Raw genomic sequence first — 143753 nt, forward strand, 5'->3', positions numbered from 1 at the left:
GCGAGGAGTTCGGAGAGACAGTTTGGATCGTAAAGCTAGAAACCTGTCCTTGGAGAGAGATTTGGTGCAAATGTCAGCGAGTTGATCGTGAGTGCGAACAAAATGAACTGTAATAGCTCGCGATAACACCTTTTCGCGAATGTAATGATAGTCGATTTCAACGTGTTTCATGCGGGCATGGAACAAAGGATTCTTAGCAAGAGAGATGGCTGATTGATTGTCACACCAAAGCTGAGGAGTGGAAGGGAGAGCAAAGCCGATATCAGTAAGTAGTTGACAAATCCATGTAATCTCAGCGGCAGTATTGGCGAGAGATCGATATTCGGCCTCAGTTGAGGAACGAGCAACAGTTGGTTGCTTCTTAGCACTCCAACTAATGATGGATGATCCCAAGAATATACAGTAGCCACCCGTTGATCGACGATCAATCGTACAACCAGCCCAGTCCGCAGCAGAGAAAGCTTTCAGACAAGGGACAGAAGGTGATTTGGAGAACCAAAGACCAAGATCAATGGTATCCTTCAGATATCGCAGAATCCGTTTGACAGCTTGAAGATGAGATTGGCGAGGACTGTGCATGAACTGGCAGACAAGGTTGACGGCAAATGAGAGGTCAGGTCGAGTCCAAGTGAGATATTGGAGAGCACCTACGATGGATCGATATTCTGCAGGATTGTCGAGAAGTGGAGAGGAATGATCTAGCTTCGCAGTGCTGAGATGAGTGACACAGGGTTTGGAGCCATCCATGTTAGCTTTCTTGAGAAGATCAAGAATATATTTCGTTTATGTAATGAAGATGCCTTTAGAGGATCGATGAACCTCAATGCCCAGAAAGTAGTGAAGGGCACCAAGATCTTTGATGGGAAATAGGGAACTGAGCTGAGAGATAACATGTTGGCATGCTGAAATGGATGGCCCAGTGACTATAATGTCATCAACGTAGACTAACACAAAGACCATTGGATCCTTTTTGACAAATAATGAGTGGTCAGATTGTGAGCCAACAAAACCAAGAGTGCGTAAAGCAGCATGGAGCTTCTCATACCAGGCGCGAGGAGCCTGTTTAAGGCCGTATAAAGACTTGTGCAGGTGACACACATGATTGGGTTGAGTAATGTCCTCAAAACCGGGAGGCTGTTGCATATACACAGATTCGGATAAAGTGCCATGGAGGAATGCATTGCTGACATCAAGTTGATTGAGAGGCCAGTTGAACTGAGCAGCAAGAGTGAGTAAGATGCGAATAGTCACAGGCTTTGCTACTGGACTAAAGGTCTCAGTATAGTCCAGTCCTTCCTGTTGATGAAAACCTTTAACGACTAGCCGAGCTTTGTACCTATCTATGGTACCATCAGGTTTTCGTTTAATTCGGAACACCCACTTACACCCCACGATGTTTTGGTGGCCGGTTTTGGGAATGAGGGACCAAGTACCAGTTTGTTGTAAAGCAGTAAACTCTTCCTTCATGGCTTGAATCCAATGAGGATATTTGGAAGCTTGAAGATAGGTGGTAGGGACAAAGTCAAGAGAGAGATGCGAAGGGAGAGGGTGTTTAGTGGCAGAGAATGCTTTTGGTTTGTGAATGCCGGATTTGGATCGTGTCTGCATGGGATGATTATTAGTAGGGACTAAGCATGATGGATGCGAAGAGGAGGACGATGGAGAAGGGGCATGAGATGGTGGAGATGGGTTAGAAGAAGGTGAAGATGGTCGTGATTGTGTAGGGGAAGGACGGATGATGGGTTTAGTGAAGGTAAGGTGAGTAGGTATGGTGCTGGAAGATGGTGACGGTGTTGATAGAGGAGAACATGGAGAATCAGCAATGTTGTGAAAAGGGAAGCTATCCTCATCAAAGAGAACACTTCTGGAAATATACACTTTGTTTGTGGTAGGATCGAGACATTTGTAACCGCGATGATTGAGACTGTAGCCAAGGAACACACACTGCTTGCTTTTGGGATCCATCTTAGAAGAAGAATAAGGTTGCAACCATGGAAAGCAACTGCACCCAAAAACCTTGAGTGTAGTATAAGTTGGTGATCTTCGAAACAGACGTTCCTACGGAGATGGGCGAGAGGCTGATGACAACCTGTTTATGAGATACACAGCAGTGGAAAAGGCATGATCCCAATAACCATAAGGGACCTTGGAAACCGTTAATAATGTCCGAGCAGTTTCAACGATATGTCTGTGCTTGCGCTCAGCACAACCATTTTGTTGGGGAGTGTGAGGGCAACTGAGTTGATGATGAATACCATGTGTGACTAGAAAATTGGAGAATGCAGTGCTAAGATACTCCCCACCAGAATCTGATCTGAGAGCAACAATTTTAGTATGCAGCAAGGTCTCAACAAGAGTTTTAAACTTGACAAAGGTAGAAAACACATCTGATTTGCATTGCAAAGGAAAGAGCTAACAGTATTTAGTAAAATCGTCAACAAAGATGACATAGTATCTGCATTGAGTAAACGAAGTAGTAGACGCAGGCCCCCAAACATCTGTATGAAGAAGCTCTAATGGCTTACTTGTGTGACACGGTACAGAGGTAAATGGCAATCTAGAGTTCTTGCTTAAAGCACAACCATTACAAAAAGAAGTAGTGGAACCACTAGAGACAGAAATACAAGATTTGGCAGCCAACTTATTGAGTGTCTTGAGTGAAGGATGGCCAAGCCTATGGTGCCATAGAGGCCGAGAAGCATGAGTTGATGCAGCAAAAACATTGTGAGAGTTGAGTGCTGAACTGGAAGGTTGGGATTGCAATGAATAAAAGCCATCGTTGACATGACCTTTAAAGAGCATCTTCCCCGAAGAAATATCCTTCACAGTGAAGTGAAAAGGATAAAGATGCATAGAACACCAATTGTCAACAAGAAACTGATTTGCAGAAATGAGATGTTGTTTCAAATCAGGTACATGCAACACATTTCGAAGCTGAAAATGATGAGTAGGAGGACGTAATGTAGAGGAACCAGAGTGGAGAATAGGCAAACCTTTGTCGTCTCCAATGTAAACTTGCTCAGGACCGGAGTAGGGCTCAGGGTTCTGGAGATTGGTGTAGGAATTTGTCATATGAGTACTGGCGCCAAAATCAATAAGCCAGGTAGGTTGAGAAGACTGTGCATGTGCAGCCATAGCAGAAGGAGATGAAGCACTGGAGTAGTGTGGATTCATGCGCTAAAGGCAGTCGAGAGCATCATGCTCAAATTGTCGACAGATTTGACATGGATACTTTCGGCCAGATGAGGGAAAGGTGGTTTGACCACCACGAGTGTAACGCTGAGAGTTGTTACGAGAATAGTTTGGACGAAAATTATTAGATCTGAAGTTACCTCGACCTTGACCAGATTTTGATGACGAGAAGTTTCGGCCTTGAGAGAAGTTAGGATCACTGCCACGACCTTGAGCAACGAAGGCTTGAGAAGATGGAGTAGGAAGAATTCCGACAGTGAAAGTATAGGCCTAAATGTGCACAGGTGGAGTAGTTTTCTTCCGATTTGCTAACTGTATCTCCTTACTGAGGAGAAGACCGTGCAATTCATCAATTGTAGTGGAGCCAAGCCGAAACTGGATCGCATCAACGAAGGAGTCATAATCTGGTGATAATCCATGGAGTGTAATAGAAATGAGCTCAGAATCTTCAACTGGAGCTCCGGCACTAGCAAGTGCATCTGCGATCGCTTCAATTTGTTGAAGGTACTGAGCAGCAGTGGAATCACCTTTCGAGATGCAACGAAGACGAGATCGAAGCTCATGAATGTGCAATTGGGATGCTGCAGCGAGTCTGGATTCCAACTTGGCCCAAAGTTCTCTGGAGGTCGTAACTCTAACAGTGTAGGGAATGATCGATTCAGAAAGTGTGGAATTTATCCAGATGAGGATGTTCTGATCGTTTTCAAACCAAGAAACATATGCCGAATTGAGAACCGAATTTCCAGCAGCATCAGAGATGAACTGTGATGGAGGAGGCACTGATCCATCAAGAAGTCCGGTGAGGTTGTAGCGACGGAAGATCGGAGCAAAAAGCGCACTCCAAGTGAGATAATTTGTGGTGGTCAGCTTGATCGGCACCATAGATCCAATATTCTGAATTGTAATTGAAGGCGTAGAGCTTGGTCCTGAGCTAGGATCAGAAATTTGAGGTTTGATGGGTGTGGCCGTTTCAGAAGAGGGAGAAGCTGAGGTCGCCATGGAAGAGGGAGGAAGAAAGCTTAGCGAGGAAGCTTGGAGAGGAAGAAGAAAGCTTAGCGAGGAAGCTTAAGGAGGGAGAGAGCTCAGCGAAAAAAATGAGAGAATCAGGGTGAAGTCGTTAGACAGAAGGCTCTGGATACCATGTTGTGAAATGAATTTTCATTTCTCAGTTAAAAAATAGATTACAATTGTGTTACTTATATACATCATTTCCCACTCACACATAACTATATTCTTCTAACTAACTTGCCACCTGTCATAATACTCTCAACTAATTATTACAGCCATGCACAGCACAACCTATTTCTAGGGTTTATTACAAACTGAATATGTGATACTACATTCCTTAACAAGGTTTTCCTAGTTGGCAGGGTGCTTTCGAGTAAAGCGTTCAACAGGAAAGGTTCAAACGTTAGATGTTGAACCTCTGGCGTCCTAAAGCTCGGGTTACAATGGTGGAATTATATGATGGCCTGTTTTCGTTTGGATTCGATAGTATTCGAGAGAGGTCGATGGTGCACTACTAGTGTTGGCGGAGGCAGATGATCTGGCACATCCTGCTAGCATTCCGCTGTGCTCTCAAGAGTTTTGGATCCAGGTGAAAGAGCTACCTCTTGCATATATGACTCGCCATATGGGTCAGTTCATTGGAAACCAGATTGGGGTTCATGTCTTAACTGATCAAAGTAGAAAGGGTGATCTTCAAGGAAATATACTACGCATTCGTGTTGCACTGGATATCACGAAGCCCCTACGTCAAAGTTTACTGTTAGAAATACAGGGGTCAGAGGTGGGAATTGACTTGCGGTATGAAAAACTTCCCATAACTTGTTTGTTGTGTGATCATTGGACATGGAAGATCAGTGTGTGCATTTTAGGGGCAAGAATGATGATGATCTATCGAAGCCGTATGGTCGTTGGTTTCAGAATGATGTGCTAAGGGATAATTATCGGAGGCTTCCAGGGAAACGTTTTGGGGCAGGGATGGTCTATGAAAGCTCCATTGCATGTGGAGGAGGTGGAGAGTTCGACCAATCCTGAGCTGCATCGTGAAGGCTTGCTGGATGAGGCGTCGGAGGTGACCGGCGTGGGTCAATCACATGGCAAAGAATAGGGAGAGGAGAGGGCGGTTGACAACACACACGACACAATCAGGCTCCCAGATTTGAATGCATATGTTGACCCGGAGCAGATGATAATTGATTCATTGGCAGTTATCCCACGCCAGCAAGAGTCTACAGTTCAGGAGTCAGGAGGGTTGACATTATTTGGTGTCGATTTGAATGTCCCACCAGGAACTCGGGAGGAGAACCTTCTGCTGCAATCAACCCTCCCACATGAGGAGGTAAGGCATGATTCCATTGGGCCCCGAGAGGGTCATGAGATTGTATTAGGCCAAATTGGAACTACAGTGGCGCAGACTATGCATGGGGAGCAACTAGGATTGGGTCCTGGTCTACAAGCTGGTGATGGTGCTGGGCTAGGATCTAATCCCTTCAATTTAATGCCAATTATAGAGTATCATCAGAGAACTAGGAAGAGGAAGCAACGAAGAGGGCGATGGCTTGGGAATCCTTTTTCGAGGAGTATTCAGTCCAGTGCTAAGGATTATGTTACTGCTCTGTTACCAGAGCTCGGAAAGAGATTGAAATGAGAAGATGAGGAAGTGAAGGCACGGCAGGGTGGACGAAGGAAGTTGGTGGATAGCTCAGTGTTGTTCAGTTCATCGGCCGAGGTTAACAGGGGTCAACCACCCAATCCGCAATGAGTTGCTTAAGCTGGAACTGCCTGGGACTTGGGAACCTCCAGGCGATTCATGCACTCCAACGCTTAATTTATAGTCAAGATTCCACCGTAGTGTTCTTGTGCGAGACAAAAAGTAATGCTCGTTACATGGACAGTTTACTTTAAAGTTGAATTTTGATCATAGCTTTACCGTTAACAGTAGAGGTAACTCAGGTGGTTTGTGTGTCTTATGGAAGGAGGAAATAAATTTGTGTTTAAGGTCTTATTCTCAGAACCATGTCGATTTTGATGTGGTTGTTCCGGGGGATGCACTATATTGGCGCTTTACTGCTTTTTATGGTTTTCTATCCATAAGTGATAGGTAGAAGTCCTGGAGGTTGCTAAAGTCTCTTTGTGGCAATGAGTATAATCCGTGGTTATGTATTGGTGACTTCAATGAAATCCTCCAAGTAAACAAGCAGGAAGGGGGTAATATTCGGCATGATAAGCAAATAGAGGGGTTTCGTACTGTGGTAGAGCAATGTCGATTGTCTGACCTTGGTTTCTCCGGGATTAAGTTTACGTGGTTTACGACGAAATGGGTGGGAATCAAGGTAAGATTGATCGAGCTTTGGGTGATCAAGCATGGATGGATTTGTTTCCTCGGTTTAAAGTGCATCATTTAAACAAGACTTTGTCCAATCATGTTTCGGTATTGCTTAACTGGTTGGGCGCTTGCCAATCCGAGGTAAGAAACAGTTTCGTTATGAGGAATTTTGGCATATGCAAGAAGGTTGTACTTAAGTGGTACGGGATGGTTGGAACCACGCTGTGGAAGGCTTGCCAATGTTCCAGGTGACAGAGAAGATTAAGATGATAAGGATGAAACTCAGTAACTGGGCTCGGAGCAATTCTAGGTCGGGGCCGAAAAAGATTAGAGAAGTGGAAGATAAGCTCACGAGCTTGTTGGGACAACCATTCATGGAGGACTCTATTAAGCATAAGAAGGAGCTTATTGGAAAGTTGAATAAATTACTTGAACAAGAGGAGCAATTTTGGAGACAAAGATGGAAGGAGAATTGGGTTAAACTTGGTGATCGCAATACCAAATATTTTCACCATAAAGCAAATAGGAGACAAAAGTGCAATTGATTATATGGGTTAACGGATGATAATGGAGGTTGGCGTAAGGACAAAGATGGGATGGAAGAGGTTGTGGTGTCGAGCTATTTATTTCAAATGGGGTGGAGAATTTTGAAGACATATTGTGTCACATCATGCCCTCGATGACAGAGGAGATGAATGCCTTGCTTGATAGCTGGTTCACGAATGAGGAAATTAAATATGCAGTATTTCAAATGCATCCTACAAAAATGCTTAGCCCTGATGGTATGTCTCCTGGTTTATACCAAAAGCATTAGGAAGTGGTAGGTACGGATACATGTAATGGGGTTCGGTCCATGCTTCTTTTCGATCAAATCTTACGAAAAATTAATTATACCCATGTCACGTTAATCCCCAAAGTCAAGGACGCTGCAAGGATGACACAACTCCGCCCTATTAGTTTATGCAATGTTTTGTACAAAATAGTGGCGAAAGTGCTTATGAACAGGTTGAAGCTTATTCTTCCACGAGTTGTCTCTACTACACAAAGTGCCTTTATTCTAGGGCGCTTAATTTCTGATAACTATTTGCTAGCTACTAAAGTTGCTCACTATATGCACAAACGGTCCTCGAGGTCAAATGGTCTTATGGTGTTGAAGTTACACATTAGTAAGGCGTATGATCGTGTGGAATGGAAGTTCCTTGACCTATGATGCATCACTTAATGTTTTCTAATAGGTGGATCTGTAGTCGTGTTGTGTATTACAAGGGTAACCTATTCTTTTAAGTTGAATGGTGATCATGTGGGTTATATGCATCCGGAAAGAGGAATACGGCAAGAGGACCCTATCTCCCCCTATTTGTTTGTTATATATGTTGAAAGGCTCTCGACATTATTAACAAAGATAGAATTCAATGAAGATTTGCAGGGGATCAAAGTTTGTCGTGTTGCTCCTAGCATCCACCATCTATTTTTCACTGATGATAGCTTTCTGTTCGCTCGAGGTATCTTTAGCATGTGTCAGAACATTAAACAAGTGTTGAGAAAATATGAAATGGCATTGGGACAAGCGGTAAACTTTGAGAAGAGCTATGTTTCATTTAATCCTAATCTTACTAATTATGATAATCAATTATTGGCCGACTGTCTTGGTATGAGGAGAGTTGAATTTCATGATAAATATTTAGGGATTGCTGGTGCTAGTTCGAAAGTTGAAGAAGGAAACTTTTGCGTATGTGAAAGATAGGGTGTGGAAAAAAACTACAAAGTTGGCGAGATGGTATCTTGAGTAGTGCGGGACGTTAGTTATTGGTGCAAACGATGGCACAGGCTTTACCTATGTACTCCATGCAATGCTTTCTCCTTCCTAAATCGTTTTGTGAAAAGTTGAACATGATGATAGCTAAGTTTTGGTGGAGTGGGGATCCGGGAAAAAGGAAAATACATTGGCTTAATTGGAGGTGTTTATGTAAAGTCTAAGCAAGAGAGAGGCCTTGGGTTTAAAGATCTTTATTCGTTTAACCTTACTTTGTTGGAAAAACAAGCATGGCGTTTTCTTCATGATCCCGAGTCTCTTGTAGTTCGTGTATTCAAAGCCCGTTATTTTCCTACGACTAAGTTTCTGGATGCTCGGTGACTGTCAATAGTTCATATGTTTGGTAGAGTATTGCAGCCTCCAGACTGATGCTTCAAAAGGGCCTTCGATGGTAGCTAGGTGATGGAAGAAAGTTCATATCTGGCAGGATGATTGGGTGCCAATGGAGTCTTGCTTCAAGATTTTGACCCCGCCACCGGTACATTGGGATGTCAAAGCTATAATGGAGCGTTTATTTTGGACGGAGATCAAACAGTGGAACGTTCGGTTGTTGACTGAACTTTTCTCCTCAGAGGAAGTGGAATTAGTTCTAGGGCTTCCACTTAGTATACAGAATACTGCCGATCTTAGGATTTGGCATTATGATCGACATGGTGAGTTCACCGTCCAAAGTGCATATCATGTCGCATGGGATTAAATGTAGCTAATGGATAGGGTGTCGCTAGCTCTTCTTCTTCTTCTTCTTCTTCTAGTTTTATGGGGAAAAAGCTATGGAAGAAACTGTGGAGTGCTTGTGCTCTTGGGAAAGTGAAGATTTGTGTTTGGCGTGCGTATTTGGATTCTTTGCCTACACGATTAAATCTTTGTAGGCGGATAGTGACAAATAAGGAGGTATGCGTAGTTTGTGGTGGCTAAGTTGTATCAACAAAACATGTTTTGAGATAATGTAATGTGGCAAGAGTGGTGTGGTTTCAAAGCTTGGGCGTAAGGGTGGATATTGTCAAAGAGTGTCTTTTATGCATTGGTTAGCCAATATAAATATACTAGTTCTTACTTTGGGGTTTGAACTATATTTAATGTTGATATGGGCGCTATGGAAGCATAAGAATGAGGTACTATGGAATGGCACTTCACTACCACCGCACAAGATTGTGCTTCGCACCGAGGGTTAGATGCAGAAGTTTCAAAAATGGCACAAGGCAGTACCTAAGAAGTCTATTCAAGAGGTCTAGAAATGGAGGAGACCGGCGAAGGATTGGGTTAAGTGTAACTTTGATGGAGCATGGAGTCAAAGCGGGTTCCAGGGAGGCTTTAGGGTGGTGATTCGTAACCATTTGGGGGAATTTATTGCCACTGCTACATGTTCAATTAAGAAACCAAGAACTGGTCTGCACTCTGAGTTTATGGCAGCCCGACATGTTGTCATGTTGGTTCAGGGCCTATATATGGAGGAAGTAAAGATTAATTTGGAAGGAGATGTGAGTTTGGTGCTGGCATCCATGAAGGGCCAAGGGGATGACTGCTTAGAGTTCAATCCCATAATAAATGATTTGATATTTTGGTCGAATTCGGTGGTCAGTCATGTCCAGTGGGAAGGTAACTTAGCAGCACATTGGCTTGCTCAGATGGGGATTAATAGTGCTCAGGAAGTATTGTGGTTCGAGGAGCCTCCGAATTTGATTCAAGATATTCTCATTGATGAGGGATTGTATTTTCTTTTATTTTGTTCATTTAAGGATAGGTCTATTATTGTGCGGGATGCTCTTTTCCTTCAATCGGGTTGAAATCCCCGGCAAGGTTTTCATTGAGGCCCATTATGCACACTATCCTCAGTTTGTACGTATTCTAATTTGTTCAATGAATATCATACCTTTTTTCAAAATTAAAAAAAAAAAAAACACCCTTGTCGATAATGTTAATGCTTTCTTTCTTTTTTCTTTTTTAAATATTATTATTAAGGAGAGGTGAAAGGATTCAAACTATAATTTAGAAGAGGAGAGTTTCGAACCGGGTTGTATGAGTGAAAACTCAATACTCTATCAACTAAGATATTGAACTGCATGCAAAATTGATGATGCCAACGTAGTAATTCGCATTTTGAGAAGAAAAAAAAAAAAAGATACTTTTTGGTGTGCCGGGAATACTCAGTGGTACACCACATGTCATTATACAATTGGAGGAAAAAAAATTTGAGTGTCTCTCCAATTGTGTAATAACATGTGGCATGCCTCTAGGAGAAGAGATAGATATAAAGGGACAAAGATCCTCTCTGAGTCCTTTTTGTGGGGATCCAAGGGATCAATCAATTGTGTCCCTTCATCATATATTGTGCGATCAGTTTTCATTAAGTACTATTTATGTTCAATTTAAATTTGAAATTTTAAAATAATTTATAACCGCACGATGTACGATGAACGAAGACAATTGATTGATCCCTCGGATCCCCACAAAGAGGATTAAGAGAGGATCCTATTCCAATATAAAGCTTAAAGATGCACTCCATCTAACTTACATAAATTGTTGAATAAACCCCACATACTTAATACACCCTACATTTGCTTTTTCAATTAAAAATCATCTTAATACACCCCACATACTTCCCCACAATACCCTCACACCCTACATTCTTAATATACACCTTACATTTTCTACATGCACCCCATATTTTCCATACATCCCACATTTCTCAAATCTTATAAAGCTTTTAATTTGGACAAAAAATGCCGACTACAAAAGATGCAGCCTGGGATTTAAAGCATATGTGAGTTGTTTTCAATTCCACCATTAAAACCCATGTCATTAGTTTTTAATATTTGGTGATAATTTTAAATGTTTAATTCTTCATTAATCTTTGTGATCCCTAAAAGATGAATACGAACATAGAAGCTTGAATAACGCATGAAAAGTAAGATTAAATAATTATCGATGTCATCAAAATCACTAAAACAACAAAAAATAGGAAGTCTTACCTCATGTGAAGCTTTTAAATCATCGATTTAGTGTTTCGTTAGTCAAAAATAAATTTTCTTAATCAACATGTTTGTAGTTTCATTGGTTAGGGTTTTGTTCAACAATGAAGAGTTGGAGGGGTTTTGATAGATGAAAAAGATAAATAATACATTAAAAGTGATTTGGGGTGTATGTAGAAATTTTTATTTTTTTAAAAACCTAATAAGGTCAAACTGCCATTACATAGTAGGGTAAATAAGTCATTTAATACTAAATTTTAATGTGGGTTGCATTCAACATTTTGTGGGGTGCTAACATGTCATATGATTATCATTTTTACATATTAGAAAAGATAAAATCAAATTGTTAAATACTTGAATTCTAAAATACGGATAATTGGTGGCAGAGTATCTTTGTGGTCCAAGTAATTAGAGAATCCAGGTTACGCAAGATTTCTAGCAGACGAAGAGATTATTTAGTGTTTAACTTGACTCGTATATATATAACAATTGGTGAGTTTATGGCATAGGAGATCTAGAGATAGCAATGGCATCTTTCATAGCCCTCCGCCGCCCTTTAGGCATGAAACTGTCTTCCTTTTTCAATATACGACCTCTGGCCCCTTGTCTTTTCCCCTCGATTTGTAGCAATGGCATACAAACTCTACCCACCATTATGGTTTCCAAAACAACAGAGATCGAAAAGTCTATAAGCAACCAAACAAACATCAGACTTAGAATGATAAAGCAGTTGTTTCTGATTGAAGGCAAAGAGAAGAATATGGTGTACTCGTGGTTGTCTATACATGTAGTATTGAGCCTGATAGCAGCCGGTACAAAGGGTCAATCCAAGGAGGAGTGGCTCTCTTTCCTTAAGTCCAAGTCCATTGCCCACCTCAACTTGCTTGCCTATGAAATGGTCCCTCTGGTTTTTGCTGACGGATCACCCATCGGTGGGCCCAGTTTGTCTTTTGCAAATGGCCTCTTGGTTGACAAGTCGACCCCTTTCAAACTTTCTTTACAACAAGTGGTGGACAATTTTTACAAGGCGGCTCGAAAAGAAGTCCATTTCCGAACCAAGGCTGAAGAAATGAAAATTGAAGTGAATTCATGGGCCGAAAAGGAGACTAAGGGCCTTATTAAAGTGGTTCTTCCTGTTGGGTCAATTGACAGCTTAACAAGACTCATCTTTGCAAATGCATTGTACTTCAAAGGAGTTTGGGATAACAAATTTGATGCATCAGAAGCTGAAGAGTATGACTTCCATTGTCTCAATAGGAGATCATCAGTTAAGGCACCCTTCATGACCAGCTATAAAAACCAATAAGTAGAAGCCTTTGACGGCTTCAAAGTTTTAAAACTCAACTATCGAAAAGGTAAAACCGAGAAGCGGCATTTCTCCATGTGCATTTTTCTTCCAGACAAAAAAGCTGGCTTGCCAACTTTGTTTGAGAGAGTTTGTTCTAAACGTGGCTTCTTAGATCGCCATCTTTCACATTGGAAAGTTGAAGTAGGCGACTTCAGAATTCCAAATTTTAAGATCAGTACTGGTTTTAATACTTCCAAAATTCTAGAGAAATTAGTATTGTATTGCCTTTCCATGATCCATGTAAAGGAGGTGATTTGACGGAGATGGTGGACTCGCTTCCGGGTGAGACCCTTTATATTTCTGGTATACTCCATAAATCCTTCATCGAAGTTAATGAAGAAGGAACAAAAGTTGCCGCTATTATTGTCACTGGTATTGTTGGTGACTCGTTGGAGTCTGTTCATGATACAAAGACGGGAGACTTTGTAGCTGACCACCCGTTCCTTTTTTTTAGTAGAGAGGAATTGACTGGAGTGGTGTTGTTCACTGGGAAGGTGCTCAATCCTCTTGAAGGCTGATCATTATATTCTTAAATTTAATTACTCTCTATCCCTCTGTGTATTGTGATTATGCTACCTTGATTAGGTTAATTTATAAATGCGTGGGTATCCACGAGACCAATTTCCCTTGCTTCTTTGCTCATGTTATCTAGCATAGTAGCATGACATACAAGTTATCTCGATTATAAATGCAATCTCAACCATTAAAATTGGGCTAATCTAATGGTTTAGGAATCGTGTCAAAAACATGGTGCCACAAACCCGTCCCCATATATATAAACTTGAGCTAATCTAACGGACTTGCACATTTGATCCGACTAAGTCATACAATCTTCAAGTTCATATTGTCATATGGATATAACATTCGGTTGATATAAATGAAATGGACTAACCTCAAAGTATGTAGCCCTTCAATACTTTGGAGATCTAGAACCTTCGATCTCTTTTAAGACGAGGAGGGGGGGAGGGGGGCGCTCTGATGCAGTGAAATATAGAGCTACTTAAGTTCGTTTCTTAGGAAAATATGTTTTTATTGTAAATTCGTCTCTTTTTTGTTTTATTTTTTTCTGTCAATATATATTTAGTCACTTATAGCTTCTTAGTTGTGATTGTTATGAAAACTTATAGCATAACACCAAGTACTTTTCAACTTTCGCTTGCTATATTTTGACGTAATGTATTTAACCTGATTCTACTAATGTTATTGTCTTGAGAAGTGTTTCTTCAGTCAAAAGTTTAATCGGCGTTGAAACAGGGATAGAAACACCGCCTTCGTCCATAAATAAGCTAATTTTGGGTCAGAACCAACTCAATTACTTGTATACTTGATGCTAAAAATAAATTGGTTGATGTGAGGAATCATATTATGTTTGATGAGAGTCAATTGTTGGAAGATGAATAGAATGATAGTTGCAATTGCAAGCCACACATGCATTGGATGAAAGGCTTCAATAAGATTCAATGATCAATTTTCATTGCAGTTACTAATTATAACTCAAACTCAAAAGCAAACGTCCTGAGTAATAAATGGTCGTCTCAACAGGAAAGCAAATAAATCATGTAGTACAATCATTCTCTCTCTGTTTCTCCTTCGTTTTCTTAAATGTTTGACTGAGTTTTAGTTCCGTTGCACATTCCATTTTGGCCTTTGCCTCACTTAGATTGTTTCACGAAAAAATTTAGTTAATGTCGTGGGGTGTCTTTGTGGGATTTGAGGCACATTTCCTTTCTATTTGTACTTGATCTCAACTGGCAAGCAGGTTTTTGGCTCAGTGCTTTGTAGATTCAGTTATGCTTTTAGCATAAAAAATGCACCCAAGTTTCCATTTTTGAGTTTGAATACAAGATCAGTTTAGTTGTTTATTGTATATTTAGTGTTGTGCTGGGCATTTTCAACCTTGTGAAGTGGTGGTAGTTTACATACTAGAAAAACATGAATGATTTAGGCTCTGCAAAATGGAGTCCCAAGCCCGCCGAAAAAGCTTAAAGCTGGACTTTCACCAGCAAAAGATGAAAATGTCCTTATTAAAGGGACAAAGACCGCATTTAATCCACACATAGTTCAACATGAAGGACTGAGCAGTTGACTACAACTACATCAAGCTCTCGTGCCCATAGCAAATGAAGATCAACTCTATCAAGCAAGGAATCACAACCAAACATGATAAGGAATTCCACAAGATAATTCCAAATAGTATGCAATCAAGCAAGGAATTAAAGATATGATTAACTACAAAATCCTCTTTATAATTTCCCAAATAAAGACCAACCCTATCAAGCAAAAAATCACAATCACATCTGGTCAGGATTCCACAAGATAATTCCAAATACATATGCAATCAAGCAAAATAAACAAATAACTTAATGGGAAAATTAGTAGAAAAATGTAATTAGGCAGAATGAATATTTCATTGATCACTATTAAAACATGAGTTCTCCTTCTTCATATATTGCATACAAACTTACTAATATTTCTTACAACAAACAATTACACCACCTTCGTTTTACAGGTATTTTCTTATTTACTAGCTAGTACCTTGCTCCCTAAGCAACCCTCTCAACAGCCTAACCGTATACAACTCGACACCAATTCTAACAAACATAATAGCCTTATCAATTAGCTAGCCATCTTGGTTGTACATTTAGACAGACTAGATGATGCCATTCGGCATCATAACAATACCCCCCCTCAAACTAACCCTGATATCCAAGTTGTAGCAAACATAATCTACAAGGAACAAAAAACAAGTCGAATGAATCAATACACACAGATACTTCACAAATTTGCAATAGCTGGAAATTTGGATTTGAGTTCATGGTAATTCTCCCAAGTAGCATCTTCTTTGGTATGATTTTGCCATTCCACCAGCACTTCTGTAGTAGCAGTGTGTCATTTCTTCACCATTCTCCTATCTAAGATAGTCATTGGTACATCTTGCAATATGCCAGTTACTGGTAGTTGCACAGAAGGTTGTACTTGATCTCCCAGATGCTTTTTTAAACAGGAAACATGAAAAACTAGATGTAGTTTTGAAGTATCAAACAATTTCAACTTACATGCCACTGTCCCCACTTTAGCCAGGATTTCAAAAGCACCATAGAATTTGGGTTGTAATTTGTGAACTGAATGAGAAGATAAGGACATGTACTGATAAGGAACAAGCTTTAAGTACACGCAATCACCAACTTTGAACACTCTTTTAGTTCTCTTTTTTTTGTCACTTTGAACCTTCATCCGATTTTGAGCAGCTTGCAAATTAGACTTTAAAACTACTATTATTCGATTTCTTTCCTGCAATGTCTGATCTACTGATGCAAGATTAGTATTTCCACTGTCATAAAAAGAAACAAGTGGAGGTGACAGCCTATAAACAATTTCATAAGGTGTTATCTTTGTAGTAGTGTGATACCCTGTGTTATAGCTCCATTTAGCCCAAGATAACCACATAACCTACTTCCTTAGTTGAAAAATGCAAAAACACCTCAAATATGTTTCAAGACATCTATTGAGGACCTCAGTTTGCCCATCTGTATGGGGATTATACCTAGAACTGAAACACAATTTAGAACCTTGAAGAGTTAAAAAAATCCTTCCAAAACTTGCTCATGAAGATTGGATCTCGATCACTAAGGATGGAATTAGGCATTACATGCAACTTGAAGATGTGATCCACAAATATTTAAGCAATCATAGAGGCTAAAAAAGGATGAGTAACTGCTTAGAAATGGGTCTATTTAGATAATCGTGTAAACAAGAAAATTTTGTATCAAATGAAACGAGAACACGTGTACTATTTAATTTTGTATTGATTTGAATTTGTAGGTTACAATCTTTGTTTACAATTTTCCTCTGATATAGTCTTCAAATTTGATGTAGATGCATAGGTTGTTGATCCAAAGGTCACGATGACTTGATCTCGGACGAACGATTGAACGATTGCTTCAAGTTTTGAGCTTGAAAACAACGTGTGGATGATCTTCACCTCAAGGGTGTGGCAAAGGTAGTGTTTGATGTAGGATTTTGTCACTTCAAGGGTCTTGGCGACTTGATCTTGAAACAAACGTTGCTACAAGTTTATAAACTTGCAACAAAGTCTTGAAGGAATCGGCACTAGCGCTTGTTGATTCTTCAAGGAAGTGCTTCGGCTGTGGTTAAGAGAAAGCTTCGGATTTGGTTGAATGTTCTTCGAAGAGAGCTTTGGCAGCATATTAGTCTTCAAAGGTTTGGCAGAGGTTCTTCTTTGTAGAGATTTTTTGACCCTTATGCTTATGCGAGGACCTTGTATTTATAGGCTTCTCAAGGCTTGCCTTTGGGATGATTTTAGGCATGTTTTGTGCCTTAATTTTAGCCATTTTACTCCCTTGGCCGAATTTAAGGATCTTGTTGCCTATTTTGTGAGCAATCTTTAATTCTTACTTGTTTTATAAAGATGCTTTAGCTTTCTTTCTTTCTTTCTAGTTTTAGGATCAATTTGGATTCCCTAGCCATATTTAAGGAGGATTCTCCTTTATTGCCGAATTTTGGGGAAGTTTTATACTTTCTTTGTTTGATTTGTGCCACATATCATTGATGACTTGTCCATGAGTCATATGCCACATGGAGCTTTGCAATGCATCATTTGTATGCAACAAAATTTACATGTCTACAAATCGATCAACCACCACCCAAATTATAGTTTTACCTTTACAAGGAGGCAAACCAACAATGAAATCCATAAAGATGTCAGCCCAAATTTTAGTAGGAATATGGAGTGGTTGGAATAACCCTCGAGGTGACAGAGTTTCATACTTGTTCTGTTGACATATAGGACAACTAGCAACCATTTCTTTAATGTTCGTCTTCATTCCTTCCTAGTAAAAAGATCTAGAAATCCTCTTATAGGTTTTGAGGAAGCCTTCATGGCTTGTAATAGGACTAAGTGATGTTCTTAAAAAAAATTTGTTTTCCAAGAGCTATGGGGATTAATAACAACTATGTGCTTGAACTTCAAAAAACCATTATCCATTTGGTATATGAGATTCTCCACTAGATCTTCATTTGCAAAATTGGTCAAAACTTGCTGGATTTTGTGCAATATCCAAGAATCCTTCTTAACATGCCTTCTGAGTTCATCTATCCACTAAGAATATGGATATGCAATTGCTAGACATTTCATAGGGTCCAACACATCCAATACAAATAATTTAGTAACCAATTGACTCCTTGACAATGCATCAGCTGCTAGATTATCACTACCTTGCTTATAATGAATCTCATAATCAAATCCCATAAGCTTGGACAACCATTTTTTCTGAAATGGTGTATTTGCTCTCTCTTGAAGGACATATTTCAAACTGTGGTGATCAGTTTGAATAATTAAATGGTTACCAACCAAGTATGACCTGTCCTAGAATTTACAAAACGAAAAGGCATTTTTGTAATTTCTACCTTGGGTTGAAAGATATTTTGTTAATGTTGCTTTTGTGGGTCTTAAATCATGTGTCATTAGGGGCCATTTCCTTTTTGGTTCCCCAGCTCTCTCCCTTTTATTCCTTTTTGGACATGTGCCTTTTCTCCCTGCTCACAACTCTTAGGTCTTTCTCATCTCTCCCTCTCTTAAGTCTCTCTCTTTACACTCACTTCTCCTCTTTAAGCCACTAACACTCAAATAACCATGACAATAACAGCAACACCATCACCCTCACTCTTTGCCTCCTCTCTCCTCCCTTTCTCTGTGAAGCATAAAGACATCCATCAATGGCTGAGCACCCCTTCTCCGACTAGGTAAGCCCCGGACCATCCAAATGACTAGTTTTGGACATTTTAGTTGTGTTTTGACCATTGAACTTGGTTTGGAGGAAGTTATATGCAGAAAACTACTCGAGGAAACCTTTTAAGGTTCCGGATAGGGACTTGTCACTTATAGGCCGTTTTCCGACCAACTCCAACCACCTCTCGACGTCTTATTGGTACGAATCTCTTCCTTTTCCATGGGCTTCATTTTGGTATATTGCATGATAGGTTTTAGTTAGGTTTTGAGGTTAATGGAGTTAGGAGAGCTCCGACTTTCTTCTAACTCACAACGGCTAACCCGGCCTGGAAACGGGTCAAACCCGATTCGCAAAACCTAAGCTGGTGCAACTCGTTGGGCCATGGAACCCGGCCCAATTGGCTAGACCAACCTAATAACCCAGAAACCCAAACCCAAGCCCAAACCTAGTTACCTAGGCCCAACCTTACAACCCAAAACCCTCAGGCCAACCCAATTGAATCGACCTATCCCAGAACCCTGGCCAGCACTTAGATCCTAGTGTGGGCACACGTGAGCACCTGTCTTGGCCCGCAAGTGGAGCACATACACCTCCACCAAAGGTACTATGCTCTGGCGGCACTAGCGACTTTTCCGGCTAACTTTTTAGTGACCCAAATCGGCGCATAGCCGTCCAGGCAGCCGCCCTATGACGGCGCGTAAGGGTAGCCGAGGTCCCCCTTTATGTCTTCGACGTCTTGAATCCGTTTATGACATCCATTTCCTAAAATTCAGTCGTTATGATAGAGTTTTATTAATTGGTCCCCTTATGTTCTTAGGTGCAATTTTTTATGGCATTTCCGTCTTCTCTAGTTTGCAGGGCTCTTTGACAACGAAGTATCTGTGAGTGGACCCCTTTTAAAATGTATATTTTACTATTATAAATGCATACATGAAAAACATGATTTGTTGGTTACGCTTTATGAAATGTTTATGAGTAAATTGGATTTACACTTTATGATATATTATGCTTTATCAACTTTACATTCTTTGTGGTATATATGATTGATGACTATATACCTACTTATGAACGTGGTTTTACGATATGGCATTTTAGTTATTGTGCTCTGATTTGAGATAGATATATATATATATATATTAGAAATATTATGTTAATGTTTTTATATGCTTGCTTAGTGGTTATTCATACGAACTGCTTACGGGCAAATGGTCCTGCCTACGGGCGAATGAAATCATTAATTAGCTTCGGTATGGTGATGTAGGGCCTACGGGCGAATGATATTTATATTGGCTTCAACTGGGCGTAGGTTGGTGGCTTTGGTCGGAAGATACTTATATACGGCTTCAACCGGGCGTAGGTTGGTGGCTTCAACCGGAAGATATTTATATTGCCTTTGGCCGGGAGATGTGATGCCTTCGGGCGAATGAAGATATATGTGTGTGTGTCTTGTGCTACTACTACTAAGCACCCTATATACATTATATGTCTTATGAAAGGTTTTGTGGCATGCTAAGGTTTTCGGAAAAACCTATTATTTATTATAATATATGAGTTTTCTAAACCTAGGGTTAGTACATTAAAGATTAACTATTTTTGTATTACTTATATATCAACTTGGCCCACTCATGTTTTGTTTTGTGCCCCCCTCAAGACTTAGAATCGAGAAGTACAATCTTGGTGTCAAGGCACTCCCGCATCGGCATCTTCGAGTCCTCTGTGTGTATGACTCATCCCTTTGTTCATTCAATTTTACATGATTCTTTTTTTAATTGTCTCACATTAGTTGTATGCTCTGAACACGTTCCACAATTACATATTCCTTATTATTAAATTTACAAGTTTTATTTTTGTCAGTTAATTGTTTCTAGTCCTCATGCATCTTAATATAGCTTCGTCACCTTTGAGTGTCGGCCAGCATGTGCCTACCCTGGTGTTTGAAAAATATCAGGGTCGGGCGTGTCATGATTGCACCTCGGTAATTGCATGAACAATGGCTAACAACTCCCTTTCATATGCAGACAATTGCTGATTTCTAGGGCATAAAGCTTTGGTTGTGAAAGCTATAGGTCTACCCTCTTGTTGAAGAACTGCACCAATGCCAAACCCAGAAGCATCAGTTTCAACTATAAATGGCTTGTTGAAATCAGGTAAAGTAAAAACTTGTGGTGATAGCATAGCAGTTTTAAGAGCATTGAAAGCTATTGTAGCTTCTGCAATCTAATGGAAACTATCCTTCTTAGTTAATGCAGTCAAGGGACCAATAATTCTTCCAAAATGAGGTATGAATTTTCTGTAATATCCAGTCGATCCAAGAAACCCTCTCAAGGCTTCGACAGAATTAGGAAGAGGCCATTTTGCAATAGAGTCTAATTTAGAAAGGTCAGCAGCCACCCCTTCTTTAGACACAATGTGGCCTAAGTACTCCTCCCTATCTTGTCTAAAAAAACACTTAGATTTCTTAACAAACAAGGAATGACTTTTTAGTGGATCAAAAAATGTTCTTAGATGTTGCAAATGAGACTCCCATGAAGCACTGTAAACTAAAATATCATCAAAGAAGAACAATATGAACTTCTTCAAATATGGCCTGAATATCTCATTCATCAAACATTGAAATGTTGCAGGTGCATTTGTCAATCCGAATGGCATAACCATGAATTCATAATGACCATCATGAGTTCTAAATGTTGTCTTTTCTATATCATCTGGATGCATTCTTATATGGTGATAACCAGCTCTTAGATCTAACTTTGAAAAGTATTGAGCTCCATACAATTCATCTAATAACTCATCAATAAGTGAAATTGGAAATTTGTCTTTAATAGTGATCAAATTGAGACCCATATAGTCCATACACATCCTCTAAGTACCTTTTTTCTTCCTTACCAAAATAATAAGAGATGAATAAGGGTTGTTACTCACTCTGATAAAACCAGACTACATCAATTCACTAACACATTTCTCTATTTCTTTCTTTTGCACTGGCCCATATATATGTCTACAATTAGGAGGTTTACTGCCACTAATTAATGGAATTTTGTGATCATGCATTCGATGTGGTGATAAGGAATTTGGAGTAAAGAACAATACCTCATATTTCTCAAGTAATAATTCTTGCTGCTGTGTAACAAATAAATTCTGGGGCAGTTGCTTGGCTATAGATTGTTCCACATAGAGTGCATCCATGTGGCAAAGAAAAGCTCCAATTGTAGTATCTTGCTGCAAAAGCTTCTGCATTTATAATGCAATGATATTCTCAATTTGGTGCAAAGAAGAACCAGGACTAGTAATGCAAAATGTTTAAGAACCTTTGTAGAATTTCATATACATTTTGTCAAAATCCCACAAAATTAGACCAAGAGTTCTAAACCACTGCACTTCTAGTACAACATCACACCCTCTTAATGGTATTGCATACAGATCAGTAATGCAGATAAATTCTTAAATTTTGACATAAACTTGGCCAAAGGTTCCTTTTGTAGCCATTTTTCCATCATCAGCAATCTGAACATTGAATATATGTCCAATATCCAATGTATACTTCACTCTCTTAACCAAACTCAAATCAATAAAGTTGTGAGAACTGCCAAAGTTAATGAGAATTATAATTAGGCAATTTTTTAGGAACCCTTAAACCTTCATTGTACTAATGGTTGGGGGTGCAGGAATGCCAAACAAAGTACAAGTAGTGATCTCAGGCTCTTCAATTTCCATTACTTCTTCATCTCCATTTCCCAAATTCTCATAATCTTAAACATCAATAAGAAGCAGTTGCTTCTTTTCACAAGTATGACCCCTAACATATTTTTCTTTGCAATGAAAACACAGACCATTTTTTCGATAGTGATCAACTTCTTCAAGGGTTAATATCCTCACAAGAGGATTTTTTAGGACGGTTTTCAATGATTGTTGAATTAATGACATTTTGCAAAGTAGGTGATCAAAAGGTAGGCTGAAATTAAGAAGCTTTATGTAAAAATTCACCTTAAGATCCGAGAGCTTAGCATCAACTTGCTGGGCAAAAGATGAAGCTTCAAGAACATCCCTTAGTTTAAGCAACTTCACATCATGGCGCAATTCCACTCTCAATCCTCCAATGAAGCAAGATTTGAGAAGTGCAGGACTTATATCTGTGGTTCGATTGGATAACTTCGAAACTCCATGATATATCTTTAAAAGGCCCAGTCTACCTTAATTTCACCAAATTTTCAGCACAATCTTCAAATTCTGAAAGTCCAAATTCTTGGCAAAAAATCTTAGTAAATTCATCCCATGAAGGATATTGAGTGAGGCATTTCGCCTATTGGAACCACTACAGAGCTTCTCCCTCCATGTGAAACAATGCCAACTTCACTTTCTTCGAATCGTTAAAGTTGAAAAAATCGAAGTAGTGTTTAGCCTTATACACCCACCCCAATGGATCATCTCCTTCCACAAATCTAGGAAAATCCATCTTCAAAAATGGTGGTCTACTAGCATTTGGACCCAAATCTTGGCGATTGAAATTGTGATTTGACCCAAATCTACCAATGTTAAAACCCTAGCTCTACTTCTTCATATATTGTATACAAACTTACTGATATTTCTTACAACAACCAATTACACCACCTTCTTCTTATAGGTATTTTCTTATATACTAGCTAGTACCTTGCTCCCTAAGCAACCCTCTTAACAACTTAACCGAATACAACTCGACAACAATTCTAACAAACATAACAGTCTTATCATCTAGCTAGCCATCTTGGCTATACATTTGGATAGACTAGATGATGCCACTTGGCATCGTAACAATCACATCAAAATAATATACACATCTCTGGAACCAAATAATTAACTAGACTGATAGCCTTACAATATTTATGATTAGCCTTAGAAGATTTGAATAATTTGGGATTTTGGAAAAAAAAAACCCATATCCACACATTGAGCAAAACGCATCACATAAGGTGGCTTCTCACCTTTCTTAAGAGCAAGAAGTGTCTTAGTGGGTTGATTGGGAACCAATTAAAATGGTTTTTCAACACTCTTGTTGATGACTCTAATGTATCAATTCCCATTTGGAGAAAAGAAAGATATAAAGCTCAAAGATGCATTCCATCTTGTTGGAACTGTGTTTTATGTGGGACTTGGAGTCCCACATCGCCCAAACATTCATTTTACATCACCTTTATAAGTAAATGGACTCACTCATAGTTTGACTTGATTTGGGCCAAAGCCATGGACCTTGGGCCTTAGAATTGGAGAGTTTGGGTGTATATATTAAATGTCAAAGATGGGCCTTGGGCCTTGGGGCTCTTGGGCTCGGATGGACGAAAAACACAAGTTACGTTTTTTATTTTTTGGATTCAGTTTTTTCCGAAAGGATAAAACTGTCTGAACAGTTACGTTCAGTTTCTAACAGTTGCATTCGGTTTTCTTTTTAAAAAACTGATAAGCATGAATGGTTGGATAAGTTCACATCATGCCATTATATATAGGGCAATAAAATCAGAAACGTGAATTAAGTTTTTCCAAATTCATTCCACCATATTTCGCTGAGAACCACACAACCAATTCGCCAAGAATCCAAGTTCGAGTGCAAGAACTTGGATTAGATAGTTGTATCCTGCAAGATAGACATCCATCGAACTGCTGCACTAGTGTAGGGACGAGTTTCTGTCTTAGGAGATTGCTCTGCAAGCCTCTATCGTCAAAGAACAAGTCAGTGATTTGTGATTTTATATATAATTACACTAAGTGTTTATGTTTTAATATATTGTATTTGTTGTTGAGTTTTACCATTTGAATTAAAACTGTGCAAATTGTTGTATAATATATACTTAACGTTTGATTGGTTCTAACAATCTAAGACAGAAACTATGGATCAATCAAATGTTGGTGTCGTCAAGCAACATGTTGAGAAACCTGAGAAGTTCAAGGGAGTTGATTTCAAACGTTGGCAACAGAAGATGTTGTTCTACTTAACAACTCTAAACTTGAGTCATGTGATTACTTCTGAGTCCCCCAAAGCACCAGAAGAGGGAGACATTCCTGCCGAAATTCTGCAGGCTATAGAAGCCTGGACTCACAGTGAATTTCTATGCAGGAACTACATTCTGAATGCTCTAGATGACTCTCTGTATGATGTTTATTCATCATATAAGACAGCGAAAGATCTGTGGGAGTCTCTGGATAAGAAGTACAAGTCTGAAGTGGCAAGTTCCAAGAAGTTTGTAATTGGAAAATTTCTGAATTACAAGATGAGTGACAGCAAGTCTGTTGTCAAGCAAGTTGAAGAACTCCAAGTGATTGTTCATGAGTTAGATGAAGAAAATCTTGGTCTGAAAGAAGGTTTTGTGGTTGGCTCTATCATAGAGAAACTGCCTTCGAATTGGAAGGACTTCAAGATTTATCTGAAGCATCTAACTGAAGACATGAGCATGGATCAGTTGATTCTCAAACTGCGTGTGGAGGAGGATCATCGCAAAAATGAGAAGTATGATGTCTCATCGCTGGAGGCAAAGGCCAATGTTGTGGAAGGAGGTGACTCACACAAGGCAAGGCACCATCAGAAAAACAAAGGCAAGGATGCTGCAAAGAAAGCAATAACTGCTGTGAAAGGGAAAACCTTCAAGAAAATCAAAGGAGGTTGCTGGGTTTGTGGAAAGACAGGTCATAGGGCAAAGGACTGCCGCCATAAGAAGGATCAGAATTCTGGAAGTTCCAATCAAGCAAATGTTGCAGAAGACACATTTGTTGCTGTTGTCTCTGAAGTCAATTTATTGACTAATTCAAATGACTGGTTTGTTGATACAGGAGCAACAAGGCATGTGTGTGCTGATCGAAATTTATTTGTTACTTACCAATCTGTTGATGGTGGAGCAAATCTGTACATGGGAAATGCAACTGCGTCTGCCGTTGCAGGGAAGGGAAAAGTGACGCTCAAACTCACTTCCGGAAAAGAGCTTTCACTTACCAATGTTCTGCATGTTCCAGATATTCGTAAGAACCTGATTTCTGGATCACTTCTGAGTAACAAAGGTTTCAAAATTGTGTTTGAATCTGACAAGTTTGTAATCACCAAAGGTGGGATGTATGTGGGAAAGGGCTACCTGGCTGAGGGGCTCTTCAAAATGAATGTACTTTCTGTTAATGTTATGAATAATAATAACAAGCCAAGTGCTTCTTCTGCTTACTTGATTGAGTCCTCTACATTATGGCATGCAAGATTAGGTCATGTTAATTTTCGTTCTCTTCAAAGAATGGTTAACTTAGGCCTATTGCCAAAATGTTCCATGAACAAAGTATCTAAATGTGAGATATGCACAGAATCTAAATATGCAAGACACTCATATAAATCAGTGGAAAAATCCAACGAAATACTTGGTTTAATCCATAGTGATCTTTGTGATTTCAAATCCACACCAACTCGTGGAGGAAAGAACTATTATATTTCCTTCATTGATGATTGCAGCAAGTATTGTTATGTCTATTTGATTCATAGTAAAGATGAAGCTTTAAACATGTTTAAGACATTTAAAGCCGAAGTTGAAAATCAACTAGACAAAAGAATAAAGGTCTTAAGATCGGATAGAGGTGGTGAATACGAATCTAATGACTTTGCAGAATTTTGTTCAACACATGGAATAATACATCAAACAACAGCACCATATACTCCTCAACAAAATGGAGTGGCTGAACGGAAAAATCGTACATTGAAGGATATGATTAATTCCATGTTGAACAGTTCTGGTGCACCACATAATTTATGGGGTGAGGCACTCCTTGCTGCAAATACGATTTTGAACCGAATTCCACATAAGAAGACTAATCAATCTCCTTATGAAATCTGGAAAGGTAGGTTACCTACATATAAAACCTTGAAAGTGTGGGGTTGTCTTGCAAAAGTTCAAGTGCCTCTTCCGAAGAGACAAAAACTTGGACCAAAAACAGTGGATTGTATTTTTATTGGTCATGCCTATAATAGTTCGGCATATAGATTTTTGGTTCATAAATCTGAAATTGCAGACATTCATATAAACACGATACTTGAATCTGCAGAAGTTGAGTTCTTTGAGGAAATTTTTCCTTACAAAGATAGGTCATATGTTTTGAACAAAAGAGTATATGAGGTTACTACAAGAAATGATGACGATAATCATGCCTCAACTTCGAGAGTTCAAATCCACGATTTGGAACCACGAAAGAGTAAAAGAGCAAAAATTGCAAAGGATTTTGGTCCTGATTTCCTCACTTTTGTGACTGAAGAAGAGCCTCAAACTTATAAGGCTGCATTAGAATCGTCTGAAGCACCTTATTGGAAAGAAGCTATCCAAAGTGAAATAGAATCCATCATGCAAAATAATACATGGGAATTGTTTAATTTGCCTCCTGGAAATAAACCAATAGGACACAAATGGATTTTCAAGAGGAAATTCAGACCGGATGGTACCATAGACAAGTATAAGGCTTGTTTAGTTGCCAAAGGGTATCGTCAAAAAGAAGGACTTGACTATTTTGACACTTATTCACCAGTAGCTAGAATAACATCTATAAGGTTATTAATAGCTATAGCGTCTGTGTACAATCTTGAGATACATCAAATGGATGTCAAGACTGCATTTCTAAATGGTGAATTAGACGAAGAAATATATATGGATCAACCTGAAGGTTTCATTGTCAAAGGTCAAGAAAAGAAAGTTTGTAAGTTGATTAAATCATTATATGGACTCAAACAAGCGCCTAAGCAATGGCATGAAAAATTCGATCATAATATGATTACGAATGGATTTGTAATCAATGAAAGTGATAAATGCATTTATGTTAAGAAAACGAAAAATGCTTGTGTTATTGTATGTCTATATGTTGATGACATGCTTATAATGGGAACAAACAAAGATGTGATTAACTCCACAAAGAAAATGCTAAATTCCAGTTTTGACATGAAAGATATGGGATTAGCTGATGTGATTCTTGGAGTTCGAATTCTAAGGAATTCAGATGGATATGTCCTAACTCAATCACATTATGTGGAAAAGGTTCTAAAAAGGTTTGGACATTATGATTGTAAACCTGCAGTAACTCCTTTTGATCCCATTCATAAACTTACTAAAAACGAAGAAGAAAGCGTATCTCAATTGGAGTATACCCAAGTTATAGGTTGCTTGATGTACATCATGAAGTGTACAAGACCTGATCTTGCTTATTCAATAAGCCGACTAAGTAGGTATTCAAGTAATCCTGGAAGAGATCATTGGAATGCTTTAATAAGGGTATTAAGATATTTAAAGCATACACTAAACTATGGTTTGCATTACACTCAATATCCCCCAGTATTAGAAGGATATAGTGATGCAAATTGGATTTCAGGGAGCACAGACAGTAAATCCACAAGTGGATATGTATTTACACTTGGTGGAGCAGCTGTGTCATGGAAATCATCCAAGCAAACATGTATAGCACGTTCGACAATGGAATCAGAGTTTATAGCCTTAGATACAGCTGCTGATGAAGCTGAATGGCTTAAACATTTTATGGAAGATATTCCATTCTGGCCCAAGCCTGTGACTGCAATATGTATACATTGTGACAGCATGGCTGCACAAGGTCGAGCCAAAAACGCTGAATATAATGGGAAGTCGAGACATATAAGGCGACGACATAAAACCATTAGACAACTACTCAAGAATGGAACTATTTCCATTGATTATATTAAATCTAAGGAGAATATTGCCGATCCTTTGACAAAAGGCCTATCCAAGGATCAAGTGGCATTTACATCGAAGGGAATGGGTTTAAAGCCAACTCAATGAGTTATAACTTGACGGAAACCTAACCTAGCTAATTGGAGATCCCATGGTCTAGGTTCAATAGGCAAACTAGTTGAGGAAAACTCAAAGGAAACAACACAATCTTTACTCATTCTTATGATGGAAAATAGTGTGTTGCCTGTTAGACGAAAAGGGTGAATAACTATTCTTAATAATGCTAATATCTTATGATTAAGATGAATAGAACAGGATATTCTTTATTAGCATTACCTATATGAGATTGATGTGGGGTCGCATCTTTGAGAATTGGTATGGCTACAGTTCTCTAAAGGTCTCATGAAACCAGGATATGTTCAGGACCAAAATGAACACAACCGTATGAATTGACGTGTGTCAAGATGTGATATGTGTGATACTTATTGTTTCGATTTTACTACAAAGAATGATCAGTTCAAGATAGTAAATTCACTGCTTCATTAGGTAAAACCGGTAAGTACTCACTAGAGAAGGTTCAAGTCCAAAAGACACCTATCCCGATGCGTATCATATCTAAGTTCTCTGGAAGTACATTACTAATGTAGCTAGTATCTTATTTTCAATTCAAATGTGGGGTATTGCTAAAGTTTGAATAGAAAATGTGGGGTATTGTTGGAACTGTGTTTTATGTGGGACTTGGAGTCCCACATCGCCCAAACATTCATTTTACATCACCTTTATAAGTAAATGGACTCACTTATAGTTTGACTTGATTTGGGCCAAAGCCATGGACCTTGGGCCTTAGAATTGGAGAGTTTGGGTGTATATATTAAACTGATAAGCATGAATGGTTGGATAAGTTCACATCATGCCATTATATATAGGGCAATAAAATCAGAAACGTGAATTAAGTTTTTCCAAATTCATTCCACCATATTTCGCTGAGAACCACACAACCAATTCGCCAAGAATCCAAGTTCGAGTGCAAGAACTTGGATTAGATAGTTGTATCCTGCAAGATAGACGTCCATCGAACTGCTGCACTAGTGTAGGGACGAGTTTCTGTCTTAGGAGATTGCTCTGCAAGCCTCTATCGTCAAAGAACAAGTCAGTGATTTGTGATTTTATATATAATTACACTAAGTGTTTATGTTTTAATATATTGTATTTGTTGTTGAGTTTTACCATTTGAATTAAAACTGTGCAAATTGTTGTATAATATATACTTAACGTTTGATTGGTTCTAACACATCTAACATACATAAATAAAAAATGATTTATCACTTTTACATTTTCTTTTCTTTTTCTTTTTCTATTAGCCATATTAGAATATAAGATCAAATTGTTAAATACTTGAATTCTAAAATATGGATAATTGGCAGAGAGGGTATCCATGTGGGCCAAGAAATTAGAAGGTCCAGGTTACGCAATATCTCTAGCAGACGAAGAGAGTATTTTTGGGTTTAACTTGACCCTTATATATAACAATTGGTGAGTTTATATAACAATAGGAGATCTGGAGATACCAATGGCGCCTTTCATAGCCCTCCAACACACTTCAAGCATGAAACTGTCTTCCTTCTTCAACATACGACCTCTGGCCCCTTCTCTTTTCCCCTTTATTCTTAACAGCCGCATACAAACTTTATCCACCATTACGGTTCCAGAAACAATGAAGATTGAAAAGTCGATAAGAACCCAAACCGACGTCGGACTTAGGATGATGAAGCCGCTGTTTCTCAATGAAGGCAAAAAGAGTAATATAGTATACTCACCACTGTCTATCCACGTTGTATTGAGCCTGATAGCAGTCGGTACAAACGATCAAACCGAGGAAGAGTTGCTTTTTTTCCTCAAGTCCCAGTCCACCGCCCACCTCAACTTGCTTGCCTCTAAAATGGTCCCTCTGGTTTTTGCTGACGGATCACCTAGTGACAGGACAATTTTGTCCTTTGCCAATAGACACTGGGTTGACAAGTCGACCCCTCTCAAGCCTTTTTTCAAAAAGGTGGTGTACAGGTTTTACAAGGCAGCTCAAAAGGAAGTCGATTTCCAAACCAAGGCTAAACAAGCGAGAATTGAATTGAATTCATGGGCCGAAAAGAAGACTAAGGACATTAATAAAGAGATTCTTCCTTTTCAGTCAGTTGACAACTTAACAAGGCTCATCTTTGCGAATGCATTGTACTTCAAAGGAGTTTGGGATGACAAGTTTGATGCATCAGAAACTAAAGAGTATGACTTCAACCGTATCAATGGCAAATCGTCAGTTAAGGTGCCCTTCATGACCAACTATAAGAATCAATATTTAGAAGCCTTTGACTGCTTCAAAGTCTTAAAGCTCAACTATGAAAAAGGTGAAAATGAGGAGTGGCATTTCTCCATGTGCGTTTTTCTTCCAGATGAAAAAGATGGGCTGCCAACTTTGGTTGATAGAGTTTGTTCTGAACTTGGTTTCTTAAATCGTCATCTTCCACGCCAGAAAGTTAAAATGGGTGACTTTAGAATTCCAAAGTTTAATATAGCTTTTGGTTTTGAAGCTTCCACGATTCTCAAGGATTTAGGACCAGTACTGTCTTTCCATGTTGATCTATATAAAGGAGGTAATTTGATAGAGATGGTTAATTCACCTCTGGGTGAGACTCCTTCTATTTTTGGTGTACTCCATAAATCCTTCATTGAAGTTAATGAAGAAGGAACAGAAGCTGCCGTTGTTACTGCCATTGAGATAATAGTTGAGGCACTTCATCCTTATCATCCTCCAAAGATGATAGACTTTGTGGCAAATCACCTGTTCTTGTTTTTCCTCAGAGAGGAAACGAATGGAGCAGTGTTGTTCATTGGGCAGGTGCTCAATCTGCTCGAAGGCTGATTGTTACCGGAGTGGTTAGTTTAAATCAGGTCTGTTCCATTAAGTTTACTAGATGAAATAGTTAGGGCAAACTTCTAGATTGCTATATAATTTGGTTGTAGTTTAATTCCTTAACATGCATAGTTAGCATGCATAAAGCGACCTAATTTCTCAAGTATGAAACTAATTCAATCCTAAATTTTATTTTTTTGAGTTTGTAAACTCTCTGCATTCGTATCAAACTCTGTATAATTTCTACCAAAATGTTTTGAACTTCTTGCAAGAAGTGGCCTCCACAATGTTGTCACAAAGATAGACGAAGTAGAAGCCCCAAAAGTCCTTGATGACGGTTAAAGCACTCACGTCTCAAGAGTATAAATGGAACACAACTGTAATTTCCTAACAGCAGAAACCAAATGTTGTATTCCTCTGTGATTTGGCTGCAAAAACAGGCCAAAAAATTTGTCGTTGTCCCTCGTCTCTGGCCTCTCTCTGTCTCTTTCTAACACCCGAAGTCGCCCAACAGCCAACTGACCAACTCCGTCTCCCGAATAAAATGCAAAGTATGTAATAATCCTTAATTCAACAATGAAAATCCCCAAATTTTAAGGATTGTATGTCTACTTGCACCAGAGAAATCTTCATGCAAGGTTTGTAGTCTTTACTTGCTAAGGTTCGTGAAGAGGATTTTAGAACCAGATGCTTACAAACTTTTTGGACGAAAATTAGAGTCGCAGAAGAAGATGAAAGAGGAAGTTCAAGTGAGTAAGTCGTTTCTTTATAAAATTGCAGTGTGTTAATGGAATTACGATTTAATTAACATTTTTGAGGGAATTTTTGACATAACTAAAATGTCACTAGTACTATGATCTACTAGTCTAGTGGGATTCCCCCTCACTTATAAGTGATACGTTTTTTTTTTTTTTTTTTTTTTTTTTTGAACAAACTATAGTATCTCCAATAATGGTGTGGGAGTGAGCTAAGCCAATATAGGCTAGTAATAATGTGGTTCAAATTTGTTTTTGGCGAGAATCGAACCTAAAACCATAGTACTAAGTGGCATTGTAAGTGAGAGGTCTTATGTGACGACCCGTCCTAAATTATTATATATATTCTCCCCTAGTGTGTAAAGTGACGATATTGCACTCGTTGGCTTAGTGACGTGGATGGACATATGTAGTTTTAAATTATTTCCTCACCGTTGTAATTAAATCGTACTCGACGTCACGAACTCGTTGACACAAGTTAGGGTCGAATCAGATTCATAACAAAAATGTTACGATTATTTGAATATGTAAATGGGTAGAAATATTTTAGGGTTGAGTACACCTATCACATATTCACCAATCACAATAGTTATGATGTTCTTGAGCCCAATCAGATTTTTGGGTTTCTTTCTTTGGGCCAACTGAGAATCCTATCTCTCTCTCTCCCTCTTTTTCATTGCAGCCTAATCAAAAAAATGATATTTTCTTATGCTGCCCAATCAAACACACGCACATGTGTACTTTCACCCTCTTCTCTCTCTTTCTCGATCCTTCTCCCTCCATCTCCCTTTGCACCATGAAACCCATACACCCAACTATCATCAAATTCGCACGAATCGAGTTTTTAGAACCCACCATCGCCTTTCTTGTGACTCCACGAGCTTAACCATCCCTGTAGATCGTCGAATGGACGTTAGGAACTCGAGAATGTAGAAGCTCCGATGAGGAGCTAGGTTGCTCTGGCATGATCGTGGACAATTCAAAAGTTTTAAGGCTCGAGGAGGCTTCCAAGCAACTTATCTAGGATCCTAAAGTAGCTTTGGAGTGAAGTTGACGTCGGAATAGGTGTATTCGAGGGATTCCAGTTTTGGCTGGAACTTTCGAGAGTTTTTCCGACCATTTTCCGTTAGTTTTAGGACTTCTAATAGGTACGAATGTGTTATACTCTTCAAGACCTTCAAATTCATATAAATTTCATGGATTTTGATTGAGAAATAAAGTAGATATTAAGCTTTGAAAATTTTCCAGAAATTGGAGAACCAGACGGCGGCTGGCGGGGACTGGCGAGGTCCACTGGAGAAGAAGAAGAATATTTCGTCAAAGTTGATGGAATATTCTAACGGCGTCAAGTAACACTGTTATAATTTAATAGAATATTATAATATTTTGACGGAATATTCCTAACGCCGTTAGGGTTTTCCATCCCATGTGCTAGGCACGTGCCTGCGTGTGGCCGTGCCTTGGCCGGCACGTAAGGGTGCGTCCGACATCTAAAAATTTTTGTAAAAATATGGGGGTGTTAATCTTGTTGAGTAGATCATGCTGGTGTATTCAAACACCCTATTTGAGCAAGCTTTGAGAAGTTATTCCTAGGTTTTGTTTAGGTGCTATTGAATTAATGTTAAACTAGTTATATCGCATATAGGTGAGATGTACCCCGAGAACGAGCGTGGACAAGTGAAGTAAGAGGGCTACGATCCTGCTACTTATCAGTGAGTGGGCATTTATTATATATGTATGTATGTATGTATGTATGTATGTATGTATGTATGTATGTATGTATGTATGTATATGTTTTACGATTTCCAAAAAACGTTTTTAATTGAATTTATGCCTAGTATGCCATGTCTATACCACTTATTGCTATATTGTTGCATTAGTATGAATTGTGAATTATACTATTTGATGCTGCAGAGGCTCAGGTAAGCTTCAGGTGAGTTAGCATGTGATTGGTCCTATTGCATTGCATATTGCTATGCATTTATGCATTATAGCTTATTATGCTGCACCCCGATGTAAGTGTTCATGCCCGAGGCCAGGGCACAGTTTTCACATGATTGTTCACCGCTCACACCGCACGCTCACCTTGGATCCAAGTTTTGGTGCTAACCTGTCATACAGACCACAATAGGTAGTTCTGACTTGTAGATGACCTGCGATTTATCACACAATTTTCACGTGATCATAGCACTTGAGCGTACTTATTTACACCCAGCCTGTCATACAGGTCACATTAGGTGACTCCGACTCCTGTGCAAACATATGTTGATGAGTTATAGATCCAGTCGTATAGGTCATATTAGGTGACTCCAACTGGCATACTACTTTATATTGGTTTCATACCTTGCTTACATCTTTTAGTGCTAAAATATTATGACATGTCATACTTCAATTTTCGCTGGCCTTGTGCTTTGGTTTTTCGTACCTACATAGTAGTATTATCTAGAAACTATACAAGTTTTACGAAGAGAGGTTATTATGTTCATAAAGCTAAATATGTTTTCAAACACTTTGTTTTTGCCCACTCACCCTTCTGTTTTGCGCCCCTCCAAGTTCTAGGTAGCTGATCATCTTTGGTGGCTCACAAGGACTACACGGCGGTTCTGAAGTTTCCACAAATAAAAGTAGGGATCTTCTCCCTGTTTGTATAATTAATACTTAGTTAGTTTGACTGCACTTTCGTTTTACCTATACTATGATACGCCTGTATCTTATATTTGATTACTTTCACACACTTACATAGTATCCCTAGTTAAATAAGTTTAGTTTTGGTTTTTATTTATTCATATTTTTCGTATCATTATCACTTATGTTGCAGACTTGACTACGTCACCCTCACGTGACAGTCAGCATGCCTTGACTCTGGTCAGGGTGTGTCATCTTACGTTTGATTCTAGCCAAAGATGAATTTGAACCACATTATTGTTATCCCATTGTAAAAATTATCTCACTCTCCCAACCTTTTAGTGTACATATTAAAAAAAAAAAAAAAAAAAAAAAAAAAAAAAAAAAAACAAACAAACAAACAAACGTGAAATATAGAATTTAATGAGAAGTAAAATTACTTTGATCTAAAGTTGAAAACCAACAAATATTTAAGAGTAAATTGTAACAATAGTCCCTCAACTTTAATCAAATTGGAGTAATGGTCTCCTACTAAAAATTCATTACCATTGACCCCTCAACTCATCAAAACGTGTAGCTATGGTCCTTTTCATTGAAATTTTTTCTATTGTGATGGGAACACAAGTGGTACGCCACATGTTTTAATAAAAGTGACGAGAAATTTTATTTTTTAAATTATTAACTGTTTAGCACGCATATCCAACCATTTGTCTAAGGACACGTGGTGTGCCACATCATGTACCGGTTACAATGAAAAATTTCTCATTTTCGTCAATTTCGTCAAAATTTTGTCAAAATGAGTTATGTTGGAAGGACCATTGCACAATTAGGTTAAAGTTGATAGACTATTTCTTCAATTGGATTAAAGTTCAAGGATCATTTCTCCAATTGAGTTAAAGTTGAGGAACCATTGATTATGACTTTTTAGTTGAGGGACCACAACTGCATGTTTTGATGAGTTGAGAAACCAATGATAATGGATTTTTAGTTGATGGATTATTGTTCCAATTAAATTAAAATTGAGAGATCATTACTACAATTTATTCAATATTTAATTTTGTTAGATGTACGCAAACATGTCATACATATTAGTACCATAAACAATCCCTCACGCGACCCCCTTCTTCTGCTTCCCTCACACACAAAGACACAGCACAAGCTCTCCCTCACGTGACCTCCTTCTTCTGCTTCCATTTCTCTGTCTCCGGCTGTCTGTTTTCACAGATTCACTTCTCACTGGGTGAGTCAGCAGTCACCTTTGTCCTCAGCTGCAGCAACACAACACTCGTGTCGTTTCTTGTCTCTCCATTTCCGAAGCTCTTCACTTCAGCGCTTTCGCATTCCCCTTCTTCTATGTAGCCCCACTTCCGACACAAACTACTACCACTCAAATGGGTTGCTTACACTCCAAAACCGCCCACCTTCTCCGCTCCCCCGACCACCCCTCTTCTCTACCCGACACCCAGAAACCCGACCCGGGTAGGTCATTACCTCTCTCGGCTCCTCTTTTTTTGCTTTTTATGGCATTGATTTTTATGGGTTTTCTTTTTATTTATTTCGTTTTGTTTTTGAAGCTAATGGGGATCCAGCTGCGGCGGCGGATCCCCAGGTGCCGGCATTCAAAGAGTACAGCGTCGACGAGCTCCGGAAGGCCACGAACGGGTTCAGCTCCGAATGCATTGTTTCCGAAAGCGGCGAAAAAGCTCCCAATGTTGTTTACAGAGGGAAGCTTGATGGCAATCGCCTTGTCGCTGTTAAACGCTTCTCCAAGCAATCTTGGCCCGACGCCCAGCAGTTCGTGGTGAGTACAAGATCATTATTTTCTGTTTGGTTCCCGAGAAAATGAAGGACAAAGAAAATAGCTTTCATAACAGAGTATTTTGGGACTTGGGTTTTCATTTGGGGCTGATCTAGCTGGTAATGCTGAGGAATTGGAAAAGACAAAGTAAAGTAAAATTTTGGGACTTGGATTTTTCTATTCTTTGTACTAGACATTTGATTTAAATTTGTTGTCTTTACTTCACTTCTCATTTTTCTTGAAAATTAAAAACCGAAAACTTGTTTGGTAACTACTTTCTACTTTCAGTTATAAAACTGAAACCGAAACCGAAAACGAAATTTCAAATAACCCCTAATTTTTCTTCATTTTCTAAAAATAATACACATTGGAGGGTTTTTGGCATTATTGGATGGTTTGATACTGAGTTTGATGTTAATGAATATGATTGGGCAGGCTGAGGCTTCTGGAGTAGGGAAGTTGAGGCACAAGAGATTGGTGAATCTGATTGGTTGCTCTGCCGAGGGTGACGAACGGCTCTTGGTGGCCGAGTATATGCCCAATGATACTCTTTCCAAGCATCTCTTCCATTGTAATTCCGCTCAATCACTTCCCTTTTTCTTTCTTTTCTCTAGTGCATATCATTGAGTTTGTAACTAACCTTCCTTTTGCTTTTAGCTTTTTTGAACACTTTTTTGTGCACTATGATCAACTCTTTTTCGTCTTTGCATTTTTACTTATGTCCAACACTTTTTGTGCACCTACAATAACAAAACCTCTCCTTCCGTACTTTTCTGAAGTATTGCGCACAAGGTTTTAAAACACTACCATCGATTATTTTACTTGACTAATGTTTCCCTAGTCCAACTAAAGCCGCTGATGATTCCTGTGTATCTATGACTTATGTGTTACTTTATGGTGATCGGTATACTGCTCCAAAACGATATCCCTACTCAGGCCATTATGTTTTCTTTTACTATTAACTTCCTATGATTTCTTATAGGGGACAAGAAGCCATTGCCATGGGAAATGCGTGTTAGAGTTGCATACTATATTGCAGAGGCACTTGATCATTGTAATACAGAAAACCAGAAGATCTATCATGATTTGAATGCATATAGAGTTCTTTTTGACGAGGTATGCATATGATTTGTGACAAAGAATACAGTTATCTTGTTAGGAGGATTATGAATGCCTCCCGTGGTTTCAGGTTATTCCATTTGGATGCACTAGGCTTTTATGTTTGCATTCCTGATAGCGTATGCATTTGTTGCAAAATATGTGCCGCTTCTCTGTAGATCATCAAATAGTGTAATTTATTCCATGGGCTTTTACGTTGGTTGCTCGTAAATTTATCACGCGTCTTCAGAAACTTGATTGCACTGTTTGCTAACTTTGACAGATATTGTTTTCTCCATTAACTGTTGAGGTGTCCACATTCCCAGAAGACAAATTAAAAGACTACAGTACCTATACACTTATATGTTCTTGTTCTTTTCATTTACGCCATGTTGGAAATCATATGAGAGCACTGTGCTGACATGTCCCATATAAGTTGGCATGTTCCTGTGTATAATCTTTCTACATTGCCTAAAGAAGTTTGAAAAATGGCAGCAAATTTAACATGGCCTTGCCAAGCCCGAAAGAGAAAACATAACCAGGCATTTTACAACTACTCAAACTGTGCTGCAGTAGTTGCTTTGTCCATTTTGTGTTAGCTCAATTTGCCCATTTCTATCTGAGGTGTTTCAATGTTTTGCTAACATTGACCTTATTTTAACTTTCTTGTCGTTTCACAGTGACTATGAAATAAGTTCTCTATTCTATTCTTGTTTGTTGGTATCTTAAATATCTTACTATTGCACGGATGACCACTGGTTTTCTTGTATATAAATACAATTGATTATCACTTTTAGTGAACATGTTTTAAAGTGGAACGTATTCTATAAATTACAAGGTTCTGTAAGATTTTTGTGATGACAGTGCAACTGAGTAATGAACTTGTGTCAGGATGGTGACCCTCGATTGTCTACCTTTGGCCTTATGAAAAATAGTCGGGATGGAAAAAGCTACAGTACCAATTTAGCTTATACTCCACCTGAGTTTCTACGGACAGGTAAATTACTTCACAGCATTTGTCCTTATGGGAGACAGAAAGTTGTGTCTCAAATATCTCCTGCATCGTTTGGTTTAGCAAAATAATGTAATATAAAGTACGAACAGTAATATGTCTCATTTTAGTTACTAAACCCCATTTCTATTCCAGAACTATATTATTACCCAGTTTAGTAACTAAATTAATCTTTTTGTGCAGAATAGTATTACGAAATCAAATTTCTGTTAGATTGATAACTGATATTAAGGGCAGGTATTGAGTTGGGACCTTGGCCAAACTTAGGTACCAAACGTACAAGCCTTTCATATTATAAAATATAAAAAAAATAAAAAAGTATAATGATTATATTGTCTCGTACTCAGGTTGCTTAGATGTCATATGTTATAAAGTTTAATTCATAGAACTTGTAAGCCTCTATGTCAGGGTGAATGGTGTTGGACAACGAAGCATAGTGGTTTTTGTACATCATTATTGAGCTCAGGCTGATTGGATATTATGTGATGAAGTATTACATACAAACTATAATATTTTCCTCTCATTATAGTGACTGATGTTGGACTGAAAAGCATAATCATTTTTATACATCAACACACCAACATCGAGTTCGTCATGTTCTTTTCTAAGTCTGGATTTGTGGATTACTACATAATTTTTTCATGCTTATGAATCCTGAAGATTGTGTAACTAGTTACTACCTTAGCAATTACCTAATGTGGTGTGGTGTGATAGTTTTCCCCGACTTGGTTGATAACTTTATATGGCTGGAGATATGAAAACCGATTTTCAGTATATTTGATTAGAGTCAAACTTTGCAGGCAGGGTCATCCCAGAGAGTGTAATCTACAGTTATGGAACTGTCCTGTTGGACCTTTTGAGTGGAAAGCATATTCCTCCAAGCCATGTATGTTGACTTACATTCCTTGAACCTTTACATTATTCTTCTTTCAGGGATTTTTTTTTTTTTTTTTTCTCTTCCTTGTGAATTCATTGACATTTCCAGTGCCTAGGCTGTAGATTCTCTACTGTGTTGGTGCATGATCTCAGGGTTCCAAATATATGTCTCAAACTATGTTTTAGGATCCTAGTGCTTTTATTTTCATTAGCATTCCGCGAAGCTCCGATCGTTTTGAATGTTTTTGTCTTCAATGTATATTATGTATTTATGTCCTGCACTTGATTTATTATTTTTACGTGGTCGGTATTATTGATATCTCAAATTTAACAAGTAAGAATTGGACTCCACGAACAGTATAGGTTCATTATGTTTACTCAAAACACTACTTTTATGTTGAATATTTTGACGTCCCTTATGAATCTTCCCGAGCTCAGATTGCATTAGATCCAAACTCTTTTGGGAATACAAAGTTGGAAAATAATTCTCTTTAGTTTTCTACTGTGAAAGATATGAGGATTGTTTAAGGAATTATTGTATCACCAGGCACTGGATTTGATAAGGGGAAAGAATGTATTGTTGTTGATGGATTCATCATTGGAAGGGCAGTATGCAAATGATGATGCCACGAAATTGGTTGACCTTGCTTCCAAATGTCTTCAGTCTGAGGCCAGGGATAGAGGAGATATTAAGTTTCTTCTCACAGCCGTTGCACCGCTTCAAAAACAGAAAGAGGTTTCGTGTTATCCTGAAGTCATCAGTTTACTATTTCTTTGTTTTGTGTGATACATAGTCCATCTACTTTGTTTTATAACATATTCTTTTTCCCATCCTTATATGCTCTGATTGCTCATGTTGGTTGGTTAAGGTGGCATCTCATGTTTTATTGGGCCTCCCAAAAAACACTGTTGTGGTGCCAACCATGCTTTCTCCCCTTGGAAAGGCGTGTGCCAGGATGGATCTTACTGCTGTGCATGATATTTTGCTAAAAACGGGCTATAAAGATGAGGAAGGTGCCGAAAATGAGGTACGCTGAATTTCATATTCTACTTGCACTTGCAGCCTAACAGTTTGAAACCGAGTTCTTAAATACTCTATGCATGTTGAATTTTGAGGTAAACAAACCTTAAATGCTAGCTTAATTTGAAATGTAGTAATTGGCATATTGTAGTGTCACAATATTTGGCAAATTGTGGTTGGTTTTGCTTCTTATTCATGATTGTCTTATTTGTTCATGGGTTCATGGAAACACGTCACTTACGTTCTGATAATGTGATCTATATATTTCCAGCTCTCATTCCAAGAATGGACACAACAAGTCCAAGATATGTTGAACACAAAGAAATTTGGTGATATTGCATTTAGGGATAAGGATTTCAAGAATGCAATCGAGTATTATTCCAAGGTAGATGCACTTTTCCTTCTCCTTTGGTCGATTCTCATCTTAAGAATAGGGTTATATTATGTGATGAATTAGTTTGATGTGTATTTATTTGGAATGTAGTTTCTAAAAAAAAAATGAATATTCCGAAGTTTGTAAAAAGCAAGCGTTTTCCTTGCATGAACAGTTGGTTGCTATGATGTCTGGCCCTTCAGCAACTGTCTTTGCGAGAAGAGCCTTCTCCTACTTAATGAATGGCCAAGCAGAGCTTGCTTTAAGAGATGCGATGCAGGCACAGGTATGCATACCAGAGTGGCCAACTGCATTCTACTTGCAGGCGCTTGCGCTCTCAAAGCTCGGAATGGAGACTGATGCTCAGGACATGCTAAATGATGGAGCGGCCTTTGACACAAAGAGACACAACGCCTGGCGTAACTAAACTCGTACACTTGGAGTGGATAGAATAGGTAGAGAAAGTCGTAGGCGAAAGTGAAATGTGGTTTTTTTTTTTAAGATCCAAAACTTATGCTACTAAAACAAATTGCATGACAATCCTTGAGAATTCTAGTCTTTTCATGTAATTATCCTTACCATTTGATTTTGTTATCGGAGTGTTTTGACTTGTACCGCTGTCAAGTAACCAAGAGAGAAGGTTCTAAGAACACCAAGTACAATCCCACTAGGGTTGGCTGAGCCCTAGGCCTAACATTAGGTTGGTCGAATTTGTGCATCATCCATAAAATGTGTAACTCGAACGTTACAATTTGTAATCTAATACTTGAAAATTCAGCACTTGGATTAACACGGGGAACTAGTTAATATCATCCTCTTTCGTTCTCTCCCTTATTCCACACTTACGTTGTACCAAATAAGTTTATATGTACGTTGTGTTGACAAAATTCGGGTAACGTGGTGACGAAAATTAAGGTCTAGAGGGTTAAGTGGGAAAGAATAAACATAGTTAGGCTAGTTGACAAAAACAATATATACACCTCTTTGCACATGTGTTCGAATCTTACAGTATTGTAAAAAAGTTATAGCTTTGTCAAGAAAATAGGAACTATTATTAGCACTTCAAAAATCTTATTCTACACTCTTCACAAATGTATTTTTCTTTCTAATTTTATAAAGTTTGGAGTGCTAAATGAGATTTTTGGAGTGCTAATAACTATTCCCAAGAGAATTAGACAATAAAAGCCAACAATTCGCCAAGAAAACAATAAAAACCAATAAAAGAAAAGAGAAATCTATTTTTACCAATTAAAGGTGGCAAAACTAATTTTTACCGGAATAAAAGTGGCAAAACCGTCTCTTTGCCAATTTAAAAAAAATTAAAAACTATATAAATTGCAGAGATAGAGATTGAAAGAAGGAGAAAAAGGCAGACAAACGCACAGCACCCAGGTATGACTACCGATTATCCAAATATTTTATGTTTTACATTTTTTAATTTCTTTTTCTTTTAATTCATTATTATTATTGTTGATCAATCATGTTAGACCTTAGCTTTTGTTTGGTTCCCAAGAAAATAAAGTTCGATCATTTCCATGTTCGAGATGGAGAACTTTTTTTTCTTATGTAATGTGTAAATATTTATTTATGGAGTCTGCAGATCTATGAATGTTTAATAAAACTAGAAGAATTAGAGTAAATAATCCGTATTAGGAAAAAAAGATATCAAATTGACGTCCAGATTTGTTTATAATCCGTGACAATTTAATCCTCATTACTGTACGAAGGAATTGAGTTTGATATTTTTTTGGAACTGAACTTTAATATCTCATAGTTTGATATTAGTTGAGTTTTATCACACCCCAACTTTTGATGAAATTCTTAACCGTAGTTGGAAAAGAGAAATAAATAACTTTTACGCTGTGCCTAGCAAATGTAACATTTTTCTTTACCGTGCATCTGAACGGGTGATGTCTGTAATGTCATATGTAAATGGACATTCAAACTTGGTTTATGGTTTAGTACAGCATCTGGATAACATCGGAATAGTTTTTGGCTGGACACAGCGGAGCAGGTTATAGAAAAAGAATAGCAAAACTATGGCGTTCGCCGAAACTTTTCACAACTTAATAACATTTTGAAGAAATGTTGGGTTTTTGAAGTGCAGGAAGATTCGAAACCTTATGGATAACGAAGTACTCTGCAAGGATGTTTCTGGTGAGCAGGCCAGGGAGTCGCTCATCGCAATCTCTGACCCTGTAGCGGATCAGGTTCTCGACCTGAGTTTTCTGCCTGCACTGTTGGATAGGGTTGCGGCGGCGAATGGGGATGGACATGAGAAGTACGTCACTGAACTCATGTCTATTTCTAATGTGCAATCTGCCGATATCAAAACTTGATCGTTTGCGATGTGAAAACCGTGAGGATTAGCAGCGACGCTATCTATAGCGGTCATGGAATTACTCTTTCTTAAGAGACTGTAAATATATTTGTTGTTCTTACGAACTACTACGCGTGTGTGAATAACTATACAGACTGATAGGGTCCTGGTGTCATTAGTGTTCTAAACCTTCATATTAGAAGGATGATGAACGCAAATGAACCTGATGATTCTTGCTATTTTCATATGGTAATTATTAATAAATAATAAACATATCGTTGTCATATGTAATAGTTTTTCTACTTTTTTTATTTTTGTTCTTTTTGTTTATATGATAATTTAATCAAATATAAACTGATAGTCGCTGTCGGGTTTTAGAATGATTTATGCTCTCTTAGACCTACTGGAAAAGAAATCGACATCTCGCCTTCGTCCAACTGCAAGTTCCTTTCACGTACCTACTGATGTCGTAGTTACCATACGAAGATTTGATTTTCTAATCCATTGACCTCAATAATTAAAGGTTGTTAACAAAAGGACAAATGTAGCATCTCTCAATTAAGAAGTGGGGTTTAGTGAATAAAGGAGAACGAATATAATCAACCTGGTTGCTTTTCTAACCTCAATCACATGGTACACATTCTGATATAGGATGATCTCTTTTCGATTTTTAATACAAGCAATATTTTGGAACAAATATTTTAAGGTGTTCTTGAGTATGTGATATAGCAGAAATATTTTGATTTATATATATATATTAAATATGTTTTGATTTTTATATTTAAAAAAGTTTTAAAGCTTAAAACACTTAAGAGTATCTCATACTCTAGGATACCATAGAAAATTTCTTTCGAGAAAGCGAGGAATTGAACTCTATTCAAGTGTCGGGGTGTATGTCCTGAACAAATTGAGCTACAAGCCTCTTGCATACGCATGATTCTTTTTGTTTTACTCATCAAATTATATTTTCATTAATGACAACAATTATTGTGGAGCAAAAACTAATTCAATAAATTATAAAGATAACATGTGAACTCTTATCAACAAAAGATGAGAATGCACTTATTAAATTGGCAAGGCTCACATTTAATCCATGTAACATCCTTGAAGTTTGAAGTCTTAAAGATGGGATTAATTACAAAACCTTATCTTTATGCTTTCCTAATTGAAGGTCAACTTCATCAAGTGAGAAGCCACAATCATACCCAATTAAGGATATTACAAGATAATCTCAAGATATTATTTAATAAATAATATCTTGGGGATAATTCTTTTCTCATTTATTCAACAGATGATTCACCTTGGCCAATCTGATGTCGGCACATGTTAGGGGAAGCCCTACACATGTGATCGACCTATGCTCTATAAATATCTTGTTCTCCACCAAATATTCTGGTAAGCTTTTGTTACGCAATCAAGCCCTAAACTCTTTCTTTTTTTAGAGAAACTGACTTAGGCGAACTAGCCCAAACAGCAGGTGGAGCTGAATCTAGCAGAAGCAGCCCAGGCAGCAGTAGTGCTGGCCTAGCCAGCAGGACAAAGGTCCTGACCAGATTCAACGGCTCACCTCAACTATCAGCAGCACAATCGTACTCAATATAAGTACCCCTCCGACTGTCTCACCGCAGACCTTCATAATCGCTAGCGATCCATCGCTCGTGAATATTGGAGTGGTGACATCAATCGAGTACCAGAAGATCTGACTCCCATTGCGAGAGGAGGATTTGGAGAAACGAAGTCTAATGAGGTCGCTTCCTAACGATGCACAATGCAAATTCTGAAGGAGTCGAAGAAGAATTTTTTCACTCATGTAGTAGCAGCTGAGGTGCAGAAAGACAATTCAACCTCCACTAAATAGCAATTACAACATGAAGATTGTGTCCAGGTCGACACATCCGCAAACAAGACATGATGAAAACCGGAAGAATATTAAAATAAAAAAATAAGAAAAAGATCTAACACTTAGAACACTCAGAGTATCTCATTCTCTAGGATACCATAGAAAATCTCTATCAAGAAACGAGGTATTGAACTCTAAATCAAATGCAGAGTTAAATACTTTTAATAAACTGAGCTACAAGCCTTTTATTCATCAAATTACTTTGTCATTAATGACAACAATTACTAGCCACAAAGATTCCGTTGAGAGATGCTTGGTATCTTGTGACACATGATGCCAAATAGAAGAAGCAAAACTAAAGCACAAGTCCAAAATTTTCTATTTAAGAGAAACCAGTAAAATGAAAAATCCAAGAAAAAGGTGAAAAATGGAGTTTTTGGGTTTCTGGGGTTTTGTTTTCACAGCTTCAGTTGGTGGATTTGGTGCTCTACTTTTGATCCTAAAGAAAGCAAACGAATGGCTGTTCGTGAGAAAATTGGGTGAAAACAAGCACACTTTACCTCCGGGTGAACTGGGCTGGCCTTTCATTGGCAACACCTTGTCGTTCATCAAAGCTCTAAAATCCGATGATCCGGAGTCGTTCATCTCCAATCATGTCAAAAGGTTTGTCTCTAACCCGAAAACTCTGTGATGTGAATTCGAATGTACATGCATTCTAATGAGTTTTGTGTTGGCTAATAGGTTTGGCAGCACTGGAATTTACAAGGCCTGTTTGTTTGGAAAGCCAACCATAATTGTAACAACAGCTGAAACATGCAAGCAGGTGCTGATGGATAGTTTACAATTCAAGACCGGTTGGCCAAAATCAATGTCGGAATTAATGGGAAGGAAATCATTTTTGGGCCTATCTGAAGAGGAACACAAGCGCCTTCGCAAGCTGACAGCCGCCCCAATCAGTGGTCACAAGGCACTGTCTATGTACCATGAGTATATAAAGGATGTCATAGTCAGTTCGTTGGATGAATTGGCGGAAGCAGAGAAGCCCGTTGAGTTCTTGACTGAGATTAGGAAGATCACATTCAGAATAATTGTGGAAAATATGGAAGAGAATGCTTTTTCTTATTATGTTTCTCTACAAGATTACAAGGATCTATATACATAATACAAGTGTGTAGGTAGGACAAGGTAGGACGGCTGTAGGACGGCTAGACAAGGTAGGACGGTTGTAGGACGGCTTATGGACAAGGTAAGACGGCTGTAGGACGGCTAGACAAGGTAGGACGGCTGTAGGGGACGGCTAGTGTGTAGGTAGGACAAGGTAAGACGGTTGTAGGACGGCTAGTGTGTAGGTAGGACAAGGTAGGACGGCTGTAGGACGGCTAGACAAGGTATGACGGCTGTAGGACGGCTTATTCTTCCAATACTCCCCCTCAAGCTGGATCAAGGAGGTTAATTGATCCAAGCTTGGAGAGCAGACTTTGAAACTGAGGAGAAGCAAGAGACTTCGTGAAAATATCAGCAAGTTGATCTTGGCTTCGAGTGAATGTGGTTTGAATTACCTTGGACTGGACTTGTTCCCGAACGTAGTGACAGTCAACTTCAATGTGTTTGGTGCGTTCATGGAACACCGGATTGGAGGCAATATGCATAGCTGCTTGATTGTCACAGAAAAGAGACATAGGTGTGTTGATTGAGAACCCCAAGTCCGAGATAAGGCCCTTGAGCCAAATGAGTTCACATGCAGTGGAAACCATGGCTCTATACTCAGCTTCGGCACTTGAGCGAGCAATTACATTTTGTTTTTTGCTCTTCCATGTCACGAGGTTTCCTCCAACCAACGTGCAGTAGCCAGTAGTGGATTTTCTATCAATAGCATTCCCTGCCCAGTCAGCATCGGTGTAGGCAATGATTTGAGTATGACCATTGTTTTTCATAACGATTCCCCGACCAATGGAGCCTTTGAGGTATCTGAGAATTCTTTTAACAACATTTAAATGAGCTTCAGTGGGTGCATGCATGAATTGGCTTATAAGACTAACGGCGTAAGTTATATCCGGTCTGGTGATGGTGAGATATATAAGCTTACCCACCAATTGTTGGTAGTAACTGATATCACTGAGAGGTTCTCCTGTCAAGTCCAACTTCAATTTGCTATCAAGAGGAGTACGAGTTGGTTTGCAGTCCATCATCTTCAGTTCTTGAAGTAAGTCAATCACATATTTCCTTTGACTCACAAAAAGTCCCTTGGGGGAAGTGGCCAGTTCAATCCCAAGGAAGTATTTTAAAACTCCTAAGTCTTTAATGGCAAATTGTTGATGAAGAGAATGTTTAAGAGTGTGAATCTCATCAATGTTATCACCTGTGATGATGATATCATCAACTTAGATTAGTACAACTAATTTGCTAACTGATCCTATTCGAACAAACAGGGAGGAATCAGCATGACTTCTCTTGAACCCAAAATTTTCAAGTACCGAGCTCAGTTTGGCATACCAGGCACGAGGAGATTGTTTCAAGCCATAGATTAACTTATGAAGCTTGCAAGCCATACCTGAATTCTGTGCTTGTGGATGACCCAGGGGTAGTTGCATGTAGACTTCCTCTTCGAGGTCTCCATGTAAAAAAGCATTTTTCACATCCATTTGGTACAATGGCCATTTATGGTTCACTGCAACAGATAACAAAACCCTTATTGTGCTCATCTTAGCCACGGGAGCAAATGTCTCCTTATAGTCCACTCCAAAAGTTTGAGTAAAGCCGCGAGCCACCAATCTTGCCTTGTGTCGTTCAATTGAGCCATCAGAATTAAACTTGATTTTATAGACCCACCGACTGCCTACCACCTTCTTGCCTTTGGGAAGTTGAACTACACTCCAGGTTTTATTTTCATTCAAGGCTTTGAGTTCTTCTTCCATGGCTAGCCTCCACACAACTTGACGATTGGCTTCTTGAAAGTTCCTTGGTTCACTTTCATAGGACAGTTTACTGAGGAATGCTGCATGAGAGTGAGAGACTTTGGAGTAATTTACAAACTTGTGAATAGGGTACCTTGCATGGTAAGTTTCATAGTCTTGCAGCCTTGATGGTGGATGTCGATCTCGAGTCGGATTCCTGCGGGGTTGAGCTGGGATCACAATAGGTTCAGCTCCACTCTCTTGTATAGATGTTGTGTTATGGTCATGGGGAACTACTTGTGCTTCTGAGGCTTCAGTGTCGTCTCCAATAAGCAGGTTGTCATTAAGGGTTGCATGAGAGTCCCGGTTGTGAGGTAGTGAATGGACACAGTCACTTGGTTCGATTGGATTTGGCAATGGGAAGAGATCTAGGAAGTGCTCCCCCTGACGATTTTGATCTGATGATTTGTTGAAATATGGTTGGTTTTCATCAAACCGTACATCTCTTGAGACAAACATCTTCCTGGAGCACGGATTGTAGCATTTGTACCCTTTTTGGGTGGAGGAGTATCCCATGAAAACACACTTGACAGCTTTAGGATCAAGCTTGTCTCGGTGATGGGATTGAATATGAACATAACAGGTACATCCAAAGATTCTCAGATGGGAAAGATTAATTTTTTTGTTTTGCATAACCTCAGATGGTGATTTTGTATCCAGAACACGACTAGGCAGTCTGTTGATAAGATAGGTGGCTGCAAGAACTCCTTGAGACCAAAACCTCTTAGGCACATTCATTTGCAACATTAGCGCCCTGGTTTTTTCAAGTAGGTCCCTATTCTTCCTTTCGGCAATTCCATTTTGCTGAGGAGTACCTACACAACTTGTTTGATGTATAATTCCATGGGTGCTCAAATAGTTAGTCATATTTTTGGATGTATATTCAGTGCCATTATCAGACCTTAGTATGTGGATTTGAGACGAAAAATGGTTCATGACAAGATTATGAAAGTCCTTGAAAGCATCCATAACTTCACTTTTGAATTTTAGGAGGTACAACCAAGTGGCTCTTGAGAAATCATCAACAAAGATAACGTAGTACCTATAACCATCAAAAGACTCTAGAGGTGCAGGTCCCCAAACATCGGAGTGCACCATCTCAAAAAACTTGCTAGTCCTAGACATGGAAGAATTGAATAGGAGTCTAGTAGATTTTGACAAATGACAAATTTCACATACAAGGGAGGATTTGCATAAACTAGGGAACAATGTAGACAACACAGATTCTGAGGGATGTGCTAGGCGTTGATGCCACAACCGATGTTCTAGGTTTGAGCTGACTTGGAACCCCTTTGGAACATTGAGGTCCTTTGAAAAATAGTACAGCCCATTTAGGTAATGACCTTCACCAATCAGCTTCTTGGTGGCTAGATCCTGAAAAACAACATTGTGGGGGGAAAAATTGCACGCCAGTTTAGAGAGTTTGTAATCCTTCCTACGGACAATAATTGAAAAGGAAAAGATGGAACATATAACGCTGTGGACTCAACAGTTTCTGAGATCAGTTTAACTTTCCCTCTACCTAGAACTGGCACACCTCTACCATTTGCTACAGAAACTAGTGATGGTTTAGTGTAGCTTTCAAAATCGTGTAGCTTTGAATATTGATTTGTCATGTGATCTGTGGCACCTGAGTCTATAATCCAAAAATCATGAGAGTGACTAACATTTAGAGCAGTTGAAAGAGCACACATGATACCTGGAATGTCTCCTTGAGGTACATGACCAGATTCAGCTAAGAACCCTGCAAACTGTCCAAGAAGAGCAGTTTGACTTTCCCCAGTCGACGTTTCACCTGTGCTTCCTTTTCTGGTTTGAAGGTAGGTTGAGAACTCATTCAACAAGTCAGCCGGATTGGCTGTAAAGTTCATCGACCCACCGATGGAACCATGCTTGTTTGTATGTGGTCTAGCGTATGAGCCCTTATGATCTCTTAAAGGCTTGTTCTCAAACCTTGGCTTCAACTCAGGGTGCAATATCCAGCATCGATCTATTAGATGTCCAACATTATTACAATGTAGATACTTCAAATCTGGCCTTTTTCCCTTGTATACTTTATCTCCAAATGACTTGTGATTTGTCACAAAAGCTCTAGCCTCAGACACACTAGGTTTTACGTCAACATTCATGACTTTTCTGCGTACTTCTTCTCGCTGGATAGTAGTGCAAACACTTGCAAATGATGGAAGTTCGGGATTCATTAGAATATGGCTTCTAAGATCTTCATATTCAGAACCCAAACTTGCAAGCAAATGAAAGATTTTGTCTTCCTCGGACCTTTTTAACAGTACGGCAGCATCGATAGTGTGTGGTCGATACATATCTAGTTCGTTCCACATGTTTTTCATGCAACCGAGATTATGAACAAAGGATTTATCATCTTGTTGAAGACTTGCGAGATTCCTCTTAAGCTGGAACACTCGAGCAGCATTGTTTTGATTTCCATACATGTCCTTGACTGCCTTCCAAAGAGCACTAGAGGATTCTGAAAAACTGAAAATTTCAGACAGCTTAGGATCCATGGAGTTGAGGAGCCACAACATGACCAGCTGGTCTTTGCACAGCCATGCTTCATACTCCGGCGATGCGACGTCAGGTGCTTCAATACTTCCATTGACAAATCCAAGTTTGGACCTTCCTCCAAGGGCAAGAGATATTGATCTGGACCATGGAAGATAGTTAAACTCATTTAACAACACAGAACACAAACGTTGGTTTGGGTTGACTTCAGTTTCTGGAAAACTAGGGCGAGGAGCTGTGAAGCTTTCAGCTTCTGAGCCAAAAAGATTATCTTCTGCCATTATCGAAACGAATGTGCAGAAGAAGAGAAGGGACAACAATGGAGTCGGGCCGGTTAAGGTTCCGGCTCTGATTCCATGTGAAAAATATGGAAGAGAATGCTTTTTCTCATTATGTTTCTCTACAAGATTACAAGGATCTATATACATGATACAAGTGTGTAGGTAGGACAAGGTAGGACGGCTGTAGGACGGCTAGACAAGGTAGGACGGTTGTAAGACGGCTTATGGACAAGGTAGGACGGCTGTAGGACGGCTAGACAATGTAGGACGGCTGTAGGACGGCTAGACAAGGTAGGACGGCTAGACAAGGTAGGACGGCTGTAGGGGACGGCTAGTGTGTAGGTAGGACAAGGTAGGACGGCTGTAGGACGGCTAGTGTGTAGGTAGAACAAGGTAGGACGTCTGTAGGACGGCTAGACAAGGTAGGACGGCTGTAGGACGGCTTATTCTTCCAATAATAATCATGTTCATTTTCTTGAGTTGTGAGGTTGGTACACCGTTGGAAACCATGGAAAAGGAATATGCTATTATGAATCATGGTCTAAGGGCCATGGCCATTAACCTTCCTGGCTTTGCTTTTCATAAAGCCCTCAAGGTCAGATAATACTTGATAACTTTTTTTGCTTCAGTTCCTTTTTCTTGTTCGTCTTTCTGATTCGAGAATCGAGAGATATTCTAATATAATCTAAACTACAAGTAGAGGGATTCAAACATGGGTGCAGAGGGGGGAGTGTGCTGTTGTAACCAACTTGAGTTGCCTTTATCTATTTCTTTCTATGATATCATTTCTTAGACTTGAATCTCGATAATGATATTCTTACATGAATCAGGCTAGAAAAAGGATGGTTAAGATTATACAAGGTATTTTAGACGGAAGGCGGGCAAGAAACGAAGCTCAGATTTCAAGGGAAAGAACAGATATGACGGACATGTTAATGGAAACCGAAGACGAAAATGGTAACAAATTAGATGATGAAGAGATTATAGACATAATCCTCATGTACTTAAACGCTGGTCATGAATCTACAGCCCATGCCACTTTGTGGGCTACTCTCTTCTTACATGAAAATCCAGAATACTACCAAAAAGCCAAGGTGGTTGCATTCTATTTCAGTCTCCTTTTGTTTTTCGGTAAACTTGTAGAGGAATTGTGAGAATATGTTTGTCTCCAGCTACTTTTGGTGGCCGCATTCTTCCTACCACGTACCATAGTTCAATTGTAGATGAGTTTCTCTCGAAATATTAAGAACCCAATTGACTGGATGTTATTATGTTTCAGGCAGAACAACTGGAGATTCTGAAAACGGCATCACCAGAAGAAGGATTGAACTTTAAAGGAACTAAACAGATGGAATATCTTTCCAAGGTATGTTTTCTGTGGCTAATTTCAACTCTTTAACCATCGTCTTGCTAAGATAATGTAAGTAACAACTAACAAGTTATGATTACTTCTGATGTAAGGTAATCGATGAAACACTGCGCATTGTTAACGTCTCATTGTATAGCTACCGAGAGGCTGCTACTGATGTCAAAGTCTCTGGTAAATTAACTTCGCTACTTACCCAATCCTTGCTTAATCTGTTAAACCTACTGAACATGTTGTGTCTTGAAGGTTACACAATACCAAGGGGCTGGAAGGTAATGATGTGGTATAGAGGTGTCCATTTGAACCCAGAATATTATCCAGATCCAAAGAAGTTTAATCCCTCAAGATGGAATGTAAGCAAGATAATGCACCTAATTCAATTTAATTTGTAATAGGGTATGACATTCATGCCTTCCAGCGTAGTTTTTAACAGTTGGATCTTGGTCATTGTATCAATGACCAAAGATCTACGGTTAAAAACACCAGAGTATACAAAAAAATCGATATTGCTGAGCAAATTGTCGTTTAACGAAGTCAAGTTATGGTTTGTTTTTGTAGGGAAGTAATGCCAAGGCACGGAGTTTCATTCCCTTTGGAATAGGAAGTAGGCTATGCCCTGGAAGTGATTTGACCAAGCTTGAAATTACTATTTTTCTTCACTATTTTCTCCTTAATTATGAGTGAGTCCCTTTGCTTGATCTCCATTTGTCCTTCATACTTTTCTTTCAAACAAATAGCTAAAAAGTCATGACTACTATATCTGAGGTTCTGTTTGGATTTTGGATTTAAAATGTGGGAATTCAATCCCTCATGTCAAATCCGATACCGATTGAAATCTAGGTTCACCACAGAGGGTTGGTTTGGTGTCTAGAATGAGATAACTCTCTATATTCAAGGTATATTGAAGGAAGAAATGAAGAAAAAAAATATATCCGACTTGAAGGTAAAAGATGGATTACTCAACTTAGAAGGGCATGAGTTTTCTCATGTCTAAGAAGAAATACCGACGTGTTAAGTTCTTGGAGATTCTTTATGAAGTACTTGAAGTGTGTTTTTCTATGAAGGACGGAAGGTTTAAAACCAAATATCAATGTATTTTCTAATAAAAGTGTTTCCAAATCCAATGCAATGGTATATTTGGAAGGTGAGATTCCAAATCCAAGAATTTTAATTGTTACTATTTTTTTTTTAATACAAATTATATTTTACATCATAATTATTTATCTGAAAGAGTATAAATTTCAAGTTCATCGTATCTAGTTTAAACCAATTGTCGTACAGATGACCTCAGACATTTCAAATTATAAAATGTTGTAGTAGTTTCATCACTAATTTTTTTGTTTATTAATTAACTAATTAATATGTAAAGTTACAAATAATAGATGGCCTCTGACCTTCAACTTGTTGAATGTTGAATGCAGGCTTGAACGTCTCAATCCGGCAATTGGAGTGAGTTATTTACCCCATCCAAGACCCAAAGACAATTGCCTTGCAAAAGTTAAGAAGCTTTCATCATCATCCATATAACCTGAAAAATACCTGGGCAGACTTGCTTCCCTTTGTAAAATATGTTTTAAGTCCTCATCCCGTGGACCATGAGAAACTATCATCATACCAAGAGCTAGTTAGTGGAAGATTACAATGGAAAAGTGAGGCTGGCCCCTTTGTTTTTATATGTCATCACTTGTCGTATTAGGGATTTTCGTTTTTCCAATGTTTCTGAGGATACAACTTGGTCCTCCAATCCTTGAACATACCCTTGTTGTAAAATATTAGTATTATAGTTATTTAATTATGTGGTTTTGCTTGTTAGTTAAGATTTCGGCCTAACCCATCCGAATTAGGTTTTTTAAGTTTTGCTCAATAAATATAGCTTATAGTTTAGTTTGAAAAACAACTAAGTCAGTTACAATGTAATCTTTTTGAATTGTGTACCCGTCTCGACAAATTTTTAGTGTTTCTTTGTTTTCAATAATATTTCTAGTTTTGTTATCAATTTGATTGTCCGTTATATGTATCCTGATTTTCAACTACCATAGCCATAGGGATTGCCTTGACGGTGTTTGTAAACAAATCTAAGTCTTAATTCCAATCGGGTACGGTCCAATATAATTGGTGAAGACTAATAAGATGGAAGTGAACAGTTGAATGCAACTTTTTTTATATATACAAGCGATATTCAACTGTAAAATAATCTAAATTGCAGAGAAGAAGACTCGATCTTGAGCGAATAGGAGGGAACCAACCGAGCACGTCCCCTCTACCCATATAACTACGCTTACGTCTACAATGGTTGAAAGGACCTTAATATCCCTCTTTTTTTTTTTTGTCATTTTTTTTTTTTGGGTATGAAAACACGCGAGTCCATGAACCTTTCTTCGGTTTTGATTCAACTACTTTTATTCACATAAAATGCAGGCAGAAGGTTGAAACATGAGGTATGACTTAGATTCTGCAGTACTTTGATAATATTTAACAACTTAATCAAACATAATTAAATCTTAAATAGCTGAAAAGCAGTTAGTTCAATGGGTTGCATCTTCTTCCTCACAAAAATTTCGTGTATTCTTTAGGTCCCAAGAAGGATTCTAGTTCTGATGGACTGATGGTCTTGATCTTGATCTTGATCATCCATCCATCTTCATATAGGCTCCAATTGATCTAAATATACCAAAAATAGATTAACAGTTTAGCAACATAACATGTTAAACTGTTTAAACAAAAGTACGATACCTTGTGTAAACATGCATGCAAAGTAGAACAAGTATTCGAACAATATTTGAAAGAAGGATAAGCATTGTTTTAGGATAAATAAAAAAGGAAGATGAATTACCAAAGCAGGTGATTCAGTAAGCTTTGAGTTATAACATCGATGACTTCGCCGGAGATTGGGGAATTTACATCATTGGTTGTTTTGACACTTTCCACGGCTCCAAAGCTGCCTCCTTGAGAGACTAAGCGACCAGCTTCTGTCAGCTCAACAAACATTACTTCTCCAAGATGATCCTAAAACAAAGCTTCACCCGCATCACTCACTCCATGGGCTAATACTTTATCATATTATATTTTATTAAATATCGAAATAATATTATGGAAACGAGAATAATTACAATGCTCAAACAATACAATTTTTAAAAATAAAATGGTTTTTCAACCCAATTGTAAGAGACATTGATATTAAAGGTTGAGACCAGTGGAAATGGAGATAAGTATATTAATATAGGAATTTCTCACAAATGGTCCATAAAATTGACCCTCATTATCAAGATGGTCCCTAAAATTGAAAATCAATCAATGTAGTCCCTGAGATGTCGCATATCAATATGGTCATTTAGTCACAATTTTGTTAAAAATTTCGTTAAGTGCCGATGTGGCACATAAATGGACTCCACAAAAATTACGGGTTTTTATCATAAATAGTCCCTAAAATTGACCCACACCATTAAGATGGTCCTTGAAATTGAAAATCAATCTATGTAGTCCTTGAAAATAGGTGTCACAAATTCATATGGTCATTCGGCCACAATTATGTAAAAAAATTTGTTATGTACTAATGTGAGTTTAATAATTAATTAAAAAAGTTGTCTAAATATCTTTTTGCACTATGATTTTTTTTTATAGTAGGGCCTAAGGGATCCCTTCCATAAATTCTCAAAGGCACAAGGCTTAACCAAGGCCTAAGAGGGGGTGTGGAAATAGTTTTCAACCAACAATAAACGCACCTCGGTTATAACCTCATTATCTCAAGTAGGGCTGGGTTCGGTTCTTAACGGTTCGGTTTTTTCTTAAAACCGAAACCGAACCGAAATTTCGGTTCGGTTCAATTTTTTTTCGGTTTTTCTCGGTTCGGTTTTTTTTCGGTTCGGTTTTTCTCGGTTCGGTTTCGGTTTTTTTTAGGTTTTTTTTTTTTTTTTTTTTTTTTTTTCCTCCAAAATTGAAAAACTGAAGGCAGGGAGTAAATTCAAACAATTGAGAAACATACATGAAGCAACACGTGGAGAAAAAGTAAAAAAATTGAGTAAAAACGAAAGGAAAAAATAAATGCAAACAATTGAATAATATATATACACACACACACACAACAGATAGAACATAGAAGCATGCAGAGAGAAGCGGTAAAAATCTCTTAACTTATTTGATTATCTTGAAAACCCATCAGGTAAAAATATGTTCGAAAATCTGGTCTTCATATATAAAAATATGTTCGAAAATCTGCCATCTTAGACGAAAATCTACCATCTTACTCATTCAAATATTAGTCGAAAAATATTTTCTTTAGCTCTGTTGTTATGCTTTATGCTGCTAAAACAATAGCTAATATCATGAAAAAACGGGCATTAGCCTACGATCTTCTAGCATCCTACATACCATTATCTTATAAAATTAGAGGACAAGGAAAACAGACACTGGACAGAGAGTATACATAAAAATTAATCAGAACTAGATAAACCTCCATCGCATAGCAGACTAAAACACACGAATTTACTAAGCCGGAAGAAAAATGCATTCCTCTTTGTCCTTACCCCTAGACTTGCATCATTTTCTAAGATGAGCAAATACTTCACCCATCAAAAGCAAGTTACTGAGAAGAAGCACTTATGCTCTTAGAGAAAAGCTGCTCAACTTAATTTCACCCCCCACCAAACCAACCAAGAAGCACAACCCAGAAACCTATAAATAAATTACTGGTACAATTATAACAACACAAAGCCTACAGTCAAGTTGGCTTGCAACAACCAACCCAACCCGTAGGGAAAAGGTTCAAACCCCGACGCAACATGTATTTTTTAGTATTTATATATGATTTTTTTTTTCGGTTCGGTTCAATTCGGTTCGGTTTCCAAACCTCAAAAACCGAAACCGAACCAACCAATTTCGGTTCGGTTCGGTTTGGTAGTTTCAGTTCGGTTTTTTTTTCGGTTCGGTTTTTTTCGGCCTCGGTTCGGTTTGGTTTTCGGTTTTTTTCGGTTTTCGGTTTTTTGAACCCACCCCTAATCTCAAGGCAGACCTTGGGGTTCTTTGCATCACCAGACCACCAGGGAAGCGCCAAACAAGCTCTTCAAGATTAAGGTTGTGAAGATGTTGATCGCCTAAATGTAAACGGTGATGTCCAAGAAGTCATTGTCAATCGACCAAGCTGCCACCAAAGGTGATCTCGATCCAAGTTCAATTCGGTGAAGGGTGTCGAAGTGTGTAAAGATGAGTGTATTGAGATTCTTTTTTTTTTACAGAATAGAGAGCAAAAAAGGTAGAAATTGTGGATTGGGATCGGAGGTGATTGCATGACTGGGTTTTTGGTTGACAACTTTTTTATTAACTATTAAATTATTAAGCCTATTTGTAATTTCTTTAATTTAATTAGACTTGTGTGACCCATTTATGTGTCACATGAGCACATAACATAATTTTTAACAAAATTGTGACAGAATGACTACATTAATTTAAGACACTTACTTGTGGGGCTACATTGATCAATTTTCAATTTCAGGTACTATTTTGATGTTGCGGGTCAATTTTAGGGACCATTTTGGTGTCGCGAGTCAATTTCAAGGACCATTTGTAAGAAAAAATGACTTATGGTGCCCATTTATGTGCCACGTTAGCACTTAACATAATTTTTAACAAAATTGTGACATAATGACCATATTGATTTGCGACACCTATTTTCAGAGACTACATTGATTGATTTTCAATTTCAGAGACCATCTTGATGGGGAAGGTCAATTTCAGAGATCATTTGTGATAAAAACCCATTAATATATTAACCTGAGCATGATCAGTAATGCCAATTGTTGCCACAGAGCCTTCATGCTTCACCCACTCATGTGAAGATGCATACTTCAATCCATCCAAAACTGCAATATCCGAACATAACCCCCAACATTACAATTCTTTTCAACTTAATTACCCAAAAACAACAAAATTTAAAATACCCCATATACATAGCACACTCCTAAATTCACTCTTTTCTTTGACAAATGATGAATCTAAACAACGAGGTAAGGTATAAAAAACTTGGGTGCAAATTGTAGATGATGAAGCACACTATTCTAGCCAACTTCATTAAAATCAAGTCAGCATAGTGTTGGAAAATATTAGTATTTAAGTTTACTTTAATGTTTGGTTTTCTGGGCTTAGCCCGTTATCATAGAGTTTTGATTTCTTACCTTTTAGGATTAGGGTTAGTTTATTATAAATAGAATGTTTGTTATTCAGTCAAGAACAAGTTAGTCATGATGTAGCTTCTTAGGGTTTTGTAGTCGTCCGACATTCATGTCTATTAATAATATTCTTTTTATTTTATAGTCTTATTTGTTTCGCACTCTGATATTCAACTCATAGCATTCATGAATTCTAGTTGAACAAAATCATGCATGCATTGGTGTGACAGCCAAGTCTCCTTTTATCTTTTTTCCTACTGGACAATCCATGTTCTTTCATTGTTGCACATGGTCCACTCTTTTGATGTCTTTTTATTTATAGATGAAAAAAACACTATTCCTAAGCATGGAATTTGTTCAAATATTGAGTGTTTTCCACCCAAAAAATCCTAATGCAGTCAAAAGTAAATGTGGGAACTCGAGTCAGTGATGCATCGGCCAATTCTCATGTGTTTTATCATCATATCTTAACTCAAGTAGAAGGTAGACACTAAAATGGATACATTCATTGATATTGCAGATGATTTAAAGTTATACGGTCTCAGGTGCATTGGTTACATTGGGCGAAGAGGTAAATTCACTCGACAATTCTTGCTTTTTCTTTTTGGTTGTTCCTTGACCTAAACGTCCTTGGTTGCTTGATCTTTCATGAATGAAAACTTGCTTTCAGATGATATAATTTTTTAAACAGTTAATGGAGATGGTGCTGGCTCTTTCAGTCTTTTGGACGGGGCTGATGTGATTCTTTCAGATATATTGTCCAAATGGTTGTGGACAAGGATGGTATTTCTAATTAGTTGAAGCTCTGAAATTTAGTGTTTGTTTTCTACCATTTTGGATATTGTTCGATTATTTTAAGCTGCAGATGGAGTGTAATGTGCTAGGCACAGTAGGTAGCATTTAGAAGTGAATTAGGTCCTCTTGAGACTGCACGGCATATTGCATGAGAAAAATAAAATTGCACTTATTCGTATTGATCTGAATAATCTATGATGTGTTTTTTGTATTGAATTGCAAATTATACAATATCTTTTATACTTTAATATATACATGTCTAACAAACAATAAAAAGAACTTAATTGAAATCCAAGTGTTCAGAATTCAAATTTCGAAAAAATTATCTTGGTTAGGCCAATAAAATGAAGTATCCAGGCTCCGTTTAGAAAAAAACCGGTAAAAAATCTATTTATGATTACTAGTTCTATCATATTCTATTTCTTTATATATTTATAATAGAAGTGATCTCAAACTGTTAATCAATCGAGTAATATGATGAATGCATTGAATATCTGTTGTAAGACATGAAATAAATTGTAAAAAGGAAGTCGTAGCAAAAGGACGTGGTATTGGGGCATTTGTCATATATGTGCAAATCCAAATCGGGCGGATCTTTACTCGGAGTAGAGCATAAACCTAAAAAAATTGAAGAAGCCCATTCAGGAACAAGAAAATTACATCAAGATACAAAGAAAAAAAAAAGCTAATAAGCAATAGTATAATTTTAAAAGGTTTAAAAATTCGCAACAGCGTACCGGCATTTCTACTAATTTAATCTAAACTGAGAGTCCGCTATCAATTTTTGAAATGATGGTAGACCTACTGATATGATAAGGCCATCTCTAACCGACCCAACCAAAGGGCAATAGAGCTAAAAATAGCTCTAAAGGACATGAAAACCATCTCCAACCGAGGGTTAGGCCAAATAGCTTGTAGGCCCTACCGGGCCAAAAATGGAAAATCATGCCAACCGGCTGGCCTAAAGGAGCCAACCAGCCAGCCCTAAGCTGGCCCAATATTCAAAAGCCAATGGCTAGCTACCTAGCGTCAGCATGATGCCAGGTTACTGTTGCATTTGAAATTTTTTTTCCAGACAAAATAAAAATAAAAATAAAAAAATCTATTTTTTTTTTCTCCCTATAAATACCTAAGCATTCCTACACCATTTCTCACAAAATTTTTCCCATTCCATACTATCTTTCTTTATTTTATTTCAATTCTTCACATTTTATTCTCTTACCTCTTCCAATAATCTTTCCTTCATTTTTTTCAATAATTTTCAAATGGCCACATCTACAATGAAAGGTAGGGCTTGGACCCGAAAAGAAGATGAAGCTCTTTGCAAGGCTTATAGATGGGTCTCGGAAGATAGTGTGAGGGGGAGTTCTCAAACAAGTGAAGGTGTTTGGACTCGTATGTCCAAAAAGTACTATGAGTTCTACGAAGGCACCACTCCACCGAATTCCCAAAACCATGAGAGTTGTTCTTCAAGATGGAAAAAAACATCTTCATCCAAGTTTGAACAAATGGCATCAAGCAGTGGTAAAGGCCGGACGCAAACATGAAAGCGGAGCCAATTACTACGACGAAGTAAGTGTTTTCACATGTTATTTTAAATATTTAATTATATTACATTTGATTTCATAAATTAATTTCCTTTAATTTTTGTAATTATATTTTCTAGGTACGCCAAGCGGAGGAATTGTATATAGAGGACAACTCGAAACCCTTTAGTCATCACGATTGTTGGGAAATTTGTAAAGGGTGGGTGTTATTTGAAGATCCGCCTCAAGAAAGAGTTGGTCCTATGCTGGTGTTCGGAAATGTTTCCTCAAATGCAGTTGGGTATGAACATGGATCTCCTACCATTAAAAAAATAAGGGTAGAAAATTCGTCTCTTGGTGAAGGTTCCATACCTAGGGCTACGGGATGAAACAAGGCCCAGAAATTGAAGGAAAAGGGCAAGGCAAAGGATGATTACTCCTTTTAGTAGGAAATGGCATCCTCATTGCCATTAATGGCGGAGCAAAATGTCTTTGCCGCGGAAGAAAGGAACCGTAGGCATGAAGAATGGGCAAAACAAATACATGAAGAGATGAATGATAGGAATATGCAAATGAACACTTCGGATTATACTCCAATGAGTACATCATATTTTGATAGAAAAAAGAGAGAAATTATGGCCCGACGAGAGTTGTTTACATCCGACTATACTCCTACAATAGCGGATAAAGATGATGATTATAATCTTTAAATTGAAGTTGTTGTTGTCTTTAATATTTAAGATGTAGTTTTTAAATTTAAGTTATAATTTTTAAATTTAAGTTGTTGCAATAAGAAATATGATATGATATTGTTCATTAAAATATTAATTTCTTAGAAGAATATAGAATTAAAGTGAGTTATCTAGCCCTTATTCAATATGAGATGGCCTAAGAACTCGACAGCTGGTATGCGTCTAACTGCAAGATCCTTTCACAAACCTGCTTTTGTTGTAATCATACGGCAGTATATGAAGATTTGATTTTTCTAATCCAAGCTGTCAACAAAAGGACAAATGTGCCATCTCATTCAATTAAGGAAGTGGCCCAATCGGGCTTTAGTGAGCTGATGAAGGAGAACGATATCTTTATTTTTATATTTAAATAAAAGATTTATAGCTTAAAACATTCAGAGTCTCATACTTTAGGATATTATAGAAAATCTCCATTGAGAAAGCGAGGAATTGAACTAGAGTTCGAGTGCAGAGATTAAATGTTGTTAACAAACTGAGTTAGAAGTCTTTTATTTATCAAATTATTGTCCTTAATGACAACAATTACGGCCACAAAGATTCCGTTGAGAGATGTTTGTGAAACATAATGCCAAATGCTAAGCACGGGCCCAAAATTTCTATTTAACAAGAGAAAAAAAGTGAAATGAAAAATCCAAGAAAAAAGTGAAAATGGAGTTTTTGGGTTTCTGGGGTTTTGTTTTCACAGCTTCAGTTGGTGGATTTGGTGCTCTACTTTTGATCCTAAAAAGAGCAAATGAATGGATGTTTGTGAGAAAATTGGGTGAAAACAAGCACACTCTACCTCCGGGTGACCTGGGCTGGCCTTTCATTGGAAACACCTTGTCGTTCATCAAGGCAATAAAATCCGATCACCCGGAGTCGTTCATCTCCAATTATGTCAAAAGGTTTGTCTCGAACCCTCGAACTGTTTGATGAGAATTCGAACATACATGTATTCTAATGAGTTGTGTGTTGGTACAACAGGTTTGGCCGCACAGGAATTTACAAGGCCTATTTGTTTGGAAAGCCAACCATAATTGTAACAACACCTGAAACATGCAAGCAGGTGTTGATGGATAGTTTACAATTCAAGACCGGTTGGCCAAAATCAACATCGGAATTAATGGGAAGGAAATCATTTGTGGGCCTATCTGAAGAGGAACACAAGCGCCTTCGCAAGCTGACAGCCGCCCCAATCAGTGGTCACAAGGCACTGTCCATGTACCAGGAGTATATAGAGGATGTCATAGTTAGTTCGTTGGATGAATTGGCAAAAGCAAAGAAGCCCGTTGAGTTCTTGACTGAGATTAGGAAGATCACATTCAGAATAATCATGTTCATTTTCTTGAGTTGCGAGGTTGGTACACTGTTGGAAACCATGGAAAAGGATTATACTCTTATGAATCATGGTCTAAGGGCCATGGCCATTAACCTTCCTGGCTTTGCTTTTCACAAAGCCCTCAAGGTCAGATAATAGTTGATAAATTTCTTCGTTTCAGTTCCTTTTTTTATTCTTTTTGATTCGAGAATCGAAAGGTATTCTATAATAATCTAAACTACGAGGAGAGGAATTCAAACATGGGTGAAAATGGGGGAGTGTACTATTGTAACCAACTTGAGATGCGTGTCTTTATCTATTTCTTTTTATGATATCATTTTTTAGACTTGAATCTCAATAATGATATTCTTACACGAATCAGGCTAGAAAAAGGATGGTGAAGATTATTCAAGGTATTGTAGATGGAAGGCGGGCAAGAAACGAAGCTCAGATATCAAGGGAAAGAACAGATTTGACGGATATGTTAATAGTAACCGAAGACGAGAATGGTAACAAATTAGATGATGAAGAGATTATAGACATAATTCTCATGTACTTAAACGCTGGTCATGAATCTACAGCCCATGCCACTTTGTGGGCTACTCTCTTCTTACATGAGCATCCAGAATACTACCAAAAAGCCAAGGTGGGTGCATCTATATTTCAGTCTCCTTTTGTTTTTCGGTTAACTTGGAAAGAAATTGTGAGAATATGTTGTCTCCAGCTACTTTTGGTGGCCACATTCTTCCAACCAAGGACCCTAGTTCAATTGTTTCTGAGTTTCTTTCGAAATATTTCGAACCCAATGTTATTATGTTTCAGGCAGAACAACTGGAGATTCTGAAAACGGCATCACCAGAAGAAGGATTTAACTTTAGAGGAACTAAACAGATGGAATATCTTTCCAAGGTATGTTTTCGGTGGCTAATTTCAACTGTTCAACCATCTATTTTGCTAATATACTGTACGTAACAACTAACAAGTTTGATTACTTCTGAGGTAAGGTAATCGATGAAACTCTGCGCATTGTTAACGTCTCATTGTATAGCTACCGAGAGGCTGCTACTGAGGTCAAAATCTCTGGTAAATTAACTTCACTGCTTTCTCCATTCCTTGCTTAATCTGTTAAACTTACTGGAACATGTTGTGTCTTGAAGGTTACACAATACCAAGGGGCTGGAAAGTAATGATGTGGTATAGAGGTGTCCATTTGAACCCAGAATATTATCCAGATCCAAAGGAGTTTAATCCCTCCAGATGGAATGTAAGCAACATAATTCAATGTAACTTGTAATATCATATGACATGCATGCCTTCTAGCTTCAACCGTTAGACCTTGATCAATTAATGGTTAAAAACACCAGAGTATACTGAAAATCGATATACCCGAGCAAACTGTTGTTTGACAAAGTCAAGTTGTGGTTTGTTTTTTTGTAGGAAAGTAATGGCAAGGCAGGAAGTTTCATTCCCTTTGGAATGGGAAGTAGGCTATGCCCTGGAATTGATTTGACCAAGCTTGAAATTACTATATTTCTTCACTATTTTCTCCTTAATTATGAGTGAGTTGCCCTTTGCTTAATTTCCATTTGTGCTTTGCACTTTTCTTTCAGTCAAATAACTACTAAGTCATGAATACGATATCTGAGGTTCTGTTTGGATATTTGGATTTAAAATGTGTGATTTGAATCCCTCCTGTCAAATCCGATACCCATTGAAATCTGGGTGCAACACAGAAGGTTAGTTTGTTGTCTAGGATTAGACAACTCACTATATTCAAGATACTTTGAACAAAGAAATGAAAAAAGGAAAATTTAGCCAAAGATCAATAAAAACTTTACGATTAAGCCATATATCAATGATATATTTTTGTTTTGGACTTAATCAATGATATATTTTTATTAATTAGGTATAGGTCAATGATAAATGCCACATAAACTTTAAGTCATTATTCTATCGTTCACTCTCTCTTTCTCTCTCTATAAATATTATAAGGGCTTAAGCTATTATAAATATGGATTTAGATCATCTCCGGATCAATTTGTGGAGATCCCCCGGGCCAATGGATCTCATCCATTGATACTAATCCACCGGCCAAAATCTCTTATCCTTCCTCTTTTCCCCTCAACTCTTCTCTTTTTCCCTCACTTCGAAGCTCTCAACCTTGAACCACTAACTCCTCAAATTCCAAATTAAATTCAACCCTACCTCAAAATCAACCTCAACACTGTCACAACCCACCCAACCCACAAGCACCAATTGCAAGTCCCTCACCTTACCGTCTCCAAAATCAGCCCCACCACCACCACATCCCTCAGTTGCAAGTCCCTTGACCTTAAAATCTCAGCCGATGTTAATGAAACAACAAAGAGAGGGGTCGTGCAAACCAATGTATTTTGGTTGCAGAGATCTTTTTCATAACTATGGAAGAATTAAAGTGAGAGAAATCTCAAAGATGAAGAAGAAGAAAGAGATGACAAATAAAAAACTAAAACAATAAGGGATAGTGAAAAAATAAATCAGACTTAGAGCACAGATAACATGCAATTGAATTTGGGGTTTGTTAACAACGGTGCAGTGTAGGGGTGCGAGGGAGAAATAGGAGTTGAGGGGGAAGAGGATTCAGCCGTTGGATTTCTATTACTATAGAATTGATCTTGAGAGGATCTGAATCCAATAAATAGTTAGAATATGTATATTCTATCACTCTCTCTTGCCCTACGTTTACATGAAGGAGTCTACTCAAGTCAAAAAAAAAAAAAAAAGGAAACCGAGAAACAAACATTGCATTGTAGTGTTTGTATCCAAATGTAAAAAATAGAACCATGAAACGAATACTACATTGCAGTGTTCGTATCCAAATGTAAAAAACAGAACCATGAAACGGACACTACATTGCAGTGTTCGAATCCAATTTAAAAAAAAAACAGAACTAGGAAACGGACACTACATTACAATGTCTAAATCTAAATGTAAAAAACAGAGCTAGGAAACGGACATTGCATTACAGTGTCTGAATCTAATTGTAAAATCAGGAGTTACGTGAGGTGTGAAGTGTAGGAGACATGTGAGTGATGGAAAAAATAGAACCAAGAAACGGACATTACAACGCAGCGTTTGAATCCAAAAGTAAAAAACATAACCAAGAAATGAACACTACATTGCAGTGTCTGAATCCAAATGTACAAAGGAACATGCAGGAGGCGTGTGAGAGATGGAAAAAACGAAACCAATAAATGGACACTACAACTCAGTGTCTGAATCCAAATATAAAAAACAGAATCAGGAAATAAACACTGCATTGCAATGTCTGATCTGTATTGACTTGTTCCAAATATAAAGCTATAAGAAAGAGAGTGTTAGTTGAAGTGGATGCCAACTGTAGTTGCAGATTTTGTAATTTTTGTTTATTTTAAATGCATTTAAATATCACAATACATGATTGACCTATTTATAATTAACATAAATATTGTTGATCTATTGTTATTGATTTTTCACAAAATCACCCATGAAAAAAATATGTGTATAATTTGAAGGTAAAAGATGAATTACTCATTAATGAAACTTAGAATTGATGAAATTTTCTCATGTCTAAAAAGAAATATCAATGTATTTAAATTCTAAGAAATTCTTCGTGAAGCACTTTCAAGTGTTTTTTCCTATAAAAGACGTAAGGTTTAAAATAAAATATCAATGTGTTTTCTAATAAAAATGTTTCCAAAACCAATGCAATGGTATATTTGGACGGTGAGGTTCCAAATCCAAGAATTTTAATTATTAATTTTTTTTAATACAAGTGATATTCTACATTAGAATTATTTGTTTGGAAGAGTATAAATTTCAAGTTCATTATATCTTAACTTTAAACCAATTATCGAACAGTTGACCATCAGACATTTCAAATTCTAAAATGTTGTAGTAGTTTCATAACTAATTTTTTTTTTATTAATTAACTAATATTTAAAGTTACAAATAATAGATGGCCGGCCCTTGACATTCAACTTGTTTAACTTTGAATGCAGGCTTGAACGACTCAATCCGGCAATTGGAGTGAGTTACTTACCCCATCCAAGACCCAAAGACAATTGTCTTGCAAAAATTAAGAAGCTTCCATCACCATCTATATAACCTGAAAAAAAGCCAGGGCAGATTTGCTTCCACTTGTAAAATATGTTTACAGTCCTCATCCGGTGGACGATGAGAAAATAATATCATTGTACTAAAAGCTAGTTGGTGGAAGATTACAAGGCAAAAGTGAGACTGGCCCCTCTGTTTTTCTATACATCACTTATCATATTTCAGATTTTCAATCTTTCGATGCTTCTGAGGATACAACTTGGTCCTCCCATCCTTGAACATACCAAAGGCATAGGGATTGCCTTGAAGGTGTTTATAAACAAATCCAAGTCTTAATCCAATCATGTACGGTCCAATATAATTGGTGAAGACTAACAAGATGGAAGTGAACAGTTGAATGCAGTTTCTTTATAACATACAAGCGATGTTCAACTTTAAAGTAATCTAAGTTGTGGAGAGGAAGATTTGATATTGAGGGGATAGGAGGGAGCAAGCACGTCCCCTCTAGCCATATGCCCACGCTTACGCCTGCAATGATTGAATGGACCTTAATATCTCTCTCTTTTTTTGTATGAAAACGAATCCATGAACCTTTTTTCGGTTTTGATTCAACAAGTACTTTTATTCACATAAAATGTAGGCAGAAGGTTGAAACATGAGTTATGACCTAGATTCTGCAGTACTTTGATAATAATATTTAACAACTTCAACAAACATTAATTAAACCTTAAACAGCTGAAAATCAATTAGTTCAATGGGCTGCATCTTCTTCCTCACAAAACTTCGTGTATTCTTTAGGTCCCAACAAGGATTCTAGTTCTGATGGACTGCTGGGCTTGATCTTGATCATCCATCCACCTTCATATGGGCTCGAATTGATCTAAATATACCCAAAATAAATTAACAGTTTAACAACATAATATGTCAAATTGTTTGAACAACCGTACGATACTTTGTCTAAACATGGATGCACTCATGCACAGTAGATCAAATATTTGAACAATAATATATATTGAAAGAAGGATAAGCATTGTTTTAGGAAAAAGAAAAAGGAAGATGAATTACCAAACCAGGTGATTCAGTAAGCTTTGAGTTAACCTCGACGACTTCGCCGGAGATTGGGGAATTTACGTCACTGGTTGCTTTGACACTTTCCACAGCTCCAAAGCTGCCTCCTTGAGAGACTGAGCGACCAGCTTCTGGTAGCTCAACAAACACTACTTCTCCAAGATGGTCCTGAAACAAAGCTTCACCAGCATCACTCACTCCATGGGCTAATACTTTATCATATTATATTTTATTAAGTATCGAAATAATATTATGGAAACGAGAATAATTACAATGCTCAAACAATACAATTTTAAAAAATAAAATGGATCTTCAACCCAATTGCAAAAGACATCGATATTAAAGGTTCAGGGACCCGTGGAATGGATATAATAAGTATATTAATATATTAACCTGAGCATGATCAGTTATGCCAATTGTTGCCACAGAGCCTTCATGCTTCACCCACTCATGTGAAGATGCATACTTCAATCCATCCAAAACTGCAAAATCCAAACATAACCCCCAACATTACAATTCTTTTCAATTTAATTTCCCAACAACAACAAATTTTAAAATACCCCAAATACACAGCACTCCTAAAATCACTCTTTTCTTTGACAAATGATGATATTTACACTAAATTAATCTAAACTACAAAGTGGAGGATTCAAACTTGGATGCAAGTTGCAAATGATGGAGCACACTGCTCTAGTCAACTTCGCTAAAACCAAGTCTGCATAGCACTCAAATTCTAGTTGAACAAAATCATGCATGCATTGGCAGCATCCCTTGATATAAGTGAAAAGGTAGGCCCTTCTATAATTATAGTTATACCAAACAAATGAAATATGAAGTTGAAGAAAGGTGTGTAGTTTACGTACCAGTGGAAAAGCATCTGGAGAGAGAAAATGCAGGAGAGAGTTGGGATTTGGAGGCAGTGGAGATTCTAAGTGCATTGGCTGTTGAAGACGCCCACAGTCTCAGTGCCATATTTCTTCTCTCTCTCTCTCTCTCTGCTTAATTCTATCTCTCTGTGTGTGTGTCTGGTTATCTCAAACCACCAGAGGCTAATATCGAAGAAAGAAGGGAAGGACACACTTCGGTTAGGATATGTCGTTTTATCTTGGATGAATGGTTGGCAACAAAAGCCTCATCCCAAGTTTAACAAACAAAGACCCAGTTTAATTTATTTTATTTTTATTTTTTAGTTATTATTTTATGAATCTCAACTCAAGTAAACTTGTTTTTAACTTTTAGCTTGTACTCATCGTCATTGTGAAAAATGAAATTTGAGAAAGTGTTGAGAGTATGAATCCCACGTCAAGGAAAGATTGAATTTTATATGTGCTTGTAAGTAGTTGAGCTACTCCTCATATGCTAATTTGTTTCATGGTGGAATCTAAAATTTTTTTATGTTATCAAGCAGGTTGTCTCATGTATAAAGCTCAAAAATCGTATTTGTTCTATGCCCTCTAATTTGTGTTGTCCTGTTAGGCTCGAAACTTCGTTACATGTGAGAGGGCGTATTAAAAGTATGAATCTCACATTTCAGAAAAAAAGGATCTTGCATGTGTTTTTAAGTAATTGAACTACACCTCTAATATTCTCAATTGGTTTTGTAATGAAACCTCCACTTTTTTCAAAAATACATTGTATTTTATGAAACTTGAGAAATTTGGCAGTTGGACTACAACTAAAGTATGTCATTATTGAAGTAGATTTCAAGAGTTTAATTCAAATTCTAAATACGTACTATCGAGACATGCCTATTATTCGATTTCAATGTACTATAGAGAAATTAACACAGTAGCAATGTTTTTTGGGAGCTTAGGACATAAGTATAATGACACTTGTATTTAGTTTTTTCAATTTTCTTATGAAAGTTAATACTTATGAACAATTTTGTTAGGGTGATGTTAGGGAGATCAAAATTTTTAAATTAAATGATATGAATGTTGATGAATAAATTATGAATAATGCTAGGGAGACTAAACTTTTAAATCAAATGATATGTTACCAATAAGAAACAAGTACATTAACTGACTCTTAATTAATAATCAAATCATCTATAATCACATCATTTGGTTTGCAAATTTAATTTAAAATTTTAGTCTCCTAGCATTATTTATTTTGCTATTTACGATTTAAAAAGTCCTCATGATCTTCTTTGTAATAATATTTTTTATAGTCTTTTATTTTATTTTTTGAATTAAACAAGATAACTTTGTTTCCTAGTAATGAAGATTTTAGGTACTTTTTATTTATTTATTTTTACAAATAAACATTTACGACACAAGAAAAAAAAAAAACTTAATAAAGATAGTTAAGATTACATCGTAAAACACGACTAATAACAAACACACAAAGATTTAGTAAACTTCCAATATGATACATTGCCCTCCATTATAAGACACCTTCTCACATTCTTATACACCCCACACGTATGACGAATTTATTTTCAACATTGCCTCACATTATACTCATGGTTTTATATAATTAACATCAAACATCACGCGGTGTTATGAACCGTATTTAGGTGAACGAGTAACGTGGCTAGGCTGCTCATACAGGATTTTCTCCAATGAAACAAGGCCTGGACTCTAGAGGTGTGAACCCGGTCCCTTTTACAATCCCAGTACCCAATAGCCAATACCAATGAAGCCCGGTCCATTGCTTCTGTTTTGACTCGTGACTTGTGAGAGTCCGACAAGAACGCACAAAACAAAAGACCCCTGCGATAGGACTCCGTCTGGATTCTGGAACAGCCCGGACGTCGGTGTCTGTGAATTTGGCGACGGTTGACGGAGACCCAAGAAAGAATTGGTGGCGGAGACGCCGGTGCTTCATATGTTATGGGCGAGATTACTGAGGAGGAAGAGCTGATACCCATTTCGAATAACAGCAGCATCGTCAATGGCGACGAGGAGTTTGAGAAGAAGAAGAAGAAGGTGGAGATCGTTGTGAGAACCATCGGCCCAGCTCCCCCTTCTCGTCTCCAAGTCCCCTCATCAATCACAGTACGTTCATCTTTCTTGACCCCCTCCCTTTCAATATCTGTCAGATATGGATGCATGACTCAGATTGCATTTGGAAAATTACCTGGTTTTATGTGATTCCTGTTCATATTTCATATTATGCATGCACAATTGATCAAAACCCAGATTACGAATTCTTGATTATTTGGCAGAATGTGTGCCTCCATGAAATTAACACCTATTGTTCTGACGAAAAGTGAGGATTTTAAACAGTTGCCAAGTCAAGCAATTCACTGATTGTCAGACATGACCAATTCACTGGTGTTATATATGTATCTACTTGCCCGAGAGTCGAGACCGCAACAGGACCAAAGCTTATTGGCTGATAGGTCAAGAATTTGTGTGATAGATTTTATGAGATCACTAGTTATTGCCTCTAAGAACTAGACTCTTCAATACGGTTCAAGTCTAGATTTATCACAATCCACAACCTTTTCCCGTTACGTGATGACACATTTCTCGGACTATTAACACCGTATAAGTGTATTTTAGTCCTTAATTGATTCTGTCAAATCCACTACCCGATTGCTTCCTTGAAAGGGCTATGTGTGCAACAATGTTAAACCTCAAGTAGTTGCACTGAGAATTCCAGAAGTACAGGGCCTGAAGTGAACGCGCTGCTAAATATCAGGGGTGTTGGTGTAATAACTCTAGATGTTTGTGCGCGTGCATGCTCATTACATAAGGTGTTATAGAACCTCCAATGAATACATTGCTTTCTGTTTACCTTGTGACATTTTCAAACACTATAAGTAGTTGTAGTTAATCTAGAACTTTTGACCTTAGTATTTTCCTGCTGTCTGTATAATCTCTGCCAACACTGTATATGTGTCTTGAGATTCTTTTTAGCATGTATTAATATTTTAAAATATTTAGTGTTTCATCTAACTTTATAAGTCTAGGGTAAAGGGCATGAGTTGGGTAATAACACAAATGTGTGAGATTTAAAGGTGTGCTTCGACTTTTTGTCATAAACAGGTGCATGATTTGAGAAAATTGATAGCTGAGAATGGCCACTTACCAATTGAGAGGCTGAGGCTTATTTTGCGAGGCAATGTATTGCATGATAGCAAAAGTGCACAAGATGTGTACCTACAACTCAATGACGGTGGTATTGTTCTTTTCATAGTATTTATCACTTGATTTTATTTGAGCCTATTTCCCCACCCAACTTTTTAATTTTTTGAATTAAAATGGTTCTATTGTACAAATCACCAAAAATTACATATCTAAGCATCTAGAAGCCATTGGACCAAGACAGATAAGAAAAGAAAAGATCTGAATGGGAAATGAAATAAACTAGAAAGAGAAGCTACACGAAAATATAATGATAAGCCGCATATCAGAGAAGATTCTACAAACCTTCTCTTAATTAAACTGGAATAAATTTAGGGTGGTGCTATCCACATATTCCTTTTTACCTTCCATATGTGTCTCAAGTATCGGCCTTTGGATCGGATGAATTAGAGAGGATCAAAAGACATAAATTAACAAGGGGTGTGTTGGAGGTATTAAGAGGTGTGTGGATAGCACCAGCCTAAATTTATGCCTTTTCTAGATAAAGAGGACACCAGATATGAATGAGAATAGTAATCCATGGAAGATCTTGAAATCTTTTGGGCTATCGGTGCAGATTATGAAATTTCACAATGGGAGGACCACCCCAAAAGCAGTCCTTAATTAAGTTGGGTAGTTTCAACCTACATTCAAGCTTCGGTTGATTTTGTTGCTCACATTGATATAAAAGTTGTTTGGAGTTCCACAACATATTTGTTTAAACTATTAGTATTTATGATATAGTTGTTTGTGGTTGTTTAACTCCATATTCTAGGTATCACTTTTGCAAAACTTTGACCACTCTGACTTAATCAGCTACCTGAATTAAAGATTTTGATGGATGAAAGTTAAACGGTTAATGTTTTGACAAGCATTGTGTCGCTTAAAATTTTTTCATATGCCTTTCTTTTCTTCATTTTGAGTGAGGTCTTCAGCTTGGCATGATAGAGAAAAGAAATTTCCTAGTTAAGAGTCCTTGTTTTTGGCTCATTTGATGAGTGGCTAGGATTAATTATTAAACATATATTTTTGTCTAGATTCCCTAATTGTTGCTGTCAAACCAAAGCCTCCAGTTAAACATCTTAGGGATGGATTTGATGATGACGATGATGATGAAGATCTGGTATGCTTGAACCCCTTATCCCATTGAAATGTCAATGCCATTGCATAAACTGTGAATCAACTAATAGTCTTCCCTTGATTTTTGTATTTCCAGAAGTTTCAGCTTCCGCTGTCTTCAAGCCCATGGAAGAGGGCATTGTACAGTTTTCTACATGATAAGATGAAGCTCCCTGGTAGGCATCAAGTTTTTTCATTTTGTTTTCCGCCAAAAGGATACAACATACTGACAGAAAGCTCTTTTATGTTTTTTTGATAGATATCCTTTTGATGGCAATTTTCTCTCTCAGTCTGAAGATGTGGGTAATTATCATTATGTGGTTTATTTTCGCACCTGTTGCCCACAGATGGGACATTGGCCCTTTATATGTACGTTTCCTCTTTTCTCTTAGTTCCTGTTGTTATAAATGCTAATGTGTAGATCTGTTCCACTTCCACCCAAAACGTGAATGGACTAAGGTTATGAAATCATAATCTATAATCCGATGTCGGAGTCTTCTATAAATACATCTTCCTTCGTCCACTCTTTATGACTCAAAACACATATCACTAAACTGGCAGTTCCATGTCTACCCTTTAAACCACCTTTTTGAAGAGAAAATAAAAAATAAGTTAAGATAGCTGATGTAGTTTTTGTTTGGTGTTGCTCTGCATTCAGATACTTGCCACAGGTTTTGTTGTCATCCTCGTGAATCTTGGAAAGCGGCAACCTGGCGATGTCAGGTATTCATTCTATTGTGGATATAATTTTTGCCATTAACATGTAAATTGCGGTTACAGTGAAAGATGAATTTTCAAATACTTTTTTCTTCATTACTATCACAACTTTTTCATCAATACTATCAAAAGAAGAAGATAAACAGCAATGTATTCGGAAGGGGTGTAAAAATAGAAAAGACTTAAAACAATTAAGTGACTGTAGTTTTAGTTTCTCTCCCTGGATGAGGGAATTACCTGAGAACTTTAGAACTTGTTGAATGCGAAGAAATGGGAAATTGTTGTTGTGCTTGGTGATGTTTGCTGAACATTGTTCACATATTTGTTGAAGACTCCCTTGTCCTGTTGGAATTTATCATGCTCACCAAATGACTTCTCGACTATTTCTGGCTGCTTCTGGCACTCACTCCCTCCCGTCTTTGCCCTCTGTGCGTTCTTAGTGAACAATGTCTGAAGTCCTTCAGCATCTTATAAATATTATTTTGTGCTTTGGAATTTGCAGTGCGTATTCTATTTTCAATGAAGATTTTAGAGAGCTTCCCGGGACTCTTAATGCCGAACGTCTTGATGGGGACATACGAACAGGTCAGTTGTGAGCCTGGTACTGGCAAGTTTACATCCATTCTATGACGATAATGGTATGTGTATCAGCAGAACTGCGTTGAAGTTTTTCATAGTAATACAACAAATGTGCACAGATTTTCTTTCCAAGCTTATGTATAGCATTGTCCAGAGATACGCTTTCATGACGAAAGAGGTTTTATTTCGATAGCATTAGTTTGTAATTGTATAGACCTGTCTTTCGGAATTATGCTTTCTAAAGTTTGGAGCGATCGATCCAAAGAACGTCATTAGGGTTCCAGAGTCAGCTTATGATTTTGTACGTCTGTGTTGGTAACGATATTGATTGTGGCTGTGGCACAAAGCCTTCTGTAGTATCCATCGACTTGTGAAAAACTTGGATAATGAGGAATTGAGGATATTTCTGTAAGTAGCACGCATTATGGATGAAAGTAAATCAAACATAATAACATTCCAAATGTCAATAAGAGAGAACCACACTTAACTTATATGCTTCAGACCTTTTTTTATGACGATATATTTACAGTAAAAAAATAAATTGGTATCGAACTCTCTTTTTACAAGATTTAAACTCAAAACCTCATTTACAAGTAAAACTGAATATTTGATAGACTGTAGTAATGCTGGACATTCGTCAAACCCAATATTCATCATTTGGATTAGTTTAGTGTAAAAATATGAAAATTTGAAAAAGGGTTTTTAACACAAATGGTTCTTGAAATTGGTCCTCACCATCAAGATGGTCATTGAAATTGAAAATCAATCAATGTAATCCTTGAAAATAGGTGTCGCAAATCAATGTGGTCTTTTCGTTACAATTCTGTTAAAAATTCTATTTAAGTGCTGATGTGGCACATAAATGAGTTCCATAAGTCATTTTTTTCTCATAAATGGTCCTTAAAATTGACTCATATCAAAATGATCTCTGAAATTGAAAATCGATCAATGTAGTCCCGCAAGTGTCCCAAATCAATATAGTCATTCCGTCACAATTCTGTCAAAAATTTCGTTATGTGCTGATGTGACACATAAATGGATCACACAAAATTTCTATTTGGCAGAAGGATCATATTGATTTGCAACACCTATTTTTAAGGACTACTGTCATTGATTTTCAATTTTAAGGACCATTTTGATGGTGTGGGTCAATTTCAGGAACCATCTTGATGGTGTGAGTCAATTTCAATGATCCTTTGTGCCAAATCAGCACTTAATGGAATTTTTAACAGAATCGTGACGGAAGAACCACATTGATTTGCGACACCTATTTTCAAAGACTACATTGATTGACTTTCAATTTCAAGGACCATCTTGATGGTGAGGGTCCATTTCAGAGACCATTTGTGTTAAAAATCCTTTGAAAAATAATCTTTAGAATCAAACCGAGGGTTTGGTATGGTCAGTACTTGAGATCTTTTATGTTGTGTTATTCACACACCTTTTTTTTTTTTTTTTTTTGTCAAAATCCACCCACCCCTTTAAATTTATGACTTTTGATTATCTTTAATTTCGATCCAACAGCCAAAAATTGAAAATGACGTTTAGAAAGGGAAAAAAAAACAAATGTAGATAACACCAGCCTACTATTAATACTAAAGCTTTTCCCAGCTTCATAAAATTAATTCTACTTAATTGCTTGTAAATGAGGGACATGAAAGTTACAAAGTTTATCGTGGGGACTTGATTTGGGAAGAGGATATCCACTTTGTGAGGATGTTAGGAATCTCCATATCCTAACCGTTAATCGTACATCGTGCGATCAATTTTCGTCAAATACTGTATTTAATTTTAAATAAAAAAAAGTCAAATAATTTCTGACTGCACGATATACGATGAATGGTTAGAGATTCCCACAAAGTGGATTCGGATGAGATCAATCTGTCTCCCCAGGAAGAAGTCCAACTTCCCGTGGCGGAGGGGGGTGATGCGCAGAACCCCGTTGCTATCAAGACCTGGGATACGGGCGGTCGCCTAACATCCAAAACTTAACTTGAAAGGGTATATAACACAAACGGGCAGCAATTTCACTCGGGCCAAGTTTCGCAGTTTGTCAAAACTACAAAATTACGAAACCAAATCTTCACCAAAAAAAGGTTACGAAACGAATTCAGATCCAAAATTGCCTAGAGAAAAAAAACACAATCTAGAAAAAGAGAAGGGAAACTACTAAGACTCTTCTGGTTACATGATCTTGCAGGCCGCAATCCCCAGCCGAAACAGCAACCAAAGAACCGAGTTCTTTTGCAGAAGCAAGTACAACTCACCGTGCAAAATACAAAGCAAACCTATACCACCCTGGAAGAAGAGAAGGCATATTGATTACTAACAGAAACATCAAAAATAATGAGGACAGGCCAAAGCTTCTACCTGGTTGTTACGAGAATGTTACTCTCACACATCCGCATAAAAAACATGTGTGTAAAGCGTGTAATAGATGAAAAAAAGATGAATGCAACTGGTCCGAAAAACATATGCATGTCTAAAGCTAAAGGCTGATAACAAGGAAAATCATCTTATATAATTTTTTTTGTTTCCAATGAGTGCTCAAAAGAAAGACGAGCTGAATTGAAGGTGATGCAATGTGTCTTAGGTACCTCAAATAATCTAGCGCCTTTGGAATTTTCCAATTGAGCGTTTTCCAGATAACAAGTGCTTTGGTTTTAAAGTGGGAATGACCCTATCTGCCTCTCCGCGACGAGCATCCTTGTTTCTATTCTTATTAGATTTCCTGGCCTTCTGTAGTGCCTTCGCCTTCTGATTACAGTCCTTGAAGCCCTCTCCAGGGGCAACTTCAGTCGGAGGCCTTGATCTAGACCTTGGACAAGATCTAGATAACATAGGCTGCTTCTTGTTGGGTGTATCCACATCCATAGCATCGCCACCATCAGTATCACCCCTGTCAACTGATATCTCCCTCTTCCATCCCCTAGAGACAGATCTGCTTCTGGCCCGTTCAATTGCCCTAGTAGGATCAATACCCAATTTTGAAAGCTGCCTCCCCATTCTCTTTGTTGTGAACTCCCTATCCTTGTCAAATTTCCTTGGTACAATGGGTCGACTCTCTGCTGTGCTTTTCTTCATTCTATGTTGTGAATAGCGCAAGCTTTTCTGTTTCCTTATTGCAGCCAATGTCTTTTGCTCTTCTGGAGTCAATTGGAATCCATCCATCTCAAAATCATCACCCTCCTCTTCATGACGGAGTCCTTCTTCTCATTCCAATTCCCCAAGCCTATGCAAAATATCAGGATCACCAAAGTCACACATTGTGCCCATCATAAATTTCCGGCACGACATCCTCTTTCCATTCATCATTAGCTAAGATATAATGCTTCTTTAAACTGGCAGAGTATACACCTGCACCACCATTCTCATTCTCCAAATCCCTTTCTGTATGCCTCTCTTCCTTCTCCGTTGCTTGCTTAGTCTTAGCTTCTATAACTGCCTGAGGTATGCATGGGGGCCTTTCCTTGTTGTCACGAGGCTTTGGCATGGCAATGTGAAAACGATTTAAGCAGTCATTTATGTTTTTGGATTTCATCTTCAGTTCAACTCTCTGATTCAACAACCTCTCACAAGCTGCATTCTTTCAGCAATTACCCCCTCCTCGGTCAAAGTGCTCATGGCCAAGATTACCCCCGTATCATTTGTAGCCTCACCTCCCTGACCGATCACCGTCTTCATAGCTTCAGATTTCATCTCCGCGACCAACTTCTTGTCTTCCTCGGATATACCATCCAATGACTGCAAATCAGTCTTGTTGCAGACTATAATCAATGGTTTGTTCATAAACAGAGACTTGATGCTGTGAAAAAGAGCTGCTTGTTGGGCAATGCTGTACCCACAAGATCCCAAGATGTCCAAGAAGAACAACACCGCAGCTCTCAAGTGGGCCAAAGCTGTGATGCTGCACATCTCAATAATGTTACGGTCTTCAAATGGTCGGTCCAAGATCCCTGTTGTATCAATTACCTGGTACATCAGGTATTTATAATCTGTGTGTCCCACAAAGAGTGACTTAGTCGTAAAAGCATAGGGTTGGACATCCACATCAGCCCTTGTGATCTTGTTAATGAATGAACTCTTTCCGACATTTGGATAATCACAAATCAATACTGTCCTGGTAGCCTTGCCATGTGTTGCCTAATTTGTTCCAGGTAAGCTAAACTAGGACCAATCCTCTTTATAACTGTGCAAATGCGGCCAAGACCTTGATACATTTGCATCGGTAAAGTGAATCACCATACTTCAACAATTTCACAAAATCTTTAGAAATATTTCCAATAATTTTACTTGCAGTATTGATTTGGCCAAGCCCAAGATTGTAGTGGTCTTTGTTGTAGAGAACATGAAGAAGATCACCATAGAAAGGGTGGATATCATCCAGCCTAGGAAACTCATCGATGATTGTGGAGAGCTTTTCATGAAAATTCTGTTGGGTATATTTGACTTTGCGCATATAGAACTGACAAAGGCGGGAAATGGCATAACCCTTGTGGACTACAGTTGGGGTCTGCCTCTGAGTGCAAGACAGGATAATGTCAATGAAGTCCTTCCCATTCGGCACAACAGTCATCTTCTTGAAGTTATGCTGCACCATGTTTACTTATTGGTCTGCTGAAAAAGAAAAAAACAAAAAAGAAAAGAAAAGTTATTACCCAGGTTTACCATACACCGAAAATAAGAGTATCCTAACCAACGCAATCATAATTCAAAACCTGTTTTTCACAGCACATCATTTGATTTAAAACGTTTATAAGAATCCCATCAACAAGAGATGTATCCATACGCCTCATTGGACAGCATACAAAAACACCATTAACATGAATTTTATAGACAAAAACAACTACATACATAATGAACCTATTTTACTGAAAACAATGAACGACTAATTTCGTCACAAAAATCATAAGTTCATAACTTTCATTATGAGAGCGAAACTCAGGACTAAACCTCATGCAACGAAGCTGAAAATTCAACATTCTCAATATGAAACAAGTACGACACCATTGAAGGGCAGTTGTTACTTGTTACCAATCCAAGAAGAACAAAACAATTCACATAATTTCAGAAAACAACCGTGCCCGACGCTGTAATTGGTGTTTCCGCCCAAACCCTCCCATTACCGATTCATGGTTTCCGCCCCACCCCCGCCTTATCCCATTTAACAAAAAATTGTTACTTTCTTTTTCCTCTGGCAAATTTAACGACATACAAATGAATGTATGCTCTGCAACAAAGAACATCATAATTTCTAACAAATTTAATTAATTATACTAATGACTATTTGAGCTGCTTAAGCAAATTTATGGTAAGAAATGGTACAATTTTAATTCAAACAAATGAAAAAAAAAATCTGAACTTGTAACGAAAAACAATGCAAATAAATTGCAAAAAAAAAAAAATCAAAACAAAATACAAAATCCCAATTAGCAGAGAAACAACACAGAGAGAGAGAGAGAAAGAGACTTATGAGGACTTACTTTACAACAGAGGGAGTGTGAGGTAAGGGACGATGAAGATTTCAGATTTCGAGAGTTTTGAGAGTTTGAGAGAAGCGACGGCGGATGCGGCGGCGGCGCCTCTAACAAGTAGAATGGCACTCAGCAAAGAAAACTACTTTTCTACCGCAAACCCAATCAAATGGGCCCAATAAGCCCAATAGGCCCAATAGATATGGTTTTTGGTGTTATTATGAGTCCATATCCATATATTTGTGTTCCACTAAATAAACTTCATAGAGCTTTGATTTTCAGTCATAATTTAGAAGAAAATTGTAAAAGTACAATTAGATAACCCAACTTGACAAAGCGAAGGGCAACGCCAACATTCTTGCATCCTACTTAATCTCCCAAAACTCAAATTTCGTCACTTACCAGCTCAACATGTTCCTCACTCCACCTATGTTGTCATAGTCAATTATCGAATCCGCTAAATTTTTTTCCATGTCACAAGTAAGACTCTATTACTAAAAAAAATATTTCCAATCATTTATATTATAACACCTGTTTTTCAAAACACTAAAAAATTTCTCCAATCACAGTTCCAAGTCATATGGAGTGGCCCCGCCTATCCAGACTCTATTTGGAGTCGTTGACTAGCTTATCAACAGTGGACCCCACATGGTATTTTCCCGCCTTTTTATGTTAATTTTGGCCATATTAGTAATTTTCATCACGAATTTAATAAAGGTTTTGGTAGCTAGACTTTGAATCTCTTACTTTGCTTTAAAGAGGAGTTTTACAAAGAGAAACCACAATTGAAGTGGCTTAATGGTAATTTAGGCAGTAGGGTGGTATTTGACATTGTCTTGCTGATTCTTTAATCAAGTTGCACATTTCTAATTAACACATTAAAATATTGATTAAAAGTCTTCTAATCATTTTTATTTAAATAATTGAATGCCATGTTCAATGAACTAGTTATTGTTATTGTTTGCTATCATTTTCAAATCAACTTCATAAATCATATCATGTGTTTGTACTATAAAAAACATGAGTCATTCTGAATCTTTTTATTGACTTGTTCTCGTAAACTCAAATGGTATCCAATTTTTGTCTCTAATGAATAGTTTTAGTACCTCTAAATTGGAACAAGATCCTCTTCGGATCTTTTCTATCCAGATTCTGCAAACCAAATAATCTCGGAGTAGGATTTATCTCCTCTATTTTTTTCCCTCCCCTCCTATTTGAATGGTCATGATTAAGCGACGTCAACGTCTTATATTTATTTTTTATAGAAAGAGAAAGACAAAATAGAGAATGTAAGAAAAGAGGATGGAAGGCGATGGAAAAAGGAGAGGAGAAAATCATAGTCCAATAATCTCAGCCATTCACGTAATGGAGTTTCATTTTTTGTTGATCTAATTGGGTTTGAATGTCTGATTTTGTTGTTGTTGATTTGATCCAAGTGCTTGATTTGGATAGAAGAAGACGGTTGAATTCTTTGGGTGGGTGGGAAAAAGGCGGGGAAGGCTCGGGACAGCATATGATGGAGGGTTGGTAAGATTGTGGATTTTTTTTTTTAACAAAATACACTCCCATAAAAAATTATTATTAAACGACTTATAAACCATAATATAAAATGACTATTTAAGCTTTCAAAAGATACTAAAAATATATATTTTAAATACACACTAAATAATTTTCAACGTGTATTCAAATAAAAATGTTTATTGCCTGCGATTTTATTGCAATTTCTAGTAGACTCAATACTCTTAATTGAATCACTAAACGCAGCAGATGTATTCATCTTCATGCTTGTGAAGTTTTATACATTTTTACTCCTCCCATATGATTCCTTTCCAATTGTTATTAAAAAATGGACATTGGTATCAAGGGGAAGTAGATGATGCTGCTTTTTTCTTTTTTTTTTTGGTAAAAATAGATGATGCTACTTCGGTTGATCAACTGAGGCAGAATTGAGGAGCTTACTGCAAAAGGTGTGTTTATAAGTATATGGGTTATAGTCATTTAGTATTATGATCTAGTGATGCTGTGGTATTTTTCTTCACTTGTAAGTGAAAGATTTTAGATTCAATTCTCGTCAAATGCATATTTGAACCATATTATTGTGGTTAGTTCATTGTGAGGCTTAGCTAGTTCCCCACCCCCATAGTGTAGATATTATTGTTTTTTAAAAAAGATGAAGTATGGCAAGTAAAGGTAGTATTGGAAAGTAAGTGGCGTGTCTTAAGATAAATTTTAATTAAAAGAGTAAATGTGTGGTGCATTCAGCATATGAGGTGTATTTAACAATACGTAGAGTGCAAAATAAAACAACCCTTTTAATATAATTCCTATTTTGCAATGAAAATTTGAATTCATTTTTAAATTTTATGCCATGTAAGGTAAAAAAACCTAGGCTTCGCAGTTCGCACATGACATGTCATCATTTAATGAATTTTTTTGTAGTAAATCTAACGGCGGGAACTAAATTGTCATAATTTCGTAGTGTACATGTAACAAAATATTAAAATTGAAAATCAAAATTACGTACAAGCCTTAAGTTCAATCTACTATCGCCATTGGGAGGGAAAAATTTTCAATGTGCCAGAAATATGGGCCAAAACACAAGTGTCATAATACAATATGTTGAAAACTTGAAAAAAAGAAATGTCACCTAATTTCAATGGGTGAGATATAAATTTGGGATCCCAATTAAAAGAGATGTGATTCAGGCCATAACTGACCAAGTATTTAATCATTATATTATTGTGACTTCCTTTCCGCCACCTTCCTCCCTCTCTTAAACAGATTATTGAACTTCTCTAGGACTAAAAAAATAATAGGATGTTTAATGAGTTAAAATAAAATTTCGATATATTTGCTTTGATACCTTAATATGACTTCACTATGTTGCTTTGACTTGTAGAGCATTTATTTCATGTTTGTGGAATGAACAATAGTAATAACACAACTACTACGCCAATTTAGAAACGTTCGTGAAACATCACAACTAATAGATTAATTTTATGTTTATTCGCCCCTTACCCATGTATTACTTTATGTTATTGCAACGACACTACTTATTGATGCATCATTTTTTATCAAAAAGGGGTACTCCCTTACATAATTTTTGTACTTCAACAATTATTCGCTTCTTAACAAATTTCATCTCTTATGTTACCTTTTCTTACGATACAAAAGAAGTAATAATACTCGAAAAATATGTTGGTCTATTTATTGCTGAACAACCAATGCTAGTCATTTTCTTTTTTCCAGCTTGTCTTATCTTTTTCACACAATGATATGCAAACGTTTATGGTAGTCGCGACCACGATGTGCAAAAGATTCACGATTTTCGAAATTATTGTAATAACTTGGTCAATAGTTATGTGATCCTTAAGATTCAAATAATTAAGTACATCTTGTAAGTTGTTTTTATCATACCAAATAAATACCAAACTTAGAAAATCTTGTATTTGATACCTCACGTAAGATTTTAGAAAATCTTGTGGTGTTGGGAAGACCATGCCATAATATTTTCGTGAACACCACTTATGCTTATGGATTCTATGGCAAAATAGATGTGATTCAAGCTAGGGCTAATCGAGTATTTTATCATTGTATTATTGTGACTTCTGTCCAACCTCCTTCTTTTCTCTCTTAAATAGAGAATTGAACTTCTCCAGGACTTAAAAAATTGTGGGATGCTTCATATGAGAATAAAATTTCGATATATTTGCTTTGATGCTTCATGAAACATCCCACAAATCTTAGGTTCTTATCTCGTGAAAAACTCATTCCAAGACATTTTGCATCTTCTAGTAAAGATGCTCATAGAGACTCATGCAAGAAAGTATGGGGATCTAATTTGGAGTAAACCATTAGCTTATCGGTGAACAAGTATGACTAATTCACGAGATAAGAACCTAAGATCTTTCACTAATTCATTATCACTGAAGCGTAATTTGTTTCCTAACAAACGTCGCACTCCACGAATATTGAGTAGGGCTAAGAATTTAGAGAAAATTATGATATAACTCTTCTGTGCATTGACTGAGGACTCATTGATAAGGTATATTGGTCCAACTCAAGAAAAAAAAAGTACTTACACTTTTATATTTTAATTTTAATGAAAATTAAAATCAAAATAGATGAATGAATATGTTTGAAATTACAAGAAAGTTGAATAAGACTTGATTGAAGTAGGTTACCATTACAATCATGCACATTGACCCTTGACTACAAGATAAATATAAGATAAATACGACCATGTTTAAATTAATTAATTCCAAAGTATAAGTGTTGTTTTTTAGGAGCAAGTACGATATTCATTGATATAACGAAAAAATTATGTACATATGGGAGGATAGGTTGCATTTAAATGGGTCTCGATAAAAATTTTGTTGGGTATTTTAACCAGTCGAAGGAAAAAAGAGCGTCTTACACTAACAAATTACAAAGTTGTACTATTCTCCAAAAGAAGATCTATGATTACATTAAGAGGTTCCTCAAACCAAATTATTCATTGATCTAAAGTTAGACCCTGTCGGGCCAATCTTTGAGCAACCTTGTTTGTCTCTCACCAGGTATAAGTGAGTTTTGGTTGGGAAATTGAACACATAAAATGGCGAGCATCATTCATCACATGTCTCAACGAAGAAGTGTCATCAGCTGTATTAAGTTTTAATGCAGCAAGAACCATCATTGCACCCCATTCAAATTCCAACGATTATGCAGACAACTCTTGTTCCAACAACACCACAGAATGTGCTACCTCCATTGTGATGTTTGCACTGTACATAAAACATGAGGTGCATTTTTTCTCACCATTGTCTAGTAGTGGTAATGCTCACCATCCCTATTTACTATAGTTTGATGAATCTAAATTTTGACTTTTGACTTTGTTGCTTTGACTAGTAAAACATTCTGTCTGTAGAATGAACAATAGTAATAAAACAAGTACCATGCGAATTTAAAAAAATGTTGTGAAACATCACAACTAAAAGATCAATTTTATATTTGTTTGACCTTTACCCATGTATTACGTTTTGTTATTGCAACGACATTGCCTATTGATGTGTCATTTTTTTTTTTTTTTTTGTTACTCGTTTCAATTCAGGCACATACATAACTATTGTTGGGTGTATGGCTACTCATATGATCGTGATCTTCCTTCTAACTGTCATATGTGTCTTCTTTGTTGTTTCGAATCTATGTTGGGGAAGATGAAACCTTCTCCTTAACATATTGTTGAAAATTCTTACGAAAAGACAATAAAATAGGTTTATGAAAGATTTTATATCAACTCATGTTGAACTTTTAATTCAAGATATTATATACATACCACCTAGTGGGGCCCATAACCTAAAGATGTAAATTTACATTTTCATTTAAAATTTTCAGCCAAGATATGAGTATTTTTCATTACCTTAAAATTTGGTCATTTGAGAGCTAAAAAGCATGGGGATCTAATCGAGAGTAAACCCTTAGCTTGTATGTCAGCAAATATGGTTAATTCACAAGATAAGAATCTAAGATCTCCACTTATCCTTTATTAATGAAGCATAATTTTGTTTCCTAGCAACCTTCGCACTCCACAAATTGTGAGTAGGGTTAAGAATCTAGAGAAAACTATGAGATAAGTCTTCTGTACATTGAAGGAGGAGCTCATTGATGATGTATATTGATCCATCTTAAAATTTTAAGAACAATTAAAATCAAAACAGGTGAATGAATATGTTTGAAATTACAAGAAAGTTGAATTAGATTTGATTGAAGTAGGTTACCATAAAAATCATGCACATTGACCATTGACTACAAGATAAATTGTAGATAGATACGACTATGTTCTAATCAATTAATTCCAAAGCATAAGTGTTGTTTTTTTAGAGCAAGTACGATATTCATTCATACGATGAAAAAATTACTAATATATGAGAGGATAGGGTGCATTTAAATGAGTCTCGATAAAAATCTTGCCAGAAATTTTAACCCGGTTGAAGGAAAAAAGAGCTTTCTGCACTAACAAATTACAAAGTGATACCATCTTCCAAGAGAAGATTTACATCAAGGGGTTCATCAAACCAACTTATTCGTCGATCTAAAGTTAGATTGAGTCGTGCTAGTCTGTGAGCAACCTTGTTTGCTTCTCGTCAGGTATGAGTGAGTTTTATTTGAGAAATTGAACGCATAAATGGCGAGCATCATTCACCACATGTCCCAACGAAGAAGCGCCGTCTACTATTTAAATTTTAATGCAACAAGAACCATCGTTGCATCCCCTTCAAATTACACTGATTCGGTAGGCAACTCATGATATGAGCTTGACCAATACTTGAACGCGGTGGGCAAAAATATTTCCTAAAGCATACATGCATATTTGTGAAACTGAAATGTTTGTCACATCATTAAATAGTTAATGCATCCGAATTCCACAACAACATAACATATATATTGCTCGTCTGTGTTTTGAATATTCCACAACAACATGATGAGGATACTGCCAGGGGCATAATGGTCCTTTGAGATAAAACAGAAAGGCTGTGGTCAACCCAGATTGGGCCTTGGGCTCGGGGTCTAAAGTCACAGGGTGTCCGATAATCCAAACAGCGAAAAGGACAAAAGCACCCCTATAAGACAAACCTTTTCAATCCGACCTCGGTTTTCATCAACATTGACCCCTGCAGAGAGTGAGTGATTGAACGCTGAACAGTCCCACTCCCACCACCGCTTTGTGTCCTCCCTCCTTTCCTTCGCTAACGCCAATCCGGAGGGAGGGACAAATAGTCCGACCGAGAACTACGTCCCAATCGCCAATCGGGAAACCACCGTAGTTCCACGTGTCTTCCGACGTGGCAGGTACTCCAAACCAGGTTTAGCCGTCAACCAAGAGCCAACAACAGAAGATTTAAATTCAAAAAAAATCACAAATTGGGTTTAGAGAGAGAAAGTGACGACTTTCTCTCTCTACAAAAACGAGGTCAGCCAGTCTACCCAACTACTAATATAAAATCACTGCATCTCTCCTTCTCTCTCTGTTTACTTTCTCGCCCTTTCTCTCTCTTCTCTCTCTGCTTCTTTCTTTTTTTGTTTATTTTTCGTTTTTTCTAATGGTGTTATTTGGGTTGTTGAGCTTCGCCGGAAAATCGTGTAGGGGACAATTTTCTCGGTAGCCAAACAGCGGGACGCGACTCAAATGTGATGGGGAGTGGAGTCTCCACCCTTTCCGAGTGCTTCCGGCCGGTTCACCGGACCAACCACCACCAGCCGGACCACAACGACGTTGTGTTCGCGGCCTCCGAGCCCCTGGACGAAACCCTAGGCCACTCTTTCTGCTACGTCCGCAACTCAGCTCGCTTCCTCTCTCCTACTCAGTCGGATCGCTTCATTTCCCCTTCCAACTCCCTCCGGTTCTCGCCTCCTCACGAATCCGGTGCCAGAACCCGACCCGGATTTCACGAAACCGGGTTCAAAGCCATCTCCGGGGCTTCCGTCAGTGCCAATAGCGCTACTCCCAGAACTGTCCTCCAGCTTGACAATATTTACGACGATGCCACTGAGAGTGTTCTCGGCGGCTGCGGCGGTGGCGTCAGGGGGAGTCTAGTCAATGGTTTTGAGAGTACGTCGTCGTTTAGCGCCTTGCCTCTTCAGCCCGTGCCACGTGGCGGCGAGCGAGATCCCTCAGGTCCAATGGAGCGGCCGGGCTTCTTCCTCTCTGGCCCATTAGGGAGCGGCGCCCTCTCGGGTCCCCTCGACCCGAACGCCAACCCAGCCGGGCCCGACGGGCGGGATCACTTCTCGGCGCCGCTCGGTGGGTTTTACGTGAAGAGGCGGAAGAAGGGCATTTCGGGGATTGGGAAGGCGTTGTATCGGAATTTCTCGGAGAAGAAGCAGCGGCCCTGGGTTGTTCCGGTGCTCAATTTCGTCGGCCGGAAGGACAGCCCACCGTCGATCGGGGTGGAGCCTGAGCCCAAGAGCGAGAGCAATGTCCAGTGGGCTCTTGGCAAAGCTGGGGAGGATCGTGTACATGTGGTTGTATCGGAAGAGCAGGGGTGGCTGTTTGTTGGGATTTACGATGGGTTTAATGGCCCCGATGCTCCCGAATTTCTGATGGGTAATCTCTACCGTGCATTTTACAATGAGCTTCAGGGTTTATTTTGGGAGGTTGATGGCGATGATCAAGCTCCGGAAGCCGAAGAAGCCGATAACAGTGACCCACCACCAAATGTAGCTTCAGAGAGTGAAGTAGTTGTAGAGGTCCAAACCAAAAATGAATCGACTTCAGATTCTGACCCCTTGCCCGAAGCTGATCGGGAAAAGAGAGTGACGTTTCAATCTGAGGGTGTCAGGAGGCGGCGGCTTTGGGAATTGCTGGCTGAGGCTGAGGCTGAAGAGGGGCTTGACCTTTCGGGTTCCGAGAGGTTTGCATTTTCTGTTGATGACGCAGTTACAGTGAGCAATGAGGGTTCGGGTTCTGCAGTGAGTAGGCGATGGCTTTTGCTGTCGAAATTGAAACAAGGCTTGACTAAGCACAAGGAAGGTCAGGGTCATGGTAGGAAATTGTTTCCATGGAGGTTTGGTTTGGAGGATAAAGAAAAGGTTGAGGTTGAGAACAGAGTGGAGGAGAGGTCTGCTCCAACTGGTAGGAAGATGAAGGAGGGGCCGGTAGATCACGAGTTGGTGTTGAGTGCATTGTCAAGGGCTTTACATGTGACGGAGGAAGCATATTTAGAGATGACCGATAAGGTTCATGATACGAATCCAGAACTTGCATTGATGGGGTCGTGTTTGTTGGTTGTGCTAATGAGGGATGAGGATGTGTATGTAATGAATTTGGGGGATAGTCGGGCCATTGTTGCCCATTATGAGTCGGAGGAAGGTGATTCAAGCAGTGCTTTGACAGGGCACAAGGACAATGGATTGAACGCTGAGGATATAACTGAGTCATCCTCAGCTGTGGCCAGCAAGGTGGCTACTCAAGCAGTGCGATTGACTGCATTGCAGCTGTCCACTGATCACAGCACGAGCATTGAAGAAGTAAGTTCTCTGCTTCTCATGTATGTAGCTGTAGCTTTAGTTCTCATATTGTTTGAACTGTTATGAGTGAATTCCTACTTGGTTGTGAGTATTTTCCTGGATGTATGTGGTGTGTTTAAGTATTAATTTTTCTAATCAATCCCGCATCAATATCAAAAACATTTTGATATGCAAACGCTCAATTACTTGGTTGTTTTCCGTGGTCTCTTGGTTCTTGAGTTGCTGTCGTTAACATTTTTGAAGCAGCATGCTTCACAATTTAATCTCGTGGTGATACATCTTGAATTTCTCTGATTCTGTATGAAAAGTTGGTGAGAGAAATCTTTACTAGTTGAAGCACACTTCATACCGGTTGTAGTCTTCTGACAGCTAGAGCTAGATATCAAATTTTTTTACTTTATATTTTTGTTCCCCTTAGATTGTGTAATACTTAGCTAAATATGTATTCAAGTTTTTATTTTTAAAAAATGCCACACGGCTTTGATGTTCTTGTTCTTTCTTAAGCTTCTGGTGTTTCTTTAAGTGTTGGGAAAATGTAGTGGCAACTCGAGGAATTAATTTATAAGAAATCTAATCAGTATTTAAAATATCATCAGTAATTCTTTGAAAGAATTATATTTTGAAAATATTTATTAAATGAAGTTAATTATAATGGAGGTGCATTCTAAAATTTGTTTTTTGTCATTATTTATGATGTGGTCTAGACTCTAAAGAAAAACCATCTAGGAATTGCAATTATCAAATCATGTTTCAACTGTTTCAATAAGCCTACTACAGTTGAATCATCCATTGGTTGAACCTGATTTTGTAAAATTGCCCTAATCAATCTGTCCATTCTGTGGACGGGGGACAAAAGGCTTAAAGAGTGGAAGAAGCTTCCTTTTCCTTGTCCCGTCTTTATAGGTTGTCTTTTCATTTGCCTTCATGTTCAATTCCTTTAATGGAGGGGGACAATATGTGGAAGCTTCCGTGAATGTATCTCTTTCTTGTGCCGGTTCTTCAATGTTTAATATCACCTTGTGGATGTGCGGCTGATGTGTGTGTGCTGATAATTGTGAAGTGTTTTCTGTCAATGCCCTGCTGGATCTTTTCACCTCCATTCCAGACAGTTACTTCTCACAATAATAGTGCACTTGGACACTCGTTTTTTTCTTCTTATTGGTGATGATATTTGGTTGTTCTTCTTTGTACTATTCCTTCTCTTTCCCATCCGTACCATCCTCTGGTAACTATTATTGGCATTTGCCTTGGTTAGTTTCTGAGTCGTTTTCCTCGGTTAGTTTCTGAGTCATATTGTTTTATGCATCTTAAGCTCAGACTCTTTTGTTTTTAGTTTTTCAACAGTTTATTTTTTTTGTTGTGCAGGAAGTAACAAGAATAAAAAATGAACACCCAGATGACAAACATTGTATTGTCAATGATAGAGTGAAAGGTCGTCTTAAAGTTACCAGAGCGTTTGGGGCTGGATTTCTGAAACAGGTTTAAGTACAGTATTGTTAACTATCCTGTTAAAGTTCAATTTTTGCATGGTTTGGCCTGGAGATACTTATTCATATAGTATTTGAGAATCTGAAGTAAAATTGTTAGCTTTAATCTTGCAAGTGCCAATGAGCATATTTTCTTATTAGGATGAGGCCATCTTTTCTAAACATCCATAGCTGTGCATGATTATTACACATCTATTGGAAAGTTACGGCATGACATTACTTGTATAATAAAGGAATGACCTAACCATGTCCCCTAATTATTGACATAGAGTTTCAAGTGTCCCAAGTTGTGTAACGGTCAACTCCAATTTGTACATATTTTCTCTTTTAACAAGAAATCATGTACATAAGTTTATTACCACTGTAAGTATAATATATTTCTGTATATTTCAATTTTTTTTTTCGCTGTAATCAATCAAAACCAGAATCTTCAGGAAAATTTGTTAAAGTTACTTATGATTTTGTGTTTTTCCTGCTGCATGAAGCTCATCATGTACAAGTACATTTGGATGCACAATCCAGTTTGTTCAATAGGTAATAATGTGATTTTCTTTTGTTGTGCAGCCCAAGTGGAACGACACGTTATTGGAAATGTTTCGAAATGAGTACATTGGTACCGCACCATACATATCATGTTTGCCTTCTCTTCGGCACCATAGACTCTGCCCTAGTGATCAGTTCTTAATCCTGTCATCAGACGGTTTGTATCAGTATTTTAGCAATCAGGAAGTAGTTTCACATGTTGAGAATTTTATGGAGAAGTTTCCAGATGGAGACCCTGCACAACACCTGATAGAGGAGCTTCTTTTCCGTGCTGCAAAGAAAGCTGGTAATTTTCTCCAGTTCTATTGCCTCTTATATTGTGCAAATTGTATATACATACTTTTGGTGTTCTTTTTCCTCTTAGTTTGAATTGTTCATGGCAAGAATAATGCAAGACTTAGTAGGAAGGTGTTAGAATGTTGGATGCAGGCACTACTCTTTAGGATTGGAAATAGTTACGTATTAAATTAATTAGATAATTTACAAAAGAACTGCACTGGCTTCATAGGTTTTTAGCCTTGCCTAATTCAAGGATGAAATTATCGGCAGTTGTAGATATTTCGGTAGTCCAGGTTTACTGAATTATCTAGGAAACAAAGAAAGAGCAAAGCCTACCTTTAAACGTGGGAAATTTTATGTGATAAGGCCTACATTTGTAACGTGGCCTAAACTAGTAATTGTAACAAACCCCAAAGACATTATTAACCAAATCCCATCTTTGCCCAAACATTCAATCTAATTTGGGTTCTAGAGCCGAATCCAGAGTCAAATTTTCAACAGATTATGATTGAATAAAGTTTTCAACACAGAGAAGGAGGCCTTCTTCTTTGTTCTACTTGTTCATCTTCAACTTCTGCTTGAACTTTAGAGCTGCATGGAAATTTCAGTACCCAAACTAAAATCTCACTGACGTTTTACCAAATTTTCCGTATGAAAACATATGAATTTTATCAGATAATTACTGTGAAACTATTGATGTTACAAAAACTACTGCAATTCTTTCGCATGTGTAAGTTCTCTGAATGAAATGTAATTTTGCCTTAAAGCAATTTCTTTAAAATATAGTATGCGTTAGGGTTGTAAACCGGTTTGAACGGTTTGAGTTCGACTCATGTTCGGTCTGTTTTGGCTCGCTCAAGCTCGGTTTGTAAGTGAAATGAGCTGAGCTTGAGCAAAATAGTAGGCTCGTTAGAAAAATGAGTCTAGCTTGAGCTTTTGCTATTTTCGGCTCATAAGCTCGTATCTTGTATTTTTTTTTTTTGGTCTTGGACATGCAGTCACTTCAAAAGTCTTTAGCTTATTATTTGCCGTTTATTAGGGCAAGTAATCCTTCAAAAATAATATCCACGGTTTTGTAATTATGTTTATTTATTTATATTAATTTCCAATTTTCGGTAAGTCAAACCAAGCAAAAGATCGAGTTCACTTTACAGACGAACAGAGCGAACTTGAAAAAATCATTCAAGCCAAGCTTGTGCATATGTTTACGTGATAATATCAGTTGAGCACTAAGTCGAGCTTGAGCACCTTTGTACTTGGCTCAGCTCATTTACACCCCTGTAGGCATCAGATTTAGCTAGCCGTTATACTTTGTGCTGTGACAACCTATTTCCTATACATGGATTCATTTAATTAGTTAAGGTATTTCATGGTTGGGGTTGCGGAAGGCAATATTATATGCTTTCCGTAAGGATCTATGTACAACTCTACAAGAATGCTAATGACACTGCCACAATGACTGCATTATTTGCACTCCTGCCTAGGAGTGCGGGAGCAAGGAGTGATTCTTCCTCCCCTTCCGGAGGTTAATAGAATAAGACATGCAATTCTTTTCCCTTAACAGAAAGTTACATTCATTTTCATTAGAAGAAAATAAATATATAGTTCTCATTTGTAGGAGTAAGACTTCTGGGATAAGTTTGGTGAAGTTTGAACTGAATTATTTACGGTTTCATTGATGGACTGCTGTTTACAATGCTATTTACTGTTCCAAAAGATTAGTGTTGATGGGATCTTGGTTCATTTTGGGTGTAGATTTAAGTAGCGCTTGCTGATATATGCATATAGGTAATACATCCATATTTGGTGCATTTTTAAGTGTAGATTTCAGTAGTTGTTAGTCCTTTTCCAGTGCTTTTCATCGAGTGTGTATGGCTGAAGCATCAGCATCAAGTGTGTATACAGCTGAAGCATCAGTTTTTGGTGGAGGAAGGAGTTCATTGAGGGTGCTTTAAAGTTTACCTATCTAAGGTTTTAGGTTTTTGGCCTGCCGAAAGCAGACTTTACTGAACGCTTGAAATGAAAATGATAGTATGTTTTTGCTGGCATCATCCAATATCTGACCTGGTGGGTTATGTAGTAAATTAAACCTGGAATAGAAATTTTGTGCCCTAATGGACTGAAAATGGTCTGCATTTAGTTCCTCGTTATCCGATATTTGTCTGCCTAGTTTGGACATATACACAATTTTCTAGAGTTTTCAAGCTTTGAACGTGAACTGTTTTGTTTTGCAGGAATGGATTTCCATGAATTACTGGACATCCCGCAAGGAGCTCGCAGGAAGTATCATGACGATGTCACGGTTATGGTTATATCGCTTGAAGGAAGAATCTGGAAGTCATCAGGAAAGTACCTATGAAACATTATACACAAGCAGTATTCTCTCTAAACAGGTGATATTGCAATTTCGGTTTTTCGGCTAGTGATATTCTGCAAGCAGTAGGGAAAAGCTTTGGTGCTGACTGTTGCATGGGTCCATTAGGGTTTTCTATTCTCTCACAGCATAAGCATACAACTAATAGGCTGATATTTTATATCACCAAATACTCAATAGATGCAAAATATTGGGGTTGAGGAGGACAAAGTGAGATTTTGCAGATGGGAGTTGTTGGGAACTGCTCTTTTACGGAGGGAAAAAGAAAAATCTTCTCCTTTCGTTTTGTTTTCTTTGGACTTTCATTTTTGTTTAAAGAAAAACAAAAATAGAAAAAATTGCATAGGTGAAGGCTCATTCGATTTCATCTGTGCCTTTCTCGCTTCTCTTCTTTGCCGGAGCGGAAAATGGTGTCTGTAAATTGGTGGGGTACAGATTTACTTACTGGACTTTGTGCATTCCCTTGTCAATACTGAGCATCTGTAGTTTTGAAAGGTGGGTTTTCCACCGTTGCGGGTAACAAGAGTTCGAAATTTTACCATAATTTTGTGTCCGAAGAAATAGTCTTTACTAGAAAAATGCCCACGCGTTGTTGCGGAACTTGAATGCACCGATCTTAACCACATGAATTTAACATATTTAACTTGAAAAAAAAATTCAACAAAATCATGTACGAACAAAAATGATAGGTGAGTGAACGCCGTCGGTAAGATAAGTAGTTTGGCTTTTACATACATTCAACCAAGCGGATTACAAAAGATACAACTAAAAGACATGCTCTATTTCCTAGAGAAACAGGAGCAACATGTATATAACACATATATTGCCCTTAAAGTTAAGATGACAAAATATATGTTATGCAGGCTAGGCACGTGTTTTAACAGCTAAACAAAAAAGATAAAAAAGTGGGTTGTTCTTGTTTCAACAGCTAATCTTTCAAGCACTAATGTTCAAAGCAATAAAGATGCAGGATGCCTGTTTCCATAAGTTACAGAAGGAAGATGCAATCCATACATATTTTGCCCCTGCAGTTAAGGTGGCAAAATACATGTCCTGCAGGCAAGGCACCTGTTTAAGTAGTTAAAAAAAAACCCAAAAAATTGTTCTGTTGTTGTTTCAGCAAGTAAGTTTTCAACCACACATGTTTAAGGGCAAAAAAAAAAAAAAAAAAAAAAAAAAAAAATGGAAAGCAACTTTGTAGCAGCTGATAACGGAGACTACGGTCATTCATTTTTTTGGTGGGCGAACATTTTCAGCACTATAGTAAAAAACATGAATCATAGTTTAGCAAACACTAATATGACAGATGTTATGCAGGTGTGCATGCGAAAAACAAATTGTAATTTACCTATCTTTGGTTTCTTTTTTTGGCTTGAGACTTTGTATTAAGTGCAACTATTGACTCTTTGTCGGCAGACTCAATCTTAGGGACAACCAGTTTGTGGAATTCTCTAGCAATTCTAGCAGAATTAGTTGTCTCTGTTTGCCCGTTCAGGGTTTTTTTTGCTGTGAATGAAGGTACAATTTATAAGGTCAGAGAGAATCGTGATAGGCATGGAAAAGAGTGTGAAAGAGCGGTGCGAAAAGATTGGCTAACAGTTTTTGATAAGTGGCATAACATATATGCATACCCAAGATAAGCAAGCATGTTCATTATGATTTACACATAAGACGATAACTAAGAGGAAAACTTAACCTGTCGGATTTATCTACTTGATCAACGAACAATGCTCTCTTTGAAGTCTTGGTAGGTGCAACCGATTGGGGTTGTTAATCTGGCTGCTGGGAAGGTGTCACTGGGGCGGGAGTCACTTCTCTCATAATTTGTTTTCCTGCGGTGGTAGAAGGCATTTGCGGGTCGATTGAGGCAATTGCTGGGTTCGAGGGCAGCTGATCTTGAAGCAGTCCATAAATGATGAAGTCCGTCTTCCAAAAGTCATTGTTTTGATTGTCGACATATAGTTGAAATCTCTTTGTCTCGCTCACCAATTTGTTCAGAGCCGGCGGCACCATGAAGGGATCATCATATATGTCCTCTATTACCAAAGTGTGGCAAGAAACACAAAGTATCTTTTCAGCGTGCCTTCCTAACATTAGGAAGTTGTGCTGATTCGTGTTGTCTTCCATAATAAGATTGATTTTGAACCTATGGGAGAGTTGGATATTTTCATGTTAGGCAATCATTACTGCTATTAACATTCTTAAAGTACAGATTGCCAAAAGCATGTTAATAACAAATTAAGACAAAAAACCAATGTCCCTATAAACAACACAACAAATGAAAACAAAGTTTACTCAAACGAAAACGGTTTCACAAATCTCACATTTCTCCTTTTTTCTAGATGGGATGCACACTAATTGCAAAACCATAACATAACTTGTGCTCAAATAAGAGTCAATTCAAGAGGTTGTAGATTGAGTCATGAAGTATAAAGATAAACCAAAAGACTTTAAATGACTAAGCAACTTAATATAACAGTTAGATGTAAAACAGGTGCAAAAGGAGATTACCATGGTTCATGATAATTTGTTTAACAAACCACGTTCATTGCACTCAACCCATCCGGAAGTTTTCTTGACAGCTTTATGGCAGGACGGGCACGACTTATACCACCAACCCCTAGTCAAATCGAATCCAACGATAGTCGCTTCGCATGCAAAACTTGCATTTTGTTATGGAATCACACAGCTTTTAAATAATAAAATACATTTAATCATCACCTTGTAAACATGGAATATAAATGCATAAAGAAAAAAGCAAGAGATAGCCAAGGATGAAGCACCACTAAAATTTTATTGTTAAAAAGATGTGATTTTTGTTAACAGGTTGGTGATAAGAGACTAACCTTGTGTAAAACAGGATCAAGTAGAAGCAACTCATCGTTTTGGACTCAAAATTAGGACTGATAACACGGTCTGCATACATCTCAGCTGAGGTGCACAGGATTCAAACAAGTGGTCCTAGATGCTCAAACCTGTGTCGTGCATGTTTAGGTTGAGAAAGATCAATTGAAGAAATACAAACGGCAAAGTTATTAAAGGAGGGTAGTCAATTTACTTTTGTTTGTATTGGAGGGGCTGTGAAATGTTCTAATTGATAACATAAACAGTTGATTCGGTGCTTCCAACATCAGGGTTTCCTATAGCAGCTAAATAAAGCATATTGAGGTATAACCTTGGTATTGTTTGACTTCGAGGCTTGTTAAAGCAACGAAGATGGGTGGTAGAAGGGATTACATTCTACTGTCATCAAAACTCGTTGCAGCTTCTCCTTATAAGGTGATCCTAAGTGTTTCACCCCTGTAAGTTTAAAAAAATGTGATGCTTTTTTATACGTCATAAATATAGCGCCATACGTGTAAAGCTTAATTTGAACTTAACGCAAACATGAATGACCTGATATTTTGCAGGTTAAGATTCCTCTTCTTCGCAATTCTTTAGTTTTGGACAGCAACCTCTTCAATCGGCTGCACAGCCGTTAAGCAACCAAATATATCTGCGAATGATATTTAGTGGTGGAAATGATTGCACACCAAAGCCATTGAAAAAAATTATAATAATGATTTTAGATGTTAGCAAAGCACGTAAAACTAAATTTGTTACCTGTAAGCTTAACATCTTTGTTGATTCTCTTATGAAGCTGATGAATTTCGATCAAATTGAACCACTGCTTTGGGATCTCCTGGTTTGTTTTGTCAATGGGAACGATTGTGGTTTTCCTATTTAATTCAACCGCAGCAGGATGAGGGACAACTTTGCTTGATGTCCTATTGTAAACAACTCGAAATTAGCTGATCTCATATGCATCGTTGACTCTTAGAAGGTCCCAAAAAAATTGGATGTCTCGAGCGTTGATAGTTGCGTGAAATGCATCCCCTTATTAGAAGGAGAAAATTAAAATAAGATAGATTATTAAATGAGCAAGCGAACATATAATGCATGTGGTTTAATAAGCTAAAAAATAGTGAGGACATCACAATTGTGGCCACAAAGACAACATGTAAGATAAAATACACCATGATAGTAAAGAATGCTTTATGAATTAAAATGACAGCAACTGAAGCAACCTTGCAAATGAACTTTTAATTATATTTTTATGGGTAAAAAAAAGAAAAAAAAACAAATTAAGAAAAAGAAGAATTGATGGTTTCTACTTAGTTTCGTTTGCATATTTAAAAAAAACTTGTTTAACCAGAATAAAATATAATCTCTGTAGTGAAATGCAGAAAGACCAAAAGTGCCAATGACATACAATGAAATTTGTTTTTGCAAGAACAAAATTTTTTTTACCAAGAACATGGCATGCACACTTGGATACATAAAAATGTAAGCATCTTACTATAACGAAAAATGTCCAAAATTATCACCTATTTATCGACAAACACACAATCAAGACTTTGAGGCTGAGGATCATCTCTGATGGTTTTTGTGATCCACATCTTGCAAACCCTGATTTAGAGCTTTTTGCTGGTTGGTATAGCCTTAGATAATGAATTGGCATCACCTCCATCAATCTAGATAGAAACAAAAATTGAGAAGCAAATTAAATTGAAAACTTAATAAGCTGATTTATCAAAGTGATGGTGGAGTCATGTTTAGAAAAATAAACAAAAGGACAAAATAATAATACAAGCTTATACCTTCATGTAAATGTTTTAAAACATCTTTATAAACTATGTTTTTTGGTATAACCATAAGGCATGTCGGAATGATGAGCAATAACAGTTTTTAGACCCTTTTTTGAGGTGACTATGGACATCGCAACATATAGTTGCCCGTGAGAAAAAATAGGCTGAGATAGATACAAGCCAACAATTTTCAAGGATTGTCCTTAGCTTTTGTTGATTGTCATCGCATAACAAATTTTTAGAGAGAACTGTTGCCTTCGTAGGGTAAAGGGAAATTTGTTCTGAGATGATTCAGTAATTATCCTAGAGATATAAACTCTTTCACCGATGTTGCTTCCCGTAATTATTTTTGCTTGTATAATTCTATCGTTTAATTGCATCACAACCAACCGTGTTCCATTACACAACCCAGCACGTTGGTTTAAATTCTTGATCAACATCATTGGGGTTCCAACTTTCAAAACCAACTTATGGTGTGGCAAACCAGGTAAATCAAGTTGGTTCAGAAATTTCATTGGATAAAGCACATCTAAATTTTCTAAATTTTCTGTTGAAGAAGACACCGAATCAAAACTAAGATAGGTACAACTTTCACCAGGCACGATACCCAATAGAAAGTCGTTTATTTCAGTGGCAATATCATTACACGGTGTGACAACAACTTTTTCTTTCAAATATGGCACATCTCGAAAATTTGTTTTGGAATTGGTATACACAGATGAAACCATGACTTTGATGGGATCTTCTTCAAAACGGATAAGCAATTGTTTGGGAATTTGAACCCAACAACTTTCTTCATCAGTTGAAGATAAAGACCTGGCAATAGTACCGTTGCCAATGTCTAATATCCACTTTCCAAAATTAGCAAGTTCTTGTCTTTCCCTTTTGTCCAAACCTGTTTTTGAAAGTCTCATGTTTTGCTTCAAAAAGAATATGGTCAAATAGGGCCAAAGATATGAACTCGTCAATGAAGCTTCAACAACGTCAACGACACTTCCATTTGGAACAACAGGAATAATTTGCTTGAAATCACCTCCAAAAAGAATCGGCTTACCCCAAAATGTCAAATGGTCAAAACTTGGTTTTGACCTTTTAATAACATCACGAAGGGATCTATCTAGAGTTTCAAAATATTGTTTATGATTCATGGGGGCTTCGTCCCAAAGAATAAGAACAACTTCAGTAATTAGTTTTGCAAGATGTGTCCCTTTTTTTATTTCACAAACCAAACAATCTGTGATGTTGATAGGAATTTTAAATCTAGAGTGAGCCATTCTTCCACCAGGAAGCAAAAGGGAAGCAATTCCAGATGAAGCAACCGCTAAAACAATTTGATTTTGGAATCTAATTTTAGCTATCATGGTGATCCACAAAAAAATTTTGCCTATCCCACCATGACCATGCACAAAAAACAGGCCAGATCTGTTGTTGTGAATTGTTTCTATGACACTTTGATAAACATATTTTTTCTCTCTATTTAACTGGTTGATCAAGAGCAAGTGCTTATGTTTTAGCTTGTCAACATCATAATCTAACTCTTCCCTCAAACTCTTACTTGCAAGTCTATCCATCATTAAATTGTTTAGTTGTGGTAGGTGATGTTTTGACAAAGAACTACTTGCAGCAACAAACAATTTTTCTAACTTGTACAAAAGTGAATTTCTAAGTTCATCTTGATATTTAGAGACATCTTGCAGGTCAAAAACATTGATCATGTTTTTCAAAATGTCATCACACATCGTCTTCCAATGCTTTTGAAACAAAGTTGATGGATCAGCGACATCACAAAAGAGAACTAATGTGACAAACAATTGCCTAAGTTGAGAGGATGATGCAGTGACAACAGCTTCTAACGTAGCATTATTCCATTCCCTATCATCACCTAATAAACCAAGAGAGGTGCATGCAGCTCGGAACGTGGGTTGAAGAATGCCATCGACGATCCTCAAATGGTCAAATCCAAAGCTGCCTTCTTGGTAATTTAGCAGCAACCTCAAGTGATATAATTCACCAGGAGTAGGGTGAACATATGCAACCCTACCTAGAGATCTACCTCTTTTTCTACGTGACCACTGTTTCTCATCATTTTTCCATACATACTTGGTAGGAAATTCAACGTAAGATAACTCACGTGCATTAGGGTCTTGGACATTGGTTTGAAACCATTGTGTTAACATTGTGCTTTCAAGATTAGGATGGTTAACAACATGGTTAAGATCATCGGTCTCTCTAAAAACAACATTTTGGTCATATGGAAGATGTATAGACAACCTCTCAACTAATGGTTCTCTAAAATGAATGTGAAACTGTAATAATCTCCAAGGGGCTTCATAAGGGGATAAGTATCTACAGTTTAGATAAGCTACAATCTCATCAAACTCCTCATCCTCAAAAACAGCTCTAGTTCGATCAACACCTTTAGTTATGTACTTAAAAAGATATTTAATGAGTGTTGATTGATAACATGATTCAACATTTATATGTGCTTAATACTTCAATAATAGCTCACGATTGTAAGGGACAATCATTGAACAACAGTTAGAATTCTAACTGTTATAAACACATATAATTGGAGAGAAAAAAAAGTGAACAAACATTGAACAAAAAAGGCAAGTCACGACTCTATGCCATTCGTTTTGCAAGACATGCATGCATAAATTTGACAGAAAGAAACAAATTATTTAGGCTCGATTCACTTTAGATCAGTAAACTGTGCTAGATGAAAAGCGCACAGTTAACAGTCTAACCCGTTTATTTAAAACAACATAAAGGATATGCATAAAAGATTGTGCCTTGCACATGTAATCAACAACAAACATAGAAAGCAGTTGTCAAGCATCATAAAGGATATGCATCAAACGCTTTCAGGCTAGAAAAAAACAATGTATTACCTGAAACAGAGATGACTAGGATTTAAAATGTTCAAATTTTCTCCTTGGTTGACTAATGAGATGCACCGAGAAGAACGAATGATCTAGAATCACAACCAATCTAACAATAAGAAAGCATACAACACAAAACAATAACAACAGGCCAAAACAGTTTTGGTTCATCCAAGAACAGGCTAAGAGGATTAAATAAATCATCAAAGATTACAACAATGAGAAAGTCGAAAGATGAAAGTTTGCATTTGCTAGGCTTGATCCCATAGACGTTGGAAAAAAATGTTCACTAAATATATTCAAGGAAATCTAGAAATCAATTATGAAATTCCATCGGTTGGGATAACATACATTAGGCTGGAATCTAAGTCTCAAACTAATATTTGTCCATCACACATGATCCATAAGATTCTCAAGTTCCATTTCAATCATAAAAATCAATATTTATCATGCTTATTATATTATTCGTTTCTTAACTCGGAAAAAAAATAACAAAAAAATATTCATTTTCCAAAATAAAAATAAAAATAAAGTAAAATAAAGTCATATGATTAGTAACAATAATGCCATTAAGGAGGTATTGTATCGAAAATATCTTAAGCACACCTAAATTTCACGTAACGATGATATACTCCCATCATCATTGAGTGAGAGCGAGATCAAGGTGAAACATCACCGTTGTAGATATGTGCTAGAAACTCTTTAAATTTTTAGCTTGTCATTTTTTTTTATCAAAGGTAGATATGTGCCATTAGCTCATCCATAGGTAGACTAATTCTAATTAGTTTCATGATGCAATTTCGATATACTTGTATGAAGGGAAACAGACGGAGTATGTAGAAACAAATTCTTAGTACAAGAACTAAGTAAATCTAACCAACAACTATTACTCAAACTGTAAAGGCGACATATGAGGTTTTTTCACTTCAATAGAAGCACCAGAGTCAAAGTTTTTTATATGCATTATGAAAAAGAATTCATCATGGCACAAAAACTCATAGATTAAAGGAAAGACAAAAAAAGTAAGAGGCACACAATTGAATCTCTTCATCATCGTGGGGTAAAACTCTAGCTAAAGAACCTAGCGCATCTACTTGGGGGATATCCAAGGCAGCAGAAGAAACTACTCCAGCATAGTGGACAAATATTACCAGAGAAGATGTTACCTCTACCTAGGGGTAACCTGGAGAACCTACCACATTTGCTTGGGGGGCAAATAAGGCAAGTGAAGATGATATGCCATATTAGGAGAAAACTCTAGCTAAAGAAATATCCACATCCACTTGGGGGAGAGATAAGGCATCAGAAGATACCGCTCCTGCCTGGGGGAAATCCAGAGAAAACATGGAGAAAGTTTTCTCAGTTTGTAATCTAAAAATACATAACACAACATGAGGACCCTTACATCACTTAAAAGTGCATCCGAAGCGTGAAGGCTATTAGCGATCTCTACCTTACCGGCCATTCTTGCAAGGCACAATGTTGTCGCTGCAATCATGCCTCACTCCATCTGTGCCACTCTATTTGGCTTCCTAACCTATGTCTACCAGCATTGTGCACACTACACAAAAAGAAGGAGGTGATGACCGTTGCCATTTTGCACGCCCATCGACACGACCACAAACCATTACCATTAATCTCACTGCCTAAGCACACTTCACCATCCCTAAACCACGCTCTGCAAACCGCACTCACCCTTTCTATTTTAAATTCTTGCATTTCTTGCACGATATCCATATCTTCCATATTCTAATAGTTACATACCAACCGAGAATATCAATATAAATCCCCCACCCACCCCTTCTTCCTCAGTTGTAAAATCAACCCACAAACCACATTAACCACCATAATTTTTAAGAAGCCAAATATGGCCGAAAACAAAGAAGTCGCATAGCATAAACATCCACACAAATAGAATTCTTAGGGAGTGAGGAACCAACTAAAATTTTTAGAGTTAAAAAAGAGAATATAATATTCACATAAACCAACTAAAGGTGCAATTGGAATACAAAGCCGTTAGCAATCTTTCTGCATACATGGGCTTTGTTCAGTATGAGACGACATAAGCAAACAAAATATTTGTTCATAAGAATGGGCCGCTCACAAAGAAAACCAAAACATCAACACAACAACCGCCTTAAAAGTGTATAACCAGCAAATAAGCATAGGTCAATGCTTCCCATCAACAACAGCAGAAATGCCATAAAAATATAAGCAGACAAACATAATCCTAGTATGATGAGGTTGTTGCCAGCAAAAAACATTCATAAGTGAGAAAGAAGTGTACCAAAAAGGTGCAAAATAGAGTATTAACAACACTTTTATCTTTAGAACGGCAAAAAGATCACTAAAAAACATTAATTAGCAAGATAGAAATGTACCAAAAGGTGCAAAAAAGAGTATTAACAACACTTGATGTTTACAATGGTTAAGGGGTTCATTGTTTACATTATTGCCCTTATGACCAAACAAAAAAGTTTACACTACCCTTATTTTATCTAAGACCCATCTTGACTCTAGACATTTAAAACCCAAAAGGCCGTTGCAGTGGAGGCAAGCAAGAGCAACAAAACTCCAACTTTCTTCCAGCGACCAAACTTGTAGATCCCACTGAAAAACCCCAAAAATTGTCACAAAACATTTTCATCCATCAAAACTTTTTCTTTCGGTGGATTACTACAATTTGCAGGTCGATACATAGTATGGACCACCAACTTGTTTTGGTTTGCACCCTTACCATAAACACGCAAACCCATCCTTGTTTATTCTATTTTAACTGCTTTCTTTGTACCAGGTCCCGAGGTAGTGTTAAAATACCTCACTAATGTCCCTCGATTTCGTTCATCGTTTCGAGCCTTAACCAATTCCCTTAAAATTTTTACCAAAACTCCTCCTAGAATCTATTATTCTCTTCGATCAATCTCGTTCACCATTTTATTTACCCTGAATTAGAAATTAAATATAGCATCAATATTCATGTTTTTTTTTTGAAATATCGTGTAGCTTGTAGGTTAAAGAATAACACTGTCATAAATGTTTAAAACTCAAATTAATAAGCTAAGTGTACAAGAGCTCACAACAGTTAGACAATTATTAAAGAAAACACAATAAAAAAACATTTCGACAGTGTTGTAGATCAAATTTTGAAGTGATAGCCGATAAAGAAGATAGATAACGTAATTATTTATGAGTTAATGCATCTTGTAGTTTGAATGTAAATATCCATGATTTTTTCTGAACATCTAAGATGCATTCATGTGCTGTTAAAAGGCCACTCATTTTCATAAACACGGCTCTTTTTTTATAAAAAAAAAAAATTTGACTCGTTGGGAAAGCGTAGTTATGAACAGCATATGTTAAAGCACTTTGGGGAGGATGAGACAATTAACTATCGAAAAAACCTAATGAAAACACCAACTAACCAATAACAGAATCACAAAGATAAAATGCCTAACAACATTCGAAAAAGAATCAAGAACACTGGCGTAAACTAGGATCACAGAGATAGCAAGAGATCTTCAACCTTAACAGAATCGCACAAACATAATTAAGAAAGAAAAAAAAACAAACATGCCAAACTCTGGACAATCAGAGGATCATAGAGACAACAATAAAAAGAAACAAAGCAGAAACCAAACAAATAATATAAGGCGATCAAACTGAACAATAAATAAAGAATTCATCAAGTCACGTTGTCTGAAATGAAAAGCACCGGAAAAGAACTCATTGAAGTTCAGGTAACATACCAAAGCCTTGATTCAAATGCAATGCCTCAAAACCCCTAGATTAATGGCAGTAACAAGAGTTGATCACGATGTTACGATGATAGTCTGATCTAATATGCAAAAAAGTAGCGAGATTTAGAGTAAGAATTCAAAGTGCAAACAAACAAACGTAGGAAAAATAACTTAATCTGTAACAGTGCAATGGACTTAATTTGTGACAGTGCACCGAACTTAATGTACGACAGAATCACATTTCACAAAAGGAAAGTAACTAATCAGGGGAAGGTATCATTTGTCAACATGACCGTGTTTGCATTCAACTGTTTCATCTAAGATGATAGATTATCTTTAAAAAAGTTATTGAAACCTTCCAACAAACACAAAAATGTGCTAAAACCAAACATACCCACCCATAAAATGTATTGAGCCCGTGACATGAAATATACTGGAAAAAAAAAGAAGAACCAATCTGGACCATCATTAGTTTTGATATAAGTTTTATCTTCTAGGGGTTCCTTAATCATTGTCATACATCATCTATGGGGTAGATAATTTTTTTCAACTTTTCTGTAGTAATTTTCCATTGTATATCTTGGTATCGTTTCTTAAATACTCTTCCCATGTTTCAAATACCTATCGCCAAATTTGATCAGGATGTGATTGTTGAGTCCTTTTCGAGCTCGTTTGGTATAGAGTCCTATATCAGCGTTGTTTAATGATCCCAATTCAATGCGTTTCTTAGCCTGATTGATAGACAATGAAAAATAAACCAACTTTTAATTCAGTCCACTGCCTTTAAAATCTAGTGAGTAAATGGAAACTGGAAAGCCTATCAAGCCTCCTTTGCCCTAGTAGTACAGTTAACCAAGTTACGGGTGAATGCAACTATACTCTATGGTGATGGATTACTTATTTTCTTGTTTAGGTACTAATGAGTTTATAGATATCGCTTCATACTTTTTCTTGGTAGCTGGTTCTATGACAAATTCTTTGAAAGCAAACAACATGGAATAAAGAAGTTTTGGGCACTGGAAGTAATATGCTAAATTCTTTTTTAAAAATATTAAAAAACAATCCTAAATGCCTTACTTGAATCAAAATTTATACAGACTAAAGGGGTTAAAGAGATTTATAAGCTAATTAAACCTCAGGTAGAGTGTCACCCACACAGGCCAAATATATAGCATATCCCAAATCTCACTTAAAAATACACCAAAAAATTGGAATGATTTCATTCTAATCCCTTTTATGCAATAAGTACCATTTCGTTTAGCAAGTCAAATTGAATAAAAAACGAAGATGCCAAACATAAGCTAACAAACTTTATTTTTGTTCAAAGCAAATCTTAGAGAGGAACTCACATGCTTTGAAGATGACGTAATTTGGATGTCATTCGGCAAGAATCCCTTCAGCCCTTGGTTGAACAGAGTCAAGTGCATGCAGAGTTAAACACTCATTTCCCAAAAAATGTACGAATGGCAATGAAACAAACAAATGCTATTGTGCTTTCTCAAGGCATCATAAGAATAATTCTTAAGACTAACTGAAACATTTTTCTTTTGCATACAAATCTAGCTAATCTGAAAATACATTTCCATGCCATTTACCCATGCACACACAAATTAACAATGGACTTTATGCAGTGGAAAATGATGCTGGATCATAAAAAGTGCTAAACTTCATATCTGTTGAAAGTATTCTTGCGACTTGTCTGATAAGAAAGTATCTGTGAAATTAATACTATGTGGTAAATAAAAGAAGACTAACAATTACACCAAATGAACACAATTCAAGTGGCTGAGGCAAGAAAATTACATTTGTTAAAACAATGCACTTATAAAGGTGGTTTATATATGCTTCAGGTTAGTAGAGTTGTAACTGCAGAACTCTAAGTTAACATGCACTATGAGGCTTGTGCAGACTAACTCAAGAAAAAGATATTCAAACTCACAGGTACTTATCCTTTTCCTTCTCTTTACATTTGAGTTAAACCGAATTATAAACGGTACCCTTTGTATGAATTTACAACTAATGACATATTTAATTAGAACGTCAAAATCTCATGTGGCCCGTAAATCCATCCCTTTATTTTAATTATAAATGGTTTTCAGTCTTACATATTCTCTCACATATGCTTCAGTCCTTGAAAGGTGGCTTCTTGCTTGTTTAATATTAAGAAACAAAATTATAGAAAACACATCAAATATGAACCTTGACTCTGTCCTCAATGGACATCTAACTACCAAATTGAGCTAAGAGGACGCAAAATATGGCGATCTTATTCTTACCCATGAAAGTACTCCCACTACTTTTCTTACTTTTCAATTGAATTATGTTCACAACTCTAAGTTCAGTTGCTACAGTACCCCTGCTCCCCCAGTTGAAAAAATAACCTTACAAACAATATTAAGCAGCACTATTTAAGAATCTAAAAACAGCTCAAACTAACTACATAGATAGGACAGACACCTGTAATTAGATCCCAATCACAAAATGCCCAAACAAAATTATTCCTAATCTAACTATCCCTATACTAACAGCCCATCCAAGCAAATACAATTCTAATGGGGTTTAGAACAAATAAACCAATCATCCAATTCGAATGGCGTTTGGAACCAATACACCAACCATTCAATTGGAACGGGGTTTGGTACAAATGCATGCTCAGTTATCTCAAGCTTTACATAAATAGAGAGATACAAATACGTGCACAAAATAGAAAGAAGCCCACTTCCATTCTAAGCTCGAACGACCAAATGGATGCTTAGTTATCTCAACCTTGACATAAATGGACAGATACAGATTCGCACACTAAATAGAAAGAAACTCAGTTCCAATATAAGCTCAAACAACAAAAATTGAATTATAAATTTAAAATTCAAGCATGAAAGCTTCACAAATATAAATAAAAAAAGATAGATAGCTAAATAGGCTTTGAACAAAAATGATGGCATATAATTATATACCTCAAAATGGCATGGAACCAACTTCTTCCTCTAATGATCCAAATTTCTGAAATCTGCAAACAAAGTAAATTCGTTAGCAAGTCAGAGACTTTCAAATTTAAAGAGCAAATCTAAAGAAATTTTAGCTAAATGACCAAAGACAGACCAAATAAAAAAATAAAAAAAATAAAAAATTTACAAATATTTTGAATCCAACACAACTAATTTGGTTCAACGAAGAATACGAAAGCTTAAGGCCTAGGTGAAATGTTGAGTAAACTGCAAGGGGCCTCGGCCAAGCCATAATTGAACAAGTAATGGCATACAACTCACAATGACTTGAATACATTCGGATATAAAGGTAAATTAAATTTATTCGATCTTGTCATAAAGAACTAAGTGAATAGAACATCAAAATGAGATTCTATTTACTAATCCAATTTCGTGCCTAAGGAAGAATTTCAGCATTCAGTCAATTAAATGTGTTCAATGCCATTTTTTCCTAGTGGAAATTCCATATAACAATGTAAAAACCACATTCTGCAATTTAAGCTAAGTAAAGTAAAACCCTCAATTAAACCCCAACTACAAACCCGAATTAAACCTTCAATTAAACTCCAAACTAAACTCTTAAAAAAACCCAAATTAAATAAGCAATCAGGAAAGATAAAAATACACCCATTCAAAGTATTGCATAACTGAGAAAGCTATATTTCTAAGAAAGATTAAAACCTTTTTACAAAAGACACCTACTGAAAAATCTCACATTTGTAAAGACTGGAAGTTTTTGCTCTAATTTTGTTTCCTTCATTTGTTTAAAGTTAATTTCCTATCTTTGATTTACAACTCCACTGACACATATTTACAACATATTTACAACTCTTTTGCAATAATCAAGACTCAAGATTGATGAGTTCTCAAGAGGAAAGCTAGATGCAACTGCAAAAGAGCTCATTGAGGAGAAAACACTGGCCTATTAATCAGTACCATCTTCCCTCAGCACCTATATTTTCCTTCACTGCCAAACTTATTGAATTTGATCCATTCTATGACAAACATCCTCTATAAATTGCATGATTGGATCATAAGAGCAGAAGCTATTACTTGTTCACATTTACATGTTAACCTATCTTAACCACTAAGATTACTTCTTGTAGTTACTGAAGCTATTATTCATCTATTTCATTGCTAACCTAAGCCCTAAAGGTGGAACCACCTGAAGTCAATACTTCAAGAGCTAAAAAGCAAGCATCATTTATGGAAATGGAAAAAGAAGATGAGCTTTCAAGTCGATGATGCTTGTACAAAACCATGTAAAAGTCATCAAAACCTCTAAGCAGCCCAACCATTTTCAGAAACCGACGACAAACACATCTAACTTGGCAGAAGTTTGAATCAGATGTTTATATCTTTATAGAATCAAAAGAGAATTACTCATTCAAACATAGGCAATTTATGAGTTCTTACTCAGATAAAATAATAGAAACAGAGAAACGGGCAACTATATTACTCGACAAAGAAATACTGCTCAGTAGAAATAAATAGAGTAGATAATTTCTTTGTGCTGAATTCCCAAGTGCTATTAAACTATCAATGATCAAAAGATAGCTAATGGTGAAAAAGAAACTGAAGAACGAAAAACAATGATGCATTTGAACACATAGAGAAGAAACTTGTTTCAAAATTGTACTACCTAGCAACAGAGGAGCAAAACAATAAATAAAATAGCCTTTTAACACCCTTATCACACAAATACAGAATCAACAAAACATGGAGAAACAACCTAGCAACAGAGGGATATTCAAAGAATGTAAAGCAGAAAAGGAACCTTAATTCGATTTGTTGAGAAGGAAACAACAGCAAAGCATGAAGAAAAACATAAATGAGCACAGTGCAACCCCCTAAGTTACAAAGACACAAACCTAACTCTAATAGTGTACGAAACAATGGACTAAACATACCTATCTTCCTAACACCCAACTAAACAGGCTATAAATATCCATTACAATTTTTTGAAACAAAAGAAATGTCAATCATAGTTTTAACAAACCAAATGGAAAACCAAACAATAAACAATGATTTCTGAACAATGTTTTATCTGTTGAATTAGAGGACAAAACTGAAAACCCTCTCCTCTCCCATACCTCCCTCAGACATCCTCTGCTCACCAACCCCATGGGGTAACTCGTTAACCCCAAAAAATGCACGGCATGCTCTCTGCCTTCTCTTTCTCTCTCCCTGTCCATCCGTTCCTCAAAAAGTGGGAAACAAATCTCTAAATATCTCTCACACTCAGCTGAAACCATGCTTTATGCCCCTCCTCTCTCTGTCTCACTCTCCATCCTTGTTTAAAAAATTCAACAAAATCCCTAAATCTCTCTCCCACCTAGTCGAAACCCCTAACTCCCATCTCTTTCCAACTTGCCAGTCCCTTTGTCCCCCTCCCCTCCTTCCCCAACTAAAGGAAAAATTTTGTCCTAGCTAAGAACATGTGAGAACATTTGAACACATAAGCAAACTAATAACACTTTAAAGTAGGTATGCATTAAAAAACAATTCTAAAATCCATGACTTTCAAAGCCTAGTGAATGGTGAACCACAAGGCTCTTTAACAACATTAAAGAGAAGAAAAGATTTTGAGATTCACTACCCTTGAAGCTCATCCGTGTTTACACAAGGGATTCACCCAAGTGGAGGGCCTTCAAGTCACCTCCTAGCTCCTTAGATCTTCCTTGTGATTTTCTTCCTTTTGATACTCTTTTGCTCCTTGAGGATGTGAGGAAAAGATCTCCAAGAACACCAACGGTTTAGTGTCTCTAAGTCTCCACACCAAAGATGTAGTGTGAAGAGAAGATGGATGACTTAGAGAGATTTTTTATGCTAGTAAAAGTCTCCCTACGTGGCCGGCCTCTATGGAGAAAAAGAGAGAAAAAGTTTCTCTTCTTTGCCTCAAGAAAACCCTAATGAGGGAATGGCTATAAAGTTACCTTTATACCACCTCACGAGTGAGTGACAAACTTGTAATAAGTCAATCAACTCACTCTCCCTAAGTGGCCGGTTTTAGCTTTGTCTTTGAGCTATTTTTCCATTTAGTTTTAGTTGTCACACAACATAAACTCAATGGGCCTTATGGACCACAAACCCTTTTGGGCCCCGAAACCCAAAACCAACTTAAAAGCCCAATACAAACCTTTCGTAAGATTAATTAACTAATTAATTAATCTGGACCATTCTCAATTATACTATTTAATTGCTTATCCATCTCATTTATATTTCGTCACTTTCATCCTTACTCGGTGTACGATCCATTAGGTTCCAATTAGCGAGGCAGTGGGTGATTGTTACTCTTAACGATCGATTATGAATTAAAACTACATTTCAATTCTCCCTTTGATGAAGATTAGTGTTTGCCAATCCTCAGGGCTTCCACAAAACATGAGTGACACCTAGCAGTATGTCATGGCTACCCAAGCTAAGTAGAAGTGGTTGGAGAACCTATCCAGTTACAATTACAATGCAATACGGTCTTTCTCTAATACAATACTCTTAATCACATTGTTTGAGTGATAGTTTGTTTCATGTCTACTATCCAATGTGATACTTCCCTATATGATTGAATTGAATATGATTTGGAACAAACTTCCTAAGTCATATTCATATGCATTGGCCAAAGACTCTCGAATCATATCTCAAAGTATTATCCCTCCACCATGGAAGGTTAGAGGTCTCTTGTTGTGCATTCATATGCCTACATGACTAGATAGCTTGACTCCAACAATGTTGTGGACATTCTCGATGGAATGCCTTTAACTTAATCAAAGATCAAGGACCTAACCATTAAACATCTATGATGCCTCAAGTCAAATGACTACTTTGCATATTGCAACTTATGAATTCTTACATGACATGTATGTTCGAACTCCTTTTTGATCGTTGTTCAATGTACTCAATTACCTTTTGAGCACCTATGTGTTTGTCTCAGTGTCCAACACTAAATGACTTGAGACTAGTCATACTCACGCTTGAGTTAACATAACACATACTAACCTTAGCGGATTGTCAATGCCCAATTGGCAATCCTATGGCTAGGAACGTTTTAGGAATGAACATAAAAGAAAGGTCTCGTTAATCTAACATACTTAGATCACTTTTCTCTTAGATTAAATACATTCCTTGGATTCCCTTATTGTTTTAAACACATAATACAATAAATAGTGATTAACAATAAGCTTTGCCCTTCATTAAACATATAATAGTTTAACACAATAAGTATTCCAAAAGTTGTTACATCAAATGAGTGGCTTTGTGGGCATACTTCCAACACCAATGACTCTCTGACGGATGCATCACCTACAACCACACCCACTAGCCCCTAAGCCAAAATTCTTAGTGATCCTCTCCCTCCAACACGTCAACCCTCCCATTCCCCCTTCCGTCTCTCTCCCTGAGTGAAAGGCCACATCCAGCCCAAAGACCCAAAAGCTTTTCTAAAGCCCAGCCCCCAAAAGACCTAAAACCTTATCTGAAGCCCAGTGGCAATTTTGCAAATAACGTTAAATCAGGGGGTAGAGAGACTCAGTGGCACTTTCATAAATAAAATGAAATTGAGGCAAAATTGCACAGTGCCGTTCCCCTTTCTACTTTAGACTAAAGTAATAGTATTGCCTAAAAACCATGTTTAGATGGCATGAAACAAGAGGGAAAAGAAAATAAAGGAAATAAAAGAAGTGATTTTGCACATTAACGCTTGCTCAAAAGTGCTTCTTCAGAAACCATTTTTGATATAGAAGGACTTTAGAGTTCTCTTCCAGCAATCTTTTAACCCTTACAAATCTGATTAGCACTACAAAGTTGAGTCAAAAGGTTATAACTAACGGCGCAGAAGGAAAGGTTTTGAAAATTATGGATGGTGATGGCACTTGGGTAGAGAATCCTAACCATATCCGAAGCTGGTAGATGATCATTTCATCAACCTCTTCAAGACTGGGAAAGAGGGACATAGGAACTGGGGAAATTTGTTGGAGTGTGTAAATTCGGGAGTTACTGATGATATGAATTTGGCTCTCATAGCGTCAGTATCTCTGAGGAAATTAAGGATGCTGCACTTCAAATAGGGGTATTCAAAGCTTCGGGCCTGGACGGTTTTCAGGGGATTTTCTACCAGTCTTTCTGGGATAATATTATGGAGGATGTCAACAACTTAGTTCATACCTTTATGCAGGGTATGCAATTTATAAGTCTATGCAATTATTCTTATAAGGTTCTTTCCAAAGTTCTGGCAAATGGATTGAAATCTCTTCTGCCACAACTTATCTCACATTCTCAGAATGCTTTCGTGGCGGGTAGACAAATACAAGACAATAATGGGATTACCTATGAGGTTTTTCATTTTCTGAAAGGGAGAAAAACGAAGAACAATTTCGAACTAGGTATTAAAATTCACATGCAAAAAGCCTATAATAGGGTGAGTGGGACTTTCTGGATGCGATAATGGAGAGAATGGGTTTTTGCAGTTTGTGGAGAAAGCTTATCATGGGTTGTGTGACTTCTGTCAAGTTTGCTGTCATCCTCAATGGGCAACCTGGAAACAAGTTTGCTCCATCTAGAGGCCTTCGGGAAGGAGACCCTCTATCCCCGTATTTATTTCTTTTGGTTAAAAAGGTTTTATTGAGAACGATCCAAGTGGTGGTGGAGAACAAAACGCTAGATGAGGTGCGAATGGGAGCCAACGGGCCAGTCTTATCTCACATCTTCTTTGCTGATGATACATTAAATTTTTTGAGGGTTGATGAGAAAAAATGTAAGAATCTTGTCAAGCTTCTCCGGACGTACTGTGATGCTTCGGGACATGAAGTGAATATGCAAAAATCAAGTGTGTTCTTTGGGGCGAATACTTCGGTGAGGGTTTCTAATGAATTGGGTATTATTCTTGGCATGCCAGTGGTTGAAAACCCGGGAACGTATTTAGGTGTCCCGGCGTTATGGGGTTGTTCGAAAAAACGGGGCCTCACTTATGTTAAGGGGAGAATTATGGGGAAATTGCAAGGGTGGAAGCAAAATACTTTATCAAAGGCGGGAAAGGAAATCTTAATCAAAGCGGTTGCCGAGGCTATTCTGGCTTATCCTATGAGCTTATTTAAATTTCCTGTCGTGGTGTATGAGTAATTAAATGCCATGGTTGCAAGATTCTGGTGAGGAAACACGGGTGAAGGTAGAAAGATTCACTGTGTGTCGAAGGAGGTTATGGGGTTTCCCAAGCAAATGGGTGGAATGGGCTTTAGGAACATTAAGGAGTTTGATGATGTGCTACTGGCCAAACAATATTGGCATTTAATCTGTGATCCGAGCTCGCTTTGGGCTCAATTTCTTAAGGCCCAATACTTCTCGACCTGCTCCTTCTTGGAAGCTAACAAAGAGGGTCGAGCTTCTTGGACCTGGAGTAGTCTTCTAATGGGACGCGACCTGCTTCTTAACGGAACTCACTAGAAAATCATGGGGGGAAAGGATGTGAGAGTATAGGTGGACCGCTGGTTACCTTCTCTCCCCTCGGGGTATCCTACTCTGATTGGTGAGGTCGAGGTGACTAGAAGTCTTTAGGTTTGTACTCTTATCAGTCATTTCTCTCGGGAGTGAGATATTATTTTTCTGCGGCCATTTCTATCAGATGCTGATCAAGAGGCAATTAGAGAGACGTATATTGGTGATATAAATAGATGTGATCGATTGATTTGGGCTGCAAGCAAGAATGGAAGGTACTCGGTCAAATCTGGGTATCGATGGATTCAATTAAGGTCCTTGAGTTTGAGGGATCATCGCCTACTTTATGCTCGATTAGTTCCAGAGGAGTTATGGAAATATATTTGGAAAGTGGAAGTGCCACCTAAAATTCATCATTTTTTACGGAGTTCTCTTCATAATGCCCTTGCTACTAATGCTTCTTTTTTCAAGAGATGATCTTCCCCATCCCCTACCTGCCCCATTTGTCTATGTGATAATGAAACAATTGAACATCTTATCCTCCTCTGTCCGTGGGTCCAATTTGTTTGGTTTGGAGGTGTATTGAGTTATAAAGTGGACATGACAGGTATCAGGTCGTGGGTGATGTGGTTGCATGAGGTTTTTAATTCTAATATTGGGGCATCTACTAATGGGTTGTGGGTTCAATCGATTATGGCTTTTACCTGTTGGTTTATTTAGAAAGCTCGTTGTGATTTTGTGTTTAATCAAGTGCCAATCAATCCAACCAAGGTTGTTTTGGCAATCTCCAATGCAGTGGGATCGTTCTTGGCTGCGGCTAAGGCTTCATAAGATAATGGGTTGCAAGAGAGTGTTGAGATTGGCCAGGTTTCAAGGCAGGTGACTCGATGGAACCCACCTTCCTTCCCATATATAAAAATTAATGTCTGACACTAGTTGATTTAAGATGTCCATGTTAGGGTTTGTTAGTGTGGTTTCGAGAGATGCTGAAGGGTATTTTATTGTAGTAGCGTGATACTCGATCAAGGCCCCTAATGCAGCAGTGGTTGAAGCTTTGGCACTACTGATAATTCATATATTTCATACATTTATACGATCCATTCCTAGTCTCTTTGTGATATTTTTTGAGTTAAATTGGTTGCGTTTTACTCTCTTTTGTGTTAATGTGCAGCTAATTGTATTTTAGAGCCATTTAAGGGTGAATAAGGCAAAATGGTGCTGAAAGTGGAGAATTGAATAAAGATTCTGATGTAGAGAGAGATTCAAAGTGTACAATTGAATATGGTGATGAATATGGCCCTTTAAGAGACCAATAACAGCAAAAAAACATCTGAAATAAATGCTCCATTACTGGGATGTCTTGGCATTCTATAACAGCATTTTTAACCTTATAAAATGGAGAGTTTCAGCCACTTTTACACAAGCCCCCTTGGGGGTCACCCAAAGCTCTCTCTCTTCTCTTTCTTTGGCCTTTCTTCCAGAAACAAAACCCTATTTCCCTTCACCATATGCAGCCATTGAAGAAACCACGCAGCCCTGCTGTTCTTAGAGAAGTTCAACATTCAGAATTGCTTTAAGGGGGTTTCTTCTATGAACTTTAATTTCACTCATGTTGTTCTTGATATTAATATATTATGTAATCATGTTATGTAATTAAGTTCATAGTTAGGGATTTCGATGTAGCCTTGCAAACCTACTCTATGTTATTAACTTAAAGTATTCAAATTACCAATCTGTGTTCTTGTTTCATTCACTAATTTTATAGTATAATTTGTTTGTTAATCTTAATGTTTGATCACCATTAGGGCCGCTTATGAATTATTTGATCAAGATTATAGTAAACATCATGCATAATCTTGGTGGACATGTGAATGAATGAAGAAACTGCTATGCATACATCTTGCCATGTGATTTCTTTGGTTCTTTGAAGTTTTCTTGTTCTTAATAGATTCTTAATTGGTAATCTAAGTTGAACATCACAACTAGGTTGTAGATTAGGAGTACTTGATCACAACCACACATCAAATGGATGATCATAAATAAGTAAAACGAACCCTAGTTGCAAATTGGAGAGTTGAATGTGTTTTGACTTAAATTTTATGGAATTGGCTTGTAATGGTGAAATCGGTATCCCTAGTTCCATTCCCATCGTTTCTGAATCAATCTATCATTCATCTTTATCTTGTCTTGCATTTTAAGTTACTTTAGCTTCAACAAAAATCTAAATTTAGTTTTCATTTTCATAAATAAGTAAAACAAACCCTAGTTGCAAATTGGAGAGTTGAATGTGTTTTGACTTAAATTTCACGGAATTGGCTTGTAATGGTGAAATCGGTATCCCTAGTTCCATTCCCATCGTTTCTGAATCAATCTATCATTCATCATTATCTTGTCTTGCATTTTAAGTTACTTTAGCTTCAACAAAAATTTAAATTCAATTTTCATTTTCATTGTTAGTGAGTGCTCACATAAAGCTAGTAATTTGTAGAGTTCTAATTAGTCCCTGTGGTTCAACACCCTTACTTGTGCCATTATACTATCATTATATTTGCACTTGAAAGGAAAACATCAGTTGCTCCGTGGGTGCGAATTGGGTGCTTTAATGGGTTTTTCTTCTGTAATTCTTGAATCGGATTCTCTCGAGGCTATCTCTCACCTCTCTGATTCTCTTGAAAATGGCAGCTGGGAGGCTTTTCCTACTTTAGCAAGGGTGAACAGCAGGGGGGAGCTTTTCAAAACTATCGCTGGTCTTGGGTTCCAAGATCAGCCAATATGGTTGCGGATGTTCTATAGTCGGTTGATTGTGCGCAGATGTGCGATGTAGTTTGGGTTGATAGGCCCCCATCTTCGCTGGTTTTTGTTTTGAACAATGATGGCCTTCCTTGTCCTCATTAGTTGTTAGTTGGCAGTGTAGGGGGTGACCTTTTCACTTGGTTGAAGCTTCTCTTTCGTTGTATCTCCTTTCATTGTGTTCTTTGCTTTCTCTAGCTTGTTGTTTGCCTCTTGGTAGGCCTTCCTGTAATCTCTTTGGCATCTTTGCCCTGGAATGCAATTCCTAGTTCTCCAAAAAAATAAAAAAAATGGATTGACTCTGCCAGGAGAATCAATGACGGGGTTACTTGGCAATGGGCTTTCCTGTGGACTCTTTGCCATGGTAGGATCCTTGCCAATGCTCAAAGGGTAGCTAATACGGCTTTGGATGTTGCTCGTACCAAAATGACAATTTGAGGGCTTGTTTGGCAAAGTGCTTTTAAATGCCTAAAAGCGCTTTTAGAAAAAAAAATTTTGGGTTCCAAAAGCATCTGAAGTGTTTCCTATTACAAGCACATGTTATGCGTTTTTTGCTGGAAGAACTTCAAGTGTTTTTCCAGAATTAATTTGCATCTTTACTAAGGTTTGGTTCCAAAAACATTTTATCTAAAAGCGCTTTCAGCCGTTTAAAAGCACTTAACAAATATCAACATCAATATCCTCGAATATCGGCACCTCACAATGTGTAAAGCCTATTGATCCCACGCCACTTAATGCAACCTTATAAATCACAACTATTTATTCTTACAACACAATAGAAGTAGCTTTTGAAAAGAACATAATAACCCCAAACCAGCCCTTAGTCTTGCAACACAGCAGGGAAGTGAACTATGTCGTAGATACTTTGCTTGGTCCAAGTACGGTGTTTGGTTGTCATATCTTTGAGAGTCCTCACACGGTTGATTCACGAAGATCTACAGTTTCGTTTTCAAAATGATAAATGTTGCTAAATAACTTTAAATCTCTTCGTTAATTTAAAAAAAAATAAAAATAAAAAAATTCAAGAAGAATACCAAGCAACCCCTAAACAATTAGGTTGCCTGAGTACATTTAAGATGATACATTTCACATTTGACATTACGTAGTATAACATATAAGCACTTAAGTTGTTGTGACGGCCGAAGACGGAGCCTGTGACTGCGCCCATGACACTAAATCCTCCCTGGTTGCCACAAAAGACCCAGCTTTCTCTTCACTCTGTCTAAATGGTGCAGCCAATTTCTTCACATGAGAACCGAAGAAATGCGACAGCCCTTGCGAGAATTTGTGAGTTCCGCTGCCAATTTGAGCGGAGAACGTCTCCGGCAACACCTCTTCACGCTGAACTATTTTGTACAGCGTTCCCATCCACTCTTCAAGTGCAGTGTGAGCTGCACTGATGGATAGTGACCTAACATCCAAACACCACTCCCTTGCAGTCTTGTTGTGTAGACCCGGATACAAGCCGTACAGGGTTCCCAAGTAGAGCAGCTCATGAGCTCTCTCATGGTTGTTTTTGTTTCGGCATATATCAATCAGGCAATTACAGAAGGGTCTCCGGGATTCAACCGCGGTGCTACCAATAACATCCCTGAATTCATCTTTAATTGTCTCAAACCCGATATTCTTATTTTGCAGCACCTTGACAAGAGTCACCAACTTTGGCTTAGCCTGCTGCAAACAAGAAAGCACCCTATCCTCATCCTCAGTTTCTTCACACAACGAAACGATAGAGAGTAAGCACCCACAAAGCCTATCATCTGGTTTAACCCCTTTTTCAACTGCAACGCCAAAGACTTGAACCATATCATCGAATCTTTTAGCTTTCCCCAAACCCTGAATCAAACAAGTGCACCCCATGACATTGAGCTCGATACCCAACTCTGACATTTCCTCAAACAATTTCATTGCCTCATCAACATTCCCACACTCCCATAGATGTTCAGCATTGCAGTGTAACTCCAACTGTCCGGCCTACAATGCTCCGACTGCTTCATATCGTCAAAAAGCTTCTTAGCTTTATTCTCCAAACCAAGGTCAGCACACATATTCAACAATGTGTTATACAAAATGAAGTCCATAGGCCACTTATTCGACCTCATTCGCTCCCACAATTCCAAAGCATCTCGAGCCACCTTGCCTTGCCATATATCTTAACAAGGGCGGTCAATGATTTCTCATTCGGGGTTAGCCCCGATTCCACCATTTCTTCAAATAAGCTCCTCGCCAAACTAGGCTTTCCAGCCTTCCCCATTGCCTCTAACAAAGTGTTGTACACAACCAAATTAGGCTCCACACCAAGAGCAGCCATTTCTTGCAAGACATACCTAATACCATCGTAATCCCCAGCCTCCCCAAACATCTTACCCAAAACCGAAAATGCAATCGGGTCCGGTTTCCAGCCACTAGCTCTTCCCCTCTCATACAAACTAAGAACCTCCTCAACCTTTCCCAATTTAGCATAAACATCTAAAATGGCAGAGTAAGTCACCTTATCCGGCATCAAACCGGTCTTGTACATCCTCTCAAACCACTGCACCGCCTTGTCGAAAAGCTTGGACCTCTTGGCACAAGTGATTATTGTAGAATACGTAATGTTATCGAGCTCAATCTCGTCCCTTATCATCTCTTCCGCGAGCTCTTCGATGAGTTGAAACTGCCTCCTGAATCTCAGAGACTTCATAGTGACATTGTAGAATATGGTTTCCATGGGAAACAAATTCTGGGACTTGACCCAGTTGAAGAACATGTGGGTTTTCTGCCATGGCTTCAAGCTGTTAAGAATTAAAAGCGCATTTTCTCGGGTGGGCGGGTGCGGGATTTCTTCAAGGGTGGCCAAGAAGGCAACTTTAGTGGCATCACAATCGTAGAGAGACCGCTTCTGCCGCTGCAGAGAGAGCACGGAGCGTTTGGGCTTGGCCGGGTTAACCCAGATGGATTTGGGCTTGGATATCAACTGGGAATGGTCTTTTGGCGGAGGAGGGTCGGAGAGGGTGGTTATGGTTAGCGGTCGGAGTTGCTCAGACAAAGATAGAGATGGGTCTTTGCTCTTCGTCTTCTTGGTGGTAACGGCGGTGCTAGCGGCGGGTTCGGCTACATCCGGCGGAGATTTGGGAAGAGACTTGGCGGAGCGGCAAGAAATGTTGAATTTTTTGGGTGAAATTTGTCGAAAAGATGGAGAGAAGAAGATGAGTCTCTTTATATCTGAATTCACATTCCAGTGGACCGCACTAGTAGCCATTGAGATCGAGAGAATTGTTCGGTAAAAGGAAGATGCCTTGGATATTTTGTCACCTTATCTATAAATTGAAGACAATTGGATTTAGGACGAACCCTGAAGTGTGATTTTCTTTCTGTTTCTTAAACAATAAATATTATTACATTAACAGACGAAGTAAGTTTAGTTTCAGAATGGATTAGTAATAAGATAAATATTAGTAATAATGTGGCTCAAAGCCTCAAAATGAGTTTAGCCTCAGAATGGACTAGTAATAATGTAGCTCAAATTTATTTTTGATGAGAATCGAATCTAAGACCTTTCACTTACCGTTGAAGAAGAATACCACTAGACCACAATACTAAGTGGCCGTGAGTGTTATACGGATACATTCTGTTTCTTGTTCCCCGACAATTTCCCTCCTCTTTGTTCATCCATATTTTGATTTTCAGCCTTATAAAATGCTAAGATTGTGTGTAGAGCTCTGGTGATTTCACTAGCTCGGGTGTTTTCAACGCCACCACTTTCTCTTTGTTACCTACCTTTATTGGTAGTGTCATTTGTGGATTTTCACAAACTTTATCTTCATTGCTAGCTTCTCTCGTTTGGTTGAAAGTTATCCTTACTTTATGACTGTGCTTAGGAAGTAGATTGGAGTTGGATGTGGCGTTTGGTGAGGTGTCGTTTGGATGTGGAAGAGGATTTGGATGAATCGGGAAGATCCATGGCGACAACGAAAGCAGTAGAAGCTTCTGGGTTCTGGTACTATGTTTTGATTTAGGGTAAATTACACTTTCATACCTCAGGTTTGAAGTCTATTTCAATTCCTTACAACATCTTCAAAACATTTCACTTTCATACCTTAAGTACTATTTTATTTCAAAATAATACCTCTGTTACATTTTCCATTCATTGATCTATTAAATGCTGACGTGGCTGCCACATATATGCCACGTGCCTGCCAAATGTCTGCCACGTGGCAAATAAAATAATTTTTTTAATTTTTTTTTAAAAAACCTGAATTTTCTCAAAAAAAAAAGAAAAAAAAATTGAACAAAAAAGGGTAAATTACACTTTCATTCCTCAGGTTTGAGGTATATTTCAATTTCTTACAACATCTTTAAAACATTTCACTTTCATACCTTAAGTACTATTTTATTTCAAAATAATACCTCCGTTACATTTTCCATCCATTGATCTGTTAAATGCTGACGTGACTACCACATATATGCCACGTGGCAAATAAAATATTTTTTTAATTTTTTTCAAAAAACCTAAATTTTCTCAAAAAAAAAGAAAAAAAAAATTGAAACTAGTGCCTTCCCCCGCACCCCCCAGCAACCCTAACCCAGAACCCAAAAACCTGCAAGAAGAAGAAGAAGAAGAGGGAGAAAAATAAAAAAATAAATAAAACCCAGTTCGTCCCACCCTGAGCCACCCCTTTCTCCGATCCCCCATCACCCCTCCCAAAAATCCCCATCACCAACAAAAATTACACCCGAGATTAGGTGGATCTACCACAAAACCAGTCCAAAAATCATCTCAAACTCAAAGTATTTTCAAAACCCACCTATACTAAAAATCATGAGATCCTGACCCGAGAGGAGCGGGGAAGGTCGCGTGGCGCCCCAGGGGGGGTGGTTCGCGCGACGCTGGTGGGGGAGGGAGGTGTGTCGCGGGGGCGGGGGGGAGGTTTTTTTTTTTTTCTTTTTCTTCCTCCCTCTGGATTTTGGGTTAGGGATAGGGATGTGGGTCGCTCTGGGGGGGGGGGGAGTGGGTTTCTTTTTTTTTTTCCAATTTTTTTTCTTTTTTTTTGAGAAAATTCAGGTTTTTTAAAAAAAATTAAAAAATTATTTTATTTTCCACATGGCAGACATTTGGCAGCCACGTCAGCATTTAACAGATCAATGGATGGAAAATGTAATGGAGGTATTATTTTGAAATAAAATAGTACTTCAGGTATGAAAGTGAAATGTTTTGAAGATGTTGTAAGGAATTGAAATAGACCTCAAACCTGAGGTATGAAAGTGTAATTTACCTTTTTTTTTCAATTTTTTGAGAAAATTCAGGTTTTTTTAAAAAAATTAAAAAAATATTTTATTTGCCACGTGGCAGATATTTGGCAGCCACGTCAACATTTAACAGATCAATGCATGGAAAATGTAACGGAGGTATTATTTTGAAATAAAATAGTACTTAAGGTATGAAAGTGAAATGTTTTGAAGATGTTGTAAAGAATTGAAATAGATCCCAAACCTGAGATATGAATGTGTAATTTACGTTTTGATTTATGGGTCTAATTGCTTCTTAGCACTTTTAGTGTTTTTTTTTTTAATGTTTGGCCTCTTTTTTTGGTTGTTTATATGTTAGTTTTGGACAAATGAAAACTAATGAAAAGAGTTTGAAAACTTTGAGTTTTAACGATAAGGACAAAATAAAGGGTAAAATGAATATACCAGGATTGACTTTTTAGTGTAAAAATATGATTTTTCGTTAAAGTGAACAGTATCGTGAGTTTTTCGTTAAAACTCTTTTGGACAATGCTTGTATGTAAGGTTTGTGTTTGTATTAAAAATTACCTTTTACCAAAAAAAATAAATTTGAATTTAGGACAAAAGTGAATTAAGGGTTGAATTTTAATTTGGATACGAAGACAAAAAAATTGGGTTATTTTGATGGACAAGGATTGTCTGCCCTTCCGTGCCCTCCTGTTTTGTGTGGTCACGGTTAAGCCACATCAATATTTTATATTGTTATTTTTATAGAGATAATAAGACAAAAATAAATAGTAATATAAAATATTAATGTGACTTAACCGTGACCACACAAATAGAAATGCACGGGAGGACACCAAAAATAGAAGGGCGGACAATTCTTATCCTATTTTGATCCACTACAAGGGTGGGTAACAGGTGAGCTCGAAAGCTGTTCCCGTCCCTGTCAAGGGAGATGCCAACCATCTCTCCTTTTTTCAAACACAGGCATGTTTGGGAGTGGAAGCTACATGAACAAGATAAGACTTCGAAGTCTCGCCGATGTGGACCAACAGATGCTTATCGGATTTGAGGCTTGGTGGTACCGCTATGGTTGGTTGATGCCAGATCATTCAATAAAGTGCAAAACAAATGGCAAGGGAGGATGGTTTTAAACACTCACGGCTTCTCTTTCACTCAAAGCCAATCTTAAAAGTTTTTCTTTCTCATCCACCGACCGCAATCACTAAAATTTCTTCTTTCTCAGCCGCCGCATTATGTCTTTCCCCAATCTTAAATATATCTCTTGTTCTCGACTGTTTTGTGACTCGGTGTTCTTTGAACTTTGTCTCAGTATATCCTGAACTTGTCCCAGATTTATATTTTCTCTCTCAAAATATCGTTCTTTACTGCGAATCCTCAATCATCTACTTGTTCTACTCAACACTCAACTCATTGGGTGCTTCCTTCGAAAATCACGTCTGACAACACATCTTAGTGGTTGGTAGCTTTTATAGTGCAATTTGCATTATTTGGTATGATTATGAGAGGACGAGTGCGTGTGGCTTATCTACCCAGTTTTCCATTCATCCATTTGGTTCATTGGTTCTTCTTCTAGGTGGTGACGACTTTGTAGTGGTGGTGCAGTTGGTATGGTGGAGACGGCCATTTCCTTTTTCATATATAAGGTTTTTTGTTTACATATTGCTATATGATGTCTCTTTTGGGCTTATTTATTGTAATTCCTTTATATGAGTTGAACTTTTGTTTAGCTGTTTCGAAATCTCTTTTTAGTTGGTTTTTACTTTGTACTAGCTTTCTTTATTTAAAAAATCTATTTGATAGGGAAAAAACCAGAAGTGGTATCGAAGGCGGAGGATAAAGAAGGTACCCCACTACTTATCTATATGGAAGAGCCGATTCTGTGGTGGAGGAGATGAATTTTTCACTCAAGCTTGAACTTGTCTAGAATTTTATGTTTTATTTTGCTTTCTAGTTTGTTGTTTCTTCTCAAAAGCCTACAATCATTATTATTTAAGTTAAGTTATTTCCTGCCACTTAGTAGTACGATCTGCTGGTATTTCTATTTACTTGTAAGTAAAAGGTTTTAGGTTTGATTCTTGCTAAAGGCGAATTTGAATCACATTATTGTTAGTTCATTATGAGATTAAACTCACCTCCTCCTCTTTAATGTAGATAATCTCGTTTGTTTTAAAAAAAAAAAAAAATGTTAAGCTATTTTCTTTTACTAGCTTTCAGGATGTTCACTGGTAGGAGTTTATATCAAGACACATGCCCTTTACCTCCTCCAAAACTTGGCCGAAACGGGTTTGGCGGCCTTTTGGGCCAATTTTGTACTTTAAATATCTCATAACTAAAAGAACTCAATAAGTTTGTGGGTCTAGTGGCTCAATTTTGTAGTTAACTCATCTCATAACATAAATAAAACCCAATGGGTTAGAGCCCAACGGCCAGCTGATTTTGAAACTATTTCGGGATTGTTAATCTAACCTACTTATAAATAAAATTCTGTCAATCAAATAGGGTGAAAAAACTATTTAGTCTTCTATTACATAAAAAAATAAATTATAGGCTGTAATGTAATTTCAAGGGTCAGATTAATTACACTAACACCCCCTGACGTTTATCGAGTTTTCACAAAACTCCCTCACGTTTGAGACATTACACAAACATCCCATCAGGTTTTGTTTATAAAGTAACTAATTTACCCTTATTAATTACTTGAAACTAATAAAAAAAAACTTTATAATTACATAAAAAATTATAAAATATTAAACACTTTAAGAAAGATAAATCACATTTCACACTCTCGTGTTTGTAGTCAATTACAATCTCATACGACATCTTTAAAACATATCAATTTTATATTTAATTAATAATAAGCAAACTTATCAAACATTCTTCTCCTACACGAACCCAACAACCCTAATCCTTTTTTCTCTCCACTGTTTATCTCACAAACACTGTGATAGAATCACAAATCTCAGGACTCCATTCAACCTACCAGCAGCAATAGAAATAGCAAATGGAGAAGATGAAGTAGAAGGGAGCAGAGCTCCAATGTATTTTGGGTTTGTAAATTATGATACGTTACAATTCAGGGAACTCAACTTCTTTTATAGACTTTACAACTTTAATGCCAGTTGTTGTTCATTTGGAGTTCTCTCAACAGATGACTTCATCACACAATCGCCTTGCCTGTCAACACATTGGAGTTGTGGTTCGACGAGATGGCGGAGCAGGAACAGGAGGAGAGGTGTTAGTCATCATAATCGGAGCAGATCGGCTGGAGCAGATGATCTTTCAAATAGAATGTGTTTGGGTTAATATTTGAACATTGGACTTAGATGAAAGAAAGCCCAAGGATGCCAACTAAAAGGGGACTTGCCTGAAGCCCAACACCAAGCCCAGAGGCAAATTGAAGACTTCTTAGCCAAAATGCAAGTCACGTGCTTACTATTGAAGTGACAAGCGATGAAGACTAACCTACTACTAGTCAAATAACACTTTCTAGTGGCATTCCGAGTAAAAAGGCTGATGACTCACTACCCCCCAAGTGCTTTCAGGCAAGAACAAAGTCATAGCAGTTGGGCTAAATCGCCTATAAAAGGGGGAAGAGGCCCCAGAGACAAGGACACTCAACCAATCAAACAAACAAACATACAAACTCTGCTCTCAAGCCAGATTTGCATCCAAAAGCTGAAATCAACCCAAATTCAGTCATTTTTTAGTGACAAGCTATCATTTGTCTAGTTTAAAGCTCTGCTACCTCTCTCAGTGGCGTAGTATCGATTCCCTTGTGTAAACTTGTTTACCATCCATCCCTTTTTAGCATATAAACCCTGTAATTTCAAAGAGAAGTAACTGCAAGAACTTCAACCTTGCCATACAAGGTAAAATCTTACCCGAAGCTCTTTGTTTGTTTCTAAGTTAATAGATCTATTACTTAATGCATTCTCCATTATGTATTCATATCCACCTGCTTTCCTACTTTAAGAGTCTTATTTGTATCTAGATCTGGTTAGTTTAATGAATATGTCTTCATTAAAAGCAATCTAGGACCAAGCAAATGACTTAAAGGGATCTGGGCTCCATTCATTCACACATACAAGATTATGAACTAAAAGTCCTTGTTTACAAGGCAAGAACAAGAACTTAATTTGGACTTAACCCATCCATGACAATCCTTTGATCACAAGAAGTCCGAGTAACTTGGAGCGCAAGCAATCGACTAAACACACTCGTTCTACATCTGCTATACTGAGATAGCAGTGGCACGCCTAACACTAAGTCAATTTTGATTGCGAGCCTTAAGGCCTACACTTAAGGCCCCACAAAAGCACCTTTCAGAACTAACTCTATCCTCTTCTTGTAGCACATCAACAAGCAAGAGCCCGACTACACATCCAATGTGCCAATCCCTTGGGGAGCTATGCTGAGGCCTGAGGATCCTTCCCCAGAGAAATCTTAGCCCGAACAAAATGCTTCCATAGCTTTGCCCTTTCTTTCATGGCTTCTTCGCCGCTTCAAAGAAGATAAATACATCTTCGATCTTTGAGAAGATACAGCTTCAAAAGAAAGGGTATGTGAGAGAAAAAAAAAATTGATGGGATTTGAAGAAAGATCGAATACAGCTCCAAATTCAAGAAAGATTGAAAGAATGGTGAGGATGATTTTTTTTTTTTTTTGGCAAATTCAAGAAATCAAGAATGTCAGTGAGATTTTTGGAGTGATTAAATGAGAAATTGAATTAAATTGGATTGATAGATGGGAGGAGGAGGAGGGCTTTTCCAGAAAAAAAAAAAATATTGGGAAGGAAGAAAAACCAACAGGATCCTTTCTGGATCCTCTTTGTGAGGATCCGGAAGATCCATGAATCGTGTCCGTTTATCATGCATCATACGATCAAATTTTGTCAAGTACTGTTTGTGTTCAATTTTAAATATAAAAAAATTTAAAAATATATATAATTGTACGATGTACGATGAATAAACACGATTTACATATCCTCAGAATCCTCACAAAGAGGATCCGGATTCGATGTAAAAAAGTGATGCAAGAAAGTGGGTGCGTTATTCAAGACAAATTTTTTTGAGTGTTCAATGTTTTATAATTTTTTTTATATAATTATAAAACATGAATTATTAGATTCAAGTAATTACTAAGGGTGAATTAGTAAATTTAAAAGTAAAATTTTGACTTAAGGGGTTATATGAAAGGAAATTAAAACATGAGGGGGTGTTTGTGTAAGATCTCAAATGTGAGGGGGTTTTGTGAAAACTCGATAAACGTCAGGGGGTGTTAGTGTAATTAACTCGTAATTTCACAAAACCAAATTTTGCTGTTTTTTATTTAAGTCTCACCTTCTTGTGATTTTACCATACAATCTAATATTAAAAAATAAAAAACAAAAACCTCTCTTCCCACTCCCACTCCCCCTCCCACTTTCTCCCTCAACCTTTCTCATTCCCATTTTAAAAACAAGAAAAAAAAATGTTCACACACAAAGTATGTGGCAAGTCTAATTAATTAAAACTGTCTAAGTTCATTTCAACTTTTAACTGAATAATCTAAGAGAAATGTTAAGGGGTAACTTAGAATTATGGTCTAGTGATATTTCTCTTCACTTGTAAGTGAGAGGTCTTATGTTTGATTCTTGCTAAGGGCAAATTTGAACTACATTATTGGTAGCCCATGGTGAGGCTTATTCCACTCCCCCACCCCCTTAGTATAGATAATATTGTTTGAAAAAAAAAAAAAATGTTAAGGGGACTCTCTCAAAAGTGAGACTCTTTATAGACTTTGCGCTACCTCACAATAGTACGTTAATTTCCATACTAATATTGTAAAACATTGTGCCTAAAACATGATGTAGCAAAGAATATATGGAGAGTTCTACTTTTGAGATAGTCTCCTTAGCATTTCTCATAAGAGTTCAAAGCTCAGGAGGCATGGCATTGGGAGAGACGACAATGAGATTTGGTTCCATTTTAGGTTTCTTTTCCATTTTTTTATTTTGAACATTTTGAAAGGAGAAGATTTAAAAACAGAATCTAAATTTAATATCAAACAAGTTTTTGGGTTGTAATTCTTTTGTTCCAAAACTTGTTGAAAAAACAAAAGAAAATCATGTCTTTGAGTATTTTTTTTTTTTTCGGTAACAAAAAGTTTAGGGGGAGAGGAGCTACCCCATCCCAAAGCTAGGGCATACCACATGCCTCTTTGAGAACTTACAAGGGGGGTCTTATCTCTTTTTTTGGGTTTTACAAATTGCCCACCAAGAGGAATTGCCTGCAGTAGAACTCAAATCTAAGCCTTGGTCTATCGAAGAGAATGATTCTTACTAACTCAACCAATTTTCGTTGATGCCTTTGAGTATTACTTTTCAAGTAGGATACCAAACGTAATTTTTCACATATCTCATTTTTGTGTATTGATCAATAGAGGCGGCTTTGTGGAGGGAGGGAGGGGAGTGCCAAATGTGCAATCGCACATGGCTGCAAATTTTGAGGAGACTTAAAAAAATTGTCATTTAATATACATGTACTAATGCCATATATTAAAATATTATTTTTGTTAGCACTTTAAAATTTTATTGTGCACTCCTTATAAATGTAAATTTTTTTTTCAAAATATAAAAATTTGGAGTGCCAATAGCAACTCTCTAAAAACAATTTTTTTTTCCTTCAATTTTATTATATAATAATGCCATCTATTAAAGTGAAACATTAAAGTTAGAGATTTTGAAGCTTTTTTCCTTGTTTGGTTGTTCAAGATTGAATTACTTTCGATTGTTTAATGAATGTTATGTTTGTAGCTCTTTCTAATTATTATTTAATGACATTGTAAACTTACAATCAATGAGTCTTAAATTTGTTTTGATTAATGTTATTGCTTTCTAGGATCAATACATTGTTCTACTTTTTTTTTTTGGTAAGGTCTAATTGGATTAATAGTCTCCGTGGTGATAGGGTAGTTGGAAGATATCCTTAGTAGTTAAAAAAAAAAAAAAAAAAAACACTAGGATTTAAGCCCCTTATAATGAAGTCCGTTAGGATTTAGGCCCAAAATTGAAAATTCCATCAACTCTCTGTTAATTGTTAGCACATGAGGCACACATGTGAGACTAAGAAGATAAAGTTAGCCTCACATGTAAGATGCACGTGTTAACAATGAACAGAGAGTTCTGTTTTAGTCTAATATGTGTGCCTCATGTGCTACTAATTAACGGAAAGTTGACGGAATTTTCAATTTTGAGCATAAATCCTAACAAACTTCACCACAGGAGCTTAAATGCTAGTTTTTTTTTTTACCATATGGCCCATCTTCCAACTACCTTATCAATACGAAAACTAATAATCTAATTAAGCCTTTTCTTAAAAACTATCTTAAGAAGGGACCCTTCATAAGTATCGCATAGGCCTCCAAAATCTTGAGACAACCTTGTTGATCACAACAACCAAGGATGTCCATCTGTGGCCGAATGACACTTCCTTAATTCACTTTGATGATGTTCACTAGCTCACAGAAGTTGTCGCAACTACATCTCGAAACCATATATCAACATAAACCATTTTAACAAACTACATACATAATTAAACAACTAAATAATGTAGCCTTGGTTCTCGTCAACTCGATTTTAGTGATACAATCAAGATAATTTGATGTTCCATGCTAACTAAATTTTTGAAAAATATTTTACCATGTTAAAAATTAGAGAAAATTGTTGTAATGATCTATCAACTTTAACTCAATTTGAGCAATTGTTCCTCAACTTTAACTCATTGGAGCAATTGTTCCTCGACTAAAAATATGTGACCATTGGTCCATTAACTTAGCAAACATACAGTTATGGTCATTTTCGTCAATTCCTTTAGAACTTTCATCAAAATGAGTCAATGTCACACACGTGAGGCTAAATCAAGTGACAAATATGAAAAACCAAATGAGAAAAATTGCAGCAATGATCCCTCAACTTTAAATCAATTGGAGAAATGGTCCCTTAACTTTAACCCAATTGGAACAATGGTCCCTCAACTTTAATTAACCTAATTGTAACAATGATCCTTCCAACATAAGTCATTTTGACGTAATTATTTGACGAAAAGGATCATAGCTGCACATTTTTTGATGAGTTAAAAGATGAAGATTATAAATTTGTAGTTGAATGACCATTGCTCCAATTGGATTAAAATTGAGGGACAATTGCAACAATTTTCTCCAAAAAGTAATGGATGTAACTAAAATTCTTCACACTTACTAGTTTTAAAAACCAAAACATTGAATCCAAAAAGAATACCAATCAGTCTATTTTCTTGACTTATATCTCCATTGTAAACCTCAGTGGACTTGTATCGAAACTTGTGGAAAGAAAAATTGTGCGAACCTAGACATATATAACTACATATCATCAAAATAGTTGCTGCGCTACAAATTGTTTATCAAACGCGATGTTTTCAGTATCAAAATAAGCAAGTATTTGCAACATAAACCGATTAGACATCAAAATAGTTCCAAAACGAATAGTATAGCTGATGGCCCGATCGATGGATGAAAATATGCATCATTTGCTACAACTCTGGCTAATTGCCTAGGAGACGTTGACATTTAAATTTTTCATCAGAATTCAAAATTTTCTGCTGATAAGTTAGATTAGTTTAGAATACTGCACCGATTTGAAATGAATAAAGAAAAAATGAACTTGTATGCCTAAAACCTAGAAAACATTGTGAAACACACGGAAATAAGGAAAACCAATACGGTCGGTAGAAAAAGAAAAACCAGCAAAGAAAAGCACTATGGTTTTGACCCTGGAGGATATGGCCACTGCACAAGACGGCAGAACCTGTAACACGAGGTACTTTGGTTGTGTCATTAATTAAATATGATTATCCTCTCCTTAGTGTTTGTTTTGACCAAAACCAAAGTACCTGGATGACGTTCATGCAACTGCATCATTATCGATTGAATACAGTAGATCGAATGTCCACTAAAGCCGGATGATCAAGATTTTCTTGCTCCTACACATCTTATTAATTGTCAACTATTTGCTTAATTAATTCATGGAGTAAAAACTCGAATTGATTCGATGTTGGAACATGTTTATTGTCTGCTACATCTATCTTTTAATTTTTTTTAATACAGATGTACATATAGTAAGGGCTCTTTGATATACATAATTGGATTAAAATAAATAATTTATTAAATAAAAGTATATTAAACGGAGAAATTATAAAATTATGACCATCTAAAAGATAGAAGATAGATTACTCATGTAGAAGGGATGAATCTTCTTAAATAATAGCTAATCCTCTTCTAATTCCCCATATGAAAAACCAACCGTTTCTACCTTCAATATCCCATGAAATTTTAGATTTCTCCATTCTAATTCAATCTATGTGTACCAAACGAGCCTTGAAGATGGGGGAAAAAAATGACATCAAACTCTTATTTACAAAATTTGAACCTAGCTAAGACATTTTATTTATAAATGAAGAAGAATAGTACTAAATTGTAATACTAAGTGGCACGTCAATTATTTAATTAGTATAAGTGTCTTCATAATCTGATCCTCATAGAGCCACGCATAGGTATCTTTAACAAGACAGGGTGACAATTTGAAGAGACATAATTAGATTAATTGTGATTTGTGTCTTTGTTAAGGGGGATATGTTGTTTGGCTTTTGGGTATTAGTAGTCTTTGGAGGCTGCTTTGGCATTTTCCTAATCACCAAATTATTCCAAAGCCTTTTAACTTGGTAATGTACAAATTAATAATTACCAACTCATATGTAAAAGGTAGCAGATCAAGCCAAATTAGTGAGTTATATAATTCGAATCTCTTTTCTTTCACTACCTCTCTCTGTGCGTCTGTGAGTTGGTGGATGCAGCCATATCAAATCTTACCCCACTAGTTTGGGAGTTGGTGGATGCAGCCACATCAATTCTTATCCCACTAGTTTGGGAACTGGGACATCCAATTGCCACATTTTTCTACCCGGTGCCAGGTTTACCAAGATGTTGACCCCTTCATTATGAATTCTTGGTGCTACCTCCTCCCCTCTTCTTCATAATTTTGTTCACATGAGCTTGACGAACGGTTAATGAGACAAAGTAATTTTCCAAATCATTCAAAACCTAGCCGCCTTAATTAAAAACATAAAATATAACTAGCAATATAAAGTTTTGAGTTTAACTCGTACTGATAACAAGTTCGTAACTAATTATATTTGAGCCGTTGTATGACTTGAGTTCCAATTTTTATGTAAGAAAACAAATCAAATTGAGTGCGAAACTTAGTTAACCAATTCATTAATATGTTTGAGTAAAATCATATCTTAATCAATTCACCATATGTCTTGTTCTTTGGCCTGAATTTATTGTTAAGCCGAACTTTTAGAGAAATCCAAACCCATTTTCTTTGAAGCATCCTTATACATTGACATCTTTGTGTCTATATGTGTGTTACAACTGCCATTGATTGACATTGGCACCAGCAGACAAAGGGGCCGAAAGCAGTAGACAAACAAAGACCAAGATAAGCAAGATAAGGTGGTTTTCTCCTCCAATTTCCCATAATTAAAGACAAAGATAGCTATATACTACCTCGTCTAAAAAAGTTCGAGTTCCTTCATAAAACCAATTGGTAATATGAGGAATATTTCAATTATTTATAAGTATATAGAAAATTCATTTTCTCATCACTGTGTGATTCACTTGCAATAGTTTCTATCCCCTTATGTCTTCGGTTAGTATCATTCATTCAAAATGAGAGAGAGAGAGAGAGTCACGACCTTTTTTTCCATTGACTTCATTTCACACAAAGCTTCAACTTACTCAACTACGGTGCAGTAAACCCTACCTTCAGTCATTGCTCCTAACTGTTCATCGTTGACTTGATGAGCATTTTGTCCCAACTCAAATTTAAGAGGGAATTCGTACACCCTAGCTGATGCATATGGTCAAAGCACGATTGCCTTTAAACGCTTTCCAGATATGGTATTTAAAGAAAATTTGACTAATAGTTAATTAATCATAAAGCTCTGGAGGGAAGAAGGAGAGTGTGCTGGAAGAGTGGTTGAGTATATATTTATATTTAATCATACCATAGTTGAAGAATTTGAATCATGTCCAACAGTTCTTAAGCTCAAAACTGTTAGTTGCTAAAAGAGTTAAGGTTTTACTATAAAATTAATTGATAATATGAGATTAACTTAATTTCTTTTAAGCTTATGTAAAGTTCCTTCTCCCATCAATGTGAGATTCATTTTCAACACGCCCTTTTACATGTGGTGAATTTTTAAGCCTAACACCTGGACAACATGTACAACGGGGTAACATGGAGTGCGTGTGGCCGTTTGGCTTCACACGTAGGACACCATGCACTGATATTATAAAGAAGTTAATGTTCCACCATAAAACAATTGACAATATAGAGATTAATCCAATTTATTTATAAGTCCATGTATGATCACTTCTCCTATCAATGTGAAATTCATTCTCAATTGTTGCTACAGTGCTGCTGGTACGATCAATAGTAGCCCTAAACCCTAAACTCTATTTACTTCAAAAAAAAAAAAAAAAGGCAAAGCCATTTCTAGTTCGTTTTCTAAATCAAAAGTCAATGCATTAACAAGATACTCACTACCCTAATTTGGTCACATGCAACGGTGGAAAACTGGTGCCTTTCACTCATAAAAAATAAAGCATAGAAAGTTTTTTTTTTTTTTTTTTTTTTTAATAACAAACTCATTCGTTTTTTTAACAACCGTCCACGTAAAGCACATAGTTTCTCCAGTAGTCAAATACTTTATGTAAGAACTCCACATGCGACCCTTCTCCAAATTCCTTAATTTGTGAAGTCAAATGGGCTAAAGAAGAGACTGAGCAAGTACAAACTAATTAAGATTTTGATCATTGTTCACGTCAGAAGATATTTTAATCTGTCCTTCTATTACTTACCTCCTAATGTGAAAGCTCATTGCCTATAATTTTCTTAACTAAAATTTACAGATCAGCATATTTGGAGTGGAGTTAACGTACTGTAACCATTAGGTTGTAAGAGATTCCAAATGCCCCACAGGCCTTTTGTAAAACATTATCTGATTAATTTCTCTTTGCCCTTTTTGTAATGTAAAAAGAAAATAGTTCCATGAGTTGCCATTGTTCAAGTAGTTTCCTCACTAGTCACTAGAACTTACAACCCAGTCGAAGGGAAAGAGTTTTCCCATACCAAGATTATATAATTTTGGCTATCCTTGAATGAATATGTCCACACAATCAAGTCCGAAGGTTATTCAAACCAAACAGCTCAGTTTCTGCAGCCCATCCCCGCAAGTTGAAATAGTTTTGTGAACAGTTGCTAACTAAATTTAGCCAATGAGAAAAAAAAAAAGGGGTAAATTACACAACACTACCTCAACTATTGGGCAAATCACAATTTCATACCCCATCTTTAAAACATTTCAATGTCATACATCATCTTACGAATTTGTTACAATATCAAACCGCTGTTAGGTTTTCTATCAATCTCTCTGTTAAATGCTAACGTGACTTGGGATGGGACCCACTTCCAATTCCACTAGATTAAAAAAATAACTAAATATTAAAAATTAAAAATCAAATCATTTAAATATTTTATAAAACAAATATGGGACCCACCCCTTATCCCCCTCACACTTCTTCTCCGCTCCCATCTTCCCCCAACCCAAAACCAAAACCACCCCACCACAGCCCTCACCTGCCAATCACCACCCTTTCTCAGCGCACCACCCAGCTCGAACTCGTATCTTGCCTCCAATCCCGAATGGTTCTCGCCATTGTCCTTGCCTCCTCTCCTAAACCCCAAACCAAAACCCAGAAAAACCTGATCAAACTCGCTCTCCTTCGACCCCATAACCCAAGCACAGCTACCTCATGTCTCCTAAACCAAAACCCACAAACCTTTGAGCAAAGCCCGAAGCTTTCTCCGAAACAAGCGAATTCGAATTTTAGGCCTGGGGGTGAGGCAGAGACTGGGACTGTAGGTGACGACAGTGGTGGTGGAGACTGAGGTTGTGGGAGACGGCGATAATGGTGTTGTGGACATTGCTGTGGGGATGATTAGTGCTAAGAATTTGAAATTTAGCATTAGGGTTTGGATGGAATTGGGCTATTTTGTTTGAAATTGGTTATAGTGATTAATTTGGTGATTGTGATGGGTGTGTAGGAGGAGGGTGAGGGAGAGGAGCGCCATGGGAGGGAGGTGGAGATGGAGCAAGAAAGAGCGGCAGTGGGGTTCTGGTTTTGGTGGTGAAGGAAGATTGGGGGGGGGGGGATACGGGTGGATGGGGAAGAAGGGGTGATGGGTTTGTAGGGGTGGGTCCCCCATTTAAAAAATTATTAAATGATTTTATTTATAGTTTTTAATATTAAATTGATTTTTTTAATATTTAATTAATTTTTTAATAGGAAGTGGCCCCACCTCAAGCCACGTCAGTATTTAACAGAGGAATTAAGATACAAACTGAAGGAATGTATGACATTGCAACAAATTCGAAGATATGGTATGACATTGAAATGTTTTAAAAATAAGGTATGAAACTGTGATTGGCCTAATAGTTGAAGTAGTTTAGTGTAATTTACGTAAAAAAAATTAATAAAAGATAAATTTTTAAGTTTTTTTAATCAAAAATAACAAAAGTTTGCAAAGAGAACCCTCTCTCATAATAACCCAATACTTGCTATTTTAGGCCTTGAATATTTTATTAGTTTATAACCTTGTATGGTAAAATAAACGTGTAATAGTTGGTTAGAAACCCCCAAAATATAATGCTAACTAAAATAGCTAGAGAGTAACATTTTGTAAACTGGTTATACAAAATAATTTTTTAATCATTTCTATATTAAAATAACTTAAACATAACTAAGGTTGTTGAAGATGGTGGTGTAAGAACTAAGCTAAGCACCAAAAGCAAGAACTTTACTTACAAAAAGAGAAAAGCAAAAACCCAGTTCAGGTAAAAAAAATGGGGGAATGATTATCTTTCTGCTTAATCTCTTTCTCATTCTTTTTTCTCATATTTGAACGGTTACGATTAAATTACGTTAATATTTTATATTGATTTTTTTAATAGAGACAATAAGATAAAAAAGCAAAATATGAGATGAGAAGAGGGATTGAGATGGCAATAAAAAGGAAGAGAATCCTACTCCAAAAAGAGAAGGGTTTGGCTCCTTAACATCGAGAAGGAATTCCTTCTTAAGATTGAGTAGCACTTCCTCCCCAAGATAATTTATAGTCGATTAAAAGAGCTTTGTGCTTATTTGAAATTCTTCATCTTGTATTCCATTATGTAAAGATCATCTTTGTGAAAGATCAATTAAAAAGAAGATTATTTAGTTAATTAATTGTAACAAATAAATATATAATTTGTAATTCTTTTACGGATCTGTTCATCTATTATTATATAGTTTGATGACTAAACGATCTCATATTTTATTACTTTTTTATAAAAATTATCTTCACAAAGTGTTTTATAATATAAACAATTTTACTGATAAACATGAAATTTCATAAATTGAAAATGTCCTTTTGAGGAGTAACTCCTCCGCATTCACTTTTTTATTATTTATTTTTATGTTTACTTAAGTAAAAGCAGAGAGTTCAATTCAATCAAATCAAATCACTTATTTGTAAGCACTACGACTCTGTTTCAGTCGAAACAAATCGGATACAGTAAAAAAATTTGGAATTTAATTTTAGGGGCAAGGGTCATTTTCTTGGAGATCTTAAGGATTTCGTGACAGTTCATCGTATATCATGTGATCAGTTTTGGTTAGTTATTATTTATATTTAATTTTAAATTTTAAATTTTAAATTTTAAAATGATTTTTGATTTCATGATATACGATACATAATCACAATTACAGAATTCTTAGAATTTCTAAGAAAAGATTCTGAAGAAAATCGTTTTTCTAATTTAATATCGATCAATTACAAAACATAAAGAAATAAATATAAATTCTAAGTTTCCACCAAATCCTAGAAGCACTGCGTCAATTGGTCCCACTACAAGAAGATCATCAAGTGATAGTGAACGTTTACCAATGTGTGAATAGGCGAATTCAAGAAGTGTCTTCGTCTTCATCCTACAGCTCCCACCAAGGCCTTTTTTTTCTCTTCTCAATCCAAAAAGCTGGAAAACTGAGTAGGCAGAGCACACACTTTTGCCACTTTCCCTTTTGTACAGTGTGGGACCAAGAAAGAAGATGACACAATCACTTCTATATAATAAGGAAAAAAGTGCTTTTGTCCTACAAATGATGATGTGGATGGAGCTTGGACTCTACTGCAACTATGCATAAACCCAAATTCCTCAAATTCGATTATTCGATTTTCTTAAACGCAACTGAGTGTATATCATTTTTATTCATGTCGTCGTATGTTTTTATTCAAGAAAAAAGTAATGCTACACAATCTTTTTTTGTAAGTTCCTTATCTCACCAATGTTAACAATGTACTGAAAACTATATATATTATTAAACCTAATCCAAGTTTATGTTCCTTTTGTTAATATTAGTATATACTATATGGTTTATATATAAGTGGTCACCTTCTAATTGCACAGAGTCTTTTTAAGATAAAAATATCACACATGAGGTCTATTGAGCTTGAGTCCTAGCAGAACCAAGATATGACTTGAGGTGGAAGTCAGGTTCTTGTACAAATTTTCTCAATAACTAATTTGGTGTTGTTTCTAATGATAAATAATGTTCCACATGTACAGTATGCCACATAAAACTAACACAAATGCAAAGTAGCACACACAAGTAGAGATGTAGATGCATCTTAATTTTGAATCTTTGCTAACAAAATTCTAAACGTAACACATCTATGAAGGCGGAAAAAAAAAAGCATGCCATAATGTGCGATTTGGTATGTATTCGAATGATCACACACACAAAATTATGTATATAATTTCTTCATTTCGATAAGTAGTATACACCTATATGTTTATATGCAATTGGTATAAAAGAACTTGTTTATTACTACAATTAATATGACAGTATCCTAAACTGATTATTCAATATTGTGTCTGAATAAATTAAAGATTTAACAACGAGTGATAAACTTCTAGTTGCATGTAAATTTTTCTCTAGTTCAAATAATTAAGAAGGTTGAAATTCAACGTCGGAGAGGAGAAGTAACTGTAGGGTGTGAACTCGTTCAGGTTATGTGGACGTGGGCCAGTTCCATTTGGAATTTTATGTATGCGTCAGACAAGCAATCTTGAAACTTTCGGTGTTTATTTATGCATTTTTGGACTGATGGTTCCCTCAAGACACCAATATATAAGCACGCCCCACTTCCCACTCTTTTTACTCTTACCTTTCTTCCCCTCCCTCCCTCCCTCCCTCCCTCCCTCTCTTCTCCCGTTTTGTTTCTTGACACTGACTCTTGTTCTACCAACATCCATTTCTTGCCCACATTTTTCCAACTGGCACTCTCACCCTTTCACACAAAAATTTCAGTTTTCGACAAGTTTTGAATTGTTTTAACTTGTGTGTGTTGCCATAGGTTCGGTTTTGGAAGTTGTAACTAGTGTTTATACTTGTAGGGCAGTCTCTCTCTTGTACATTTTCGGTTACGGTACAGGGATTTTACACCCTAGTAGTGAAGTTTGAGCAATATCAGCTTCTGGTATTGCTTAAAGGATCAAGTTTTCTTCGTTTTCATATCGTTTTGGGAATTAAACAAATTAGTTGTGAGGGGGGTTGGTCGGGGTGACACATCCATCATAAGAAAAAATCGTTTTCGAGGACAATGATTCTGCTATACAACGGGTGCACGCAGTCGAAAATTTACTCATTTCTTGATAAGAAATCAATTTTCGATAAAAGCTTTTATTTCTGGATTTTCCATATCTATAATAGATACAGTTTGGGCACTTAGCTATAATTTTCTTACCATTCTTCATCATAACGTTATATAATCTTTTTCGCTCTCTGTTTTCATTTAAATTGGGATACTGGGATTTTTTTTTTTTTTTTTTTTGAGGTTTGGATTGGATTGGTTGAGGAGTGGAGTTATGGGAGGAGCATCACTGCCACCAGGTTTCAGGTTTCACCCAACTGATGAGGAATTAGTTGGATATTACCTTCATAGAAAGGTGGAGGGGCTCGAATTTGAGCTTGAAGTTATTCCGGTGATCGATTTGTACAAATTCGATCCATGGGAGTTGCCAGGTAATTAGTAATTCAATGCTTTTAACTCTTTCACTAATAGTAATTTCACTACATTTTCGTTCACTAGTTTGCTCTGTGAGACATTGAATGAATTACAATAAGTTGGCGTGACTGCATTGGGTTAAGTATCATTTTGTATTTCGAGCGATATTCCAAACTAATCTAAACTGCAGAGAAGACTAGTTTAGCCAATTTGACTAAGCTTAGGTCTGCGCATTGGGTTAAGTTATTTGGTGTTTAGATTGATTCTTTGATTGGCGTGTGGATGGATTTTCTATATGAATGTGAACAGAGGGTGCCATAAAGCTAGTTTCGATTTAGTTTAGTTCGGCTTCTTTTCTGTTCTTTTTTTATGAATTAAACCTGCGCATCATCTTCCTTTTCTGAAAGGGTATGTGGGTTTCTTTACTTCCAAAAAGCCAAGCTAATTAGCTTTTTTTCTTTTCTGAACCACCAAGCTAATTGGCTTTATATATTCCCCTATAAGTACGTAACAATTCAAATCAAATAAAGCACAAGAACAGTGAAGGTTTTTTTTTTCTCTTCCCAAAATTCCAATTAGATTTTCAATAATATATGTGAATTTTGATTGCAGAGAAATCCTTCCTCCCTAGACGTGATATGGAATGGTTTTTCTTCTGTCCGCGGGATCGAAAGTATCCAAACGGCTCGAGAACAAATAGAGCTACTAAAGCTGGCTACTGGAAGGCCACTGGAAAAGACCGCAAGGTTGTTTGTCAATCTGGTGTGAATGGATACCGAAAGACCCTTGTTTTTTACCGCGGACGTGCTCCTTTAGGAGATAGAACAGACTGGATCATGCATGAGTACCGCCTCAATGATGATCTTGCTCAGGGAACATCTGGTCATCAGGTACATCATCCTGCAGTGTCATCAAATGCTTTGGCTTCATACAACATACGTTTGTTAGACAGTTCCCTTGTGTAATTAATAGTATAAGAGCTTCGATGCTACTAAATTTTGGAAGGCTTATGTTGAATTCGGTTTGTTGATCATCTCTACAGGGAGTTTTTGCTTTGTGCCGTGTTGTTAAAAAGAATGAGCATGCACAGAAGACACATGATGCCCATGGAGAGCCAAAGGCCAAGAGGGTTGGAAGCGCTTCGAGCAGTGGGGAGGATATGACCACAACAAGAATCTTAAAAGAGCCCTTGAGCATCTCTGCTGATACATCATCTCAAGCGAGTTACCTGCATAACGAGAGTCGTTATTCAAGCCGTGCTACTTCTCCACATGAAGTTAATCCAATGGCAGAGTTTGAGCCAGCTTCAAGGGAGACCAACCCTGCAGACTTCTGGGTCTCGCCTGATTTGATTCTTGATTCTTCCAAGGTATTGATGCGAGAAAAAGAAAACCATGAAATTTTGGACTAATAATATTGTTCTTATTTTTATAGCTTTTTCAAATGCAGGACTACCCACAGTTGCAAAAAGCTATGCCTAATTACTTTCAGCAGTACGAGTTTCCAAGCACAATGTCGCCGTGGCAGTCATATGAACCCAGAGAATCACCTAGCTCGTCATACTCGAATTTCACAGGGGACCTTAAAATGGCCGATGATGTGAGTCAAATGGGCGGCATGTCACCGTTCTCTGGACACACAGACTACATGGGTTACTATGGGAATGAGGAAATGCAATTTGAAGGTTTTGACCAGACTAGTTCACTGAGATATCCAAACCCCTTCTGAAAAGATGAACCGAAAGATCATTTTGTCGCTCTCTTTCTTCCAATGCAGGGTCTGAAACATGGGATAGCCAAGCTCTAATTTGCAGGCAAGTGAGCGCAGATGGGAGTTTGGGGGAATTAGGAGGACTTTGGTTACAGGAAGACAATATGGTCATTGTGATGTAGGGTTCTGCCCAGTGCAGGATTGAACAATCGAGTACAATGTATTGCGTCATCCACAGTCGACATCCAAGACAACGCCTTTTAACGTTGGTTCTTGGTAGTATAAGATAATTACAATCACTGTCTTTTACAAATAACGACTGGTTTGTTTTCTTTTCGGACGTAGTATGTGTACTTCATCTGTTGTTTGGAGAGTTATTTCAGAAGCCACTTCCAAACTTCCCACTTTGCTTTACTTTGCAGTCTGTTAGTTTCTCCGGGTGAATCACTTTTATCGATTTTACTTGGCGTTGGTTTTTCTTACAACTTGTATGGTTTTAATAAGTTTGATTGTTAAATCTAAGCTACCTTGTGGTTGTAATCTATACAGTGTAATTTTCCATGCCTTCTGTGGTAGCATCTTTTATGTATTTGACTCCCTTTATATGATACTAGAAATTATTATATATAGTTCTTTTACTTCTTGTCTTCTAATGTTGATCACGTCTGCCTATTTTCTACTTTTTATCATTTCTTTATTAAGGCAATACAACCCTATTCTATTGAGAGACGGATTGGAGCTTTAGATGCAAAAGGATGGACACACTACCTTAACCAACTGACTTAACTCATATCTGGCTATGTTCTACTTTTTATCATTTCTTTAACAAGGCAATACAAACCTAGCTAATCTATTGAGATTTGGAGATTAGGTGCAAGAGGGTGGGCACACTACCTTAATTAACTGTTCTAACTCACGTGTAGCTATGTTCTACTTTGTATCATTTCTTTAACAATGCAATACAACCCTAGTCTATTGAGAGGGGGATTGGAGCTCAAGTATAAGAAGATGGGCACACTATTTTAACCAACTGACCTAACTCACGTCTTGCTATATTCTACTCTTTTTTTTAGGCAAAGAATAATTAGTTTGCAAGTATACCAGGTAAATACGAAAGAGAGTAACAAAACAGAGAAAAGTGGTTGAACATGTGAACTCAAGGCAGTAGTACTGCTTGTGTCTCAAACTTTCAACGACCTTCAATCATCATGCTCCTTCAAATTATTGAATTTTTTCCGAACTTAATATTCTCTTGAGATATAAAGCTAGTGGTAAAGGCTGCTTTTCTAAGTGTTGATAAGCCATCCAATAATTCCATTAGGAAGTTAGATTTAGAGTTTCGACACATTCTTTAAGCTTTTTTACGGTTTGTAATAAATGGAATTTGGTGGGGTTTACTAAGGTTTTGGTGGGTAGCTAAATGAGTATGACTTGATAGATTTTCCACATCTTTTTAAGATTGAAGATTCACATTACTGTTAAACTTGATCTGGGTGTACATATGGAAAGCTCTAAGGCTAAGGGCCCCTTGATAGTTTTCCACTTCCTTATTGCTTTTTCGTTATTCAGGAGGGAAATGGAGTCGAGATATCTTCAAAAAATTTCTGTTGAACAATGTGATAAATAAGTTGAGTTATTTACGAGGTTGTGAAGATTAGAACTTCTCATAATTCAATACTACGAGACACCAACTGATAAAGGACAACCTCAAGCCAACAAGGCTTCCCGCTTTGTAAGGATTGGGGAGGGAACGTCTATCGTATGCATCATTACCCTTACTCTACAAAGAGACGGTTTCTACAACTGATGATAGATTAAAATTTATTATTTGGAACACTATTCTGAAAGTTTTGAGTTATGCATGAGGTTGCGGGGATTCGAATTCAGCTTCGAGTTGTTCTACCTAACTTCAAGTTTGTCTGATTTGATCATATGGGGCTGAACTGAAGTTACCCATCAAAATCCATTTATTCTTCAGCCTTGGAGGTGCTTTTTGGCAGCCCCATACACGAGTTTTCTAATGAAAAGTGCAACCACTTCATTTTTGGACAGTTAGTAGTGTGAACTCCCCAAAAGAAACAAATTATAACTTTGGTTTCGAGACAATTAATTGATTGAATAGGAGCATGATGCCTTGAAAAGGCCATAAAAAATAAAGGTGCCATCCACACCCAATAAAATGTACATTTCTCTCAGTTCAAGTTTTCCAGTTGTTGTTCACTTTGTTAAGCATCTTGTTAAAGAGACTATACCCCATTTGGCACTTTAGGAATGCTATTTCTTTGCCATCCTAAAAGGTCTCTAATTTGCTCTTTCCTATCTACGACACTAGGACCCACCATTGTTTTTTAAAACAGATTCTCCCGCCCCCTACGTACTACTATACATACATTTCACTCTCAGCCCCCTACTGCTTCGTCTAAAGTATCGAGTAAGTGCTGCGGCTTTTCCTTTGTCGTCGAGGCAACATAACGAGTATTCTCCACTTGGTTTGGTTGAAAATGAAATGAGGAAGTATCTCCATCAGGAACGTCATGAAGAGAGCCATGTCAAGGATGGTGCACATACATTTCACGCGACAAGCAGACTAGCACGTGACCACATTTGTGGAGAATAAGGATGTATATGCATCCGGTTACATGTACATATGTATAAGCAATAAGCATGGGTTTATATAGAACCTTCAGGTCCTATTTGGCAGATCGGATAAAGGATCGGATAGGATTAGTTATACGGACTCGGGTGTTTGGCGTTCACTCGTACTAAATAAGCGCCGGATTAATTTAACCGGTCGGATAGGATAACACGGTATACACCCGCTTAATAAAACCAACCAAAACGCACGGATTATTTAGTCGGGGAAGAAGAATATGGGAGAGAAAGGGAGGGAGTTTGGGGGGGGTGTGGCGGAGAGAGCTGGGGAACAATTATTTGGGATTCTTCTGCAGTCGGGGAAGAAGAAGGGAGAGAGAGGGAGGGTGTTTGGAGGGTGCGGAGAGATCTGGGAACAAAAAAATGA

At 37.2% G+C, this 143753-nt stretch overlaps 9 protein-coding genes, 2 long non-coding RNA genes, 1 other non-coding gene and 4 pseudogenes across 13 annotated transcripts; 10 read left to right on the forward strand and 6 right to left on the reverse strand.

The window, feature by feature from the left end:
- Positions 1-11831: 11831 nt before the first annotated feature.
- Positions 11832-13171, forward strand: LOC103962525 (annotated as a pseudogene).
- A 16498-nt stretch (positions 13172-29669) lies between these two features.
- Positions 29670-32369, forward strand: LOC103962524 (serpin-ZX-like). Its single transcript, XM_048579460.1, has one exon. It carries the CDS (start codon positions 29693-29695, stop codon positions 30998-31000), a length of 1308 nt encoding a protein of 435 aa, XP_048435417.1. The 5' UTR covers positions 29670-29692; the 3' UTR covers positions 31001-32369.
- Positions 32370-35498: 3129 nt separating this feature from the next.
- On the forward strand, positions 35499-41159 carry LOC103962471 (serine/threonine-protein kinase BSK2). The gene is made up of 10 exons (XM_009375168.3): positions 35499-35850; positions 35946-36172; positions 36605-36740; positions 37152-37285; positions 38159-38264; positions 39080-39165; positions 39703-39891; positions 40025-40183; positions 40448-40561; positions 40725-41159. The coding sequence occupies exons 1-10, from the start codon at positions 35763-35765 to the stop codon at positions 40974-40976; spliced, it is 1491 nt and encodes a 496-aa protein (XP_009373443.1). The 5' UTR covers positions 35499-35762; the 3' UTR covers positions 40977-41159.
- Positions 41160-41830: 671 nt separating this feature from the next.
- On the forward strand, positions 41831-43155 carry LOC103962470. The gene is made up of 2 exons (XR_669567.2): positions 41831-41941; positions 42657-43155. It is a non-coding gene; the product is annotated as an uncharacterized LOC103962470 (long non-coding RNA).
- Positions 43156-45112: 1957 nt separating this feature from the next.
- Positions 45113-53624, forward strand: LOC108868325 (ent-kaurenoic acid oxidase 2-like). Its single transcript, XM_048579461.1, has 9 exons — positions 45113-45372; positions 45451-45792; positions 50921-51059; positions 51295-51558; positions 51744-51830; positions 51926-52004; positions 52077-52183; positions 52389-52510; positions 53252-53624. Exons 1-9 carry the CDS (start codon positions 45137-45139, stop codon positions 53355-53357), a joined length of 1482 nt encoding a protein of 493 aa, XP_048435418.1. The 5' UTR covers positions 45113-45136; the 3' UTR covers positions 53358-53624.
- Positions 53625-53986: 362 nt separating this feature from the next.
- LOC103962523 lies at positions 53987-58271 on the reverse strand (annotated as a pseudogene).
- A 3164-nt stretch (positions 58272-61435) lies between these two features.
- Positions 61436-66668, forward strand: LOC103962469 (ent-kaurenoic acid oxidase 2). 2 transcript variants are annotated; one of them, XM_018651203.2, is made up of 8 exons: positions 61436-61948; positions 62028-62508; positions 62744-63007; positions 63184-63270; positions 63366-63444; positions 63519-63625; positions 63799-63920; positions 66381-66668. In XM_018651203.2, the coding sequence occupies exons 1-8, from the start codon at positions 61713-61715 to the stop codon at positions 66484-66486; spliced, it is 1482 nt and encodes a 493-aa protein (XP_018506719.2). In that variant the 5' UTR covers positions 61436-61712; the 3' UTR covers positions 66487-66668. The 2 variants fall into 2 exon arrangements, with proteins under 2 accessions (XP_018506719.2, XP_048435419.1); XM_048579462.1 differs by having other exon boundaries at positions 62028-62400.
- A 368-nt stretch (positions 66669-67036) lies between these two features.
- Positions 67037-68578, reverse strand: LOC103962468 (glycine cleavage system H protein 3, mitochondrial-like). The gene is made up of 4 exons (XM_009375164.2): positions 68367-68578; positions 67897-67985; positions 67501-67671; positions 67037-67315 (listed from the first exon to the last, which is right to left on the reverse strand). Exons 1-4 carry the CDS (start codon positions 68473-68475, stop codon positions 67187-67189), a joined length of 498 nt encoding a protein of 165 aa, XP_009373439.2. The 5' UTR covers positions 68476-68578; the 3' UTR covers positions 67037-67186.
- Positions 68579-70177: 1599 nt separating this feature from the next.
- Positions 70178-74352, forward strand: LOC103962467. Its single transcript, XM_009375163.3, has 7 exons — positions 70178-70502; positions 71499-71631; positions 72614-72699; positions 72793-72871; positions 72955-73064; positions 73354-73418; positions 73915-74352. The coding sequence occupies exons 1-7, from the start codon at positions 70338-70340 to the stop codon at positions 74006-74008; spliced, it is 732 nt and encodes a 243-aa protein (XP_009373438.1). The 5' UTR covers positions 70178-70337; the 3' UTR covers positions 74009-74352.
- A 1645-nt stretch (positions 74353-75997) lies between these two features.
- LOC125475097 lies at positions 75998-79597 on the reverse strand (annotated as a pseudogene).
- Positions 79598-86103: 6506 nt separating this feature from the next.
- Positions 86104-93701, forward strand: LOC125475098 (protein phosphatase 2C 29). The gene is made up of 5 exons (XM_048579463.1): positions 86104-86417; positions 86592-88474; positions 89840-89953; positions 90526-90790; positions 93018-93701. Exons 2-5 carry the CDS (start codon positions 86639-86641, stop codon positions 93140-93142), a joined length of 2340 nt encoding a protein of 779 aa, XP_048435420.1. The 5' UTR covers positions 86104-86417; positions 86592-86638; the 3' UTR covers positions 93143-93701.
- A 4287-nt stretch (positions 93702-97988) lies between these two features.
- Positions 97989-99962, reverse strand: LOC125475105. Its single transcript, XM_048579470.1, has one exon. The coding sequence runs from the start codon at positions 99960-99962 to the stop codon at positions 97989-97991; it is 1974 nt and encodes a 657-aa protein (XP_048435427.1).
- A 17383-nt stretch (positions 99963-117345) lies between these two features.
- On the reverse strand, positions 117346-119845 carry LOC125475095 (annotated as a pseudogene).
- A 2828-nt stretch (positions 119846-122673) lies between these two features.
- Positions 122674-122800, reverse strand: LOC125475106. Its single transcript, XR_007256427.1, has one exon. It is a non-coding gene; the product is annotated as a U6atac minor spliceosomal RNA (small nuclear RNA).
- Positions 122801-123158: 358 nt separating this feature from the next.
- Positions 123159-123985, forward strand: LOC125475100. Its single transcript, XR_007256425.1, has 2 exons — positions 123159-123482; positions 123640-123985. It is a non-coding gene; the product is annotated as an uncharacterized LOC125475100 (long non-coding RNA).
- Positions 123986-138195: 14210 nt separating this feature from the next.
- LOC125475101 (NAC domain-containing protein 71-like) lies at positions 138196-141359 on the forward strand. Its single transcript, XM_048579464.1, has 5 exons — positions 138196-139041; positions 139637-139914; positions 140067-140393; positions 140474-140708; positions 140801-141359. The coding sequence occupies exons 1-5, from the start codon at positions 138885-138887 to the stop codon at positions 140914-140916; spliced, it is 1113 nt and encodes a 370-aa protein (XP_048435421.1). The 5' UTR covers positions 138196-138884; the 3' UTR covers positions 140917-141359.
- The last annotated feature ends 2394 nt before the right edge of the window (positions 141360-143753 follow it).

This window comes from the organism of the source record quoted next, unplaced genomic scaffold (assembly GCF_019419815.1).
Source record: "Pyrus x bretschneideri cultivar Hongxiangsu unplaced genomic scaffold, Pyrus_bretschneideri_v1 Contig136, whole genome shotgun sequence".
NCBI lineage: Eukaryota > Viridiplantae > Streptophyta > Magnoliopsida > Rosales > Rosaceae > Pyrus > Pyrus x bretschneideri.

Excerpts from the sequence above, each read along its gene's own strand:
- LOC103962524 (XM_048579460.1), top strand. The coding sequence starts at position 29,693 with ATGAAACTGTCTTCCTTCTTCAACATACGACCTCTGGCCCCTTCTCTT.
- LOC103962471 (XM_009375168.3), top strand. The coding sequence starts at position 35,763 with ATGGGTTGCTTACACTCCAAAACCGCCCACCTTCTCCGCTCCCCCGAC. Across the intron at positions 38,265-39,079 it reads ACCTGAGTTTCTACGGACAG|GCAGGGTCATCCCAGAGAGT; the intron begins GTAAATTACTTC and ends CAAACTTTGCAG. Across the intron at positions 40,184-40,447 it reads AGGAAGGTGCCGAAAATGAG|CTCTCATTCCAAGAATGGAC; the intron begins GTACGCTGAATT and ends ATATATTTCCAG.
- LOC108868325 (XM_048579461.1), top strand. The coding sequence starts at position 45,137 with ATGGAGTTTTTGGGTTTCTGGGGTTTTGTTTTCACAGCTTCAGTTGGT. Across the intron at positions 52,184-52,388 it reads TTAATCCCTCAAGATGGAAT|GGAAGTAATGCCAAGGCACG; the intron begins GTAAGCAAGATA and ends TTGTTTTTGTAG. Across the intron at positions 52,511-53,251 it reads TATTTTCTCCTTAATTATGA|GCTTGAACGTCTCAATCCGG; the intron begins GTGAGTCCCTTT and ends TGTTGAATGCAG.
- LOC103962469 (XM_018651203.2), top strand. The coding sequence starts at position 61,713 with ATGGAGTTTTTGGGTTTCTGGGGTTTTGTTTTCACAGCTTCAGTTGGT. Across the intron at positions 61,949-62,027 it reads ATCTCCAATTATGTCAAAAG|GTTTGGCCGCACAGGAATTT; the intron begins GTTTGTCTCGAA and ends TTGGTACAACAG. Across the intron at positions 63,271-63,365 it reads AGATGGAATATCTTTCCAAG|GTAATCGATGAAACTCTGCG; the intron begins GTATGTTTTCGG and ends TTCTGAGGTAAG.
- LOC103962468 (XM_009375164.2), bottom strand. The coding sequence starts at position 68,475 with ATGGCACTGAGACTGTGGGCGTCTTCAACAGCCAATGCACTTAGAATC. Across the intron at positions 67,986-68,366 it reads CTCCAGATGCTTTTCCACTG|TTTTGGATGGATTGAAGTAT; the intron begins GTACGTAAACTA and ends TGGATTTTGCAG. Across the intron at positions 67,672-67,896 it reads GCATAACTGATCATGCTCAG|GACCATCTTGGAGAAGTAGT; the intron begins GTTAATATATTA and ends GCTTTGTTTCAG.
- LOC103962467 (XM_009375163.3), top strand. The coding sequence starts at position 70,338 with ATGGGCGAGATTACTGAGGAGGAAGAGCTGATACCCATTTCGAATAAC. Across the intron at positions 70,503-71,498 it reads AAGTCCCCTCATCAATCACA|GTGCATGATTTGAGAAAATT; the intron begins GTACGTTCATCT and ends TGTCATAAACAG. Across the intron at positions 73,065-73,353 it reads GGGACATTGGCCCTTTATAT|ATACTTGCCACAGGTTTTGT; the intron begins GTACGTTTCCTC and ends CTCTGCATTCAG.
- LOC125475098 (XM_048579463.1), top strand. The coding sequence starts at position 86,639 with ATGGGGAGTGGAGTCTCCACCCTTTCCGAGTGCTTCCGGCCGGTTCAC. Across the intron at positions 88,475-89,839 it reads ACAGCACGAGCATTGAAGAA|GAAGTAACAAGAATAAAAAA; the intron begins GTAAGTTCTCTG and ends TTTGTTGTGCAG. Across the intron at positions 89,954-90,525 it reads GGGCTGGATTTCTGAAACAG|CCCAAGTGGAACGACACGTT; the intron begins GTTTAAGTACAG and ends TTTGTTGTGCAG.
- LOC125475105 (XM_048579470.1), bottom strand. The coding sequence starts at position 99,962 with ATGTTAACACAATGGTTTCAAACCAATGTCCAAGACCCTAATGCACGT.
- LOC125475101 (XM_048579464.1), top strand. The coding sequence starts at position 138,885 with ATGGGAGGAGCATCACTGCCACCAGGTTTCAGGTTTCACCCAACTGAT. Across the intron at positions 139,915-140,066 it reads AGGGAACATCTGGTCATCAG|GGAGTTTTTGCTTTGTGCCG; the intron begins GTACATCATCCT and ends TCATCTCTACAG. Across the intron at positions 140,709-140,800 it reads TGAGGAAATGCAATTTGAAG|GGTCTGAAACATGGGATAGC; the intron begins GTTTTGACCAGA and ends CTTCCAATGCAG.